We start from the raw sequence: 144179 nt of genomic DNA, 5'->3' as shown, positions 1-144179 counted from the left end.
AATTCCAGATTGCAAATGATTGCAACAATTTGCGCAACAGGGGAAAAGGGTGCTGATTGGTTGGCAAGTTGACTCTGATTGGCCGAGATGTTCCCCGATAATAGCCAGACGAACACCCATTTTAAGATAAAAGCAAAACACTGTGGATGCTGGAAATCTGAAATAAAAATAGAAAATGCTGGAAAAGGTCAGCAGGTCTGATTGCATCTGTGGAGAGAGAAACAGATTTAATGTTTCAAGTCCATATGACTCTTCTTCAGAGCTAAAGAGAAGTAGAAGTGCGATGGATTTTATACTGTTTAAGCAGGGAAGTCCGGGTTCTTGGGGCCGGGAGGGTTTGGTGAGGTTAGGGTGAGGGGCGCAGGGGGTGGGGGGATGGGTTTAAGGGAGGAAGCAGGTAGGAAGGAAACGGGGATTCAATCTTAGGTGGGGGCCACTCCATGATCGGCTATGGGCAACCCCCTTCCTTCCCACCCTTTAAACAGCTAAGTGAAAAAAAATCGGGCTGTCCGCTACCATCCAGCTGCCCATGCCAAATGTTTTATGGCGTGGGCAGCGTATTATCTGGATCAATTGGCTTGATAACAAGCCGAATTGACCCTTGGTTATTTATTTCAATATGGTGGGAGAGTTGCCTATTTTGGCACCTGCCCATCCCCTCCATCCCCCCTCCACCCGCACCCCCCCCACTTCGGGAGTGGGCGGGAAGGTGGGCACCCACCCTATCTTACATGCACCCCCCCCCCAACCCCCAAACCACCCGCCGGAAACACGCCTGATGGGGGCATGTAAAATTCAGTCCTCTTTGTTTTACATGTGAAAGTTCAGACAGAGGAGATTTCCATTAACTTTGTCCAACAGTCTTGAGTGTTTTTTTTTGGAAATACGGATGAGAAAGAAATGGAACAGCACAAGTTTAATTTCTCACTTACTGACTGACGACTAGTAATGCAGCGGTAAAATATCTGTAGAATTGTCACAAAAACATGTAAAAATAAATATTGAAGTCAACAGCAATATCCACAATCATCTTTCCATCCCAGGAGTGTAGTACATACCAGGGAACAGCAGGCAGAATCCAGCACAAGTGTACACTGCAAAAAGAACTTGCATTTACATGGCGCCTTTCACTACATCAGGTTGCTCCAATGCGCTTCACACCAAACTAAGTACTTTTTGAAGTGTAGTCAAGATGTATTGCATCAAAACATATTAAAAAAAAACAAGAGTCAACTTTATCAGAAGTTCGGAATGGCAGAATCGTATGGACACACCGTTTAAACTCCCCTCGATCATCCATTTTCTCTCTCCTTTTCGATCACACATCAGCCTTGGCGCTGAAGCAACTACTACACTGTTCTGTAATAGACAAACAAGTTCAGCAGTAACCCAAGTTAACTCTATGGGGAGTACACAAGAGCTGATATTAATAATTCATCTGCACCCTTGCCTCATGCTTCTCAGAAACATCTCAGGATCCTTCACAGTTAGTTTGAAGCAGTGAGTATTATCTGGGCAAACGCAGCTGATATTTTTCACACAACAAGATGAACAACCAGTTAATTATTTACACGGTAGTGGCCAAGGGAGGATTGCTGACCAGGACAGAAGGGGACCACGAATGACTTGACTAGTGCCACGGGATCATTAATGTCCGCCACAACAATATGTCGCCATCCAATGCCTCATCTAAAAGACAGCATCCTTGTAAATCTAGTGGTGAGGGATGTGCTGCAATGACACAGTTCGACGCTAATTCACATGCTAAAAATCAGGCAGTGACTATTGTACCCGCAACTTTCAATCTATGTCGTCTGGACCAATTTTCTAACCTTGAATCGCATTGAATTGTTGCAGAGGTATGGTTCCAAAGGCAGTGGATATCCTCCTCTATCTAAGCAAGATGGGCAGTATTCACTGTGAACCTCAACAGTGAGTGTCATCAGGAGGCTACTAAACAGATGTGGTCGGCATGACTTAGTTTTATCCTAACCCTATCACCAATGACCATGTAACCTCTAAGCAGGGGTTACTGGAGAGTCCGCAGCAATTTAGAGCCTGGCCAGCTTTGTCCTGTAAGATCAATGATAGTGACCCTATCACCGCCCCCCCGCTGAGATCAGCTAACCCGATGCTGGCCTGCTGTCCAAGGCTTATTTCATCTAAAAACTACTGAGAGTGTGTTATTTCTGATGAGGTTAATGGGTAAAGCTGTCGGCCACTGCTCCCCCTCACCCACCTGTCCCCTGTACCAACCTGACCATCTCAACATAAGAGGGGAAGACACGTGGGTGCCAGAGTGTACTCAGCTGCCAGAAATTCAACTTAACCTCATCAGCCTGCTGCCACCCTGTGGAGGAAAGACAAGCAAAGCCTGGAAGTAGGTGACTCCCCTCAGCATCGCTCGTGTTCTGGGCACTTATGCAGCATTCAGATGGGAACCAAAATCAGTGCAGTTGTGAAACTGCAATGACACCATATTGAATTCACTCACATCAACCAGTCTAGGCTTCACTGTTAGAAACCGGGGCGAAAAGAGAAGGCTGAGGGGACAGAGTTCGAAGATAAATGAATGAGTTTCGTAAGGTGAATATCGAGAAAATGTTTCTACTTGTGAAGAAGAACAAAACCAGAACCAAAACAGAAACAGAAGAGGCGCTGATGAATCCAAAAAGGAATTCAGGAGAAACTTCTTTAACAAAAGAGTGGTGAGAATGTGAAACTTACTACCACATGGAGTATTGAGGAAAATAGCAGAGATGCATTTAAGAAGCTAGATAAACTCTAGACAGAAGGAAGCAGAGGGTTAAGCTGTGAGGGTGAGATGAAGAGGGATGGGAGGAGGCTCATGTGAAGGGGAAACAGGCCAGTTAAATGAACCACATGGCCCATTTCTGTGCTTTATATGTTGGGAAGCAACATTCAAGAAGCTTGACACCATCCAGGGCAAAGCAACCTGCTTGATTGGCACCACATCCACAAATATTCACTCCACCACCGACACACAATAGCAGCAGTGTGTACCATCTACAAGATGCACTTCAGGAATTCACCAAGGCTCCTTCGACAGCACCTTACAAACCCACGATCACTGCCATCTAGAAGGACAAGTGCAGCAGATACATGGGGACACCAACACCTGGAAGTTCCCCTCCAAGTCACTCACCGTCCTGACTTGGAAATACATCGCCGTTCCTTCACTGTCATTGGGTCAAAACCTTGGAACTCCCTCCCTAACAGCAGCTGATTGCTGCCATGTTGTTGGTCACTTTGAACCCTCCCCTCCCCCCAAATTTGTCACAAAACTCCAGGGAGTGCTCATCGACTTCTTCTGGGACAAAAGGCTGCACTGGGTCGCTGCTGAGGTTTTGAGCCTCCCGCTTAGGGAGGGCGTTCAGGTGCTGGTGTCCCTTCGCACCCAGGTGGCAACTTTCCATTTTCAGACCCTGCAGCGATATCTTTACGTTGAGCCCCCTTCGAGATGGTGTGCCCTGGTGACGTATTTTTTCCACCAGGTGCATACCCTGAATTATAACGTGCAGCTCCTGGTTTGTGGACCTGAGGGGCCTTCGTGGCTCCTTGCAGGTGTTGTCCGTCTTTTACCAGGACCTGATCAAAGTCTGGAACGTGGTCACCTCGCGATGCAGCTCTCCCCCGTCAGTAGCTGCTATCGCCAGAGAGCCGCTGCTCAGGAATCCGCACCTCTACCACTTTTGGTGGCTGGCGGAAAGGAGGGCTCTGGCTGCTGGGGTGACCAGGATCGGGGATGTGCTGGGTGGCGGAGGAGTGGGCTGGATGCTTCCACAGGAGTTGGCGTGTCTGTGGATGCCCGGTTCGCGGCCAATGCCATTCAAGACCTTAGGACAGTCGTGCTCAGCCCCGCATCATACTGGGACTCGGGGTGTCGCAGGTGTGTGGTGGTCTTCCGTCCGAGCGTACCCCCGTTCGGACAGATTTTCACATTGGCCCCAAGCCCCGAACCCTCCCTCTGGGAGCCAGAGACCTGCAACCTGAGTCGCTTCGCAGAAATGCCCTCTGTGCCCTTTTCCTGTATGGGCTGCTGCTGCACACCTTTCACTTCCTTGCCCTCGCCTGCCGCCCGGGCACGCCTTGTTGTCGTCCGGTGGCAGAGGTCCCCGCTGGGGGGGGGTCTCTATGGGAGTCCTCCCCCTTTCCATTTGGGACCTGAGGTGGAGGATGTTGCACCCAGCAGTCCAATACAACCGTAGGATGTGTCGGTTCACAGGCTCCCAAGATGCCTGCATCTTTTGCAGCCTTGTGGAGTCCGTGGACCATGCTTATATAGGTTGTCATAGGCTGCACCCCTTTTTTTATTGTAGTTTTGATTGCACTTCAGTCCCACACTCCTGATCTACAGGCACCCGGTACGGAGAGGGGAGGGGAGGGAGGAGGACCTCCTTGTGAATCTGCTCCTGGGCCTGGCCAAGTTGGCCATCAACAGGCCCAGGCAGCGGGTGACTGAGGGGGTCTTCCGGCCCTACTGTCTGCCCCTCTTCTGTGGCTATGTTCGCGGCCAGGTGCCCCTGGGGAGGGAGCACCAGGTATCCATTGGCATCGTCGCGGCCTTCCTTGCTCGGTGGGCACCTCGGGGTGCTTTATCAACCCCTTTGATCGCATTTTGGTTTGAATGTTTGTAAGTTTCCTTTAAAGTTTGTCTTTTGTTTTTGCAGTTTCCCTTTAAGGGGCTGCTTTTAATTTGTCTCTGATTTGTTGATTTAGTTTATTTGGTTGGACTCAAAAGAATTGCACCACATGGACTGCAATGGTTTAAGAAGGCAGCTCACCACCGCTGTCTCAAGGGCAACCAGGGATCGGCAATAAATGCTGGCCCAGCCAGTGACACCCACACCCTGTGAATGAATAAAAAGAAATTTTAAAAAATACTTTGGTCTATAATAGTGAATCCAGGAAAGGAGACCGCAGCTCATGAAGAGTTTAAATCATTTATGACCCACGCACTTATGATAAAATTCCTCCTCTAAACATGTGTGAATACACTTAAAGAAATAAACCAGGTTTGCTTCATAGCTCAGTCAGTAAAGCTAGTGCATGCGTAACTGAGTGATGCAAACAAGGTCACCAGTTTAGCAGCTGCTGTGCGCTAGATTAGCTAATGCCGTCTCAACTAGAATAGGGGAGCAACAACTGATCTTTATCACAGAGAGATTGAAAAATAATTACATCCAGAGTTTCTACTCAAACGACCTCTGCTCGACAGTGTATGAATATGCTGTGAGAGATTAGGCTTAGTTCTGATGCAATCTCCTATATGGTGCAATAGGCTGGCCACTAGAGTTGAGTAAATTAATAGAGGGTTACTGGTGCCCTTAGAACCAAAACTGAAGCCTGCCAATGACTTCACAAGAAGAGACAATTGTATTAAAATTTCTTTCCATAAACAATTTAAAAGGATGCAGGTACAGAGAGACTTGGGGGTTTAACATACAAATGTTTGAAGGTGGCAGGACAAGCTGAGCAGGTTGTTTAAGGAAGGATGTCAAGGCCTTGGAGAGGATGCAGCGGAGATTCATTAGAATGGTCTCAGAAATGAGGGGCTTCAGTTTTGTGGAGAGACTAGAGAAGCTGCAAATGTTTTCCTTAGAACAGAGTAGGATAAGGGAAGATTTAATGGAGGTACCCAGAATTACGAGGGGTTGAGAGAGGGTAAATAAGGAGAAACTCTTTCCACTGCTGGGGGGGTGGGGGTGGGGTCAGTAACCAGCGGAGACAGAATTGAAGTAATTGACAAAGAACCAGAAGAGAGATGAGGAGAGTGAGCTGGTGTGATCTGGAATGCACTGACTGGAAAGGTGGTGGAAGTAGATTCAATAGTAAGTTTCAAAAGGGAACTGGATAAATATTTGATAGATACAATGGGCTGAATGGGTTCCTTCTACATGAGAAACAGGAGCATGAATAGGTTGTTTGACCCCTTGAGCTTGCTCTATGATGCTTGATGATGCTATGAATTGGCTATACTGAAAATATTTAATTTTCAGCCAAGATTAATTTTAAGAATGCATGGTTATAATTTATCGCTACTTTTGATTTGCAGTCTGAGTTTTGATGATGATGATGAACAGGAATCTAGAGGTGAGAAGAGCAGTCAGCAGTATATTTGCATATAAACAACTGAAGCTGACCACCTCTCCAGCCAATTATGGGGTATCTAAGTAATTACTACATCTTTATAAAATTAGATAACAGGCTGGCGCTCAAAACATGAAGTGAGAGAAACAAAACAGACTTGTATTATGTGACAACCGGAAGTCGTATTAGCTAGACTTCACTTTTTGTTTCATCTGGAAATTACTGACTTGCTTCTTTTCGCTGCTCTGGTTCCTCCCCTTACCATCAGCATTTTCAAGCCTTTATGTATCATCCATAGGGGGTGCAAATAATAGACTTCAGCTTCACACAGCTGACCAGACCACAGGAGACTGGTACATCTTTGCCTAGGGCCAGGATTTTACAGCCCCGCGTCTCTCCCCCCGGTGGATGCAGCGAGCCGTTTAAATCTCCATTTAGTTCGGCGGGACCATTATATCCCACCGGACGAGAGAGGTCACAAAATCCTGGCTTAGATGCACAATTTCCAAACTGTTTCAACATAAAATACCAAATTTTAAAAAATCTACCCTTAATTTAAACACTTTGCTTAAATAAGTCACTTAATTTAAATTATTGGCTAATTTAAAATGTTTGAGTATAAAAAAAACCGACTTTGAATGATCGGTTTCAGACTGAATTATCCAGGCTGTATAAGTGATGAGCAAAAAGCATTAGGGATTTACTGACAAATAAATGAGTCTGCTGGTAAGTCGCATAATAGAGGCAGAACTGTGTCAGCCGGGCTTAGCTGTGTACCAATGTTTCTACCAGTCGCATGATAGAATCTTCTCTAGTGAGCAGCCACCAGTAGATTCAACGTAACAGGTGAAATGTCTGAGATCAAGTCAAACATAGGCTGGAGGACAGAGCATTGGAACACCATCAGCCTATTTCTCGTGGGGGGTCGGTGGTTGGGGAAGCAGGCAAGGGGTGGGGACGAGGAGATGTACTTCTGAGTTGTTAACACTCTACCCCAATAATTATTTTAATCTATACTGACACCCAGTAAACAACTGCAGATACTTCATTCTGCAGCTTTGGACTGTCTTGATTCTCTTGGTCCTTTTTGTCCAAAACTGGAAGGTGATGAACCCTTGACTGAATCTTCGGGCATGAATTCCCTACCCCCTGCACCCTGCCCCACCTCACCTAGCTCAAGTGAGGGAATGTGTGGAAAGAAAAGCATCTCTTTTGAACACCTGCAATTTTAATGCTGCACACTGTACACACGCTGGGGCATATACTTCAGGGGATCTTTAGTTTAGGTAAGATAGGGTGTATCCAGAACTGCCACACCAGCAGTCACTCCTCCGTCTGCAAACTCTGTGCTCTTTGTACGAAGCAGATGGCCAGGGCTTTCATTCATGATCATCTTCCGACACTTACTACAAGATAGAAGCACAAAGAGGGAGTTAACAAAGAAAAACGAACACAAATCACACACAAGCTGTCACATAAGTATGATAATTCTCATAATATTATTATGATTTATTATAAAAGTTGGTTAATAGTGGGGTTTGGATTGTGTGTGTGTGTGTGTGTGTGTGATTTAATTGAATTGGAGACTGCTGGCTTGGGGGCCTTGACTTATCAAGAGAAGCTAGGTTTGAAATGCTAAATATGTAAACATGGCTGAAATCTTAGAACGTGAGGTGAGGAGAATTTGCATTTTTAGATAAATCAGGGCAGTTTGAATTTCAAAGAGATGGTAGGATGGGGTCGGGGGAGGGGGGTGGGCGGAGGGAGGGGAAGGTGTAATTAAAAATAAATCAAATAAAAGTCTGAACAGAATTAAAAAACACTTACCAAAGTTCTGCAGATGGGTCATTAATTCAGAGACTATCACTGAGCTGAAGACAGACCCAAGGGCGTGACTTCAACTTGTGGTGTCAGAAGAGGTGCAGCTTTACACTGCACCATTAGGCCTCTGCAGTTACCTCACTATTGGGCCCAGCCTGCAGCCAGGACAGCAAGTTCCTGCTGAAGCCTAGGGACAAGGTAGGGGGTCATAGCTTTTCATGCAGCGATCACCTACGCTTCGTCACTGACCACAAGATCTGGAAGAATAACACCGTGCTCCACAATGTAGCATTGTCAAGTACTGGTACATCACATTCCACAATTCAACATGTGTACAACATACAGTGACTCACTCATAACTTATTACTAATTCTACCTTTGACCTCTTTGTAACACCAATGAGTCACAGCACAAAGGTGCATGAGTTACATCAGAATAACGTGGAGATAGCAAGATGCAAGTAGCTCTACTGAATCTCTTCTAATTATTTTGTTGGCATGGTTTTGAGGCCCACCTCATCTCATTAATATGAACACCAATGACCAGACCAACATCTGCCCAAATTAAGACATGGATGAGTGCATTTTACACTTTCATTATCTTCTTATTATTGCCTTAGATTTATTTTGAATTTTTTCACAGAACTTGGGCATTACTGGTTGGCCAGCATTTATTGATTATCCCCATTGCCCTTGAGAAGGTGGTGGTGAACTCCTTCTTGAATCACTGCAGTCCATGTGGTGTAGGTACACCTACAGTGCTGTTAGGGAGGGAGCTCCAGGATTTTGACCCAGCAACAGTAAAGGAATGACAACTTGGTTCCAAGGAAGGCGTGTGATTTGGAGCGGAACTTGGTTGTATTCCAAGCGCTGCTGCCCTTGTCCTTCCAGGTGGTAGAGGTCACGGGTTTTGAAGGTGCTGTGTTGAAGGAGGCTTGGCGAGTTGCTGCAGTGCATCTTCTAGATGGTACACACAGCTGCCACTGTACACTTATGGCAGAGGGAGAAAACGTAACCGCCTTACACAATGCATCCCATGCTCAGCTGAAAGTGGTTTTAACTTGTTGTGTGCTAACCCCACAAACATTTCAGGATGTCAAGGTATACAGATAGTATGAACCCTCATTCCCACCCCATCCTTTGTGTATAACAGGCAAATCATGTTCACATGAACCTGCCTGCTACAATCAGTGAGGAATGCATGTGTTTTCCCCATTCTGGAGATTGGGGTCCCTGAATGAACTCAGCAAATTTCCAGCCTCTGGAGAAGTGATCAGTTTCCACTATTACATGAGCCCATTCCATCATATCACTGAGCCATCCTCTTTGTTTGGCTGCCATTTTTAAAGACATTAAAAAAGAACATGAGAACATAAGAAATAGGAGCAGGAGTAGGCCATATGGTGCCCCCCAGCCTGCTCTGCCTTCAATAAGATCATGTCTGACTTGATTTTTGCCTTAACTTTCCTGTCTGCTCCCCATAACCCTTGACTTCCCCATTGATGAAAAATCTAACTCAGCCTTGAAGATATTCAATGACCCAGCCTCCACTGCTCTTTGTGGAATAGAATTCCAAAGACTAACAACACTTTGAGAGAAAAATTTCTCCTCATCTCCGTCTTAAATGGGTGACTCCTTATTTTTAAACTGTGCCCACTCTTAGTTCTAGATGCCCCTTGGAGGGGGATCATCTTCTCAGCATCTAACCTGTCAATTGCCCTCAGGATTAAAAGAAAAAATTATTTCACAAGATGTGGGTGTCACTGGCTAGGCCAGCATTTTTATTGCCCATCCCAAATTGCCCTTGAGAAGGTGGTGATGAGCTGTCTTCTTGAACCGCTGCAGTGCTTGTGGTGTGGGTACCCCCACAGTGCTGTTAGGAAGGGAGTTCCGGGATTTTTACCCAGTGACAATGAAGGAACAGTGATATTTTTCCAAGTCAGGATGGTGTGTGACTTGGAGGGGAACTTCCAGGTGGTGGTGTTCCCATGTGTCTGCTGCCCTTGTCCTTCTAGGTGGTAGAGGTCGTGTGTTTGGAAGGTGCTGTTAAAGGAGCCTTAGTGAGTTGCTGCAGTGCATCTTACAGATGTTACGCACTGCTGCCCCTGTGCTTTGGTGGTGGAGGGAGTGGATGTTGAAGGTGGTAGATGGAATGCCAATCAAGTGGGCTGCTTTGTCCTGGATGATGTCAAACTTCCTGAATGTTGTTGGAGCTACACCTATCCAGGCAAGTGGGGAATATTCCATCACACTCCTGACTTGTGCCTTGTAGATGGTGAACAGGCTTTGGGGAGTCAGGAGGTGAGTTACTTGCTGCAGGATTCCTAGCCTCTGACCTGCTCTTGTAGCCACAGTGTTTATATGTCTAGTCCAGTTCAGTTTCTCGTCAATGGTAACCCCCAGGAAGTTGATAGTGGGGGATTCAGCAATGGTAATGCCACTGAATGTCATGGGGAGATGGTTGGATTCTCTCTTGTTGGAAATGGTCATTGTATGCCACTTGTGTGGCGTGTTACTTGCCCCTTATCAGAATTTTATGTTTCAACAAGATCACCTCTCGTTCTCCTCAACTCCAATGTGCATGGGCCTGATCTGCTCAACATTTCTTCAAAACACAACCCCTTCTCCTTTGTTTGTGGCTTCTGAACAATATGCCCAGAGTCTGCCATCTTTCTCATCAGGATCAGCCTCATCAGATCTCCTCCTTGTGTTAGTTCAGGGGCCCTCTTTTAAGTCACTATTAATGACGGGATGATGATGGGATAGCGGTAATGTTGTGTCACTAGTATACCAGAGGCCCAGGCTAATGCTCTGGAGATATGTGTTCAAATTTCACCATGGCAACTGGTACAATTTAAACTAAATTAAAAGTAAAGCGAGTCTCAGTAAAGGTCGCCATAAAACAGTCATTAATTGTTGTAAAACCTCATCAGATTCACTAATTCTCCCTTATGGAAGGAAGTCTGTCAGTTAGCTTAACATCTGTCACAGGAAAAATGTTAGAAGATATTATAACAGGGCACTTAGATAAATTCAAGGTTATCAGGCAGAGTCAATATGCTTTTGTGAAGGGGGAATCATGTTTAACCAATTTATTGGAGTTCTTTGAAGAAGTAACAGGTGCTGTGGATAAAGGGGAACTGTACTTAGATTTTCAAAAGGCATTCGATAAGGTGCTTCATCATAGGTTATTGTGGGAAATAAAAGCATATGGTATAGGGGGTAACATATTTGCATGGATAAAAGATTGGCTAGCTAACAGGAAACGGACAGTTGGCATAAATGGCTCATTTCCTGGTTAGCAGGATGTGATGAGTGGTGTGCCACCAGGATCAATGCTAGGGCCGCAACTTTTTACAATTCATATAAGTGATTTGGACGAAGGGGCTGAAGGTATGGTTGCTAAATATGCTGATGACACAAAGATAAGTAGGAAAGTAAGTTGTGAAGAGGGCATAACGAGGCTACAAAAGGACAGAGAAATGTTAGGTGAGTGGGCAAAGATCTGACAAATGGAGTACAATGTAAGAAAATGTGAGGCTGTCCATTTTGGCAGATTGAATAAAAAAGAGGCATATTATCTAAACAGTGAGAGATTGCAGAGCTCTGAGATGCAGAAGGATCTGTATGTCCTAGTGCATGAATTGCATAAGGTTAATATGCAGGTACAGCAAAGCTAATAGAACGTTATCATTTATTGCAAGGGGAATTGAATACAAGAGAAATGAGGTTATGTTTCAGTTATACAGGGCATTGGTGAGACCCTATCTGCAGTACTGTGTCCAGTATTAGTCTCCTTATTTAGGGAAAGATGTAAATACATTAGAAGCAGTTCAGAGAAGTTTTACTAGATTAACACCTGGAATGGGCAGGTTGTCTTATGAGGAAAGGCTGGACAGGCTAGGCTTGTATCTGCTGGAGTTTAGAAGAATAAGAGGTGACTTGATTGAAACATAAAATCCTGAGGAGTCTCGGCAGGGTGGACGTGGAAAGGATGTTTCCTCTTGTGGAAGAATCTAGAACTCGGGGTCACTGTTTCAAAATAAGGGGTCGCCCATTTAGGACAGAGATGATGAAAAATGTTTTCTCTCAGAGGGTCGTGAGGCTTTGGAATTCTCTTCCTCAAAATGTGGTTCGGGCAGAATCCTTGAATACCTTTAATGCAGAGGTACACAGATTCTTGATAAACAAGGGGGTAAAAGGTTATCTGGGGTAGGCAGGAATATGAGGTTAAAATCAAATCAGCCATGATTTTATTGAATGGCAGAGCAGGCCCGACGGGCCGAATGGCCTACTCCTACACCTAATTCGTGTGGTCATATGTATCCTTACCTAGTCTGGACTACACGTAACTCCAGATCCACAGCAACTGCCCTCTGAAATGGCCTAGCAAGTCATTCAGTTCAAGGGCAATTAGACATAGCCTACAAAATGCCCACATTCCATGAAAGAATAAAAAAACCATTAAATCCATTATGAACATACACAAGGAAATGACATGCTCGCAATAGAGCCTCCTAAAATGGAGTGATCCAGTTCCTGTTATTATGTTAATATAACACACACCAGGTTTCATAAAAATCCCACTTGGAGCACTAGAATTGTTGCCAACACTCCAGGGGTTAAAGTAAGAGTCAAAGCTTCCACTGCTGCTGCAGTATCCACATTTGTAGATGTTGGTGGAGAACAAGGAATGGCACCAAGATAAAAGCAAAAAACTGCGGATACTGGAAATCCAAAACAAAAACAAAAACAAAAATACCTGGAAAAACTCAGCATGTCTGACAGCATCTGTGGAGAGGAACACAGTTAACGTTTCGAGTCTGTATGACTCTTCAACAGAACTAAGGAAAAATAGATGAGAGGTGAAATATAAGCTGGTTTAAGCGGGGGGGTGGTGGGACAGTTAGAGCTGGATGGAGGGCCAGATAGAGGGTGGAGATAGCCAAAAGATGTCATAGACAAAAGGACAAAGAGGTGTTGACGGTGGTGATATTAGCTAAGCAATGTGCTAATAGGTGACATTAAGGGTAGAAAGCAGGACAAGCAAGGTACAGGTAGCCCTCGTGGGGGTGGGGTGGGGGGAAGGGATCAAAATAGGCTAAAATGTAGAGATAAAACAATGGATGGAAATAAATTTAAAAATAATGGAAATAGGTGGGAAAAGAAAAATATATATAAATTATTGGAAAAAAAGGGGCATCGGAAAGGGGGTGGGGATGGAGGAGAGAGTTCATGATCTAAAGTTGTTGAACTCAATATTCAGTCCGGAGGGCTGTAAAGTGCCTAGTCGGAAGATGAGGTGCTGTTCCTCCAGTTTGCGTTGAGCTTCACTGGAACAATGCAGCAGGCCAAGGACGGACATGTGGGCATGAGAGCAGGGTGGAGTGTTGAAATGGCAAGCGACAGGGAGGTCTGGGTCATGCTTGTGGACAGACCGAAGGTGTTCCACCAAGGAATGACACCAACTCCTTCATTTCATAGAAAAATATTGCCTATTCGAAACACAGCAGTGTGGACATTTTGGGGGAAGAGGCAATTCCTCTGGACGTTGTGCCTTTTAGAAACTCTCATCACGAACGTGCTGAAATACGCGAGTCGAGAACCCATTTTTTTATGATGTCACCAACGTATAATGACAGGAGAATTCTTTATCCTGAGCGAGACAGGATCCAGCTTGGCTAAATGTGGTTGAAAAGCCTGGTGTCCACCCACACAAGACTGCCACTTGGCAAGGCTCTAGATGTCTGCTCATCCCTGTGAAACCATGTCATCATCCAGTAAAAGACAGAGACTTTCTCATCGCTCAAGCACTTAATGAACAGATAATTATTCTGAAAAGCAGTGAGTATGGTTATGTAGATAAAATGACCATATTTCGCAAAGCAAGGTCCCACAACAGCAGTGCGGCGAATGACACTGGGAGACCTCCCTGCTTGTCTTCAAATACCTGACCCACTGGAACATACCTATCTGATGGCTGTCTTCAGCAATACAGCCCTCAATGCTCTAATGCAGAGCAGACCTGGGGCTCCCGCCTTGGGAAAAGAGCGGGGACCCAGAGTGGCTGTGCAACCAACTGAGTCAGCACCTTCAGCAGAAAATGGCAGTGGGGGTGATGAACGGGGGAAACATGATAAAGGTGGACAGAGTAAGAAAGAGATTAAGACCTTTTCTTACCTGATGTAGACTCCAAACACTCCCAACTCAACCACACACTCTGACAGCTTCAAAGCCGATCCTGGGTGCAGTAAGTAATTCTTCACTGTCTGTGGTTTGATCCTGTCCATCAGGATATAGGCTGATCTCTTTCGTCCATCCTTAATGTTTCCAAGAAGCTGCTTGAACTCTTTTCTAAAGAACTTGTTTCCTGACAGAAACATAAACAACAAGAATTAACACACTATTTTTGGCAGGAAAACGACAGGCAACATCCGTCAACTAATGCTTTCATTGTTGGAAAGTGACAACATGCAAATGGCATTTTGTCATTTAATAAAACCCCAGGAAGTTTCACAGGTTTAGGTGAGAAATGAATGCAGATGAATTCAGGGTAGAAGCATGGATGAAGAGTTAGATTGAGTGCAGTCTGACTCTGATCATATTCTAACTTGCTGACACTTTTACCTGTCCTATTGCAGCCAGCATATCTCCTGTATTTGCATCTGGATCCATATGATATCAGGTCTAGTCCAAAATTCATTCTCGAGTTCCCTCCCACCCCTCATTTCCATGCTGCCAGAACACAATTTAACTTTTCACTATGGATAACTCTTTGATCACCACCAGGAATCCACCAAGGCTTCTTACGCAGCACCTTCCAAACCCCCCTCCACTACCATCTAGAAGGACAAGGGCAGCAGATAGATGGGAACTTCCACCACCTGGAAGTTCCCCTCCAAGTCACTCACCATCCTGACTTGGAAATACATCGCCATTCCTTCACTGTCGGTGGGTCAAAATCCTTGAATTCCCTTCCTAACAGCACTGTGGGTGTACCTACACCACATGGACTGCAGCGGTTCAAGAAGGCAGCTCACCACCACCTTCTCAAGGGCAATTAGGCATGGGCAATAAATGCTGGCCCAGCCAGCGACGCCCACATCCCGTGAATGAATAAAAAAATGTTTAACTTACTGCTAAGCCAATAGCAAGTCCTGGTGACCAAAAATTTCCAATCAACACAACATCAACATCAACTAAAATAAAACCACCTTTGTTCACCTTTTGGCCAAAGGCTCTTCAATTAACATCCAACTTTCAGACAACTTCCCCAGACCAATAATCTGCAACCTCAACGTGAGTCCCGAGCCAAGCTTCAAATCTCACATCCCAGCATTGGATCCCTTTCCTTCAGTATTCACCAACCTTCAAGGACTTCCTAACCCCTATGTATCAATTTGTAAGTTCCTTGTCCTTATCTTTCTGTGGCGCCAACCCTCTTGGCTCCGTAGCCTCAGCCAGTCCTGTACTTCTGGACACGTCCTTTGCTCTACAAGTCCTGATACCACTTGCATCCTCTGTTCTCTCCATTAAAACCAGTGACAGAGTCTTGAGCTCGCACTCCCCAACTTTTCCAAAGACCTCATTATCATTCTGCTTTACTTCAGAAGGCTTTCGCCACCATACCATTGCCGCAGTTTTCACATCCAACGCTTCCACTACCACTCGCTATCTATTATTTTCATTTCTGCAAAGCAACTTGGGATGCCCAGGACTTTGGTGCCCATATCATAACTCGCACCAGGTCCATCGACCCCTGTACTCGGTGACCTACACATGGCTCCCTATCTGGCAATGCCTCCACTTCAAAATTCTCATCCTGGTTTTCAATTTCATCCATGGTCTCGTCCCTCCCTACCTCTTGTCATGACCAGTGAGTCATAACCCCAAATCGCTTATGTACCTATTGAACTTTTAAGCAAAACATGTGTTTTCTAAAAAAAAGAAAGGACATACAAGCAAAGGCTGAGACTGTGAGGTAATCACATGCTGGAAAATTCCTCTGTGGATTACCTGACTCACTAGTTCAGAAAGAACGGAATGTTGCACCTAAGGGGTGTGACACGGCCTACTTCAGTCAGAGGCAAAACAGACAATGCAAACTGAACTGTAATCTCCTGCGCTTGCAGAGACAATGGAAAAATGATTACCACCTCCTGTGGGTTATATCCTAGATGGTGGGCAGGAGGTGAGTTGAAAGGAAAGCAGTTCCTGGGTGAAAGACATGTTTTTTCTCTCCAGCAGTACTCAAGAAAAGGGGTTAAAAGCCAACTGCAACCCTAGTTCTGGGTACTAGCCTGGTGTTCGTTCTGGTGTGTGTGCGCTGTGAATCATCCCATCGTAACGGCTGCAACATCACCACTTACTCCTCATGTACAAGCCAAAGGACTGATTTCTTTTATTTTTGGACTCAATTTTTCGTTTCTAACCCGTGTGATGTGTGTTGCATTTTTATTATATTTTCTCAGGTTTACTAACTAATAAGTTCACTCTTTGACTCAAGACAGCCTGGTTAAATTGGCTCCTTTTAAAGCATAAACACATTTGGACTGGGACAAGGTATCCACAAGGGAAGGGATCCTTTTTAAATTAACCTTGTTGCGGCCAAACCGAGGGGCCGAATAAAGAAAGGGAACCAAGTTCACCCCTCCTCACCCGGGAGCATAACAATTTCAGGTACCTTGTCTGGGAATTTGACAAATTGAGGATCTTGACCAGGTTTTAACAAACTTGGGGGACCACGCCTGGGGACCGGTTGTAACACTAATCTCCTCTAGCCCCACAACCTTCCAAGATCTCTGCAGGTCTTCCAATTCTGGCCTCACTGATTTTCATATCTCTACAATTGGCGGCTGTGCTTTCAGCTGCCGAGGTCCAAAGCTCTGGAATTACCTCCCTAAATCTCTTCTTAACAGGCAATCCTTCCAATTTACCTGTTGGGCCAGTCCTAGTGTGCTTCACTTTCAAATCATGTTTGATAATCGCTTCTGAGAAGTGTCTTGTGGTGTTTTGAAGTCAAAGCTGTGCACAAGTGCAAGTTATTTTATTACTTTAATGGTGCAAAGTAATGTTGAGAGCGCTTTTGGAGGGAGGGGCAGAGAGACAGGGTAGAAAGGTACAGAGGTTTAGGGAGATGGTTTGAGGCTTTAAGGCGTAATGGGTGAAGGTCCTTGGATGACAAGTGAAGAGGCCGCGGGACCTATTAGGTCCACCCCAGAGGGTAGACTGGCTTTAGTTGAATGTCTCAACTGAAAGACGGCATCTCCAACAGTGTGCACTATCATCTTACCTCCTCCCTCCCTTTGTGGTTTCAGCACAAAGCCTTCAGGATCTTCCATTGCTTTCGTTATTATTTCATCGCCCTCAGGACCCTGTCACCAGAGAGAAAGACCAAGTTAAACTATTAATCATTTGAGGTGCAGGGTCATTTGGTTTCTTGTGGGTTAATTTTCTTCAATCTGCCATTGTGAGAAAATCCCAGATTGATCTTCACACTCAGTGTATTGATCAGTGGATATAACAACTTGCTTCTCAAAAGCTTCCCCCCTCCCTTATCCTCTAATTTTCTCCTCCATTCCTTCCACTCCTGAAGCACTCGCTCATGATGAAGTTGGGTTTTATGTGCAGGAACTGATTTCCAGTAGCTGCACTTGTGAATGTTAACTGCTCGTTCTTTTCCTCCAACCAATTCTACCGTTAGTGTCAATTCCTTTTTTGAAGGTCCATCAATGTCCTTGGGTTCTCTTAACCATGTCCCATTTATACAATGAGCCCAGACTGTGTTAGAAAGCTTTATGGCCCTCAAGGGACATCACTATCGAGTGTTCCTGTATTCACTAGAAGAGCACACGGGTGATTAGGGCAAAAGGCCAATAGGAACATGCTTATTGTTACTCAACTGGTGGTACAACACTGACTGTGGGCAATGATTTGATGCTAGGCCTTTCTTGATCTGCACAGACCAAGTTTGTATTCCCTTGAGTGTAGAAGATTAAAGAGTGATGTAATTGAGGTGTTTATCCTGTCAGATTCTTTAAGTATCTTAGAGAGAGGGAGAGAAAGAGAGGCTATTTTCTCTGGTTGGGGTGGGGGTAAAAGGACAAGGGGGCATGACCTCAAAATTACAACTAGACCAGTCAGGAATGATGTCAAGAAGCGTTTCTTCACAGAAAGGAGAGTGAAGATCTGGAACACACTCCCCGTCCAAAATGCCATTGAGGCTGAGGGTCAAACGAAAAAAGTTTTTGTTTAGGGAGGATACTCAGGGATATAAAAACAATGCAAGTAAATGGAGTTGAGCTACTGGTCATTCATAATCTAATTAAGATCAGACAAAGAACAGGCTTGAGGGGCTGAAAGGACTGCTCCTGTTCTAGTGCATGGGTCAGCTAGTCAATGCCTTAACCAGCACTGTTTAAAAAACCTCATGCACCAATTCTTACTCTAGAACAAAGAACAAAGAACAAAGAAAAGTACAGCACAGGAACAGGCCCTTCGGCCCTCCAAGCCTGCGCCGATCATATTGCCCGTCAACTAAAACATTTTGCACTTACGGGGTCCGTATCCCTCTATTCCCATACTATTCATGTATTTGTCAAGCTGCCTCTTAAACACCACTATCGTACCTGCTTCCACCACCTCCTCTGGCAGCGAATTCCAGACACTCACTACCCTCTGCGTAAAAAACTTGCCCCGCACATCTTCTCTATAGTTTTCTCCTCTCACCTTAAATCTATGTTCCCTAGTAATTGATTCTTCCACCCTGGGAAAAAGCTTCTGACTATCTACTCTGTCCATGCCACTCATAATTTTGTAAACTTCTATCATGTTGCCCCTCAATCTCCGTCGCTCTAGTGAGAACAATCCGAGTTTCTCCAACCTCTCCTCATAGCTAATAACATCCAGACCAGGCAGTATCCTGGTAAACCTCCTCTGCACCCTCCCCAACACTTCTATATCCTTCTGGTAATGTGGCGACCAGAATTGCACGCAATTTTCCAAGTGTGGCCTAACCAAGGTTCTATACAACTGCAGCATGACTTCCCAGCTTTTATATTCAATACCCCTGCTGATGAAGGCAAGCATGCCATATGCCTTCCTGACTACCTTATCCACCTCCGTTGTCACTTTCAGTGACCTGTGGACCTGTACACCCAGATCCCTCTGCCCGTCAATGCACTTAAGGGTTCTGCCATTTACTGTATAATTCCCGCCTGTATTAGACCTTCCAAAATGCATTACCTCGCATTTGTCCGAATTAAACTCCATCTGCCATTTCTCCGCCGAAGTCTCCAACCGATCTATATCCCGTTGTATCCTTTGACAATCCTCTTCACTATCTGCAACACCTCCAGCCTTAGTGTGGTCTGCAAACTTACTAATTAGCCCAGTTACATTTTCCTCCAAATCATTTATGTGTACTACAAACAGCAAAAGCCCCAGCACTGATCCCTGCAGAACTCCACTAGTCACAGCTCTATTTTAATATAACCTCCCTTAATGCACTCAAGATACCATTTACATTTTCACATGAGATTGACGGGAATATTTCAGTGTCACAGTTCGAAGTAAACTATTGATGGATAGCTCTGGTCAATACACAGTGAAAGCTGCTGCAGTAAATGCAAAACGTGAAGTCAGTGGTCCTGATTTCACTTTACGTGGCTACGTTTTGTATAGCAAATCTCATAAGACAAAATGATCTTTCTTTAAACAGATACCAAACCCCAATGGGTGACAGCATTTACTATCCGTGTATCCAGCCATAAGTAATTTCCTTCCCACTCGCCAGGGGAGCAATCATTCGGAGAGTTTTGCAGCTGTAAAGTGCAACTATCTTTACCTCATCGATGCTGTACAGGCCGACAAAAGTAGCGCAGATTCGTTCAGTGGATTTCGGGCACTCGGAGAAGTACTTCTCTACCACTCCGCTGCGTGCAATCTCCTGCTGTACCTTCTTGGTTCCCACAAGTTGAGTGGCAATATCCGGACATTTAATTGCTTTGGAACACTCAATCAACAATCGTGCGTCCCAGCACTGAAGCAAAGAAGGAACAAAAAGTTAAATGGGGCACAGTGACTGTTTTGCCAACATAGCACAATATTACCACTAATCCTGTGTAAGACCCACATTAACCGCTTCACAAGCATTACTTCCACTTCTCGTAATTTAGAACCATTGTTACGACCGGTCCCTGGGCAAGATCCCCCAAATTCATTAACTTCCCAAACGGGACCCCAATGTTGTTACGCTACCGGAAGAGGAGGAATGATCCGGCTCCCCTTCTTTATTCAACCCCCTCGTTTGGTCACAAGAAAGTTAATTTAAAAGTGATCCCTTCCACCCCCCCCCCAACTCCGTGGATGCCTTTTCCCAGTCCAACTGTATTTATGTTTCAGAAGGAGCCAATTGAACCAGGCTTCCTCGAGTCAAAGAGAGAGTGAGTTTATTAGTTACTAAACACCAGAGAAAAAAATAATAAAAATGCAACACACAGACACATGGATCAGAAATGAGAAGTTGAGTCCAAATAAAAGCTAAAAAAGATATGTGAATCAGTGTTTGGCTTGTCCGTGAGGCGTAGATGGTGAAAGGTTGTGGCCGTTAAGTTGGGTGATTCCGGTACAGCTGACTTTGGCAGTTGAGCAGTTGGTTTGGAGACATTTGGTTCTACAGGTTGGCTGAAGAAGCTGTCCTATTTCCTTTTTGATTGTGGCTTTGCTGACTTGCCTCCAGCATCAGAGAGAGAGAGAAAGAGGGAGCCTTTTGCCTGTAATCTGCAGGGGTGCCTAGCTAACGATCTTCTGCTGTGACTCTCACAGCACACTAAAACACTAGTTCTTGTTCTCTAGTTCTCGATCCCATTCTCTCAGTTCCTTCACCTCCGTTGCATCTGTTCTGATGATGCTACCTTCAAAAACAGTTCCTCTGACATGTCCTCCTTCTTCCTTAACCGAGGTTTTCCACCCACGGTCGTTGACAGGGCCCTCAACCATGTCCGGCCCATCTCCCGCGCATCCGCCCTCACACCTTCCTCTCCCTCCCAGAACCATGATAGGGTCCCCCTTGTCCTCACTTATCACCCCACCAGCCTCCGCATTCAAAGGATCATCCTCTGCCATTTCCGCCAACTCCAGCATGATGCCACCACCAAACACATCTTCCCTTCACCCCTCCCCGGTGGCTTTCCGCAGGGATCGTTCCCTCCGGGACACCCTGGTCCACTCCTCCATCACCCCCTACTCCTCAACCTCCACCTACGGCACCTCCCCATGTATACGCAAAAGATGCAACACCTGCCCCTTCACTTCCTCTCTCCTCACCGTCCAAGGGCCCAAACACTCCTTTCAAGTGAAGCAGCATTTCGCTTGCATTTCCCCCAACTTAGTCTACTGCATTCGTTGCTCCCAATGCAGTCTTCTCTACATTGGAGAGACCAAACGCAAACTGGGCGACCGCTTTACAGAACACCTGCGGTCTGTCCGCAAGAATGACCCAAACCTCCCTGTCATTTGCCATTTCAACACTCCACCCTGCTCTCTTGCCCACATGTCTGTCCTTGGCTTGCTGCATTGTTCCAGTGAAGCTCAACACAAACTGGAGGAACACCACCTCATCTTCCGACTAGGTACTTTACAGCCTTCCGGACTGAATATTGAATTCAACAACTTTAAATCTTGAACTCCCTCCTCCATCCCCACCCCCTTTCTGTTTCTTCCCCCTCCCTTTTGTTTTTTCCAATAATTTATATAGATTTTTCTTTTCCCACCTATTTCCATTATTTTTAAATTTATACCTTTTATGCCCTGTTAGTCTTATTTCACCCCACCCCTACTAGAGCTGTACCTTGTGTGTCCTGCCATCCATTCTTAATTAGCACATACTCTTAGATAATATCACCACCTTCAACACCCCTTTGTTTTTTTGTCTGTGACATCTTTTGATTATCTGTTCCTATCACTGCTTGCTTGTCCCTACAACCACCCCCCCCAACTTCTCTCCCCCCACCCCCCCACCTTAAACCAGCTTATATTTCACCCCTCTCCTAATTTTACTCAGTTCTGTTTAAGGGTCGTGAGGACTTGAAACGTCAACTTTATTCTTCTCCGCCGATGCTGCCAGACCTGCTGAGTTTTTCCAGGTAATTCTGTTTTTGTTTTGGATTTCTAGTATCTGCAGTTTTTTGTTTTTAACACTAGAACACTTGCCCACCCAGGTCAGGCCTGCAGCTAGCTTTTAACCCGTTTCCTTGCATATTCCTAGAAGGAAAAACACAAACACGACTTTTGCCCAGAGTCCGCTTTCTTGCAACTCAGACCATTTCCACATTGAGTGGAAATTTCAACAGATGGGTTTGGATGCCTGCTGAGATGTGGCAATTAGTCTCCACTGTCTCCACAGCCACAAGAGATTAAAGTTCAGTCATTTGTCTTTCATCTGTTCTTTTCAAGTGTCTCCATCTGAAGTAGGCCTCGGCATTGTTTTAGGTGCGACATTCCATGGTCTCTCTGGACTAGTCGGTCAAGCAAAATCCACAAAGGAATTTTCCAGAAAGTGGTTACTTTACATTCTCAGCCATCATTTGCCCAGTGTATTTGCTTGCATACCTTTTAAAAAAAATACAAGTCTTTTTTTCAATATGCCCGTAAGTAATTCAGGGCCGTAATCCACTGGTGTGACACCAGAGAAAAGTTATGGTGCAGAAAGAGGCCATTCAGCCCATCTTGTCTGCACCAGCCAGAAAAAGAGAAAAAAAACTAGCTGCTTGTTTTTAACCTCACTTTCCAAGTGCCTGCTCTGCAACCTTGCAGGGTACAGCATTTCAGGTGCAGATCCAGGTACCTTTAAAATGGGTTCAGTGTTTCAGCCTCAACCACCAACTTAGGCAGTGAATTCCAGATGCCCACCACCCTCTGGTTGAAAAGGTTTTTCTTCATCTTCCATCATTACATCCCAGCTTTTGTGTTCAATAACTCGTCCAATAAAGAAAAGCATTCCATATACCTTAACACCTGATCCAGCTGTCCTGCCACCTTCATGGACCTGTGGATATGCACTTCAAGGTCCCTTACTTCCTCAACCCCTCTCATTAACCTCCCATTTTTTGTGTATTCCCATGCTTTGTTTGCCCTCTCCAAATGCATTACCTCACACTTTTCTGTGTTGAATTCCATTTGTCACTTTTCTGCCCACTCAACCAAACCATTAATATCATTCTGGAGACAACAGCTATCCTCCTCCCCATCAACTACATGGCCAATTTTTGTGTCATCTGCAAATTTCCCAATCATGCCTTCCATGTTTAAGTCTAGTCAGCATTTCCACTCCGCCTCAACTGAAAGGCAGCAAGATCTGGCCGCAAGTAGGTTCAGTTGACTAATTTTTCACAAGATCACAGCATATTCAAGGATGGGGTAGCCCATTTGGTCCATCTTACTTATACATGCAAAACAACTCTACACTCCTCTCATAGTTGCTTTTTTAAATGATCCAAGAGTTTTCCTTCCACCATTCTGTGCAGAAGCTTCCTTTGAGCTTTGATTACTCTCTTCAGCAAGTAGAACTTAATCATGTCTGACCTAATCTAAACCTGTGACCCATTGCCCAATGCCCTCTTGTTTCATTTGGGTCATATTCCAGATGAACTAGCTTCAAACCATCTTCTAAACTTTTCCAGCTTTTCTTTCAGCTTCTTTCTGAAGGTCTAATACACGCAGGAATTATACAGTAAATGGCAGAACCCTTAAGTGCATCGACGGGCAGAGGGATCTGGGTTTACAGGTCCACAGGTCACTGAAAGTGGCAACGCAGGTGGATAAGGTAGTCAGGAAGGCATATGGCATGCTTGCCTTCATTGGCAGGGGTATTGAGTATAAAAGCTGGGAAGTCATGCTGCAGTTGTATAGAACCTTGGTTAGGCCACACTTGGAATATTGCGTGCAATTCTGGTCACCACATTACCAGAAGGATATGGAGGCGTTGGAGAGGGTGCAGAGGAGGTTTACCAGGATTCTGCCTGGTCTGGAGGTTATTAGCTATGAGGAGAGGTTGGAGAAACTCAGAGTGTTCTCACTAGAGCGACGGAGTTTGAGGGGCGACTTGATAGAAGTTTACAAAATTATGAGGGACATGGACAGAGCAGATAGTCAGAAGCTTTTTCCCAGGGTGGAAGAGACAATTACTAGGGGACATAGATTTAAGGAGAGAGAAGAAAACAATAGAGGAGATGTGCGGGGCAAGTTTTTTACGCAGAGGGTAGTGGGTGTCTGGAATCAAGTATCATCCACGATATGAATCGGCCACATGGAGTGGGGCGGAGGTGGGTGGGGTTTCAGACAGCCAATCAGCTCACTGCACACTGGCCATCCAAGTGGTGGCCAGCACTCTCTGGCATGTGTGAAGGGGCCTTGAGACTGAAGCAAGAGAGGTTCTTAGGAAACGTATGCTAACACATGTGCCTCTGTCTTTGATCCTGCAGGAGGAGAACATGAGGATCATGGAGCCTGGTGAACTTGCGGTATGCCTCATGCCTTACAGGGAGCAGAGGAAAAGAAGAGCCTGACAGAGGCACCTAGCTCGCCAATGGGAGGAGCAGATGAAGGTGTGGCAGGGCCTCCTACGCAGGCAGCTGAAGATCCACAGCGAGCTGTCACTGGCAGGCACCTCGCTAGACCCAAGGTCTATAGATGGCGATTGGTATTCCTGCAGATGACTGAGAATCAGTGTCGCCAAAGATTGCGCATGTCCAGGGAACTGGTCAGTCACATATGCCACCTGCTGCAGGATTTGGCACCATGGGGACATGGGGGGCATCCACTGCCGTGGCTTTGAAAGCAACTGCTGCACTCAATTTTTAAGCTAGTGGTTCCTTCCGAGGCTCCACAGGTGACCTGTACGGGATCTCGCAAGCTTCCAGGAGGATGATGACCACATGCAGTGAGGACACTCCATTGATCTTCACATTGCCTCTGAGAATGTCTGACTCCTGTCTGGCTGAGGGCAGCTCGCTCTGTGATCAAGGTCACATCATGGAGATGCAGCCATGAAACATTAAAAGCACCTGATCCTTTGTCCGCCTTCAGCACCTGACCCATTCAGGAGCACAGTGTCACTGGTCACAGATACTGAAGAGATGGGGGTCAGCCCCACCTCAAAGGCGCTGAGAGCACACAGAGAGAATGACGGAACTCTGTGACACCTGCCCACGACATTCTGGCAGCAATGACAACACCATCGAGGTGCAGGCATCACTAATGTGTCCAGGGAGTGTGAGGCTGGACCATCACATTGGTCTGAAAGTTACACACTGCACAGGGAAGAGGCCCTGGACTGAGAAAGCTGCCTTTATCTTGTGCAGGAACCAAGGTTTCACATCTGAGTGGCACGAACACTGTTCATCATAGGCAGGGAGACATAGGCAAGGAGACATTCCTGGGAGTTTATTTACAATAGTGAGCATTATGTACAAATGATTAACAACTCGTGCCCAGGCTGTGCAACTACACCTTCTTAACCTTCATAATCCTGCCGCTACGTCTTGATGCTCCCCGGATATCCACAGTGGAGGTGGAGACAGCCTGCTGACTGCTACGCCCTGTCTGTGAGGACTATGGTGGGCGACCTCTAGATGGCAGAGACCTGGAGGGCCCCAGCCTGCTTTGGGTGTCCTGCTCTGGACCAGGTGCACCCTCCTTGGCCTGTGGAGCTGGAGAGGCTGGGGGTGAGAGGAAGAGGAGGTTTGGATTGGCTGGACATTCCCAGCGTCACCTGGGTGGATGGCCCTGGGGTGTTGAGCAGCTGGATCTCCTCCCTATGGGTGCCCGACAGCCCCTGGCTGACTCCTCGGAGTGAGACCGAGCTGACCCACAACCCTCTCACGTAGACACTGTTGCAGGCCAACTATGGCATCCGCGATGGAGCCCACGTAACAGTGCAGGACCGATGTCCTGGGCCACTGTCTCCATGGCACAGTGGAGGTGGAGGCAGCCTGCTGACTGCTACGCCCTGTCTGTGATGACTATGGTGGGCGACCTCTAGATTGTATCCGGTGAGAAAGTAAACAACTGCGACTTCATACCCATCTCTGAACATTAACACAATATGGACGCCATTATTGTCACAAATCTATTCACATCTTTCAATTTAACGTAAGGCACCAGCACCTTTTGGAAATCGAATCAAGTCCCGTAAATTATGACAAACCAAATCCAACCAAGGGGCCCATGTTTTACGCAGAGAGAAAACTAAAACCCTTCAAAAGTGCTTCATGCGGAAATCCAGCTATAATGCACGAGATAAAAGCAAAATACTGCGGATGCTGGAAATCTGAAATAAAAACAGAAAGTGCCCGAAAAACTCAGCAGGTCTGACAGCATCTGTCGAGAGAGGAACAGAGTTAATGTGTCGAGTCCTTTCGAGAGAGATCTGAAGAAGAGTCATATGGATTCGAAATGTTAGCTCTGTTTCTCTCTCCACCGATGCTGTCAGACCTACAGAGTTTTCCCAGCAGTTTCTGTTTCCAATTATTATAATGCATTAGATATAGTTTAACAGTAAAGCAATTATTTTGGTAAGATATTCCTGTCAGACCTATAAAACAGTTGACTTGAGTCCACTGGGCTAAATCCTTTACATCACAGACAAGAAATGCCAAAAAATAAGCTCACACAAAAAGTCTATTCTGATCATCCAAGGCCCCTCTCTCGTGTATGTCCAGAATCTGTCTTCTTATTACACAAATATTTCTGTACCGATAAAGCAAAATGAAAAAAAAGCAATCATGTCGTTGAAGCCTTTTGTCTTGCACTTTAATTTCAAGTCAAAATTCAGATTAACTTGGGATGGCAAAGCATCTCGAAAATTTGAGCAACAGGTTAAGCAAGCTGCTTCATGTTGCTACTATGCAGTGGCTACATAAGTGGTATTTCCCACTAACAGGATGCTGCTGTCGGTCCAGGAAGTTTCTACTGCACAGTTGACCAACTTTGTGTTTGAATTTCAATGCTTGTGCAATGACAGGTACTTGGGATGTCCGCCCCAGCGATTGGCTAATCGAGTCAAATTGCATGTCCCTTTGGTTGCTTGTCTCAGGCAGAGTACAGGCTGTATTCAACCAGCCCGCGCTTGCAAAACCCAAAACAAAACATCTGCTGTTGGATGGGATTCCGCGATTGGGAAACACTTGCTGCACAATCTTGAGTGTGCTAATCGCGACACTAATAGCTAATTTAAGGTAATCAGTCAAGTTCGTAGCATGGCTCATTTATGCTCGCAACATACATTCATACACAGGGACCCATTTTCTGCAAATGAAAGGAATGTCTTCAAGCCTCGCAGATTTTTTGAATTACTCAGGAGCTACAGGTGCCTATAGTTCACTGCTGCTTTCTCCATGGCAATGCCTTGGCCAATCAGAGTTGACCAGCCAACCAATCAGCATCCTTTTCTCCTGTAGCCTTCCTTTGTTCTAGGTGTGAATCCAACCAGTGGAGAGTTTCCCCCCTGATTCTAATTGATGCCAGTTTTGCTAGGGCTCCTTGATGCCACACACGGTCAAATGCTGCCTTGATGTCAAGGGGTGTCAATCTCACCTACCTTGGGAGTTCAGCTCTTTGGTCCATGTTTGAACCAAGGCTATAATGAGGTTGGAAGCTGAGTGACCCTGGTAGAACCGAACAGAGCGTTAGTGAGTAGGTTATTGCTAAGCATGTGCCACTTACTGTTGATGACCACTTCCACCACTTTACTGATAATCGAAAGTAGACTGATGGGGTGGCAATTGGCTGGGTTGGACTTATCCTGCTTTTTGTGTACAGGGACATAACTGGGCAATTTTCCACATTGCTGGGTAGATGTCAGTGTTGTAGCTTTACTGGAACAACTTAGCTAGGGGCACAGCAAGTTCTGGAGCACAAGTCTTTAGGACTATTTCCAGAATATTGTCAGGGCCCATAGCCTTTTCAGTGTCCAGGGCCTTCAGCCATTTCTTGATATCACGTGGAGTGAATCGAATTGGCTGAAGACTGGCATCTGTGATGCTGGGGACCTCTGGAGGAGGCCAAGATGGATCATCCACTCGGCACTTCTGGCTGAAGATTGTTGCAAATGCTTCAGCCTTATCTTTTGCGAATGCTTCAGCCTTAAGCTTTTGCACTGATGTGCTGGGCTCCTTCATCATTGAGGACGGAGATATTTGTGGAGCCTCTTCCTCCAGTGAGCTGCTTAATTGCCCTCCACCATTCATGAATGGATGTGGCAGGACTGCAGAGCTTAGATCTGATCTGTTGGTTGTGGAATCACTTAGCTCTGTCTATCACTTGCTACTTACACTGCTTGGCAAGCAAGTAGTCCTGTGTTGTAGCTTCACCAGATTGACACCTCAGTTTTAGGTATGCCTGGTGCTGCTCCTGGCATGCCTTCCTGCACTCTTCATTGAACCAGGGTTGATCCTATGGCTTGATGGTAATGGTAGAGTGGGGGATATGCCGGGCCATGAGGTTACAGATTGTGTTAAAGTACAATTCTGCTGCTGCTGATGGCCCACAGTACCTCAAAGTTGCCCAGTCTTGAGTTTCTAGATCTGTTCGAAATCTATCCCATTTAGCACGGTGGTAGTGCCATACAACACGATGGAGGGTATCCTCAATGTGAAGACTGGACTTTGTCTCCACAAGGACTGTGTGGTATTCACTCCTAACGATACTGTCACGGACAGATGCATCTGCGGCAGGCAGGTTGGTTTGGATGAGGTCAAGTATGTTTTTCCCTCTTGTTCGTTCCCTCACCACCTGTTGCAGACCCAGTCTAGCAGCTATGTTCTTTAGCACTCGGCCAGCTCGGTCAGTGGTGGTGCTACTAGGCCACTTTTGGTGATGGGCATTGAAGTCCCCCACCCAGAGTACATTCTGCACCCTTGCCACCCTCAGTGCTTCCTCCAAGTCGTGTTCAACATGGAGGAGCACTGATTCATCAGCTGAGGGAGAGTGGTATGTGGTAATCAGCAGGAGGTTTCCTTGTCCATGTTTCACCTGATGCCATGAGACTTCATGGGGCCTAGAGTCAATGTTGAGGACTCCCAAGGCAACTCCCTCCCGACTGTATACCACTGTGCTGCCACCTCTGCTGGGCCTGTCCTGCCAGTGGGACAGGACTTACCCAGGGATTGTGATGGTGATGTCTGGGACATTATCTATAAGGTATGATTCTGTGAGGATGACTATGTCAGGCTGTTGCTTGACTAGTCTGTGAGACAACTCTCCCAATTTTGGCATTAGCCCCCAGATGTTTGTAAGGAGGCCTTTACAGAGTCCACAGGACTGAGTTTGCCGTTATCGTTTCCGGTTCCTAGGTTGATGCCAGGTGGTCTGTCAGTTTCATTCCTTTTTATTAACTTTGTAGCGGTTTGATACAATGAAGTGGTTTCCTAGGCCATTTCAGAGGGCATTTAAGAGTCAACCACATTACTGCCGATCTGGAGTCACATGTAGGCCAGACCAGGTGATGACACCAGATTTCCTTCCCTAAAGGACATTAGTGAACCAGATGGATTTTTCAACAATCGACAATGGCTTCATGGTCATAATTAGATTTTTTATTCTAGATTTTTATCCATCTGTTGTGGTGGGATTCAAACCTGGGTCCCCAGAGCATTATCCTGGCTCTCTGGATTACCAGTCCAGTGATAAGACCACCACGCCACCGCCTCCCCCATTTTAGACCTGGACAATATCCAGGCTTGGGCTGACAAGTGGCAAGTAACATTCATGCCACACAAGTGTCAGACAATGACCATCTCCAACAAGAGAGAATCTAATCATCACCCCTTGACATTCAATGACATTACCATCACTGAATCCCCCACCATCAACATCCTGGGGGTTACCATTGACCAGAAAATTAACTGGACTTGCCATATAAATACTGTGGCTACAAGAGCAGGTCAGAGACTAGGAATCCTGCAACGAGTAACTCACCTCCTGACTCCGCAAAGCCTGTCCACCATCCACAAGGCATAAGTCAGGAGTGTGATGGAATATTCCCCACTTGCCTGGATGAGTCTAGCTCTAACAACACTCAAGAAGCTTGACACCGTCCAGGACAAAGCAGTTTGCTTGATTGGCACCGCATCCACAAACATTCACTCCCTCCACCACTGATGCACAGTAGCAGCAGTGTGTACCATCTACAAGATGCACTGCAGGAACTCTCCAAGACTTCTTAGACAGCACCTTCCAAACCCATGACTGCTATCATCTAGAAGGACAAGGGCAGCAGATACATGGGATCACCGCCACCTGCAAGTTGCCCTCCAAGTCACTCACCATCCTGACTTGGAACTATATTGCTGTTCCTTCACTGTTGCTGGGTCAAAATCCTGGAACTCCCTCCCTAACAGCACTGTGGGTGTACCTACACCTCATGGACTGTAGCAGTTCAAGAAGGCAGCTCACCACCACCTTTGCAAAGGCTATTAGGGATGGGCAATAAACACTGGACTAGCCTGCAATGCCCGCATCACGTGAATTAATAAAAAAGTGCTTTAGTTCACCTTGGGCTTGTGAAAGGTGCTGTAGAAAGACAAGTTATTTTCTGAGCACAAATAGGGATTTCAAAAACAGTAAACGGACAGATAAGCTAATGAGACAAATAAAAATTGAAAGTATGAGGCTCACAGTCTTGTGTCTGGCTATGAATGGACAGTGTAAGGTTAGAGGAAAGATGTGCATTGAAAAAAGATGCTCAGATGAACTAACCTCAGTGCTGAACGGATCCTCTTTTGTCCTCATGAGGACTCCACGAAGAAGAGCTGTATCTTTCGCAGCCACCGTCAGCTGCTGGATAAGGCTACTGTTGTGAAGTACATCATCTGCAGCAACCGGGGGCAAAAGAACCTGCCAGAAAACAGTGGAACAATAACACAGCAATATTACAATCACATCATGTTGGGGCAAAGTGTTCTATCTTCTAAATATTCTTGTCCCATCCCTTCTCCAAAATCTTGCAATTTGTACTCCTGAATATTGCTGAAAAGACAGATGCGTTGCTGAAGCCTTAAGTCTCGCACTCGTCAGGACACACACAGGAATGCCAAATTTCAAAGGATCACAAATATTCATACTAAAGGGGGGAAGGGTGCTGATGTTTTATTTATTCATTCATGGGATGCGGGCATCACTGGCTACACCATTATTTGTTGCGCATGAGATGGTGATTTCAGAGGGCATTTCAGAGTCAACCACGTTGCTGTGGGTCTGGCTTCACATGTAGGTCAGCCAAGGTAAGGATGGCAGATTTCCTTCCCTAAAGGACTTTCATGAACTGGATGGGTTTTCACAATAATCAACAATGGTTTCATGGTCATCATAAGACTTTTAATTGCAGAATTTCATTGGATTTAACTTCCACCATCTGCCGCGGTGGAATTCGATCACAGCTCACCCAGAGCATTACCCTGGGTCTCTGGATTACAGGTCCAGTGACAATACCACTATATCACCACCTCCTTGCCTCTTGAGTGTTGTTGGAGCTGCACTCATCCAGGCAAGTGGGGAGTATTCCATCATACTCCTGACTTGTGCCTTGCCGATGGTGGAGAGGATTTGGGGAGTCAGGAGATGAGTTACTCGCCACAGGATTCCAAGCCTCTGACCTGATCTTGTAGCCACAGTATTTATGTGGCTCGTCGATTGGTTCACAAGTTGACTCTTGTTTGAAATTTGGCATTCTTGCGTTTGTCCTGATGAGTGCAAGATTGAAAGCTTTGACAATAAATAGCTGAGAGCAGTGGAGGCAAGATCATTGAATATTTTTAAGGCTGAGTTAGATGTATTCATGATTGACAAGGGTATAGCGGGTAGACAGGAAAGTGGAGTTGAGGCCACAATCAGATCAACCATGATCTTGGCAAATGGCAAAGCAGGCTTGAGGGGTCGAATGGCCTAATTCTGTTCCTAATTCATATGTTCATATGTACATTTTCTTACACTACACTCCATTTGCCAATGTTTTGCTAACTCACTTAACTGACCTAAACCCCTTTATAGACTCTTATGTCCGCTTCATAATTTACTTTCCTAACTACCTTTGTGTCATCAGAAAATTTAGCAACCATACATTCAATCCCATGGCCCAAGTCATTTATATAGATTGTAAATAGTTGAGGCCCAAGCACTGATCCTAGTGGCACTCCGCTGGTTACACCTTGCCAACCCAGAAATGACTCATTTATCCTTATTCATTGCTTCCTGTTAGCTAATGAATCCTCTATCCATGATAATATTTTCCCCCTATATCATGAGCTCTTATTTTGCATAGTAACCATTGATTAACATTATCAAACACCTTTTGGAAATCCAAGTACATCACATCTACAGGTTCACCTTTATCCATGTTACTTGTTACATCCTCAAAGAAATCTAATAAATTAGTCAAACACCATTTCCCTTTCACAAAACCATGTTGACTCTGCCTGATTGCATTAAGATTTAAGTGCCCTGCTATAACATCCTTATCAATAGATTCTAGCATTTTCCCTAAGACAAATGTTGGGCTAAATAGTGACTTGTCAGCTTTTAGCTCTAATAGCTTTCTCATTACTTTTTCTCAGGTGATTGTAATTGTTTTAAGATCCCCCCCTGCCTTTCACCTCTTGATTCACAAGTATTTCTGGGATGTTGTTTGTGTTTTCTATGTGAAGACAGAAGCAAAATGTCTGCCTATAAACTATTCCCATAAATGACTTCTTCCCTTTGCTAACCAAACATCTTAATCTTTTGAACTAAGGTCATCTCTCTCTATTGTGCTAGTGTCATCCTTAATTAACAGAACTATTCTTTCACCTTTCCCTAGCTTCCTGTCCTTCCAAAATGTCAAATACCCTTGAATATTCAGGTCCCAACATTGGTCAGCTTGGAGCCACGTCTCTGTAATGGCTATCGAGTCATACATATTTATTTATATTTGAGCTGACAATTCATCTGTTTGTTATGAATATTATAAGCATTCAGATACAGAGCCTTTAGTTCTGTCTTTTTATTATTTTTGCAAATTCTGGCCTTATCTGCTGTCACGCCCAAGTTTGTACACTCTAATTATTATTACCCTTATTGCTACCTTGTTCTCTTGCATTGTCATTTCCCTTTAATTCATCACTTCTTTCTTCACATGATTTCTCACCCATACTATTTAGTTTAAAGCCCTCTCTACCGCCCTAGTTATACGACTCACCAAAACCAAAACTCTCCCAACATGGGTTCAGATGAAGACCATCCCAAAGGTACAGGTCTCATTTCCGCAGTACTGGGACCAGTGCCCCATGAATTGAAACTCATTTCTCCCACACCAATCTTTGAGGCACGCATTCAACTCCCTAATCTTCTTTACCCTATCCAATTTGCTTGTGGCTCAGGTAATAATCCAGAGATTATTACCTCTGAGGTTCTGCTTTTTAATTTAGCCTCTAGGTGTTCATACTTCATATGCAGAGCCTGTTTCCTAATCCTATTCATGTCATTAGTACCTATGTGGACCATGACAACTGGATCCTCCCCCTCCCACTTCAGGCTCCTCTCCAACGCAGAGCAGATGTCCTGAACCCTGGCACCGGGCAGGCAACACAGTCTTCTGGACTCTCGCTCTCAGCTACAGAGAGCTGTGTCTATTCCCCCTGACTATACTGTGTTATGGCCAATGCAGTTATACAGCTGAGTTATTTAAAAATCCCAGGGGGAACTTAAAACAACTGTCATAACCTACAATTTTAAGTGTTATGTTTGAGATGCGACTCTAAATTCAGGAAACAGACAACCAGTTCTCAAAGTTTTACATTAAATGAAATGAAACATTTTATTAAGATACACAGGTTAAAATATATATACACATGGCTACAAAGTGCTACTATCATATCTTTTAACAAATTCCCAAACTAACCTCCATTAAGGCAACAGCAACCAGACACCAGGCAAAGCATTTTCACCTTACGAATTCAAGATGAGGTTCTTTTCACTTTGGTTCCTGTGGAGACAGTGGTAGGCTCACAGCTGCTTTGATGTTACATTGCCTCTGCTCTACACACACCACACTGCTGAAATTATATTTAGCAAAGCCCATTGAATGTAAATTCTCATTGTATCACCAACCTCTCTACTAAAGAGACTAAACCTCTCTAACAATAAAACCCCTTTCATAGTAATATAAACATATGGCTTGGTAGCTGCTAGATAGGTGTCAATCTTCACCCCACTTCTTGAAAGCTCTATTCAAAAAAATGCAAATACACGCCATCTCTCTTACATATCAAAACTAGTACACATCGAAGCACCCTGGCTAGCTGGCTTTAATCCACTTAAGACACACCCACAGACTAAACCTCTATTTTAAAATAAAACTACTTTCCAAAATATTATATAGATTAATAGCTTCATCACAACTGTCCCCACTACAACCACAATCCTATTAACTCCCCCCACTTAAATGACTTCCTGTACCATGGTATGTTCACTCATCCCCCCTGCAACCCCCACCCTACTCTTGTCTATACAAGCTCCAAGAACCTTGAACCTGTTGGACAACTGCAAAGGCTGAGGCTCCTTCGCTTCTACCTTCTTCAACCCCATACCCCCCTCACTCGCAGTCACACCCTCCTGTCCCTGACCATGGACCAAATCAGACAACCTTATCCTAAGGTGTGTGACTGCCTTCTGTAACAAAGTGCCCAGGTAACTTTCCCCTTCCCGGATGCCTTGCAGTGTCTGTAGCTCGGCCTCCACCTCAACGACTCTGAGCTGAAACTCCTCGAGCCGCAGCATTACTGCGGGTGTCTTTCCCGTGGATCACGCTGGTGCCCACCTTCTCCCACATGCTGCAGCATCAACACATTATCTGCCCAGCCATCTCGATTATGTTTTAATTAACTAATTTGTTTATTTTTAAATTAAATTTGAATTAATGCATCTAGTCTTGTTTGTACTTATATTATTCTTTCAATTGATGTTCTACCTACCCTGATTGAAATTCCCTAGTTTCCTAGATGAATAGGAAATAGTCACCAGCCAATCACCTACCTCTTTCCTGTGATGTCACGCCTCCATTTCTGATTCCGAACACGGGCTCTGACTGGCTCCTGTATGCCCCCCACTGTCACTCCAAATTCCTGCTCGGTCCCTCCAAATTCCCGCTTTCTCTCCCTGATTTATGGCCCCGCCCTACCCCTCCAAATTCTCTCTTCAAGCATGTCTCTCTTTTCAGCGTCCTTCAAGTTTTGTACTGTTACGTCCCACTCCCAGGTGAGGTTCCCCAAAGATCTTGGCCCAGGTGAGGCCCCTCAATTTGTCACCATCTGGCTGTGACACCCCCAAAATTGTTATGTCCCGGGTGAGGAGGGATGAACTGGCTGTCTTTATTCGCCGCCGACCTCCTCACCATCACCGCAAGCAAGATCCACATCCTTCCGATGGCACGCTTCCCAAAGTGAATGAGGGCCTAATGTGGGCCACTCCACCCCTGGTCTAGGACCTCTTCCTGCTGTTATTAGCCAACTTCTCCTGCACGAAAACAAACGGAGAGAGTGTGAGCAGGACACAGGGCACTGCGTGGAATGTTTGCATGGTGAGCGGAGCCATGGACGGGATGAGGACGTGAGATCCAGAGGATGTGAGTCTGGTGGAGATGTGAAGATGCTTGTGAGAGTTAGTCCCTTGAGGTGTGAGATCCCTGTGGATGTGTGATGGGTTTGTGAGTGTGTGAGTTAAGAGTGATGAGGTGGTTGACTTACCCCGGTGGAACGGATGAGAGCGTTCATCCTCTTCCTGCACTGAATGGCTGACCTCCTCTGTTCTCTGATGGCACTGACTGCTGCTGCCACCGCCTCCCAGGCTGGATTGGTGACTCTGGTGGACCTCTTGGAGCCAGAGTAGAGGTAGAGGACATTGCGGCGACCATCTACTGTGTCTAGCAGGTTCCCCAAAGAGGCATCACTAAATTTGGGGGCTGCCATCTCCTTTGCTTTCGGGGCCACCTGTCCTCTGGAGCAGTCCTGGTCTGATGACACGGAGTAGGCATGCGTTCTGGTGCGCTTTAGGTATGGCGCCCGGAGAGAGGAAGCGCTGAGGTCAGGGTGTGGTGGGCAAATCCAAGCCTGCCCGCCAGCGATCCAGCGTGCTTCCTGTGAAAAACATTATTAATGAGGCGGGACCCATTAGGAATGGGAAGATATGGTGCAAAAACCCGCCATTGATGCCAGCGGGTAAGATGTTCTTTTTCCTGCCTGCTACTGCACTTTGTGCAAATCTGGGATGATTCCGTCCTTAGGAAATGGAGCAGGGCATGTGGATGATGTAGCAGTGGGCGACCATTTTGGAGACACTGGCCATAATACAGTTAGATTTCACTTCACTTTGGAAAAGGACAAAGATAGAACAGGAGTAAAAGTTCTAAATTGGGGGAAGACAAATTTGACAAAGCTGAAAAGTGATCTGGTGAAAGCGGACTGGATACAGCCGCTTGAAGGAAAATCAGTGACAAATCAGTGGGAGGCATTCAAAAGCGCAATTGTATAGGAACAGCGTAGACATGTCCCCACAAAGATAAAGGGTGGTACTGCCAAAACTAGAGCCCCCTGGTTATCCAGAGGCATACAAGGTATGATAAAGCAGAAAAAGAGAGCTTATGACAGTCACTACAGACTTAATACTGTAGAAAGCCTAGAAGAGTATAGAAGGTACAGGGGTGAAGTCAAAAAGGAAATTAGAGAAGCAGAGAGGATGTGAAAAAATATTGGCAGGTAAAATCAAGAAAAACCCAAAAATGTTTTATCAGTACGTTTAAGAGAACCAGAATTGCTAAGGAAAGGGTTGGGCCTATCAGAGATGTACAAGGTGCCTTACGCTTGGATGCAGAAGATGTGGGCGGGGTTCTTAATGAATACTTCATCTCTGTCTTCATGAAGGAGAGGGATGGTGCAGACATTCTAGTGAAAGAGGAGGAGTGTGAAATATTAGATACAATAAGCTTAGTGAGAGAGGGAGTACTGGAGGGACTGGCATCCTTAGAGATAGATAAATCACCAGGGACAGATGGATTGTATCCCAGCCTGTTGAAGGAAGCCAGGGAAGAAATAACGGATGCTCTGAGGATCATTTTCCAATCCTCACTTGATAAAGCGAGGTATCAGAGGATTGGAGGTCTGTGAATGTTGTACCATTATTTAAAAAGGGTACGAGGTGTAGGCCAAATAATTATACACCGGGCAGTCTAGCTTCAGTGGTGGGCAAATTATTACAATCAATTCTGAGAGACAGGATTAAGTGTCACTTAGAAGGACGTGGATCATGGATAGTTAGCATGATTTTAGGGGAAGGTCATGTCTTCCTAATTTAATCATTTTTTTTGAGGAAGTCACAAGGAAGATTGATGAGGGTAGTGTAGTAGATGTTGTCTACATGGATTTTAGTCAAGCATTTGACAAGGTTCCACACGGCAGATTGGTCATAAAAGCAAAAGACCATAGGATGCAGGGGAATGTGGTGAGTTGGATCCAAAATTGGCTCAGCAACAGGAAACAAAGGGTCATGATCAATGGATGTTTTTGTGAATGGAAAACGGTTTCCAGTAGCATTCCACAGGGGGTGTTGGATCCCTTGCTGTTTGTTGTATATATTAATGATTGCGACTTAAATGTGGGAGATATGATTGGGAAATTTGCAGATGACACAAAAATTGGCTATGTACAGTAGTTGATTGTGAAGAGGATAGCTGTCATCTGCAGAATGATATCAATGGTCTGGTTGAGTGGGTGGAAATTGGTAAATGGAATTCAATTTATAGAAGTGTGAGATAATGCACTTGGGGAGGGCAAACAAAACTATGGAATACACAATACACGGAAGGATATTGAGAGGGGTAGCGGAAGTGAGAGACCTTGGAGTGCATGTCCATGGGTCCCTGAAGGTGGCAGGACAGGTGGATAAGATGGTAAAGCAAGTGCATGGAATGCCTTCCTCTATTGGACGAGGTATTGAATACAAGAGCAGGAATATAATGCTGGAGCTGTATAAAACGCTGATTAGGCCACAGCTGGAATTTCATGTACAATTCTGGTCACCACATTACAGGAAGGGCATAATTGCTCTGGAGAGAGTGCAGAGGAGATTTGCAAGAATGTTGCCAGGCCTTGAAAATTGCAGCTATGAGGAGAGATTGGATAGGCTGGGGTTGTTTTCCTCAGAACAGAGGAGGGTGAGAGGTGACTTCATTGAGGTGTACAAAATTATGAGGGGCCTAGAAAGGGCACTCAGGAAAGACGTGTTTCCTCTAGCTGAGGGGTAAATTACCAGGGGGCACAGACTTAAGGTGATTGGTAGAAGGATTAGAGGAGACATGAGGAAAAACTTCTTCACCCAGAGGGTAGTGAGCATCTGGAATCCACTGCCTGGTTTGGTGGTGGAGGCAGAAACACTTAACTCATTTAAAAGGCACCTGGATCTGCACTCGAAGTGTTGTAACCTGCAAGGCTACGGACTGGGTGCTGGAAGGTGGGATTAAAATGGGCGGCGAGTTTTTTTCTTTTTTCTTTTTGGCCGGCACAGACACAATGGGCTGAATGGCCTCTTTGTGTGCCATAACTTTTCTGTGGCTCCATGGTTCAATTGAAGAAAAACTCTACTCCTGATATCTTAGATAATGGTGCAACAGTCAAAACAAAACTCTTACTTCAGGCTGCAATGCACATGTCAGCTAAACAACATCTGGAATTTTATTCTCTCTCCGTCCCCAGTTGTTATTGCGTCAAAATTTATTTTTGTTTCTTTGTCTACATATTAAAAATCTTACTTTGCAAACATATTTGAACTCAACTTCTACCATTCAAGGTTATTTTTTCTGTATCTACAATGAAAGCTACATCTGGAAATGAGACACATCTTCAATGATTGCGCCAAGAGGTGACATTTATTGGGCGGAGTTTTGTCAGAATTGCACTAACTGTGGTAGCGGGTGGGTAAAATGGTGTCCCACCCGCCAACGAAAATGATGGGTTTTCACGCCATATCGTCCCGAGCCCGCCTCATTATTTATTCACCCTCACGAAACACACCGTTTCCATGGCGGGTGGGCTCTCATTCGCCCGCCCGCCATCACCCCGCTGTTGCATCGTGCCGGGCGCCATCTTTAAAAGGCAGCCGCCAGCAAAACGCTCATCGCCACCAGCTCACCACCGCTGCCTGGGGAGACATGGCCAGCAAAGGCAAAAAGACTGCAGCCCCCCGCTTCAACGACAGGTCCCTCGAGCGACAGCTGGATGCTGTGGAGGCTGCTGGGATGTGCTCTACCCCTGCCTTGGCCGCAGGGTGGGCAGCAATGTCACCAACCCGGCTTGGGAGGTGGTGGCAGCGGTGGTCAGCGCCAACGCCCTGCAGAGGAGGACAGCCACCCAGTGTCGCAAAAGGATGAATGATCTCCTCCGTTCCATCAGGTTAAGTCACTCTTTTCATCAGTCGCTCTCTCCTCCATCTTCTATGGTCTCTGTGGGCCATCAGGCAGGTCACCAGGATCCATGATCCTGACGTGGTCCTCCTGCAGCATGAAAGATATAGAGAGAGATGTGGTTGTCATGGTTACACTTAGCACCTTCCTGGCCCTGTGTGACCTCCCCTTAACGTTTACCGGAGAGTGCTGGTCACCCCTTGGATGGTCAGAGATGAGTGCGCTGCATGGCTGCCCTGTCAACCTGTGTCATGGGGGACACTGGTTCAAACTGGGATGCTGAGATTGCAAGGGGCTGTGACTGCCTCCAGCAGTGACTGCTACATGGCCAGTGTTGGCGAGGAGATTGTACAACGTGTGCAGTTCAACTGCTCCGTGGTCCAACAAAATGGTGGTAGACTAGAAGTCTGTGCTGGAGGGATGGTGGGTGGGGGGGGCAGGGGTGTAAGGTATGGAGCGCTTCGTGGCCCTTTGGTGCCTCCATGTTGCTTGCATGGGTGGGCAGGCTAGGAGCGCGACCCCAACCATATCACTGTGGCTGCACCTGATCTGCCTCAGTTGCAGAGGCACGGTCAGTTTAGACAGGCGTCCCTAATGCGTGGCTATTTCCCTCGCTTACCCTGACCCCCTCCTCAATTGCCTCCCCCCCGCCCCCACCGTCAGCAGTCGCCTCCAAGTCTGGCTGGCACTTGTCCCCAGAACAACCCTCCCACTTCCACCACCCCATCCCTACCCACCACAGCAGCCGCCTCTGGGGCCAGGCATCAGTCGCCCCCATCCCCCCGCACCCCTGAGGCCTGTAAACAATGGGTGAGCTGTGGAGAACGCTGCTCACTCACCTCAGTTCCCCCAAAGTGAAGGCCGCCAAGTGCACGTTGCCTGTGCGCTGTTGTGAAACATGTCGGCGTGCTTTCCCGCCGAGGTGGGCGGATATTACAATGGGATTCCAAGAGCCTGGCGGGATGACCTTTTAATTACATGCTGATGTATTACAATTGGCTCCCCGCCTACCGACAGCGGGAAACGCGGCCCACCTTTGGCGGGGTGAGTGGACGATCGTGACCTGCCTTCACGCCGTCGTGAAGCGGGTCTCGCCATATTTTCCGTGCGCGCCAACGATCACACCCATTGCCAGCGGGCTCAGAAAATTCCGCCCAATTTGTCAGACGTTATTGGAGCAGAGAAAATGCAAAGGTTTTGGTCTGAGTCAAGGGCCAATGTTCCAAAATTATTCAAATGACCCGGATTCAAAGCATTGAGAAATTTGCAGGTAACACCAAACTTAGGAGGGGCGGTGGGATTGGAAACGTTAGCTCAGGAGTTACATAGAAACACACACACAAGTTACAGCAACAACTTGGATTTATATAGCCACCTTAACACAGTAAAAATATCCCCCAAGGTGTTTCACAAAAACCTTATCAAACTAAATTTGACATGCAAGGAGATATTGGGGCAGGTGAAAGAAAGCTTGGTCAAAGAGGCAGATTTTAGGGAGTGTCTGTCCGGAAGAGAGGGATAGAGAGATGGAGAGGTTTGGAGGCGGGGGGGTGGGGGGCGGAATTCCAGAGTTTAGGGCCAAGGCAGCTTGAAAGCATGACAGCCAAAGGCGGAGAAAATGAAAATCGTGGATAGGCGAGAGGCCAAAATGAGAAAAGCAAAGATCTGAGGATTTGGAGGAGGTTCCAGAGATAGGGAGCTGGGAAGCCACAGAGGGATCTGAACACAAGGATGAGTATTAAAATTGCATTCCCAACATTTTTTATAACAAAGGTGTTCAAAGGCAATGAGAAATACATTTTATAATTTCTCAATGCTTTGTCGGCTGGGTTTCTCACAGCCATGTCCAGGAGATTGAAGTTCCAGGTCGACTTCAGAGGGCCGTCAACCATATCTTGACTGCTGCAGCCATTTAAAGATTCATAGGCCAGGATTTTATATTCGCCGTGTGAGGGGGCGGGTCCTGCACACCAGAATGTAAAATGACGTGTGATATTTTGTTTGGCGGGTGTGTGCCGGAGTGGGCTGCGTGCTTGCCGATAACCGAAAGGCCTATTAAGGCCATTAACGAAGTAATTAATTTCAAGTTTACGCTGCCCGTCCAACCTTATGGTCGGCGGGCAGGCGAAAAGGCCAAGCGGCCTTTACGTATTTTGGGAAACCTCGTCCACGAGCGGAACGAGGTTACCTAAAGCGTTTACGAGTTAAATAAAAACTTTTTTTCTGAAAAATAAAAACATGTCCCATCTCATGTGACACAGTCACATGAGGGACCTGTTTGACTAAATTTTTATTGCATTTATTTATTTTTTAAAAAAGCGCTTCAATCTCCCTGAGGCAGCTCCGTGCCTCAAGGTGATTGAAACGCTCTTTCACGCGCGCATGCACGAAAGAGCGCTGGACCCAACTTTCCTTCCTCCCCCCCCCCACCGCCCACACACGTAACGCTCAGTGCTACTGCTCGCATATTGCACTGGCTTAATTGGCCTGCCCGTGTAAAATGGCGGTGCGAAGCCGCCCGGTCGCGCGGAGCCTGCCCAATGTGAGAAAAATTCAGGCCATATAGTACAGAAAGCGACCATTCTATCAAAGCCATGCTGGCTCTTTAGAAAGAGTTGTCCAATTAATCCAGCTCCCTACATTTTTTCCCATTGCCCTGAAAACATTTCCTTTTCAAATCTATATCCAATTCCTTTTCATAACGTACTATTGAATCTACTTCCACCACCTTTTCAGGCGGTGCATTCCAGATCACAACTTGCTGTATAAAAAGTAGTCTCATCTCTCCCTTGATTTTTTTTTTGAAAAATATACTTTATTCATAAAGTATCTGGAAGACCATTACAAAACATTTCAAAATCACCATCACAAAAGTGCAATCAGATTCAACTTTTACACTTGGATCACGAGGTGCATCAATACAATCAAAGAATATTACAGTCGTTTCAATATGGTCAATGCAGACAATCAGACAATGGTATTGGAGTTATCAACAGACATCATGTTGCACTCTGAGGTGCTTCAATACAGTTATAATACAACTATTATTCAATGCATACATTCATTTTGAGCTGTACATCCCGAGGGGCTCTCAACAATTCCCAGCCCCTCTCCCTTGTTTTTCCCTTAAACCTGTCTCCTCGGGTTACTGACCCACCTTCCAGTAGAACCAGTTGCTCACTATCTATTCTATCAAAACCCCTTGTAATTTTGAATACTTCAACACAGTGCATCTCAGTGGATCATGCTCTTGCCTGAGTCAGAAGAAATGAGAGTATGAATCGTGCTCTAGAGACTTGAGCACACAATCGAGGCTGACACTGCAGTGCAGGACTGAGGGAGTGTCAAGCAGCAAAAGAAATAAGGGAGCCAATCAAGTGGTGGAGGTGGTGCAGTGAAGGACTCTGATAGTCAAATTATAAGGAAAAACTTTTGATCTTGAGTAGAAGGTACTTGAAAGCTGATCCTCAAGAGGCAAAGTGAGGCCACTGATGAAGTTAACCCAACATATAACTGCATTAGCTTTAAACTAAAGAAAGAAACTTAGGACTAAAATGAGCAAGTTCTTTTTCAACTTAAAATTCCATTTGGAGAAGGGGAGGCATTGGAATCCTCTAAGAATTAGAGGATGCAATATGGAAGGAGGGATGGGGGAACATTATCACAATCTCTCCGGATAGATTAATTAAAATGAGCTTTCTCCCTTTCCTCAACTATACGAGCAGTCCCCGATGCTCATTAACAGGAAAAGATTCCACTCCATAAATGTTCAACTGGTGTATGATCATCAGAAGCACATCATGCATGTCTGTGCCAAATGCACCGGGTTCCCATGACTCCTACATCCTGAGTCACTCCCAGGTGCCCCTCAGGGCTGCAGCGCTTACAGGGCTGACTGCTGGGTGATAAGGGGCACCCACTGAAACGATGGCTCCTGATCCCTGTGCGTTGTCCTCAAAGGGCATCGGAGGAGAGATACAACGCGGTGCATAGCCCGACAAAATCCAACGTAGAGCAGACCATTGGGCTCCTAAAGATATGCTTCTGATGCTTGGACCACTCAGGTGAGGCTCTGCAGTACTCTGCACAGAGGCTATCCCGCATCATTGTGGCCTGTTGCATTCTGCACAACCTGGCACTTCAAAAGGGACCATTGTGGCTGCACTTGCTGGAGGAAGGCATGGAGGAGGCTGAGAACTCTTCAGACTATGAAGGCTTGGAAGGGCATGAAGCTGAGGAGAAAGATGGTGCTGAGCTTCCACGAGAGGATGCCATCGAAACGGCTCGACGCAGAAAACATGCCCGTGAGACTCTGATTGCCACACGGTTCCAGGAGGAGTAAGGTGCAGGCAAGCGGGTCCAAGTGCATTTCTCCTGTCCCTTAGGGGCATGTCAGTGATCTGAAAGGCCTTCACAAACACTCACATCGAGAGTAAGGTCAGCATTCGGCCTTGGAGCTCCAACCCTCAGGCCAGGTCCTAATCTTTGAGAAGGTCAGCAGCCAAATCTGCAGTTAGCTGCTCTGGGATGGGAAAGGCAGCACAGCAGCACAAACCATGCATCTACTGAACTTGATGCAGTCGTAGCCTCCTGAAGGACACACTTCTTCCAGCCACAGAGATGTGCACATGGCTGGAGAGACCATTATGGCTGCAGGTCTTGTGCATTGGCACTAACAATGAAGACAGGGATTTGAAGATGAGTCAACATCACTGGTGACCTTTCAAGGCAACTGAGCACACATCACTCCATGGTGTCTTGTAAGGAATAAAAGTTTACAATGCAATTTGCAGTCACCTTCAATAAAGAGCTTGACACATCTGCCTCACTTTCCACATCGGGCAAGTAATTTAAATGAATCAGCTGGACATCACATGAATGTGAGGCTCACAAAAGGAGGCAATCAAGTAGTGGGAGCTTAGGCCAGTCTCGCAATAAGAGGGCACATAGATACATATGCAACACGCATTCAAATAATGAAAACATTTTCAGGAACAACAAGTGTATTTACAAAGGTGCAGTTCCATTTACAATGGAAACAGTGAGTGAACACCCGTGAGACAGAAGTGATATCAAAGTTCCTTAATCTTTCTAACCCTACTGCTATCTCTTGGTGTATTCCTGACATCTGCTGCAGAGGTAGGGGCAGCTTGCTGACTGGTACACCCTGTTGTCTTTGATGACTTTGGCGGGCATCCTCTCGAGGAACAAGACCTGGAGGGGCCCTGCCCTGCTTTGGGTCTCCTGCTGTGGGCCAGGTGCACCCTCCTCGGCCTGTACAGCTGGAGGTGAGGGGGTCACAGGCAGAGGGGATTGGGATCGGCTGGACACTCTTGGAGTCACCTGAGTGGATGGCCCCGGGGTATCCAGCTGCTAGTCCTCCTCCCTTTGGGTGCCGAGGGCACCTGCCTGACTCCTTGAGGAGAAGGGCCACCTGGAGTAAGGCTGAGGTGCCCTGCCCCCCATCTTGCACAGCCACTGATGGATCCCACCAATGCCTATAGCGATGGAGTACAGGTTAAAGTGCAAATCCGGCAGGATCTGCTGGACCGAGGCCTCCAAGGCGGCTGCCACCTTTCCCATGGAGACCGTGAGGAGCTCACATGTCAGAGCCACGACATCAGACAGAACACAGACGGACTCCTCCATCCTTCGTTCTAGTCTGTTGACTGTCTCTCACAGCTCTGTCTGATGATCCCCCGCCTGTCTTTGCATCTCCAGCATGTTTGCAATGGGCGTTTCCACAGGTTCATCATCTGACTCAGACCTAGTGGGTGCCTGATCTCCAGCAATTCTCTGTGTGCCAGAGGCCTGGTCCGTCAATGCCTCCAACTGCTGCGGAGAGGTGTCAGTGAGGTGTTCCCCAGAATGTGACCCCGAGCCTAATCTAGGTCTGTGACTCACCGGGGTGTGTGTCTCTGCACTGGTCGGGGGTGCAGGTGAACGCAGTGACAGGGCTTCATTGAATGGATCTTCAGCGTCCTCCTCTGAGGTGGCCTGAGGGCTGGGGCTTATGTTAGCTCTGGTGGTCTGTCTGGGCCGCTGGTGATGCTAAGAGAGAGGATAGATTTAGTTCATGAGCAGGCTGAATACAACATTGTATGTCACTCACTGTGAATGTCAGGATGTGATCAACTCATGGAGGGATCATCTGCACTGGGTTACTGGGAGAGGCCGATCTCACCTTCACCACAAGAGCTATCTCTGTCCTCCCCTGCCAACTCAGCGGGATCCTCCTCGAATTTGGTCAGCTCGAGTATGTTGGCCGTTCCTCCTGTGGTCTGGGATCTCTCCCTCTTGTTGTGGGCAAGCTTGGCCTGCGTGAAGACAAATGGATGTAATGTGATGAGAAGAGGTTGGGAAGCATGCGTGCCTACTGTGTGAGCTGAGCACCCCCTGACCCCCCACCCCCCCAAGTAAAGGCTGAAGATGCTGTTTGTGCTGGACAATAGATGAGATGCTAGTGAATAGGCTCTTAATGCTGATACCTCCCCTGCTAATATGTGTGAGATCCCTGAGCTATGTAATGCTTTGAGCGTATAATGCCATTATGAGAGTGTGAGTTTGGAGGGAGCGGAAGGTTAACTTACCCTGACGGGTGAGATCATTCGTCCTCATCCTGCGCTGAACGACATTTCTCTGGTGGAGTTGCCTGCGGAACTGAACTCCTTCGCTACTGCCTCTCAGGCAGGTGAGGTGAGGTTGCTGGACCTCCAGAACCCATCCCTGGGAAAAAGAACTGCCTGGTGCGGGCGGACACCTTTAATTAAAGTCTCCAGGGGGCCGTGACTAAACCTTGGCGCTCTCGTTTCGTTCTTTCCGCCCACCTCCGGAAATTCCGACCACACAGCTGAGCTGCAGAGAGGAATGAGTGTGTTTGGGTGGTGTTTGAATATGGCGCCAGGAACTTTGACCCCATGAGCGGACAGTGGGCGGGTGTGTCACTGCCCGCCCCGCCACGTGAATCACCGAGCAGCTCGTCTGTGCATAATTAGTGAGGTTTCAAGTGGAAGGTCGGGCGTGAAAACACAACCCACGATCAATGGGAAACTCACCGCCAATCCCGCACTTAGTCTCCGGAATGGAAAATTCCACCCAAAGTTTCAGGTTAATGACCCTATTAGAGATTTCCAGCATCTGCAGTATCTTTTTTTGTGAATACCTGTCCTTAAAATTATAAATAAAAGCAAAATACTGGAGAAATGGACACAGAAAATGCAAGAATGCACATCAACAGCTCGGGCAAGAAACTGAGTTAACGTATCACGTCAATGGCCTTTTGTTTTCTTCATGGGATGTGGGCATCACTGGCTGGGCCAGCATTTATTGCCCATCCCTAATTGCCCTTGAGAAGGTGGTGGTGAGCTGTCTTCTTGAACCGCTGCAGTCCGTGTGGTGTAGATACACCCACAGTGTTGTTAGGGAGGGAGTTCCAGGATTTTGACCCAGGACAGTGAAGGAACGACGATATATTTCCAAGTCAGAGTTGATAGGGAGAAACTGTTCCTGCTTGTAAACGGATCGAGAACCAGAGGGCAAAAAGTGTTTTGCAAAAGAAGCAAATGTGAGGTGAGAAGAAACTTTTTCACACGGCGAGTAGTTAGGGTTTGGAATGCACTGCCTGGAAGTGTGGTGGAGGCAGGTTTGATTGAGGCATTCAAGAAGAAATTGGATGATTATGTAAATAGAAACAATGTGCAGGGGTACGGAGAAAAGGCAGGAGATTGGCACTAAGTTAAGATGCTCAGACAGGCAGTGCAGACACGATGGGCCAAATGGCCTCCTTCTGCACCATAACAATTCTGTGATTCTGTGAAGTCAGGATGGTGAGTGGCTTCGAGGGGAGTAGGTGGTGGTGTTCCCATGCATTTGCTATCCTTGTCCTTCTTGGTGGTAAGTTTGGAAGGTGCTGTTGAAGGAGCCTTGGTGAGTTTCTGTAGTGCATCTTGTAGATGGTACACACTGTGTCGTTGGTGGAGGGAGTGAATTTTTGTGGATGTGATTCCAATCAAGCAGGCTGCTTTGTCCTGGATGGTGTCAAGCTTCTTGAATGTTGTGGGAGCTGCACTCATCCAGGCAAGTGGGGAGTATTCCATCACATTCCTGACTTGTGCCTTTAAGATAGTGGACAGGCTTTGGGGAGTCAGCAAGTGAGTTACTCTTCCTAGAATTCCCAGCCTCTGATCGGCTCTTATAACCCAGTATTTACATGGCATGTCCAGTTTAGTGCCTCGTCAATGGTAACCCCTCCGGGATGTTGATAGTGGGGGATTCAACGATGTTAATGCCATTGAATGTCAAGGGGAGACGGCTAGATTCTCTCTGGCTGGAGATGGTCATTGCCTAGCACTTGTGTGGCATGAATGTTACTTGCCACTTATCGACTCAAGCCTGAATATTGTCCAGGTCTTCCTGCATATGAACACAGACTGCTTTAGTATCCGAGGAATCTGAATGCTGCTGAACATTGTGCAATCATCTGCGAATGTCCCGACTTCTAACCTTATGATGGAGGGAAGATCATTCATGAAACAGGTGAAGATGGTTGGGCCTAGGACACTATCCTGAGGAACTCCTGCAGCGATGTCCTAGAGCCGAGATGATTGACCTCGAACAACTGCAACCATCTTCCTTTGTGTTAGATATGACTCCAACCAGTGGAGAGTTTCTCCCTGATTCCAATTGGCTCCAGTTTTACTTGGGCCCCCTGACACTCAGTCAAATTCTGCCTTGTTGTCAAGGGCAGTCACTCTTACCTCACCTCGGGAGTTCAGCGCTTCTGACTGAAGATGGCTACAAATGCTTCAGCCCTGTCTTTTGCACTGATGTGCTGGGCACCCCCATCATTGAGGATGGGGGTCATTTGTGGAGCCTCCTCCTCCTGTTAATTGTTGAATTATGCACTACCATGCATGACTGTATGTGGCAGGGCTGAAGAGCTTAGATCTGATCCATAGGTTGTGTGATCCATCACATGCTGCTTCCTCTGTTTGGCAATCAGGTAGTCCTGTGTTGTAGCTTCACCAGGTTGACACTTCATTTTTAGATATGCCTGATGCTGCTCCTGTCATGCCCTCCTGCACTCTTCATTGAACCAGGGTTGATCCTCCAGCTTGATTGTAATAGTAGAGTGGAAGATATGCCGGACCATGAGGTTACAGATTGTAGTTGAGTACAATTACGCTGCTGCTGATGGCCCACAGCGCTCTAGGCAACACTTGCCATTATCCGACGATGTGACCTAGGTAAGTTATCCTTGCTTTTGCAAATTCACTTTTGACCAGATTTTTGACTAAGCCAGCCAACTGATATTGCTTAAACAGGTCCTCTAATTGCTTTACATGTTCTACCCATGTGTTACTATATATTACTACATCATCTAAACAAACCACACAGTTAGGTACTTCAGCTCCTACTTGATTCATAAACCTCTGAAATGTAGCTGGGGTGTTTTTAAACCCAAACAGCATGACTAGACATTGATATAACCCACTTGGTGGGTTATATTTCTTTCACCCTTGATGTTAATGGCACTTGCCAGTGCCCCTTCAATAGATCAATTTTAGAAAGAAATGAGGCACCACCAACCCTATCGATCCAATCTTCTAACCGAGGAATTGGGTACGAGTCTGTCCTCGTTACTACATTCACTTTCCGGTAGTCTATACAAAATCTAGTGGATCCATCCAGCTTAGGAACCAATACAACCGGTGAACTCCACGCACTTTGGCAAGGCTCAATCAATTGATTGTCCAGCATATATTGGATCTCTGTTTCTAACTGAGCTTGTTTATCTGGGCTCAACCGATAATGATGTTGTTTTATCAGCACCAAGTCTCCTATGTCCACATCATGTTTAGCTAACGTAATACATCCAGGTGTATCCCTACAAATTCCCTTATACTTCCTAAGTAACCTTATTAGATCTTCCCTTGATCCTTCTTCTAAATATGAGAACACAGTATCTAACCGTCCCAGTGTTATCGTATTGGCTAGTCGAATTGTAGGAGGTTCACTTTGGAAATGTCTACTTCTCCTTCTACCTTGCCCTTATTGTCTCTGTCATCCTCCACTACTCCTACCACCTGGCACACTTGCTCTGTCTTATCATCTTCTCGGCGATGACATTGCTTCAACATGTTTACGTTACATAACTGTTTCTTCTTCCTACGCTCAGGAGTATCTATCAGATAAGTCATTTTACTAACTCCCCTAACTATCTTATAGGGGCCATTGAATTTTGCTTTCAGGGGTTCACCCTGCACAGGTAATAATGCCAATACTTCATCTCCTGCTTGGAACATTCTAGTTGTAGCATTTTTGTCTGCCCATTCTTTCATTTTGGCTTGGGAGATTTTTAAGTGCTCTCGTGCTACTTTACACGCTCCTGTGAGTCTTTCTAGAAACATGGTCATGTAATCCAACATGGAGGATTCATCTTTCTGCTTTAGGAACCTTTCCTTAATCACTTTTAATGGACCTCTTATTCCATGACCATAGAACAATTCGAATGGACTAAATCTAATACATTCATTCAGAGAATCTGTGGTAGAAAATAGTAAGAAATCTAATCCTTGTCCCAATCCTTCGGGTATTCGTGGCAATAGGTCTTAATCATGGTTTTGAGAGTCCGATGATATCTCACTAAAGCTCCCTGTGTCTGTGGGTGATGGGTGGTAGACTTTATTTGTTTGATACCCAAATTGCTGATTATGGCCTGGAAAATTTTAGACATGACGCTAGAACCTTGGTCAGATTGTATTTCAATTGGTAGGCCATAATGAATGAAAAACTGAGTTAACTTTTCCATGACCACCTTAGCTCTAATCGTCCTTCAAGGAATATCTTCTGGAAATTAGGTTGTTGTATCCATGATTGTAAGGATATACTGATGTCCTGCTTTCATTTGGGTAATGGTCTTACACAATCTACTAACACCCGACTGAATGGTTTTTTAAAAACTGGTATGGGTATTAAAGGCGCTGGTTTGATTACATGTTGAGGTTTACCTACTACCTGGCATGTATGACATGTTTTACAAAATTGCACTACGTCCTTATGAAGTCTTGGCCAGGTAAAATGCCTGTTTATTGATGCTTGGGTTTTCTGTATTCCTACATGACCTGCCATAAGGATTTCATGTGCTACTTGCAATATCCCTTTGTGATATTTGGGTGGTACCACTATCCGATGAACAACAGTCCATCCCTCATCCGCAGGCCTGTGAGGGTGTCTTCACTTCCTCACCAGAACTCCGTTTTTAAGGTAATAGCACTCCGGGACTCCTTCAGCCTCAACTTCGGAATGAGCTGACTGTGCTAACTTGTTTAACTCTGGATCTGCTTTCTGAACCTCAATTAGTGAAGACATGCCAAACGCTTCCTTTGAATTATCCTCATCCTTAAAGAAAGTTTTGGCTACTCTAACATCTGCTCATGGTATTATTTTGACCTCTGGTGATGTACTTTGTTTAGCCATCGCTCTGGTCACCACACACGATGGAAAAATACCAGGAACTTGTTCTTGTAACTGCTCTGTCTCTTTAGCCTCTCTCGGACTTTCTGTAATTATTGGTGAAGCTATAACCTTCACTCCTGCCAAATCATTCCCCAAGAGTAAATCAACTCCATCCACGGGTAATTTCTTAACCACTCCTACAACCACCGATCCAGACAACAAATCACACTCCAATTGCACTTTGTACAATGGAACCGGGATATAATCTCCACTTATTCCGTTTACCAATACTTTAGCTTTCATTGAGCTCTCTGGAGGGAAAACTTGGTCCTTCTCCGGCAAAAGAGTTTGAGTTGCTCCTGTGTCCCTTAATATAGTTATGGGTTTCACTGCATCAATTGATGAAAACACGGTTATCTTTCCTTTAGATAAAAACCCTTTATATCTCTCATCTACCTTATTTACTTCACCTGCATTCACAGCAGTGCTTACCTCCAGACCCTTATTTGTTGTTAAAGCTACAATTTGATCCGTGGCATTTTCTTCTTGAGTTCCCTTTTCGGACTCACTCTTTCAAACTCCAATAAATCCCATGGGCTTCCCTCGCAACTTCCAGCATTCTGACCGAATGTGTCCCACTTTATTACAGTGGAAACACTCAGGCCTTTGAGTTTCACCTCCACCCTCAGTACCTTCCTTCCTGATCTGTGGAGGAGATCTCAAGGTATTCCCAGCTATTCATTCTTTACCCTGGCTACTTGCCTTCCTTTCACTCTCCCACTTTCTATCCTTTTCAAATTTATGGGGGTGATGGAAAAAAGGTTTAGTTTTATGGATCAGCTCATAATTGTCAGCCATTATTGCCGCCTGTCCAGCAGTTGCAACCCTTTGGTCTTCAACATGGGTTCTTATTACAGAAGGTAGGGAGTTTTTTTAATTCTTCCAAGAGAATGGTCTCTCTGAAGGGAGTTTTATAGTTTCAACTTCCAATGCTCATATCCATCTGTCAAAACTACTTTGCTTAATCCTTTCAAATTCAATGTAAATTTGCCCAGGCCGTTTCCTTAAATTTCAAAACTTTTGTCTCTATGTTTCAGGGACCGACTCAAATGCACTCAAAATGGCCTTTTTCACCACCTCATAATCCCTAAAAACCCCCTCTGACAGTGAAGCATAAATTTCCTGTGCTCTACCTGTCAATTTTCTCTGCATGGGCAATGTCCAGTTTTCCTTTGGCCGGGTAATCTGTTTAGCTATCTTCTCAAATGAATTAAAGAATGCTTCAACACCCCTTTCCTTAAACTTCGGAAGAGCCTGCACAAATTTAAACATCTCCCCACTGGGTTCTGATCTGCCTCACCCACTGGTGCCTCTATTTTAACTGCCAGCCTTCTAAGCTGGAATTCCCTGTCTCTCTCTTTTTTTCTCTTTCCTCCTTTTCTAACTTCACCATTTCTAATTCCCTTTCTTGTTTTCTTTCTCTCTCCTGCCTTTTTTGCCTGTTCACTTTGAAACACTCTTCCTTTTTCTGCTGCCTCTAGTTCCATTTGTTTCATTTGCAACTGGATTTGAGCCCATTCCAATGAACCACCCCTTGGAGAACTCAGTCTCTCGGGCATTCCTCCCAATTTCAAATGCTGTGCCATCTCTTCGATTATCTCTGCCTTCCTGGCTTTAGCAGGCAATCCTACTCTTAACTTACTTGCCAATTCAATTAACCTGGCTTTTGGGGTCCCTTGTAAAATCGTAAGGGACATCTCTTCCACTTGCAAGAAAGCTTTAGCAGTTTCCAGTGCCATCTTATTTTTGACAGTACAAACCTGGAGTTTCCTTTCAGCTTTTATTACTTACTAAATCTATGCCCAGATCGTCACTGTCTTTTGTTCAAAATATCCCGGACCCAAGCCCCCAAACTCCATCATGACTGATTGGGGATAGCGCGCTGTAATATCAAACCCCACTGTTCCCCGAGCCATGACAAATGTGAAAAGTTTGACCAAACCACCAGATTGCCCCAATTCTACCTAACTGTTTAATTTAGGTTCACAGGATACGAGCACCAGGTTTGCAAACTTAATAAGTAAATGATTGTTTATTGAAAAAATTGTCTTTAACGAGTGGCAAAAGAAAGAAATATGAATTGCTAACTCCTAACACTATAACTTAAACTCTACTCGCTTCTTAAATCACACACACACACAAGACACATAAGACACACAAAACATGGATTTTAAGAGTGGGATAAAACAGTTCAATAGCACCAATTCCGGAGTACAGGGTTCGATGGGTTGATTTTGATCGATGGCTTCCAAATTCCTTTCGGTTCTTGTTGATGACACAAGCTGGTCTTCCAGCACTTTCAGCATTTAGTTCACTGGTTGAGAACTTGCTTTTCAATGTCACTAACAGTGGTTTTCCCCTTTTCCTTTTTACAGGGATTTCCTCGGAGAGAGAGCAGGTTAGAGAGATATGAGGAAAGGAGATTTTAGATGTTTTCTCTTTGCAGGCCAGGAGCTTTCTGCTGCTTTGCTATGACATAAAACCCTGGTCACGTGGTCAGGAGCCAATTAAAATGCTATTGTCAGGCAGCTCCCTTTGTCCAGGACTCCTTTCTGGTACCATCCTGTCTTTCATGGCACACTCTGTTCCAGTGGACATGTCCTTTAAACTGCAGCCATTGTAATTCTAATCCACAGTCTAACAGAAATGAAAAGATATGTTCCTTACAAAAGAGTTAGGTTTTAAGGAGTGTCTTAAATGAGGAAAGTGAGGTAGAGAGGTGGAGAATTGAGGGATATAGAATCATAGAACAGTTACAGTGCAGAAAGAGACCATTTGGCCCATTGTGTCCATGCTGGCTCTCTGCAAGATCAACTACCCTGCCTTCTCCCTATGGTCCTGCAAATTTTTCTCTTCCGATAATTGTTAAATTCTCTTTTGAAAGCCATGATTGAATCTGCCTCCACCACTTGCTCAGGCAGTTTATTCTAATCATTCCAGATAGCCATTCCTAACCACTTGCTGCATAAAAAAAGCTTTTCTTCATTGCTTCTTTTGGCAATCCCCTTAAATCGATGTCCTCTGGTTCTTGAACCTTCAGCCAATGGGAACAATTTCTCCCGATCCACTCTGTCCGACTCCTCATTATTTTGAACCCCTCCATCAAATCTTCTCTTCTCCAAGGAGAACATCCCCCGCTTCTCCGGTCTATCCACACAACCGAAGATCCTCAGCCCTGGAACCATTCTCGTGAATCTTCCTGCGCCCTGTCTAATTCCTAGACATCCTTCATAAAGGGTGGTGAGGGTCTGGAATGCGCTGCCTGGGAGGGTGATGATGGTGGGTTGCCTCACATCCTTTAAAAAGTACCTGGATGAGCACTTGGCACATCATAACTTTCAAGGCTATGGGCCAAGTGCTGGTAAATGGGATTAGGTAGGTAGGTCAGGTGTTTCTCACGTGTCGGTGCAGACTCGATGGGCCGAAGGGCCTCTCCAGCACTCTGTGATTCTGTGATGGAACTGGCTGCAATACTCCAGTTGAGGTCAAATCAGTCTTTTCCCTTTGTTTCCAGTTCCACTTAGCCAGCACTTCTTTGGAACTGAGCCAATGAAGATTCAAATCTGGACATCTCCTGAAATACAAATCCATTGTTGAAATGAACCCACTCGAATTGAAATTACATTGTGCAACACTACTGAAAGAATTAGCAGTTCATGAATTTCCTCAGCCATTTTAACAATGATATTAATTCATTGAGAAGGTCGGACAGAGGGATTTCATACTAATGCTTTAAACATACTTGTCACTCATGTTGCACAGTGCAGTGTTAACCCCTTTGACTTTGAGCTCACTGTACAGCAACTTGTCTCCCCTGATAATTTTACTGCAGAGCAAACTGTGAGGAATAAAAACAGAAAGTGCTGGAAAAACTCAGCAGGTCAAGCAGCATCTGAGGAGTGAGAAACAGAGCTTTTGAGCTCAGAACTGAAGGGAAGTAGAAATATGATAAGTTTTATGCTATTGAAGATTGGGGGGGGAGGGTCAGATGGAACAAAGGGAAAGGTCAGGGATAGGTTAGATGGTGGGGGAAGAATAAAGGACAAAGATATGGAACAAAGGGCAAAGGTCATGGCAATGGTCATAGTAAAGAAACAAATTATTGGTGCAGGGTAGGTGTTAGCAGCAGATTAAAGGTCAGCTCTGTCTCAAAGCAAAAAACTGAGAAAAGATACATGCTGGCGCTTGGAGAAAACAAAATCAAAACGGAGGGCAGAGTTCATGGTCTGAATTTGTTGAACTCAATGTTGAGTCCAGAAGGCTTTAAAACGCCTTGCCATTCCTCCAGCTGGTGTATAAAGAGAGATTTTGATTAATCGTACATGTTCATCACAGCTTCCTTGTTTTTGCAGTCAATTGATACAATCCAGGTCCCAAATGCTCCATTAGCCAATTTCTCAACCTGCCCTGCCACATTTAATGTTCTGTGTACATATCCCCTCAAAAGTGAGGCTGGAAGCTTCATGCCCTTCAGATGATGAAACTGGTCCTGCCCTTCTGCTGCTAATGGAAAGTACTTCCAATGATTTCAGTATAGGGCGGCTAATTGTGATTGAAAATGTTCCTGAAGATTTCATCACATCACTTGCCCCCACGCTCCAGTCATTAGTCAGCCAACATATCCATCTTTGTCATAGAGTCATAGAGTTATACAGCACAGAAACAGGCCCTTCGGCCCATTGTGCCTGTGCCGGCCATCAAGCGCCTATCTATTCTAATCCCATTTTCCAGCGCTTGGCCCGTAGCCCTGTATGTTATGGTGTTTCAAGTGCTCATCCAAATACTTTTTAAATGCTGTGATGGTTCCTGCCTCTGCCACCCCCTCAGGCAGTGAGCTCCAGATTCCAACCACCCTCTGGGTGAAAAAGTTTTTCCTCAAATCCCCTTTAAACCTCCTGCCCCTCACCTTAAATCTATGCCCCCTGGTTATTGATACCTCTGCTAAAGGGAAAAGATTCTTCCTATCTACCCTATCTATGCACCTCATAATTTTGTATCCCTTCTATCAGGCCCCCCCTCAGCCTTATCTGCTCTAAGGAAAACAACCCTAGCCTATCTAGTCTCTCTTCATAGCTGAAACGCTCCAGCCCAGGCAACAACCTGGTGAATTTCCTCTGCACCCTCTCCAGTGCAATCACATCCTTCCTATAGTGTGGCGACCAAACCTGCACACAGTACTCCAGCTGTGGCCTAACTAACATTTTACACAGCTTAAACATAACCTCCCTGCTCTTATATTCTATGCCTCGCTAATAAAGGTAAGTATCCATATACCTTCTTAACCACCTTGTTTACCTGCACTGTTGCCTTCAGGGATCTATGGAGATGTACGCTAAGGTCCCTCTGATCCTCTGTGCCCCCTGGGGTCCTACCATTCATTGTGTATTCCCTTGCCCCGTTAGTCCTCTCAAAATGCACCACCTCACACTCTGTGGTGGACTGCCTTCCAACATCAACTGGAAAGCAAAAGGACTCATTATCCAATTGGGTGATAATTGATTGTCAGCCTAACAGCCCTTTTTAAATCCTATTTTCAATATTTTTATTTCTGGCATAGAGGAATGTTCAAAGAAAATGTTTAAAAACTGTATGTCCCTATAATTTTACTCCAGGGTTGCGCACAGCAGTGACTTGGAGATTGATCTTCAATTCCTGGAGACTCCAGGCCAATCCTGGAGGGTTGGCAACCCATATGGGTAGCTCTGCCCTCTCTCGGCCGCCCCATTCTTGGTTCCCTCCCAGCTTCCAGCCTCGCAGATCTCAGCTTGACCTGAGGCGGCGCTGTCGCTCTGCAGCTGGAGGAAGGGGAGTCACGTGCCGGGTCCTTTTATAGGCAACACCGTCTCCATGGCAGCTGCTGCGCTCAACACCCACCCCCTCCACCCCTAGCTGAACAGAGGGCGATGCGCGCGCAGTCTGGTGGTGGGACCAAGCCTCCCCCCCTCCCCCAAGGTGCGGCTGAGCAGAGGGCGATGCGTGCGCAGTCTGGTGGAGCGCTCAGGCCCCGCCCCCCCTCCCACCTGGTGCGGCTGAGCAGAGGGCGATGCGCGCGCAGTCTGGTGGAGCCATCAGGCCCCGCCCTCCACCCCTGCCGCGGCTGAGCAGAGGGCGAAGCTGGTGGAGTCATCAGGCCCCGCCCCCCTGGTGCGGCTGAGCAGAGGGCGAAGCTGGTGGAGCGATCAGGCCCCGCCCCCCCGCCCCCCCATTGGCGGGCGGGCCGACAGGCGGGCTGTGAGTGGCTGGAGGGAGCTGTCAATCATTGCCGGAGTAGGGGAAGTATCTATCGCAGGTGTAGCGATATGTAGCGAGTGGATTGAGCCGCTGGCGGGACAAAGATGTATGGGAAGCTGCCCAGTCTGATTGTGCCTAGAGTGGCGGACAGCGAGGTAACACTTGGACAAGTTCGGTCCCGGAAAGAAGTGACAGTGTGCGCCATGCGGAATTAAAATTTTGAACGGTGTAATTAGTGGGTAAAAAAAAAAAAATCCGTTATCCAAATTGGAGAGCGAGAAGCGGCCGGAAACGCTGCCTCCAGATGTTGCCACAAGGCTCTGGGGGGTTGTGTGGAGAGGCTGTCAATCGCGGGTTATCCCCCCCTGCCGCCGCCGTCACCCACTCGAAGATTTTAATTACTTCCGTCGAGGTTGTGAGGAAAATTCGTCGCAGGGAGGGCGGGAAATGGGTTTTGCGTGACCTTTGCCCTGTCTCCAGCCCCAGAGTCTTGCCCAGGCCAGCATCGCCCTGGCTTCCTGGAGTGTAAAACTGCCCTGCGTGTATCTCACCGGGGGAGGGGGAGAACCCCTGACTTTTGCTGCAATCGCTTCAGCTGCTTTTCATTCGGTTTCCTTAGCCTTTTCGACTCCTTACAATCTATTGCCAGCGACTTGGATGAAGGGACTTTAGTGGATCGCGGCTAAAAATTTGCCCACACAAAGATAGGGACGGTAGCAAGTTGAGAGGAGGACACAGGGAGCCTGGGAAAGGGCTTGAGATAAGTTGAGTCGGCAAAAATGGGGGTGGGTGGGGGGGACAATCAGGTCGGCCGTGGTCTTCTTGAATGGTGGGACAGGCTTGAGGGGCTGAATGGCCTACTCCTAATTCTTATGATCCTACAATGTAACTTGCAGCCCTTGGAGTCTCCTGGTTCAATAAATTAAGAGTGAAAGAGAGAGAGATGATCATATCAAAAACAGAATTACCTGGAAAAACTCAGCAGGTCTGGCAGCATCGGTGGAGAAGAAAAGAGTTGACCTTTCGGGTCCACATGACCCTTCAACAGAACTGAAGTATAGTTAGGAGGGAGGTGAAATATCAGCTGGTTTAAGGTGGGGGGGTGGGGGGAGAGAGAAGTTGAGGGCGGGGTGGTTGTGGGGACAAGCAAGCAGTGATAGGAGCAGGTAATCAAAAGACATCACAGACAAAATTTTGTTTTGGATTTCCAGCATCCGCAGTAGCTTTTTGTTTTTATCTATAGAGATGATCATATGATAGTTGAGGAAAGGGAGCTCATTTTAATGGCGAGATCTTGACAGCTTTCCCTGCCTCTCATTCCATATGCATCCTCTAATTCTTCAAGGATTCCAAGGTTTCTGCCTCCCCTTCTCCATTCTGGAATTTTAAGTTGAAAAAGAATTCATTCATATCAGCCCTAAGCTTTTTTTTTTAGTTTGAATATGTATGCTCCAGATTTTACTGATTGAGCTTAACTGCAAGTAATCTGGTGGGATAACTTCATCTGTATCCTTACTTGGCCCCTCAAATCAGCTCTTAAGTGCCTTCTCGAGATCAAAAGTCTAAGACTGGAGTCCCTCCTGGCATGGTGGGTCCCGTCATGGTGGATGTGGCGGGCCAGCCAAAAGCCCATTGGCTTCCCCAGGACTGGAAGATCCTGCTGGCAGGCAGGCAGGCCGGAAAATTCCGCCCTAAGTCTTTCCTTATAATTCAATCTTCTGACACTGATCATCAGTATTGGAGTTCTTCACTGCACTCCCTCCATTGTTTGTTAGGCTCCCTTATTTTGTTTTCCCCTTGGAGAAGGTAAAGTGGAGATTTGATTCAATGAAGAATTGCATTTTGTATACTGCCTTTTGTGGCTTTTTAAATTCATTCATGGGATGTGGGCTTCGCTGGCTAAGCCAGCATTTATTGCCCATCCCTAGTTGCCCTTGAGAAGGCGGTGGTGAGCTGCCTTCTCGAACAGCTGTAGTCCATGTGGTGTCGGTACACCCACAGTGCTGTTAGGGAGGGAGTTCCAGGATTTTGACCCAGCGACAGTGAAGGAACGGCGATATATTTCCAAGTCAGGATGGTGAGTGACTTGGAAGGGAATTTCCAGGTGGTGGTGTTCCCATCTATCTGCTGCCCTTCCCAGGACTTCCCAAGTTCTTTACAGCCAATCAAATATTTTCAGTGTTCAATATGGCAGGCTATTTATATACAGCAAAAGCTCCCTCAAACACCAATTTGACAATGACCAGATAATCTGTTTTACTGATGTTGACTGAGAAATAAATATTGGCTAGGAGGCTGGGGATAACTCCCCTGGTGCTTTTTAAAATTGTGCTGTATCTTTTCCCGCCAGAGAGGGGTAGACTAGGCCCTCACTTTCATGTCTCACCTGAAAAATGACACCCCAATAGTGCAGCACGTGCTCAGTTCTCAAGCCTGAAATGTAGATTGAAGAGCTTTAATATTGTTTGAAGATTAATTTTGTTCTGGTCTCAGCCAGAGCAGCAAGCAAGGGAGTTACAGAAAGTGCTGGAAATATTGAGCAAACCCCAATTGAAGCAGAAATGGAACGGGTTGTAGTAAACTCAAAACCTGGCTGAAGCCTTGGGGCAGAGTCATTCAGAAGAATGAGGGGGGGATCTCATAGAAACCTATAAAATTCTAATACGACTAGACAGGGTAGATGCAGGAAGGGTGTTCCCAATAGCCGGGGAGTCCAGAACCAGGGGGTCACAGTCTGAGGATACGGGGTGGACCATTTAGGACTGATGAGAGAAATTTCTTCACCCAGAGAGTGGTGAGCCTGTGGAATTCGCTGCCACAAAGTAGTTGAGGCCAAAACATTTTTTTTTTAAGAAGGAATTAGATATAGCTCTTGGGGCGAAAGGGATCAAAGTGGGAGCAGGCTATTGAGTTGGATGATCAGCCATGATCATAATGAATGGTGGAGCAGGCTCGAAGGGCCAAATGGCCTACTCCTGCTCCTAGTTTCTATTCCTCGGATTGAGAATGGGAGCAACAGTATTCCTGGAACTGAGGGAGGAAGCTGAACACTCTCTGCTGGCGCCAGAATTAGAGACAGTTTGGTATCATCTGATAGGAGGAGGGAGAGGTTTAGGGAGAGAATTCCAGAGTTTAGGGCCTAGCTGCCAGTGGTGGGCTGATGATAATCAGAGACGTGCAAGATGCCAGGTGGAGATCTTGGGTGATTGTGGAGCTGGAGGTATTTGTGGACCTGTAGACCAAAGAGGAGGCTTTCTGGCAGACCAGGCCAGGACCAAAGGAGCCCTTGGCTCGGAGGCTGAGACACAGGCATTCGATAGCAACAGGATTGATTTTGGCACAATATAGAGCTTTGTTAAACAATTATGAAATATTGTGAGCTCTTAATTTTACAAGTTATTTTTCCTGTCAAAAGCTGTCCATCTGGGGGAAAAAACGTAATGCTTTATTCTGTCTAAAATCACCGCGCTCACCACACAAGCAGCTGTACAAAGCAAAAAAAAATGTGGAAATCTGAAACAAAAAAGATGCAGGAACCACTCAGAAGGTCAGACAGCATTTTGTGGAGAGCCAAGACAAGCTCAGCCTTTTGTCAGAACGTATCTATTTATAAATCGTGAAAAATATTGCCCTACTCCCCTCCAAAGCATGATTTTCTCCGTCAGATGTAGAAAGATGACAACTTTAGTCTGTTCATGGGACTTATAGCCATAGTGCTTGCGTCACATGGCCCTGATTCGATACTTTAAGAATCTTAAAGTCTCGAAAGTGGCCATTTGGCCCATCACCTCTGGCCAGGCTGTCCAATTTACTCCCTCAGCCCACAGAATCCTCTTTTGCATGAGTACATGTTCAATTGCCTTTTGAAATTTCGCGTGGAACCTGGTTTGACCACCCTGAAAGCTAGTGAATTCCAGGTATTAAGAAGCCGATGTGTGGGAGGGACAAAAAAAACCTCATTCCTCTAGTTCTTTTGCTGATTATTTTAATTCTATGACCTCGAGTTACTGGTCCGCTTTTTAAAAATCCTTTCATGTGATGTGGGTGTCACTAGCAAGGCCAGCGTTTGTTGCCCATTCCTAATTGCCCCGGAAATGAGTGGCTAGCTTGGCCATTTCGGAGGGCAGGGATCTGGAATCACATGTGTGCCAGACCAGGTAAGGAAGGCAGATTTCCTTCCCTAAAGGGCATTAGTGAACCGGATGGGTTTGAAATGACAATTAATAGTTTCATGGTCACCATTACTGAGACTAGCTTTCAATTCCAGATTTGTTATCGACTGAATTTAAATTCCACCAGCTGCCAAGTTGGGATTTGAGCCCATGTCACCAGAGCATTAGCCAGAGGGAACAGCTTCTCCCTACTTGCTCTATCAAAAGCCCTCATCATTTTGAATGCCTCCGGTAAATCTCCCTATAACCTTCTCTGCTCTCTGGTCACGTTACTAAAGGAGGGATATACTTTGCCTTGGAAATGGTTCAGAGGTTTCCCAGGCGGATTCCTGGGGTGAAGGGGTTTGCCTTAAGATAGGTTGGGCCTATACTCACTGGAGTTTAGAAGAATGAGAGCTGATCTTATTGAAACATAAGATTCTGATGGGACTTGAAGGGTCGATGCTGAAAGAATGTTTCCGCTTGTGGGGGAATCTGGAACTAGTGGGCGTAGTTTAAAGATCCCATTTAAGACACACATAAGGAGGAATTACTTCTCTGAGAGTTATTAGTGTTTGGAATTCTCTTCCCCAAAGGAAAATGGGGACTGGGTCATTGAATATATTCAAGGTTGATTTAGATTGGCAAGGGAGTCCAGGGTTATTTGGGGGTGGGGGGAGGGGGGGGGGGGTGGTAGGGGAGGTGGGCAGGCAGGAATGTAGAGTTAAGACCACAATCAGATCAGCCATGACCTTATTGACTGGCAGAGCAGGCTCGAGAGGCTGAATGTTCCACTCCTGCCCCTGTTACGATTTTATAACATCACATGCAGTCTTTTGTGTTGAGGAAAGGGAGTGAGGCTCATTTTAATGCATCTATCTGGAGAGATCTTGACAAATTTCTCCCACCTCTCCTTCCATGTTGCACCTTCTAATTCTTAAAGGATTCCAATGCCTCCCCTTCTCTATCTGGGATTTTAAGTTGAAAAAGAACTTCCTCATATCAGACCTAAACTTACCCTGTTGGTTTAAACCTAATGCAATTTAATTTCAAATTCAATGTTGGGTTAACTTCTTCTGTAGCTTTGCTTTGCTTCTCGAAGGTCAGCTCTCTTCACAAGGCCATTCTTCTAAATTTTTCCTTATAATTTGGTCTTCTGACTATCAGAGTCCTTCACTGCACCACCTCCATCACCTGATTGGCTGCCTTATTTTTTTTCCTGCTTGGCACTCCCTCAGTCCTGCACTGCAGTGTCAGCCTCGATTGTGTGCTCAAGTCTCTGGAGCACGATTCATACTCTCATTTCTTCTGATTCAGGCAAGAGCACGATCCACTGAGATGCACCATTTTGAGGTATTCAAAATTGTAATGGGTTTTGATTGTATACTCCTCTAGGTATTTATTCTATGTGTAGGGGGGGAACTTAAAAAGGAAATTAGGGAAGCAAAAAGAGGGTATGAAAAATCACTGGCAGGTAAAATGAAGGAAAATCTAAAGTTATTTTACAAGTACATTAAGAGTAAGAGGATAACTAGGGAAAGAGTAGGGCCCATTAAGGACCATAGTGGTAATTTGTGTGTGGAGCAGGAAGACATAGGTAGGGTTCTAAATGAGTACTTTTTGTGTCGGTGTTCACAAGTGAGAAGGACGATGTGGGCATGGAAATCAGGCAGAGGGACTGTGATATAATTAAAGAAATTAGCATAAAAAGGGAAGAGGTTCTAAGTGGTTTGGCAGGTTTAAAAGTAGATAAATCTCCAGGCCTGGGTGAAATGTATCCCAGGCTTTTGAGTGAGGCAAGGGGGGAGATAGTAGGGGCGCTGGCAATAATTTTCAATACCTCTCTGGCCACAGGAGAGGTGCCAGAGGACTGAAGGACAGCCACTGTGGTACCGTTATTTAAGAAGGGATGAAGGGATAAACCAGGGAACTACAGGCTACTCAGTCTAACCTCAGTGGTGGGGAAACTATTGGAAGCAATTCTGAGCGACAGAATTAATGTACACTTGGAGAGGCAGGGATTAATCAAGGACAGTCAGCATTGTTTTGTTGAGGGGAGGTCATGTCTGGCCAATTTGATTGAGTTTTTCGAAGAAGTGATCAGGTGTGTAGATGAGGGCAATGCATTTGAAATAGTCTACTTGGACTTCAGCAAGGCTTTTGATAAGGTCCCGCATGGGAGACTGATAACGAAGGTAAGAGCCCATGGGATCCAAGGCAATTTAGCAAATTGGACCCAGAATTGGCTGAGTGGCAGGAAGCAGAGGGTGATGGTCGAGGGGTATTTTTGTGACTGGATGCCTGTGTCCAGTAGGGTTCCACAGGAATCGGTGTTGGGTCCCTTGCTGTTTGTGGTATATATAAACGATTTAGACTTGAATGTAGGAGGGTTGACCAGTAAGTTCGCGGATGACACGAAAATTGGTGGGGTGATAAACAGTGAGGAGGATAGCCTTAGATTACTAGGAGGATATAGACGGGCTGGACAGATGGGCTGATCAGTGGCAAATGGAATTTAATCAGGATAAGTGTGAGGTGATGCACTTGGGCAGGACAAACAAGGCACGGGAATACACGATGAATGGTGGGACCCTGGGAAGTACCAAGGATCAGAGGGACCTTGGTGTACACGTCCACCGGTCCCTTAAGGTAGCGGGACGGGTAGATAAGGTGGTTAAGAAGGCACATTGGGAATGCAATTTTAATACTCATCCTTGTGTTCACATCCCTCTGTGGCTTCCCAGCTCCCTATCTCTGGAACCTTATCCAATCCTCAAATCTTTGCTTTTCTCATTTCGGCCTCTTGCCTATCCACGATTTTCATTTTCTCCGCCTTTGGCTGTCATGCTTTCAAGCTGCCTTGGCCCTAAACTCTGTATTTTCCCCCCTCCCCCTCAAACCTCTCCATCTCTCTATCCCTCTCTTCCGGTCAGACACTCCCTAAAATCTACCTCTTTGACCAAGCTTTATTTCACCTGCCCCAATGTCTCCTTGCATGTCAAATTTAGTTTGATAAGGTTTTTGTGAAACACCTTGGGGGATATTTTTACTGTGTTAAGGTGGCTATATAAATCCAAGTTGTTGCTGTAACTTGTATGTGTGTGTTTCTATGTAACTCCTGAGCTAACATTTCCAATCCCACTGCCCCTCTTAAGTTTGGTGTTCCCTGCAAATTTCTCAATGCTTAGAATCCGGGTCATTTGAATAATTTTGGAACACTGGCCCCTGAGGTCTTGCCTCCGAGCAAAACCTTTGCATTTTCTCTGCTCCTATAACGTCTGAAAATTGTAAATGTAACCTCTTGACACAGTTACTAAAGACGTGTCTCATTTTCAGATGTGGCTTTCGTTGTAGATACAGAAAAAAAATGACCTTTTTTAACGGTAAAAATTGAGAGTGAACGTGTTTGCAAGTAAGATGTTTAATATGTAAGACGAAGAAAAGCCATTTGATGCAGCAACAACTGGAGACAGGGAGAGAATAAAATTCCAGATGTTGTTTAGCTGGCGTGCGCATAGCAGCCTGAAGTAAGAGTCATGCCCTGACTGTCGTACCATTATCTAAGATATCGAGAACAGAGTCTTTCTTCAACTGAACCAGGAATCACAGAAAAGTGGCAGCGCAGAAAGAGGCCATTCAGCCCATTGTGCCTTGTGCTGGCCGAAAAGAAAAAATAAACTTGCCGCCCGTTCTAATCCCACCTTCCAGCACCCAGTCCTTAGCCTTGCAGGTTACAACACTTCAGGTGCAGATCCAGGCACCTTTTCAATGAGTTTCTGCCTCCAGCACCAAACCAGGCAGCAAATTCCAAAGACCCACCACTCTCTGGGTAAAGGAGTTTTTCCTCATGTCTCCTCTAATCCTCCTACCAATCACCTTAAATCTTTGCCCCCTTGGTAATTGCCCTCTCTGCTAGGGGGAAATGGGTCTTTCCTGTCTACCCATTCTAGGCCCTTCATAATTTTGTACACCTCGATGAAGTCACCCCTCAGCCGACTCTGATCTGAGGAAAACAACACCAGCCTATCCAATCTTTCCTCATAGCTGCAATTTTCAAGGCCTGGCAACATTCTTGTCAATCTCTTCTGCACTCCCTCCAGAGCAATCATGTCCTTCCTGTAACATGGTGACCAGAATTGTACATGAAATTCCAGCTGTGGCCGAACGGTTCCATCATTACATTCTTGCTCTTGTATCGAATACCTCGTCCAATAAAGGAAAGCATTCCATACGCTTTGTTTACCACCTTATCCACCTGTCCTGCCACCTTCAGGGACCTGTGGACACGCACGCCAAGGTGTCTCATTTCCTCTACCCCTCTCAGTATCCTCCCCTTTATTGTGTATCCCCTAGTTTTGTTTGCCCTCCCCAAGCGCATTATCTCACACTGATGTAAATTGAATTCCATATTCCAATTTTCCACCCACTCAACCAAACCATTGATATAATTCTGGAGGCGACAGCTATCCTTTTCACAATCAGCTACTGTACACGGCCAATTTCTGCATCATCTGCAAATTTCCCAATCATGTCCCTCACATTTAAGTCCAAATCATTAATATATACAACAAACAGCAAGGGACCCAACACCCCCTGTGGAACGCCACTGGAAACTGCTTGCCATTCGCAAAAACAATTATCGACCGTGACCTTTTGTTTCCTGTTGCTGAGCCAATTTTGAATCCAACTCGCCACATTCCCCTGTATCCCAGTGGCTTTTACGTTTCTGACCAGCCTGCCATGTGGGACCTTGTCAAATGTTTGACTAAAACCCATGTAAACATCATCCATAGCACTGCCCTCATCAATCCTCCTTGTTACTTTCTCAAAAAATTCGATTAACTTATTGAGACGTGACCTTCCCCTAACAAAATCATGCTGACTTTCCCTGATTAATCTGTTCCTTTCTAAGTGACGGTTTATCCTGTGTCTCAGAATTAATTCTAATAATTTGCCCACCACCAAATTCAGACTGACGGACCTATAATTTTCTAGCCTATCCCTTGCATCCGTTTTAAATGATGGTGCAACATTTGCAGACATCCAATCCTCTGGTACCTCATTTTTTATCAAGTGAGGATTGGAAAATGATCCTCAGAGCCTCCACTATTTCCTCCCCTGGCTTCTTTAACAGCCTGGGATACAATCCATCCGGCTCTGGTGATTTATCCACTTTCAAGGATGACAGTCCCTGCAGTACTACTACTCTCAGTATGTTTATTGTATCTAATATTTCACATTACTCCTCTTTAACTTGAATGTCTGCATCATCTCTCTCCTTTGTGAAGACAGAGACAAAGTACTCATTAAGAACCCTGCCCACATCTTCTGCATCCACGCATAATTTACCTTGTACATCTCTAATAGGACTGACTGACCCTTTCCTTAGTTATCCTGTTGCTCTTAATGTACTGATAAGACATCTTTGGGTTTTCCTTGATTTTTACCTGCCAATATTTTTTCACATCCTCTCTCCTAATTTCCTATTTTTACTTTCTATACTCTGCTAGGCTTTCTACAATGTTAAGTTTTTTTTGTCACTTTTTTTATTCATTCATGGGATGTGGGCATCACTGGCTAGGCCAGCATTTATTTCCTATCCCTTATTGCCCTTGTTTAGAGGGCATCTAAGAGTCAATCACATTGCTGTGGGTCTGGAGTCACATGTAGGCCAGACCAGGTAAGGACAGCAGATTTCCTTCCCTAAAGGACATGAATGAACCAGATGGGTTTTTACCAACAATCGACAATGGTTCCATGGTCATCATTCGACTTTTAATTCCAGATTTTTATTGAATTCAAATTCCATCCTCTGCCATGGTGGGATTCAAACCCGGGTCCCCAGAGCATTACCCTGGGCCTTTGGATTACCAGCCCAGTGACAATAATACTATGCCACCACCTCCCCTGCCATAAGCTTTCTTCTGCTTTATCCTGTATGCTTCTGGATAACTAGGGGGCTTTAGATTTGGTATTACCACTCTTTTTCTTTGTGGGTATATCTCTACATTGTGCAAATAGAATCTAGCTTTTTGAATGCTCCTGCAGATTTGTCACTGATTTCCCTTCTATTAGCTGCATCCAGTCCACTTTCGTCAGATCACTTCTCAGCTTCATAAGATTTGTCTCTCCCCCACCCCCTGCCCACAACTTAGAACTTTTACCCCTGTGCTATCTTTGTCCTTTTCCATAATGACGTTAAATCTAACTGTATTATGGTCACCATCTCCAAAATGGTCCCCCACTGCTACATCATCCACTTGCCCAGCTTCATTTCCCAAGACTAAATCTAGAATTGCGCCCCCTCTCATTGGGCTTGTTAACATGCTGGCTTTTTTAAAAAAAAATTCTCTTGAACTGCTGGTAAACTAATCAGAAGGATTTTTTTTTCACTGGGAGTTGACAGGATTTCCAATGCTCCACCTGAAAAGATGGTGGAAGCTGATTCCTTCAATAATTTGAAAAGAGAGCTGGGCAGAAGGTTGAGCATGAGGAAGTTGCAGGGTTACGGACAAAGAGCAGGTGTGTGGTAGAATGCACGACTGCTTATTCAAAGAGCCAGTGCACGCCCAAAAGGGCTGGATAGCTGCCTGTGTTGTAAGTTCCTGTAGTACAGGACAGTTTCCCCATCAAGAGGGAGAAAGTGGACAAACAAAATGACTGCATCGACCTCAGACCTCCAGAATGCTGTTGATATCGGAAGCAAAATAGTTTAACAAATGCTTTTTGTTGCGGGAAAATCCCTGTGATAACTCTTGTGGGTGAGGCTGTGTGTCCCTTTTTTATGTTTAGTTGCTATGTTGGGACAAGTGACATACTGGTGGCCTTGTGGTTTGTAGGAATTCTTTAGCCCCTCTTTCCTCTTGCCCTGTTACCTATGGATTTGCAACTTCAGGCGTGTTTGGGGCCCTGTTTACTCCACAGAGTTGCCTTTTTAGAACAGATATTGGTTGGGTCCTGTGCATGGTCCTTGCAGATTGACAGATACAGAGTATTAGATACCTCTCGCCGTCAGTATACTCATAGAGGCTCTCCTGTGACATTACTTGTAAGAAGTCAGAGGGCACAAGTGGTCACTTGCTAGTACAGAACTTGAATAATGCTGAAAAGGGAGGCGTGCTTGGAGAGAGAATTTTGAGGGGCCATAAACCAGTGAGAGAAAGCGGGAATTTGGAGGGACCGAGCAGGAATTTGGAGTGACAGTGGGGGGCATACAGGAGCCAGTCGGAGCCCGTGTTTGGAATCAAAAATCAAGGTGCGACATCACAGGAAAGCAGGTAGGTGATTGGCTGGTGACTATTTCCTATTCATCTTATCTGAACTAGGGAATTTCAATCGGGATAGGTAGAACATCAGTTGAAATAATATAAGCACAAGCAAGACTAGATGCATTAATTCAAATTTAATTTAAAAATAAACAAATTAGTTAAGCCACAATAAAGATGGCTGGGCAGATAATGTGTTGATGCTGCAGCATGTGGGAGAAGGTGGGCACCAGCGTGATCCACGGGAAAGACACCCGCAGTAATGCTGCGGCTCGAGGAGCTTCAGCTCAGAGTTGTTGAGGTGGAGGCCGAGCTGCAGACACAGAAATTTACCTGGGCACTTTGTTACAGAAGGCAGTCACACACCTTAGGATAAGGTTGCCTGATTTGGCCCATGGCCAGGGACAGGAGGGTGTGACTGCGAATAAGGGGGATATGGGGTTGAAGAAGGTAGAAGCGAAGGAGTTGCAGCCTTTGCAGTTGTCCAACAGGCTCAGGGTTCTTGGAGCTTGTATAAATGAGAGCGGGGGGGTGGTTGCAGGGTGGATGAGTGAACATACCATGGTACAGGAAGCCATTTAAGCGTGGGGAGTTAATAGGATTGTAGTTGTAGTGGGGACAGTATAGTCGGGGGGAAATAGACACAGCTCTCTGCAGCTGAGACTGAGTGCCCACAGACTGCGTACCTTGCTCGGTGCCAGGGTTTGGGGCATCTGCACTGCGCCAGAGAGGAGCTTGCAGTGGAAGGGGGAGAACCCGGTGGTCGTGGTCCACATAGGCACTAATGACACAGATAGGACTAGGAAAGAGGTTCTGTGCAGGGAGCATGAGCACCTAGAGACTAAATTTAAAAAGTGAAACTCAAAGTTAATAATCTCTGGATTATTAACTGAGCCACAAGCAAATTGGCAAAAATAAGATTAGGGAGTTGAGCATGGCTCAAAGGTTGGTGTGGTAGAAATGAGTTTCGATTCATGGGGCACTGGCACCAGTACTGGGGAAATGAGTGCTGTACCTTTTGGGAAGGTATTTACCTGAGCCCATTGTTAGGAACTAGAGATAGTTTAAGTATTTGTGGGTGTTTGGAATCAGCTATAGCTTTGAGTTTAAGTTTTAGCTTTAATTTTAAATTTAATTTGTATTTCTGTATTTGTTTTAAGAAAATGGGGAACTTGAGTTTTGGTTTCACTTTAAAATATGCCTGCATTCTAATGAGGTCTTATGACTCTTGGAGGGAAGTTAAAATAAACACAAGATAGAAAAAAAATCTGTGCTGTTGCCTAGCAACAGGGGCCCAGAGAGACGGGCCCACAGAGATGGAGAAAAACAGAAAAAGTAGGTTCGGCTAATTTGAAAGGAGTTGCCAGGAGGAGAGGGACAGACAGCAAGTCCCAAACTAAAGAAGCCAAAACCAGGGATTGGTACAGGAGGGGTCCCAAGAAGACCTTCTAGTCAAAGGAAAAGAACAGAAATCTAGAAAGGGTCCTGTTAAGAGTGAGGAGCAGAGGAAGGCTTCAAGCTTAAAGGGTGAAAGCGGCAGGACGCAGACTTAAAGCAAAACGGGCTTGCAAGAAGCCGGAAGATTTGAGGAGACAGCCAAAGGTTGCTTATTCCTTATTATGAGCATGTGAAGCATTGGTGTCCTGTTGGCATGCTGAGTATCTGAGAGAGTGTGTGTGGAAGGCAAAGCTTGAATGCACGTGGCGATCCAGGGGAGGGGAGCATGGCGGGGAGAATTCAAAACCCTGGAGGTGGACCCTTGTGGAAGGCGTCCGGGAGAAGATTCCAAAGTGGGTTCTTCGAGAGTGGGATTGGAAATCCTCGTGTGAAAGACGGAATTCAGTGAGACTGGTTGGTTCACGGGTATAACAAGTGCCTGGGGGGAGTTAATGAGGAATCTATAGCATCTGTTTGGGGTGGCATCTGTCACTCTGTTTCAGAGTGTGGTGTGTCTAACCACAGGTCACCTATTGATTTACACGGACTGTGTACTTACTGTGAACATGAGAGAAGATAGCTTTTGTAACTTGTGTTATCCTTACGAATCTGTGTATATCTGCAAAGGTATAGTTGTGGGTGAAGGGGCATTGTAATACAGTTCATCTTTTGTTTAATAAATGTTTCATTCTTTTGTTAAAAGTTCATCAGCTAACTCCTGTGACTCTGTTCAGTAGCCACCCTCCACATTTCTAAACAAAAAATAAAAGTTTGGATCTATCAAGCCGGGTTCCATCCTGGGATCTGGCTTGTCCGGTAGTAATGTCAACTCGGATCATAACACCAAACTGGGACCAGTGTTTCGGTGAGTCATATAACTAGGTTGGTAGAGAGGGCTTTAAACTAAATAGTATGGGTGAGAGATCATTTGAAGGAAGATGTGATGAATTAAATGGAAATGACAAAGCAAATGAACAAAGGGAGCAATAAGGGTAATAATAATTAGTGTGTACAAACTTGAGAGTGACAGCAGATAAGGCCAGAATTTTCAAAAATAATAAGCCAAAACTAAAGGCTCTGTATCTGAATGCTTATAATATTCGTAACAAACAGATGAATTGTCAGCTCAAATATAAATAAATATGAATGACCTGATAGCCATTACAGAGACATGGCTCCAAGCTGACCAATATTGGGACCTGAATATTCAAGGGTACTTGACACTGGAAGGATAGGAAGCTAGGAAAAGGTGGAAGGATAGCTCTATTAATTAAGGATGACACTAGCACAATAGAGAGAGATGACCTTGGTTCTAAGATGAAGATGCAGAATTGGTTTGGGTAGCAAAGGGAAGAAGTCATTTATGAGAATAGTTTATAGGCCTCCTAACAGTAACCATGCTGTAGGCTGGCTACACAGGAAGAAATAATGGGGACTTGTAAGAAAGGCACTGCAATAATCATGGATGATAATCTCCAGATAGATTGGAGGAATCAGATTGGCACAGGTAGCTTGGAAGAGGACCTCAAAGATTGTTTTCAGGACAGTTCCTTAGAGCAGCATGCTCTGGAACCAACCAGAGAGCAGGCTATTCTAGACCTGCTAGTCTGCAAAGATGCAGGATTAATTAATGACCTCGCAGCAAAGGAGCCTCTGAGTAGCAGTGGTCATAACATGATTGAATTTTGCATTCAGTTTGAGGGAGAGAAGAAGTGGTCTAAGACTAGTGTTTTAAATGTAAAGGCAGTTACAAGGGCATGAAGATGGAGCTGGTTAAAGTGAACTGGGAAATAAGGTTAAGGGATAAGTCAGTAGAGACGCAGTGGAGGACCTTTATGGAGATAGTTCAGAATACTCAGCAAAGATACATTCCAGTGAGAAAGGAAGACTTAATCTGTGGCTAACTAAGGAAGTTAAAGATGGCTTCACATTGAAAGAAAAAACATACAATTCCGCAAAGGTTAGTGGCAGGTAAGAAGATTGGACAGAATTTAAAAATCCACAAAGAATGATTTAAAGAATGAGGGAGAAATAATGAGAAAGCTAGCTAGAAATATAAAAAAAACAGTAAGAGTTTCTGCACGTATTTGAAAAGGAAAAGAATAACTGAAGTCAGTGTGGGTCCTCTGGAGAGTGAACCTGGAGAATTAATAATGGAAAATAAGGAAATGGCAGAAGTGCTGAGCAGATATTTTGCATGTCTTCACATGGAAAACACAAAACAACATCCCAGAAATACTTGTAAATCGAGGTGAAGGGGAGGGATGAACTTAAAACAATTTCAATCACCAGAGAAATGGTACTTAGAAAGCTTTTAGAACTAAAGGCTGACAGGTCACCAGGACCTGATGAGTTTCATCCCAGAGTCTTAAAAGAAGTGGCTGCTGAGATAGTAGAAGCATTGGTCGTTATTTTCCAAAACTCCCTAGATCTTGGAATCCCATCAGATTGGAATTCTCTATTCAAGAAAGGAGGGACACGGAAAGCAGGAAACTACAAGCCAGTTAGCCCAACACCTGTCTTAGGGAAAATGCTGGAATCTACTTGTTAAGGAGGTTATAGCAGGGCACTTAAATCTTAATGCAATCAGGCAGAGTCAGCATGGTTTTGTGAAAGGGAAAATTGGTGTTTGACTAACTTATTAGATTTCTTCGAGGATGGAATGACTAATATGCATAAAGGCGAACTTGTAGATGTGCTGTACTTGGATTTCCTAAAGGTGTTTGATAACGTGCCACATCAATGGTTACCGTGCAGAATAAGAGCTCAGTGTGTAGGGGGCATAATATCATGAATGGTGGACCTGTTAGCTAACAGGAAGCAGAGAATAGGAATAAATGAGTCATTTCTGGGTTGGCAAGTGGAGCACCACCGAGATCAGTGCTTGGGCCTCAACTCTTTACAATCTATATAAATGACTTGGATGAAGGCACCGAATGTATGGTTGCTAAATTTGCTGATGACACAAAGATAGTTAGGTAAGTAAATTATGAAGCGGACATTAGAGTCTACAAAGGGGTTTAGGCCAGTTAAGTGAGTTGGCAAAAAATTGCCAGATGGAGTGTAATGTAAGAAAACGTACATATAAACATATGAATTAGAAGCAGAATTGGCCATTCGGCCCCTCGAGCTTGCTCTGCCATTTGACAAGATCTGACTGTGGCCTCAACTCCACTTTCCTGTCTACCCCCACCACCATACCCTTTGATTCCCTTATCAGTCAAGAGCATATCTATCTCAGCCTTAAAAATATTCAATGATCCTGCCTCCACTGCTCTCAGATATTTATTGTCAAAACTTTCAATCTTGCACTCATTAGGACAAATGCAAGAATGCCAAACTTCAAACGAGAGTCGACTTGTGAACCAGTCGACGAGCCGTATAAATACCTACAAGAGCAGGTCAGAGGTTCGGAATCCTGTGGCGAGTAACTCCTCCTGACTCTCCAAAGCCTCTCCTCCATCGGCAAGGCACAAGGCAAGAGTGTGATGGAAGACTCTCCACTTGCCTGGATGAGTAGAGCTCCAACAAGACTCAAGAAGATCAACACTATCGAGGGCAAAGCAGCCAGCTTGATTGGCACCCCATTCACAAACATTCAGTCCCTCCGCCACCAACGCACAGTAGCAGCAGTGTGTACCATCTACAAGATGCACTGCAGAAACCCATCAAGGCTCCTTTAGAGAATGCCTTCCAAACCCACAACCACTACCATCTAGAAAGGCAAGGGCAGCAGACACATGGGAACACCACCACGTGGATATTCCCCTGCGAGCCACTCATCATCCTGACTTGGAACTATATCGCCGTACCTTCACATGTCGCTGGGTCAAAATCCTGAAACTCCCTCCCTAATATCACTATGGATTACCTACACCACATGGACTGTAGCAGTTCAAGAAGTCAGCTCACCACGACCACCTCAAGGGCAATTAGTAATGGGCAATAAATGCTGGCCACATCCCATGAATGAATAAATAAAACATCACCCGTCCCTCCTTTAGTATGAATATTTGTGACCCTTTGAAATTTGGCATTCCTGTGTTTGTCCTGACGAGTGCGAGACTTAAGGCTTCAGCAATGCATCTGTCTTTTCAGCAATATTCAGGAGTACAAATTGCAAGATTTTGGAGAAGGAATGGGACAAGAATATTTAGAAGATAGAACACTTTGCCCCAACATGATGTGATTGTAATATTGCTGTGTTATTGTTCCACTGTTTTCTGGCAGGTTCTTTTGCCCCCGGTTGCTGCAGATGATGTACTTCACAACAGTAGCCTTATCCAGCAGCTGACGGTGGCTGCGAAAGATGCGGCTCTTCTTCGTGGAGTCCTCATGAGGACAAAAGAGGATCCGTCCAGCACTGAGGTTAGTTCATCTGAGCATCTTTTTTTGAGTGCCCATCTTTCCTCTAACCTTACATTGTCCATTCATAGCCAGACACAAGACTGTGAGCCTCATACTTTCAATTTTTATTTACCTCATTAGCCTGTCTGTCCTGTTACTGTCCCTGAACTCCCAATTTGTGTTCAAGAAAGAACTTGCATTTATATAGCGTCTTTCACACGCCCAAGGTTTTGCAGCCAATGATGGTTTTTTTTTTGAAGTAGTAACATTGTAATGGAAGAGGTGTGGCAGCCAGTTTGTGCACAGCGATGTGACGATGATCAGATTTTGTTTTGGTGATGTTGGTTGATGGATTGCCCTGGATGCTTAGATATTTAGAGTTAAAGAATATATGAAGCTGGATAAAGATTAGCTCCATTTCTACCCTTCATCAACTGACTTTCTGGATTAGAACAAGGTAGCAGAGAATGGTTGCCTAAAGGTGAAAGACTGTCCTGGAGCCCATCTTTTTTCAGCTTTACATTTATTTACAAGAGTTTACCATTACAAGCACACTCCACCTAACTTATCCGCACCACAGTTTGAATAAGTATCCCTTTATATGTGCTCAAATGAAACCCCAGTTATTGTCTGCCATCTGCAGACAATTAAACACAATTAACGGAGGTCACTGAGGAGAACTTCCGCACTCTCCTGTCAATTAGAGCATTGGCCATCCGACAGGGCTCAATATCGCACCTGACAGACGGCACCTCAAAGTGTAGCACCCCCACAATACTGCTGCGGAAGTGTCTTGGATTTTGTGCTAAAGCCTCTGAAGTAGGGAATTGAACCCACGGCTAATTGTCTTCACATTGATCATTTTGATTCTCTTTTAGCATCTTTTGTGACACGTATATCTGTAGATGGTTCTCTGAGACTCGTATCAAACTAACAGAGCGGGAGAAGCGATGCAGTTTCACTGTGAATGGAAGTCCAACCACTCACCAGTTCATGGGCCTGGTAGTCTGTGTGCCCTTCTCTGCTCCAATGCAGCTCCCCTGCTTTATTTGTAATACTCATGCCCACTGCTAGCAATAAAAGCAGGGCCAAACCATTAACAAAAACATGTGCAGGCATTCGCCACAAAGCTTCTGTATAAAATCTGAAGTCCCAAGCCATGTTTGAGAAGCTGCCTGACTCAAATACAAATTCCATTTACTGCTTATCTAAATCTGCTTTGACCATACATTGAAACAAGAAAAAATACTGCAACGTTCCACACTTCTGCCCTCTGAAATATTTCCCTTCAGTTTTAACTGCTCGCACTGTACTATGGGCACCACCTTGCTATGTTCTTCCATCATTTCTTCACCCTTACACTGTTACTACCTCCATCTTGTGAATTTTGTTTATATTCATGGGATGTGGGCATCTCTGGCAAGGCCAGCATTTATTGCCCTTGAGGAGTTGGTGGTGAGCTGCCACCTTGAACCGCTGTAATCCATATGGTGTAGGCACACACACAGTCAGGGAGGGAGTTGCAGGAATTTGACCCAGCGACAGTGAGGAAACAGCGATATAGTCAGGATGGTGTGTGACTTGGAGGGGAACTTGCAGGCGATGGTGTTCCCATGCATCTGCTGCCTCTGTCCTTCTAGGTGGTAGAGGTTGCGGGTTTAGAAGGTGCTGTTGAAGAGCCTTGGTGAGTTCCTGCAGTGCATCTTGTACCTGGTCACCGTCAGCTGTCCCTTGATTCGAAAAAACTCGTGTTGTGAGTTTTTGCCTTGGATCTTCATGTGACCGAGCAGGCCAATTCTCAACCGGCTGCATTAGAGCACATGGGGCAAGACGTCCCGTGTGATAATGGGATCTGAAGTGTAGGATTTGTTTCCTCTTTTTTCCTTCTCTGTGTCAGCATGAAGACGTTGAGGCTTGAAACGTGATGCAGCTTGATGGACAAGCTATTGCTTTTCTGAGCTGTTGGAAGCAAGCTCTCTCCACCCCCCTCTCCCCCCCCCCCCCCCCCCCCCCCCCCCCCAGTCATTGTCAATTCAAGGAGGGCTTCAGTGTGTTTTCTTGAAGCTTTTTCTTTGTCTTCTATTTGAGAGAACAGGACCTGGTGAGGTGGACAGTTTTTGGCCATTTGGACACAGCATCGAGCCGAAGTTGATTGTGCAGGAGTTTTGTCCGGATGATTGTGGAACTGGCTTCAAGAAGGGCACTGGCGTTTGTTCAATCGCACTCTCATTGAATTCGGTGGTTGCATTGGGGGTATTGTTGATGGAATTTCTTTAGCACTCTTATGTGTCACTAATACACAGTCCAAGTCTCAGTGCAGTGCAGGAGTGTGGCGGCAACCGCTCCTCTGTACACGAGATTTTTGTTGACTTGCAGAGGTTTTTGTTGTCAAACACTTGTTCCCGTAGTTCCTTGTGCCACATCCTTAATTGCCCTTTTTCAGAGGGCATTTAAGAGTCAACCACATTGCAGTGGGTCTGGAGTCACATGTAGGCCACACCAGTTAAGGACAGCAAATTTCCTTCCCTAAAGGACATTAGTGAACCAGAAGGGTTTTTACGACAATCGACAATGGCTTCATGGTCCTCATTAGATTTTTAATTCCAGGTTTTTATTGGATTCAAATTTGGATTTCAATTGGATAATGAACCCGGGTCCTCAGAGCATTACCCTGGGTCTCTGGAATACTAGTCCAGTGACAATACCACTATGTCACCGCCTCAGCATATTCCAGAGCGTCTCCTTCAGCATAACTGGGAAGTGGACTATTTGGCTGACCAGTTGTTGTTTGATATGAGCTTTGTTTTGGCACCATTTAAGGACAGGCTAAGTTTCTTGTATGCAGAATTGAAGGAATCGAATGGTTTGCAAATCTGGTGGCGAGTAGGCAACGACACCGCATTCACCCGCAGACTGTAGATCACCAGTATCTGTGGTGATTGGTTTAGCTTTGGCACAGAGGGGATTGATCCTTGAGGTGATTACCACTGTCAGGTAGATTGTAAATAGCACGGGGTCTATCACACACCCTTGCTTGACAGTGGTCCAAACTTTGAAGGCGTCTGTTTCAGATCTTCCACTTAAGGCAATTGGAGTCATATCATCAGTTGCAGGATTGTGATGATGAAGTTTCTTGGACATCCAAATCTTTCGCGCACAATCCACAGAGCCTCGTGATTTACTGAGTCAAATGCTTTGACCAGGTGAATGAATGCAATGAAGAAGTTCCCGAGTATTGCTGTCAGCACTTTTCTTGGTCTGTTACCGCCAGACAAATCCAAGTTGGAAGTTCCTCTGGGAGGTCTAAAGCCACAGTCTGTCTCTGGGAGGATTTCCTCAACCTCAGGAGTAGGTGATTCAGGGTGCAGATGTGATTTTTTTTTTTGTTTTTCCCCCTGCTATGGACAAGAAGGAAATACCTCGATAATTTCCACTATATGATTTAGCTCCCTTCTTGAAGATAGTTCCAATGCCTCTTGAATTGACTTCCTGAAGTCAGCTGTGGGAGGTGGGAGTCCTTTTTCCTCCTTAAAACCATAGGATGAGTGTATGGAGTCTTGATATGAGCTAAAGCCCACCAATTTTGAAGACCTCAGCTGGAATACCATCGGGGTGGCGACTTTGTTGTTTTTCGTCTGTTTGATTGCTTGTTGCAGCTCTCCCATCGATGTTGGGTCACCCAAGGGATTCTACCAGAGGGTATAGGGGGTTAGCCTAGAGAGCATCAGCTGCCACTGTGGATTCACGGTTGAGGAGTTGTTGGAAATGTTCTTTCCAGTGTTCAAAGGTGGCCTTGACATCTCTGAGAAGAGAAACACCAACCTGTGAGCAAAGGAGATTTTGTCCATTTGACCTTGGTCTATATATGGCCCTGGTGAGATCAAAAAAGCTTCGTCTGTCATGATAAGCAGCATGTCTCGGGATCTCTCTGGTTTTCTCTTCCCACCACATGTCCCTTATCTTCCTGATTTGTCTTTGGGCGTCAGCTTTGAGCTGTTGGAATGCTGCCTTCTGGACTTGCAACCTTGGCTGGCTCTGCCAGGCAATGAAGGCTGCTTGTTTTTCTTCCAGGAGGTTACATGTTTTGAGCATCGTTTTTGTTGAACCAGCCCTGGTGACAACCATACTTGAGCCAAATGGTCCAGACGCAGGAGTCTACTATGGCTGGCTGCATTTGATCCCACTCTTCTAGAATTGCGTTCGATGTGTGAAGGTTATCCAGATTGGATGTGAGCTGCACTTGGATTCTGGGGCTGCTTTAGGGCTGAGGCATTATCTTTTTCCTTTTACTCACTGCTGAATTCCAGCTTCCTGACCTGCACTTGTATTTATATGGCTAATCTAGTTCAGTTTCTAGACAATGGTAACCCCCCCAGGATGTTGATAGTGGGGGATTCGGCAATGGTAATGCCATCGAATATCAAGGGGAGATGGTTAGATTCTCTCTTGTTGGAGGCGGTCATTGTCTGGCAGTTGTGTGTTGCAAATATTACTTGCCAACTATCAGCCCAAGCCTGAATATTGTCTGGGTCTTGCTGCATATGGGCACTGACTGCTTCAGTACCTGAGCAGTTGTGAATGGAATTGAACAATGTACAACATGAGCGAACATCTTCACTTTTAAACTTATATTTGAGGGAGGTTCATTGATGAAGCAGCTGTAGGTGGTTGGACCTGGGTGGGGTGCGTGGGGAGGTGGGGTGGTAGTTAAACCTGTTATATTTTACCCTAGTCCCTCGTCCATCAATCGGCACTAACTCCTTGCCAGAGTACAGCTCTTGGATTTTTATTGAAAGTGACCGTTTTTTTGTGTAACACTTTGACAAAGGTGGTCAGAGCCACACCTCGTTGTTTTTATGCCTGATGTTCACACGTGGACTTCCATCAGCGTGTGCAGTATAAAAATCAGTGGTGGTAACCTAAATGCCTTCCTATTTGAGACCAGCCAAATTGTACTCGTCTGTTCAACTGAACTACTTACTTTGAGCTGTCAAGAGAACCACGGTCCCTCTTTCCAGTAGTCCGCTTAATGAATGCACGAACATATCCATTATTGTTTGCCTCTCCCCAGCCATATACACTAATGTAATTTTCCCATGGTAGAGACTCCTTGATCAGAATGCCAGCCTTGGTTGACTGGTAGCACTCTCAACTCGGTCCAAAGTTCATCCAAGTCGTGAGTATACCCCTGGTCGCCAGATTGTGTAAAAGGCGCTTGGAGAGGAGATAAAGATTTAAAAGCATCAGACCAGATCTGCAAGATTATATTTGATAAAAGAAGAACAATCTGTCTTTTTTTCCCCTTTTTTTTATAAAGAGAAGGCTGAGCGGTGACCTAATAGAGGTCTTTAAAGTTATGAAAGGTTTTGATAGGGTAGACAGAGCGAGTGTTCCCACTTAAAAAAACCCAACTCATTCACAATGATCCTTCAGGGAAGGAAACTTGCTACCCTTACCCAGCCTGGCCTAGGTTTGACTCCAAACCTGCTCCAATGCGATTGGCTCTTAAGTGCTCTTTGAAATGGCCTAGCAATCTACTCAGTTGTATCAAAACTGCTTTGAGCCACAGGCTGCCCTGGTTGGCCCACCACCACATCTGGGATGGGCAATAAAAGCTGGCATTGTCAGTGATGCCCATATCAAAAGAACAAATTAAAAAGAATCTCTTGCGTTAACAGTGAGCTTGTTCATTTCTTTTCATTTTAGTAGAATGTAATGAGGCGGTTAATGTTTACCCTTAGAAGTGAGTGCAGTCTTTTAAGGAGCAAGTGCCTTAGAGAGAGAGAGAGGGATGGAACAGCGGAGAGAGTTAGGGAGGGAATTCCAGAGCTAGCCAGCCAAAGACACAGCCGCCAATGGTGAGACAAAGGAAAGGGGGGATGCGCAAAAGGGCAGAATGGAGGGATTGCAGATCAGTTCTTGGAGTTGAAGGAGGAGGAGAAAAATAAGAAGACACAAGGATCTGAACGCTAGGATGAGAATTTTAGAATCAAAGTGTCTGGGATGGGAGTCTGTATGGGTCAGTGAGCACTGGGTGAAGGGTAGGAGCAGGGCTTCCCAAACGGTGGGTCACCAGCCCCAGTGGGGTCATGTGACAAAATTTTGGGGTGGCGAGCTCTGAGGCAGCAATGTTGCTGTGGAGCTTGGACTGAGTATTAATAGCTGCGCGGCCCCATTTTAAACCCTCGTGGTTTCTTTAATGGTGGGCATGGCCTAACTGACTGATTATATATAGAGACCGGATTCCTGGTCCAAAAAGCCAGTTAAAAGGTAGGTGCTTTTTATTTAAGAACCCTGCAGCTTAAACAGGCCCCCCGCTCTCACAGCTCTGAACTCCACTCATTTCCCACATTTTCTCTCCCCCCCCGCCAACCCCCACACCACCCCACTGCCCACCCTCCACATGCACAGCTCCCCATCACTCTCTGCCCCCCTCAATTGCTCTCCCAGCAACCCCCGGCCCCATTCAACTCACCCACACTCTAGGGGTCACAGCAATTTTCAAACCTCAAAATGTGGTCACAATGGGAAGAAGTTTGGGACGCACTGAGTTAGAGGGTCTGGCTGTGTTTGTTGCTGTTGGCTTGGGTTGTAAATTCAGCCCATTACAGGCAGTGAGAATAGCATGCTGCACTGGGGTTAAAACATATTGTGTTACGTGCAATGCTGACAATTACGCAGCGGTCTAAATATCGTCATGAGGTCAGTGACAGCTGTTTCCTGAGTATTTGTAAGAGAACCTTCTTTCACATTATTGTCCTTTTGTGGGGAGCTACTTGACTCTTGCCCACCAATTCTTGGATCATGAGATCTAAAAGCAGAGATTGACTATAACATGCAGGTCTGTAAAGAGAAAGGGCAGATTAACATATTGACACTGGATGTAGTTTTAACAGGTTGGGTTCTTTACCCATGAGACACACACAAGGCTGTTCACACATAAGGCTGTTTCACCCATCACCCTGTGCTCATTGACCCATACAGATTCCCATCCCCAAACACTTTGTTTCTAACATTCTCATCCTAGTGTTCAGACCTCGTGGGGCCTTGCGTCTTCCTATTTTTCCCCTCCTTCAGCTCCAAGAACTGATCTGCAATCCCCCAATTCTGGATTTTTGCACATCCCCAATTTCCTTTGCCTCATCGTGAGCAGCCGTGCCTTCAGCTGGCTAGCTCTGGAATTCCCTCCGTAAATCTCTCCGCCAGTCTGTTCCACTCCCTTTAAGACACTTGCTCCTGAAAACCTATCACTGTTTAACAAGTATTTGATCACCTGTCCAAATATCTCCTCCTCTGGCTTGGTGCTGTTTTCTTTGTTTTATTATTATACACCTGTGAAGCACCCTGGGATCTTTTGGGACATTTAAGGGGCTATATAAATGCAAGTTGTTGATATTTAGGCACAGACCCTCAATCAGAACTGGGTCTACATATCTTAGCCTCTCTTTTCCTATGACACGCATCAATGGAACAGACTATTGGTCCTAGCATTTTTGATTTTTTTCCCCCCCCCCACCCCCATTAATCCAATTCAGTGTGCTCTACTTATTGATTTCTACTTAATTCTGATAATTTTGGTGTCTCAAACAGTGAGCGTAATTGATCTTTTACATTTTTTTTTGCTTCTTTTAAAAAAACGAAGTCAACCAGCTATGCACCGTTCAGTCTGTTCCCATCACCAGTACCGAAGAAACTGTTTGCACAGGCGCATGAGGTCCAGCAAGACTTTAACATGCTGGTTGATAGAATAAGCCAAGACTCTAAATTTTTAACCAAAGCACTAGCAAGGTAAGGTAATTGTACAAAGAACAGGGTTGTTCTAATTAACTTGTATTAGCCTGCTCTTCTTGGATCAAAGCTTATTATTGTACAATGCGTCAGTGTTTTAAGTTGCCCTGCTTTTTAAGTCGTTCTGCTTTAATGTCGCGGATATAATGGGGCCAGTATGCACGCTTGGCGCCAGGATTTCTGTAGTGCCACGGGGCTCACATGACATTGCGTGACCTGACGGGTGTCGTTTTGGGGTGGCCCCTCTTGCTCCTTGCCTCTCTCCCTCTGCCTCTCTCCCTTCTCTTCTCTCGCTGCTTCCCTCCCCAACCTTGCCCCACACACACACACCTCCCCGTCTCTCTCTCTCTCCCCCCCCCCCCCCCCAACCCACCCACCGCCACCCCCCCAGCCTCTTCCTTTGCTGCGATGTTCCGGGAGAAGGCAGTGGTTAACAGCAGGTACGTAGAAAGAGCCGGCATATTTTATATTAATATATTTTAAGTTTAAAAAAAAAGGATTTTATGTTGAATTTTTTCACCTTGCACTCATCAGGGCCATTTGCAGGAAAAGGGAAACAGCATATTTATACTGCATGAGGAAAGAGTGCCGATTGGTTAGCAGGTGGACTCTGGCGGAGGCGTTGCCATGGGGAATGCGCCAGTGGATGGTGACTGCTTAGCACATACCAAGCAGGCTGAATTTACAACCCAAGCCAACACCAGTTGCCCAGCAGTCACCACCCACTGGTGCATTCCCCATGGCAATGCCTCTGCCAATCAAGAGTCCACTTGCTAACCAATCAGCACTCTCTTCTCATGCAGTATAAATATGCTGTTTCCCCTGACATTGGTATTTCCTTGCGAATTGTCCTGATGAGTGCAAGATGAAAAGCTTTGGCAAAAATGCATTTTTTTCAGCAATTCTCGTTCTGTACAATCAAACGACTATCCATTTTAAGTTATTTCATTTACGGATTTAGGAATGTCCAGTATTTCAACTTGGAGTATAATGTTTTAATGTTTTTTTTTTCTGACAAGGCAGGCCGTACAGGAACTAACCGCAGCTTTTACATTGGTTGTCATGGGAGAATCTGATTCGCTTAACACTGTTTCGTTTAAAGTTGCAATTTTCGGAAACGCAACTGCAATGTTAAGTGAGGAGTTGTTGTACTGGGATGTGTAAATTAGTTCTGTATGCCCCATTTTTGCTTCTCTTCTGTATCACCTTCCCCCACCCCTTTTCTCCTCAAGAACCTTTGGGTATCATTTTTTTTTTTTGCAGAGACAAAATGATCTTGTAAATGATGGGTGAATCTGAGCCGCCAGCTGAAAATGCCAAGCATGTTACAAACTAAAACACTTTCTGACCACTGCAATGTAGCAAGGATAGATTACCCTTGGTTGACGTGCATCTTTAATAGTTTGCTTACCAACCATTGTTACTGCTTTATTTTCCAAGTGGTTCTGTCACTGGACTGGTAATACAGAGCTCTGCGACTAACTAATTGATTGTGAATTATGGAGAAAGGTTACTTAAATTAATCCTGTATTCCCACGGAACGTAGAAAGTTGAGGAGTGATTTTAACTGGGGATTTTAGAATTTTGAATGGAATCGGTAGGGTAGATGGAAACTTTTCCCATTGGTGGGAGAGTCTACAACAACCTTAAATCAAGGCCATTTGTGCAAGAAGTTAGGAAATACCACTTCACACGAAGGATAGTAGAAGTATGACACACTCTTCCACAAAAAGCAGTAGATGCTAACTCATTAATAATTTTACATCAGTGATCAACAGATTTTTGCTAGCCAAGGGATAAAGGAATATGAAGCTAAGGCAGGGATTTGGCAATGGAATATAGGGCAGCCATGATTTCACCAAATGGCAGACCAGGCTCGAGGGGCTGAATGGTCAACTCCCGTTCCTAATTAAACTCTGACTAACCCCAGGCTGATTTGCTTAGCACCTTAAAAGGGACAGGCCAGCTTATGCAACACTCCATCTGAGCAGTAGAATAGTATGCTTAAATAGATGGTATGTTTATATCACTCTAAAGATAAGTGAGTAACACTATAAGAAATCTGTTATTCTTGTTAGAAATGTACATGTTAAAACTACATTTAAAAATCTGTAAATTCCTTCAATGCTTTAATATAAGGGTAATAAATTATGTCACTATGACTCTAAATTAGCCAACTGTGGGTATTGCAGCAAGCTACAGTCTTGAAACCATGGTAACGCATCTTCAAATCATATATTGTGGCTTGAGCTATCCTAATGATTGAGTTGCTGAAGTCAAGTGTTTAATTTAAGTCTTCCTCTTTGAGACTGTTAATTCTTCGCTTCTGTAGCAGTTGAGGTGCGATGGCACAGTGGTAATGTCACTGGACTAGTAATCCAGAGACCCAGGGTAATGCTCTGGGGTTCGAATCCCACCACGACAAATGGTGGAATTTGAATTGAATAAAAGTCTGGAATTAGAAACCCAGTACTGATGATGTAAAAATCCAGCCAGTTCACTAATATCCTTTAGGGAAGGAAATCTGTCGTCCTTACCTGATCTGGCCTACATGTGACTCCAGACCCACAGCAATGTGGTTGACTCTTAAATGCCCTCTGAAATGGCCTATCCAACTGCTACAAAGTGCATAAGGAATGGAACCAGACTTGGGACCAGAAACGACAATGACACATTCAGCTCTGTCGACCCTGCAAAGTCCCCTTCATTAACATCTGGGGACTTAGGCGAAAATTTGGAGCGCCATCTCTCAGACGAGTCAAGCTCACGGACTCGTACCTTACGGTTAATGTCCAGGATGCCACCACCACCAGGACAGACCCAGCAGAGGCGGCGACCCAGTGGTATACAGTCAGGAGGGAGTTGCCCTGGGAGTCACCAAAATTGACACCATGAAGTCTCATGGCATTAAGTCAAACAGAATTACCACCTGCCCCCTCAGCTGATGAATCAGTGCTCCTCCATGTTGAACACCACTTGGAGAAAGCGTTGAGGGTGGCAAGGGCGCAGAATGTACTCTGGGTGGGGGACTTCAATGTCCATCATCAAGAGTGGCTTGGTAGCACCACTACTGACCGAGCTGGCTGAGCCCTAAAGGACGTAACTGCTGTATTGGGTGGTGAGGGAACCAACGAGAGAGAAACATACTTGATCTCATCCTCACCAATCTGCCTGCCACAAATGCATCGGTCCATGACAGCATCGGTCGGAGTGACCACCGCACAGTTCTTGTGGAGCTGAAGACCCGTCTTCACATTAAGGATACCCTCCATTGTGTTGCATGGCACTACCACCGTGCTAAATGGGATAGATTTCAGACAGATTGAGCAATTGAAGACTGGGCATCCATGAGGGGCTGTGAGCCATCAGCAGCAGCAGAATTGTACTCAACCATAATCTATAACCTCATAGTCCTACATATCCCCAACTCTACCATTGCCACCAAGCCAGGGGATCAACCCTTGTTCAATGAAGAGTACAGGAGGGCATGCCAAGAGCAGCACCAGGCATACCTAAAAATGAGGTGTCAACCCGGTGAAGCTACAACACACGCCGTTTGGCACGCAAGTGGTCCTAAGTATTATGCGACAGAGCTAAGAGATCCCACAATGGATCAGATCTAAGCTCTGCAGTCCTGCCCCATCTAGTCGTGAATGGTGGTGGACAATGAAACAACTCACTGGGGGAGGAGGCTGCACAAATGTCTCCATCCTCAATGATGGAGGAGCCGAGCACGTCACTGCAAAAGATAAGGCTGAAGCATTTGCAACAATCTTCAGCCAGAAGTGCCGAGTGGATGATCCATCTCGGCCTCCTCCGTAGATCCCCAACATCACAGATTCCAGTCTTCAGCCAATTTGATTCACTCCTCGTGATATCAAGAAACAGCTGAAGGCACTGGATACTGCAAAGGCGGTGGGCCCTGTCAAGATTCTGGCAATAGTACTGAAGGTTTGTGCTCCAGAACTTGCCGCACCCCAAGCCAAGGTACAACACTGGCATCTACCCAGCAATGTGGGAAATTGCCCAGGTATGTCCTGCGCAAAAAGCAGGACAAATTCAACTCAAATTACCACCCCATCAGTCTACTCTCAATCATCAGCACTATCAAGCGGCAATTGCTTAGCAATGACCTGCTCACTGATGTCGATTTGGATTATGCCAATTAAGCTCCTGACCTCATTACAGCCTTAGTCCAAGCATGGGCAAAAGAGCTGAACTCCAGAGGTGAGGTGAGGTGAGAGCGAATGCCCTTGACATCAAGGCAGCATTTGACCATGTGTGGCATCAAGGAGCCTTAACAAAACTAGAGTCAATGGGATCATGGGGAAAATTCTCTGCTGGTTGCAGTCGTACCTAGCACAAAGGAAGATGTTTGTGGCTGTTGGAGGTCAATCATTGCAGTCCCAGAACATCACTACAGGAGTTCCTCAGAGTACTGTCCTCGGCCCAACCATCTTCAGCTGCTTCATCAACGACCTTCCTTCCATCATAAGGTGAGAAGTGGAGATGTTCGCTGATGATTGCATGATGTTTCCCATTCGCGACGACTCAGATACTGAAGCAGTCCATGTCCAAATGCAGCGAGACCTGGATAATACCCAGCCTTGGACTGAGAAGTTCGAAATAACATTCACATCATACAAGTGTCAGGCAATGACTATCCCCAACAAGAGAGAATCTAACCTTCACCCTTTGACATTCAATGGCATTACCATCGCTGATTCCTCCACTATCAACATCCTGGGAGTCACCATTGACCAGAAACTTGATTGGACCAATTACATAAATACTGTGGCTACAAGCGCAGGTCAGAGGCTGGGAATTCTGTAGTGAGTAACTCACCTCCTGACTCTCCAAACCCTGTCCACAAGTCAAGAGTGCGATGGAATACTCTCCTCTTGTCTGAGTGCAGCTCCAACAACACTCAAGAAGCTGGACACCATCCAGGACAAAGCAGCCCGTTTGATTGGCGCCCCAACCACAAACATCCACTTCCTCTGCCACCGACGCACAGTGGCAGCAGTGTGTACTATCTACAAGATGCGCTGCAGGAACTCAACAAGGCTCCTTAGACAGCACCTTCCATAGTCACGACCACTATCATCTAGAAGGACAAGAGTAGCAGATACATGGGAACACCACCACCTGGAAGTTCCCCTCCAAGTCATATACCATCCAGACTTGGAAATATATTGCCATTCCTTCACTGTCATTGGGTCAAAATCCTGGAACTCCCTCCCTAACAGTGCTGTGCGTGTACCTGCACTACATGGGCTGCAGAGGTTCAAGAAGGCAGCTCACCACTACCTTCTCAAGGGCAACTAAGGATGGGCAATAAATGCCCAGACAGCGACTTCTAGATCCCATGAATAAATAAAGAAAAAGTTTGGCCTCAACATCAATTATGGAGGGAGGGGTGGAGAAATTGTCTATTCTTAATTGTTATCCAGTGACCTGTGCTAAGATGTTTGTTTGCTTTTGTGCACCTCTCTTCAGGAACAGCCAGGGCCGTTTAGCTCAGGTGGTTCGAGCGTGGTGCTTATAAAGCCAAGGTCGCGGTTTCGATCCCCGTACTGGCCACGGCGATTACATGGAGCAAAGTGCTCATTCCCGTCCCCGAAGGCCTCCATGTCCCTCTCTTCAGGAACACTGTCCTCTTATGCATGATATAACGTGCTTTTATAAAACTGCATCCTCTAGCTTGCTGTGAACACCATCTTGGGAGGCTCTGTAGAACGTGAAGAGAGACTTGTGTTTATTTCAGTGCCTCTCGTGACCTCTGCACATCCAAGTGCTTTACAGCCAATTAAGCACTTTTGAAGTGTAGTCACTGCTGTAATATGGGAAACACAGCAACCAATTTGTACGCATCAACAGCAATGGGATAATGGTGACAATGACCAGATAATCTATTTCCATGTGATGTTGATTGAGGGATAAATATTGGTCAGGAAGCCAGGGATAATTCCTCTGCTCTTCTACAATATGCCATGGTATCTTTTCATTCACCTGAGAGGGCGGATGGGGCTTTGCTTTTGCCGCATCTCCAACAATGCAGCACTCACTCAGTAATTCCATTGGAGTGTCTACCTTGATTTCTGTGCTCAAGTCCTGGAAATGGGACAGCCTCCTAAGTCAGAGACGTCAGTGCTACCAACTGATCTGCAGCTGAAACCTGTATGGATTTATGATCAGTTAATGTATGGAGATATATCTGAAAGATTTGTGTTGGTGCAGCCTCACTTTTAGCAGAATATGAATGTTCTGATTGTGTAGTGAGGACCCTTAAGGCTTTGCTGCAATCTTGTTAAATAACTCTTTCCTGCTCTCTCACTTTCAGCACTATAGAAGTGGATGAATTTACTGCTGGCCTCTTCCGCATCTACAAGCAGGTGCTCGAAGAAGGTATTACCCAGGTAGTAATCTTGTTTTATCCTAGTAGGGGCAGACAGGCAAAACTGTACCTTTTTGAAAAGTAAGTGATCTATTTTCATCAGGATTTTTGAGTTTAAACAGCAGTGTGTCAACAGTTGTGTGAATGCTAAGGTCCTCTTGAACTGTGGGGAAACTTTCAGCAAAACAGTTTATAGGATCTGACCTTTTACACTTGGGTCATGTGTGGAGAGGGTTGTGAGCTGTGTCATCCCACTATCACCAGCAGCTTTGGAAACAATTCAAGTGAAGTGAGGAATTAAAAGTTATCGAGCAAAATGTGTACTGCTGCAACATGAAAGCCTGTTGGCTCTAAAGGTGAAGTTTTGGGACTGTGTTAAACATAACTTGAAGCTGTTGTGTACTCTTATTGATGGAATGTCTATTTTCTCCCTTTCCCTGCCACCTTCCCATTTATCGTCCTCTGCTGGACATATGGAACATTCCAACCCTTAATTGCAATATCCTGTGATACTCCTAGTTGGTCACTCTTGACCTGGTCGGTTAACTTGAGCAGTGTGTGACAGGATCAGTGACGTAGTCTATTCTGCAATACTGCTTGACACACTGACATAGGAAGTGACAGGCAGAGGCCATTCAGCCCTTCGAGCCTATTCTGTTGCCATTCAATGGCATTAGGGCTGATCTTTGTTAACTCCATCTGCTTGCTGTGGTCCTGTAGCCCTCATCTGACAATTTCAAATCTGTTAACGATTTGTTTCAGTTATACCCCACATGCCCCCTCCTAGCTCCAACCCCGACCTTAACAGATTTTGTTTGTAGTGGTGGGGAGTAAGTTCCATAGCCAGTTTGAGTGACCTCTGTGGAAAGGGAGCGGGTAAGATTGGTGGGGTCATGTGGGACAAAAATATTGATCTCCAAATTCTTAAAGGATCGGACACTACTTAAAATCTATGCATGCGTAAATTGAAGAAGGAAGCATTTTGTGCTACATGTGCCTCACCTCTTGCTTTTGTTCTTTAAATCAACTAAGATATATTTTTTTCCCTTCCCTTTCCTCGTTCAGCCTATTAATTTAGGTATAAACAGATCTGACTACATGTTTGACAGAGGAACTGATCACAGCCCTTCCTTGAAACAAATCGAAATTAATACCATTGCTGCTAGTTACGCAGGGCTGGCTGAGCGGGTCCCAGATGTACATCGGTAAGAGCTGAACTAGTGATTTTTACAGCTTAATTGAAATTGATCTTTTCTTTGGTAGACAAACAATTGTCTGTCTTCTGCAAGAGGCTTGTGGAGTGCGTGTACCAGCAGGAACCAGTGGGGCTGAATGGACTGGTTCAGTGCTGCTAAAATTCTGTGTTCTCATCCATTGCTTTTTATTCTTTCGTGGGATGTGGGTGTCACTGGCAAGGCCAGCACTTGTTGCCCATCTCTAGTTGCCCTTCAAATGGGTGGCTTGCTAGGCCATTTCAGAAGGGAGTTAAGAGTCAACCACATTGCTGTGGGTCTGGAGTCACATGTCAGCCAGACCAGTTAAGGATGGCAAATTTCCTTCCCTAAAGGACTTTAGTGAACCAGATGTGTTTTTAAGATAATGGTTTGACAACGGTCTCATGGTCACCATTCCTGAGACTAGCTTTTAACCCCAGATTTTATTAATTGTATTTAAATTCCACCAGCTGCTATATTGTGATTTAAACCCATGTTCCCAGACTATTAGTCTGTTTCTGGATTACTGGTCCAGTGTCATTAGTACTACGCCGCCATCTCCCCCTGTAGATGTAGGTATCATGTATAGTGCTGTAGGTGGCTCTCCGCTGGCTCCAATGTAACATCTCTGGGCTAGAGCTATGCAGACTGGAATTACACTGGGATCGATTCCCAGTCTATCCTGTGTTCACTTCAGTTCCCTTGGATTTCAGAAAATAAACTTGGCTCGGGCTCCTGCAGCTAAACAAATGAGCCAAGAGATCAGCGTTCCTATTACATTTATAAACGTTGCTAGAACTCTTTTAGAATCATAAAGCACAGAAGGAGACCATTCAGCCCATTGTGCCTCTGCTGGCTCTTTGAAAGAGCTACCCAATTAGTTCCACTTCCGAGCCCTTTCCCCATCGCTTTGAAAATGATTCCCTTTCAGATATTCATCCAATGCTGTTTTTGAAGTTATTGAATCAGCTCCCACTACCCTTTCAGGTAGTGCATTCCAGATCATCACAACACCTGCTTGCGTAAAAAAAAAAACTTCTCGTCTCTCTCCTGGGTCTTTTGCCAGTTATCTTAAATCTGTTGTCTCCTGCCAGTGGAAACAGTTTCTCCCAATCTATTCTTATTAAAGCCCCTCATTTTTGAAGACCTCTTCGTAACCTTCTCTGCTTTTGAGAGCAATCTGAAATTCTCCAGTTTCTCCGCATAACTGAAGCCAGTCATCCCTGGCACCATTCTGGTAACCCTCTTCTACGCTCTCTTCAAGACCTTGACATCCTTAAGTATGGTTTGAGTTGGCCACAGTGCCCTAGCTAAGGGCTAACCAGTGATAAGTTTATTGTAACCTCCTTGCTTTTGTATTCCAACCATTATTTATAAAGTTTGTCCGCTTGTCTTGACAATCACATTAACTTGCCCTTTAAAGATTTGTGTACCTGAGCCAGTAGGTCTTGCACATGCTTCAAAATTATACCATGGAACCATAGAAAAGTTACAGCACAGAAGGAGGCCATTCGGCCCATCTTGTCCATGCCAGCCCGAGGACACCCAGGTGCCCTTTCTAATCCCACCTTCCTGCACCCGGCCCATAGCCCTGCAGCTTACAGCACTTAAGGTGCAGATCCAGGAACTTTTTAAAAGAGTTTAGAGTTTCTGCCTCTACCACCAACTTGGGCAGCGAATTCCAAATACCCACTACCCTCTGCATAAAAAAAAGTGCTTCCTCATGTTCCCCCTACACCTTCTGCCACTTATCTTGAATCTATGTCCCCTGGTTCTAGAATTCTCCACCAAGGGAAACAATTTTATCCTGCCCACTCTATCTATTCCCCTCATAATTTTGTACACCTCAATCAAGTCACCTCTGAGCCTTCTTTGTTCTAAGGAAAATAACCCCAACCTATCCAATCTCTCCTCGTAGCTACACTTTTCTAACCCTGGCAACATTCTTGTAAACCTCCTCTGCACTCTCTCCAGAGCTATTACGTCTTTCCTGTAATGTAGTGACCAGAACTTCACATAACACTCCAGTTGTGGCCTCACCAGTGTTTTATACAATTCCAACATTATATCCTTACTTTTCCCATTTATTGTGTACCATTTAAGTGTTACCTAGTTTTTAAATAACTCAATGAGGCAGTGGACCTTTTATGATGTCTTTTTGTTTCCTTATTTCATGCAGGCATGTCCTGAACTTCTGGGGAAAATCTGATGAAGCAGCTAAGATCTTATCTAACAATGCATTAAAAGGCATTGCTGAAGGAATTGCAAAAGCCTGTCAAATGTATGGGTCATCAGAGTAAGTAACTTTCGAACTCGAGGCCAGACTGGTAACTGGTATTTGGGATGGACAGAGGAGAAAGAATCTCATTTAGTGTTAAGACGCCTCCCCAAAGTGGCCGATCCAGACAAGACCCCTTAATCTGTCACCATCTGGCTGGGACACCCCCATATTTTGATGCCCCAGATGAGGAGGGATGGACTGACTCCCTGCTCCCTGTCTTTATTCAGCAAACACCCCCCCCCGCACCCCTTGTTGGTCACAATGAGATTTAATCTAAAAAAAGATCCCTTTCACGATACCTTTTTCCCAGGCCCAACTGTTCTGGTTTTGAAGGAGCCAATTTGATCAGACTTTCATGAGTTAAACTACTAAAAGTGAAAAAGGATAAAATGCATGCATATACGGTCATACAGATTAAGAGTAAGAATGCAGCTTGAAGTAAGTGATGAATATATATGTATATTTTTAAAAAAGGTATATGGAGTGGTCCTTGGCTCATGGGGAGTAGATGATTGAACATTGCGGCTGTTGCGATTTGAGGCTCCAGTGGAGTTGACTCCGGTTGCGAATAGTCAGTTTCGAGGTTCCATTAGTGTTGAATTCGGTAGAGAAAGAGAGAGATTAGGAAACCTGTAAAATGGACATTTGCAGAGGCACTGTGTGTGGCTGTTACTTCTGAGTCAAACTTCCAACACTTTTTTTTTTTGAAAAATATACTTCATTCATAAAATATCTGGAAGAACATTACAAAACATTTCAAAATCGCCATCACAAAGAGTACAGGCAGTTTCAACTTTTACACATGGATCATGAGGTGCGTCAATGCAATCAATGAATATTACAATCATTTCAATATGGTCATTACAGACATTCAGACAATGGTATTGGAGTTATCAACATACATCATGTTGCGCTCTTGAGGTGCTTCAATACAATTATAATACAATTAGTACTCAATGCATACATTCATTGTGAGCTGTACAGCACCGAGGGGCTCTCAACAGTTCCCAGCCCCTCGGTGCACTATGGCAGAAAGGTCTTAGACAGCGACCTTTCCCTATTGCTCTTTTGCGGCAGCTGCCCCAAGCTTTAGTGCGTCCCTCAGCACGCAGTCCTGGACTTTGGAATGTGCCAGTCTGCAACACTCGGTCTAAGACAACTCTCTGCGCTGGAAGACCAACAAGTTTCGGGCAGACCAAAGAGCATCTTTCACCAAGTTGATGATCCTCCAGCTGCAGTTGATGTTTGTTTCGGTGTGTGTCCCTGGGAACAGTCCGTAGAGCAGAGTCCTGTGTCACAGAACTGCTCGGGATGAACCTCGACAGAAACCACTGCATCTCTCCAGACCTTCTTTGCAAAGGAGGTGAACAACGGTCTTGTCCCCACCACAGCCACCTCGAGGGCAACGTGCAGAGGGGTTGAGACTCCTGGCGTGTTGGAAGGATCTGACAGGGAGGGCCTTTCTCACCACCAGCTAAGCTACGTCTTGGTGCTTGTTGGAAAGTTCTGGCGATGAGGCATTCTACCAAATGACTTTGACAGTCTGCTCGGGGAACCATCCCACAGGATCCACCCTCTCCTGTTCCCGCAGGGCCTCTAAGACGTTACCTGCCGACCACTGCCTAATGAACTTGTGATCAAAGGTGTTTCTCTGCATAAATTTTTCCACGAGGGACAGGTGGTCCAACTACTTGGAGCGTTCCACGGCAACGTGGCCAGACCCATCCTTCGCGACACCGGGGACAGGTAGAACCTCAGCACGTAGTGACACTTGGTGTTTGCGTACCGAGGGTCTATGCACAGCTTGATGCAGCCGCACACAAAGGTGGCCATCAGTATGAGGGTGATGTTGGGCACGTTTTTTTCCCCCTTATCTAGAGGCTTGTACATCGCGTCCCTGCGGACACGATCCATTTTCGACCTCCAGATAAAGCGAAAGATGGCTCGGGTGATCGCCATCGCGCAGGAGTCTGGAATGGGCCAGACCTGCACCACGTACAGAAACAGCGAGAGTGCCTCACACCTGACGATCAGGTTCTTACCTGCAATGGAGAGGGAGCGTCGCTCCCACATGCCCAGTTTTCTCTGCACCGTAGACAGTCGCTCCTTCCCGTTTCTTGCGCATGCCCCGGTCCCTCCGAACCATATCCCCAACACCTTTAGGCCGTCAGGCCTGACGGTGAAGGGGACAAAGGATCAGTCAGCCCAGTTCCCAAAGAACATGGCCTTGCTCTTCCCACGATTTACCTTGGCCCCCGAGGCTAGTTTGAACTGGTCACAGATGTGGATCAGACTGCGCACCGACAGCGGATCAGAGCAGAAGACGGCGACATTGTCCGTGTACAGGGAGGCTTTTACCTGAGCGCCTCCGCTGCCTGGGATCGTCACTCCTCTCATGCCCGGATTCTTCCTGATGGACTCAGCAAAGGGTTCTATGCAACACACAAACAGGACAGGGGAGAGAGAGCAGCCCTACCTGACTCCAGATTTAATAGGAAAGCTATCTGATTCCCACCCATTGATTGAGACTGCGCTACTGATAGTGTAGAGCAGTTGGATCCAATTGTGAATTCCTTCCCCAAACCCCATTTTGGAGAGCACATCCACCATGTAGGTGTGCGATATTCTGTCAAAGGCCTTCTACTGATCCAGGCTGAAGAGGCAGGTGTCCACACCCCTGTCCTGCACATAGGCAATCGTGTCCCTGAGCAGCGTGAGGCTGTCAGAGATCTTCCTGCCCAGCACAGTACAGATCTGGTCAGGGTGGATCAGCAATTCCAGAGCGGACTTGACCCGATTGGCAATGACCTTGGACGGAACCTTATAGTCCACATTCAACAGTGAAATGGGTCACCAATTTCTAATTTCCTCCCTTTCCCTCTTGTGCTTGTAGATGATGGTGATGATGCCTTTCCTCATGGATTCTGACATGCTGCCGGCCAGAAGCATACTCTCGTACACTTCTAGCAGGTTAGGGCCGATCCAGTTGGAACAGAGCCAAATACAACTCAGCCGGCAAGCCGTCGCTTCCGGGAGTTTTACTCTTCTCGAAGGACTCAAGGGCCTTAGTCAGTTTGTCAGGAGTTAGTGGTTTGTCCAGACTCTCCCGTGTACTGTCGTCTAAGACTTCCATGATAGAGGACAGGACAGACTGGGAGATCGTGCTGTCTGTGGGCTTCACGTCATACAATCCGGCATAAAAGGATTTGCTGATCCCCAAAATGTCAGACTGCGATGACTTTACTGAGCCGTCTTCTTCCTTCAGGCTGCTGATCACAGAGCTCTCTCTGTGTACCTTTTGGAAGAAGAAACGTGAGCATTTCCAGGCGTATTTACACTGCGCTCCGTCTGCAGGGATGCTGAAGACGTCGCGCAGCTTGGCATCCTTTACTGTTTCCATCAGGGATCTGGACGTAGCGTCCAATCTGCTGTCGGCCCTGCCGGATCGTCCAGCCGCATCGATGATGCAGTTGAAGTCACTGCCCAGAATGACCGGCCTGGAGGTCGCCAGCAGCAGTGGGAGCTGCTGAAAGACCACCAGCCGCTCGCCCTTTTGTGCCGGGGCGTAGACGTTAATTAACCGGAGTGGAGCATTCTTGTACATTACGTCTGCTGCGAGGAGGCGCCCGCCCACCACCTCCTTAACCTCGGAGACGGTGAAGTTGCCTCCCCGCAGCAGAATACCCAGGCCGGAGGCCAGCACTTGCTCTCCTCTCAGAACAGCCACCAGCAGACAGACATCAGGGCAGCCTTTCAGATCGCTTTTAACCTCTTCTTTGTATATTCCAAGTGGGAAGTGAATTCACTAATCTGTCTGGGCGTTGCTCATAGGATTTCTTGATGAGCTGACACTTATCTCCCATTGTGTCCCATTGTCTTGATCGGAGGGAGGAATTCGTTTCTGCAAGTCTCTACAAGTACCTTAAAAACAGAATTACCTGGAAAAACTCAGCAAGTCTGGCAGCATCGGCGGAGAAGAAATCAGTCAACGTTTCGAGCCCTCATGGCCCTTCAGCAGAACTGAAGCATAGTTTCAACAAGGGAGAAATATAAATTGGTTTAAGGTGGGTGGGGGGGAAGAGACACATTGAGGGTGTGGTGTGAGCAGATAATCAAAAGATGTCAGAGACAAAAGGGTCAAAGAGGTGTTGAAGGTGGTGGTCTTTGTCTGAGAAAAGTGCTAATTAAGAATGCAAGACAGGATATTCAAAGTACAGCTCTAGTGGGGGTGGGGTGGAAAGACTTTCACCCCACCCCCACTAGAGCTGTACTTTGAATATCCTGTCTTGCATTCTTAATTAGCACTTTTCTCAGACAAAGACCACCACCTTCAACACCTCTTTGACCCTTTTGTCTCTGACATCTTTTGATTATCTGCTCACACCACACCCTCAATGTGTCTCTTCCCCCCCACCCACCTTAAACCAATTTATATTTCTCCCTTGTTGAAACTATGCTTCAGTTCTGCTGAAGGGCCATGAGGGCTCGAAACGTTGACTGATTTCTTCTCCGCCGATGCTGCCAGACTTGCTGAGTTTTTCCAGGTAATTCTGTTTTTATTTTGTTTTGGATTTCCAGCATCCGCAGTAGCTTTTAGCTTTTTGTTTTTATCTACAAGTACCTTGTCTGGCTCCATTACCTCTGAGGGAGTCACCCAGCAGCATTCCAGCCAGTGGCTTGTGTGCAATTTTAAAAATACCTCAGGCCTTATTTTTAAAGTTCAGTATTTCCGGATGCATTTCGGTGTTTTCCCTTCATTGCCATGACGCTAGAAGCAGTCCATTCGGTCAACTGTTATCTGGCAAATTTTGTATTGGGCACCTGTGTCTTTCAAATGCATGTTAGCTCTAAGTTTCTCCTCAAAGCTTTGCCTGTTGCTTGAGTTTAGTTGCGTGTGTATTGCTGGCCTTTGGTGCCTTGGCCAGTATCCATTATCTGGTATCAACCCAGGTAACAGGTTGGGAGGATATTTGGTCATGTAAGCCATAAGATGGAGCAGAAGTAGGTCATTCGGCCCATCGAGTCTACTCCGCCATTCAATGAGATCATGGCTGACCTGATAACCCTCAACTCCACTTTCCTGCCTTTTCCCCATAACCCTCGATTCCCTGACTGATTAAAAATCTGTCTATCCCTGCCTTGAATATACTTAATGACCCAGCCTCTACAGCCCTCTGCAGTAAAGAGTGCCATAGATTAACTACCCTCTGAAAGAAGAAATTCCTCTTCATGTCTGTTTTAAATGGGCGACCCCTTACTCTGAGATTATGCCCTCTGGTCCTAGACTCTCCCACAATGGGAAACAACCTCTCAGCATCTACCCTGTCAAGCCCCCTAAGAATCTTATATGTTCATATGTAAGGTCACCTCCAATTCTTCTAACTTCCAGTGAGTACAGGCTCAACCTACTCAACCTCTCCTCGTAAGAAAATCCCTCCATATGTGGAATCAGCCTAGTGAACCTTTGGACTGCCTCCAATGCCAGTATATTTTTCCTTAGATAAGGGGACCAAAACTGTTCACAGTATTCTAGGTGTGGTCTAACCAGTGTCTTGTATTGTTTTAGCAAGACTTCCCTGTTTTTATACTCCGTTCCCTTTGAAATAAAGGCCAACATTCCATTTGCCTTCCCTATTACCTGCTGAACTTGTATGTTAGCTTTTTGGGATTCATGCACAAGGACTCCCAAATCCCTCTGTGCTGCAGCCTCCTGAAATCTTTCTCTATTCTTCCTGCCAAAGTGCATAACCTCACATTTTCCCACATTATTTTCCATCTGCCACTTTTTTACCCACTCACTTAACCCGTCTATATCCCTCTGTGGACTTTGTGTCATCCTCACCACTTGCCTTCCCACCTATTTTTGTATCATCTGCACATTTAAGTGGAGCCTAATTTTAGGATTACCCAATCTCTGGTATTTCCTGTTGATAGTGTTGTCAGTCACGGCTGAGTCAGTAGACTCGCCTCTGAGTCAACAGGTAGTGGGTTCAGGTCCCATTCCAGAGACTTGAGCAGAAAGCTTAAAGTGCACCACTCCCTCGGTACTGCATTTCAGTGTTCGAGGTGTCATCTTTCAGCTGAGACGTTAAACCGAGACCACTTATACATCCTCAGGCAAATTTAAAAGCGCTATTCCAAAGTGGTTCAGGGAAGTCCAGATCAATGTTAATCCTTCAAACAACATTCTGAAACAGATTAGCGGGCCATTATCATATTGTTGTTTGTGGGAGCTCACTGCACCACCTGGCTGCTGTCTCCTACATTACAACAGTAGCTGTCTATCAAGCGTTTTGTTAAAGCACCCAAGACACCTTACAAGCATTATGTTCAAGGTGCTGTGTAAATGCAAGTTGATGTGACCACATTTCACTGGCAGTGAAGCTCTTTGGGACATAATGGGAGGTGTTATATAAATACAGTCATTACAGCACAGAAGACCATAAGACATAGGAGCAGAAATTAGGCCAATTGGCCCCATCGAGTCTGCTCCGCCATTCAATCATGGCTGATAAGTTTCTCAACCCCATTCTCCCGCCTTCTCCCGTAACCTTTGATCCCCTTACCAATCAAGAGCCTATCTACCTCCGGTCTTAAATGCACTCAATGACCTGGCCTCCACAGCCTTCTGTGGCAATGAATTCCATAGATTCACCACTCTCTGGCTAAAGAAGTTTCTCCTCATCTCTGTTCTAAAAGGTCTTCCCTTTACTCTGAGGCTGTGCCCTCGGGTCCTAGTCTCTCCTGCTAATGGAAACATCTTCCCCACGTCCACTCTATCCAGGCCTTTCAGTATTCTGTAAGTTTCAATCAGATCCCCCCTCATCCTTCTAAACTCCATCGAGTATAGACCCAGAGTCCTCAAACGTTCCTCATATATTAAGCCTTTCATTCCTGGGATCATTCTCGTGAACCTCCTCTGGACCCTCTCCAGGGCCATTCAGCCCATCAAGTCCATATATGCAAGCTTTTTTTCTTTGCACGTCCAACAATAACAATAGTTCGCAATCTGGAGTGGAAACCCTGGATGAATTTCTTTTTCTTCTGCACGGGAGGCTGAGGTCCAACTTAACATTCTAAACTCAACTCTGGCCGACATCAGCAAACTCGCAGTGAATGGAACCTGGAGCTTGCTGCTGAACAAGCTCAGATGGGTGCTCACAATGGTCAATTGAGCAATTTGGAGAACAAAAACCACCTAAAGTTTATTTTTGGCATTTTATACACTTCCCCAATTTCAGCAGGACCGCAACGTTAGTTGACCCACCAACTGCTATTCTTGAATATTTAAACCTTTTCCCCTTTGTTTTGAATTAACTTTATTTGAGAGTGGATGGTATATTTACTAAACTACCACCATTTGGAATGTGAATCTCTCAATGTGGTTTAAATCAAGCATAATAAAAATGGAATTCATTTCCATGATCCAGTGGTACTTTGCAGCAGCTGCCCTATATGCTGTAGATACAACCGCTGGTTTTCCATTTAATAAAACACAGTCAGACAAAATTCTAGAAAAAGAACCCAGCAAAGGACTGCTACAAGCCTTGGCATCCCGCGTAGTAGTAAATGAGGGACCCAGTCAGTATATTTGGTTTGGTTTTTTTTGTCCACAATTTCGGACCAAGGACATTGTGTTCGTTAAGAATTTGAAGTGAATTGATGCACGTAGTTTGATACTAAGCTAATTGTACTTTTCCGTGTTTTTACCTAGGGCGGTGGTTCTTTTCCTGGTTGAAAAAGTCACAAGGAATATCTTTGACCAACGCTGCTTGGAAATGGAGCTGTGGAATAAGTATGTGTCAACTGGGGTAGGTTAGCGAGGTTTGGGTTCAGTTTCAAAGAATATCTGACCACGTTTTCATTGTGATAGCTGCAGAGAAATGCATAGGGGCAGATTTACTGCAATCACTCCATTTCAGTAGTTGCTGAATATGTCTCTCTTTATTTATCATTTCTATTAAAGTCTCGAACTATTTAAAATGCTTTTACGATTTCTATAGAAATATTGAGCAGGGGAACCTGTTGTGGAAATGTCTCCCCTCTTAAGGAGACCTAGACTGTGCAAAGTACTCCAGATGTGGCCTCACCAATGCCCTGTTTAATTGTCATAAGACTCCTTTACCCTTTTACTCCAATCACTTTGTAACAAGTGCTAACATATCGTTTGCCGCCTTAATTTTTTTTCTGTACCGCAGATTAACTTTGTGATTCATGTACAAGGAATCTCAAGACCTTTTGACTGAAAACATATTCCAATCTCTCTCAATTAAAAAAAAATTGCTTTTTATTTTTCCTATGAAAGTGGATACTTCGCAATTTACAACATTGCATTCCATCTACCATTTTCTTTTTTTTTTTTTGCTCACTTAAGGGAACAGCAGGTAGCATAGTGGTATTGTTACTGGACTAGTAATCCAGAGGCCTGGACTAATGCTCCAAAGACATGAGTTCCAATCCCACCATGGGAAACGGGGGAATTTAAATTCAATTAGTTAAGAAAAAATGTGGAATAAAATGCTAGTCTCGAAAAAACCCATCCAATTCACTGATGTCCTTACCAAATCTCGTCTACATGTGACTCCAGACCCACAGCATTATGGTTGACCCTTTTCTGCCCTTTGAAATGTCACAGCAAACAACTCAGATGTATTAAGACGCCTGCCCAAAAGTCAAATAATAATAAAACAGGTCAAACCACCTATGCACTGGCAATGACAATGGCACACCCTTTGTTTTAAAAAAAGATTTTACTCATGTCTTTGTTTCTTTTACTAGTCACCTTAAATCTGTGCCCTCTGGTTCTCGATCCTTCCACTAATGGGAACAGTTTCTCTCTGTCCGCTCTGTCCAGACCCCTCATGATTTTGAGCACCTCTCTCAAATACCCTCTCAGCCTTCTCTTTTCTAAGGAGAAATCTGCTGGTAATATAGACAGGGCTGTTTCTCCAACTCTAGGTGTGGCCAAGCCGGTCCCTGCAGTATTTATGCAAAATTAAAACACCAGTAGTTTATTCTAAATTTGAGTGGCTGAATGCTTTTTCAGTTTCCGCTGCAGGATTATTCATAAACTTGCCCTTTTAAACCTTTTCAGTTTGTTGCATGCCCTGTGTTTCCTAGGTCTATCCTGTTTTATCCAGTGCATTACACATTTCCTTACACAAGCCTGAACGTGCACTGAGTCATGAGGGCACACCATTAGCCCATTCTGCATACTAAGGGATAATAAAGGCAGAGGAACTGAAATGCATGGAAAATAATGTGGAGGGTGGAAGAGAATGGAAAGTTAGCCATTTACTGGTACATTGAGCTTTTCTTTCTTCATTTCCCCCAATACTGCTGAAAAGAGACCTGCTGAAGCTTTTTGTCTTGCCCTCGTCAGGGCAAAGGGTAGGGTGCCAAATTTTTAAACGATCACAACAATTTACACTACAGGTGAAAAGGGTGCTGATTATTCGGCAAGTTGACTCTTGATTGGCTGAGGTGTTGCCATGGAGAAAGCAACAAGGAGCTATAGACTCAGAGCCCCGTGTACTTCAATAAAGGCACAAGGCTTGAACGTATTCCTTTTGTTTGCAGAGAACAGGTCCCTGTGTATGTATGTATTTCGCTTCTAGCAAGCGTAAATGAGCCACATTATGAACTCAACTGATTATCTTAAATTGGTTGTTAGTGTAGCTGTTAACGCACTGAGGATTGTTCAGCAAGTGCTGCCCAATCTTAGAATCACATTGAACTGTAGCCATTTTGTTTTACAAGCGCGGGCTGATTGAGCACAGTCTGTACTCTGCCTGTTATGAACAACCGAAGGAAAACGCTATTTGATTTGATCAGCCAACCGCTGGGGCGTACAACCTATGTACCCGGCAATCACAACGGCACTGAAATTCATTCACAACGTTGCTCAATTGTGTGGCAGGCAGAACATCTTTTTGGACTTATGGCAGCATCCTGTTAGTGAAAATACTATTTGCATATCTCTTTCCAGCAATGTCCCCTGATCTTTTTAAAATGTGCGTGTGTCTGTTTTTCTCCTCCAGTTTCAGCTGCAGGACAATCGATTAATTGTTTTTTTTTCATTTCGCTTTATCTGTACAGAAATATTCGTGTAATAAGGAGACAGACCCTGGACATTTACGAGAGAGGGGCTTTGGATGATGAGAAAAGACTTTTCGTGTGAGTTGCTTTTGGCATTTCCTGACTGTGACATAAAGGATTTAGTTTAGTTGATTCGAGTCAACTGTTCTGCAGGTCTGACTTAAATATCTTGCCAAAATAATTGGCTTTACCCTTGATCCATATCCTAATGCCTTATAGTTGGATTTCTATATGGAGCAAATACTCAACTTTTTAAGAGTTTTGATTTTCTCGCTGCATAAAACGTGGGCCCCATGACTGGATTTGGCTCGTCACAATTTACGGGATTAGATTCAGTTTCAAGAAGGTGTTGGTGTTTCACCTGAAAATTAAAGATGCGAATAGTTCTGTAATAATGTCCATATTGTGTTAATGTTCAGAGATGGGTATGAAGTCGCAGTTGTTTACTTTCGCACCGGATACAACCCAGAGGATTACCACGATGAAGTGGTGAGTATGCGATTCCTTTGTGCTTCCTGTTGACTCTTGGCGCGAAATTTTGCCCTTGGTGTGCGGGCTCGGCTGGAGCGGTCGGTAACCCGAGCGACGCCCGCTACCGGGCCCGGAAGGCAATTTCACGCTGGCTGGCCAATTAAGGCCCGCCCGGCGTGAAACGCGAGCGGCTTGTATGGGCGGGGGAGGAGTGTGAGCGGGGCAAATGCAACCTTCACACACGAGTGCATGCTACATAACCTCCCTGAGGCTGAGAGCTGCCTCGGAGATGAAGATATGTGAAAAAATATAATTAATTTAAAAAATAAAAATGAATGAAACGTTCCCCTTGTGACTCTGTCGCATGAGCAGGGACACGTTATTAAAGAAAAAATGTGGTTTCCAAAAAAAGTGCAATGGCCACTTGGCCTTTTACTCCTGTCCGCCAACGGTAAGATTGGACGGGCAGCGAAAAGTTTCTTTTAATTAACTTTTTTTAAAGGCATTAAAAGGCCTTTTAATTGTCGGCGGGCACGCGCCAAGGTTGGCAACACGCCCGCCGAGCAAAACATCGCACCAGCGCGCGATGACGTCGGGATGCACGCGCAACGTCGTTTTGCTCTCGGTCGGGTCGCTGAACTGTGGGGGGTTGGGGGGGGGCGGTGTGGGGGTGATGGAGGGGCAGCCTTTTTAGACATCAGTCAAATGTCACATTCATCAGGAAGCATTGCTGATTTTTTTTTTAACACAAGTGCAAAAAACTGGCCATTTTGCGAATGCTGCTGTTGGTGACTTTCCTTTCTTGTCTGCCCTTCTAACTGGGAAAGGATGTCAGATAATAAGAGCACAGGAGGAGACCATTTATCCCACCATGCCTGTGCCAGTCCTTTGAAGGAGCTATCCAATTTGTCCCACTGCCTTGCTTTTCCCCTGATCCCTTCTCCCCGCTTAGATATTCATCTATTCTTTCGCAAGTTACTATTGAATCATCTTCCAGCCATCTTCAGTTAGTGCTTTCCTGATCATAAGTGTAAGAATTTCTTGTTCCTGGTTCTTTTGCTGAATATGGAGTGCAATACAGGCCCCTAAGGGCAAAGTTGTACTTTAAAATAACTTCAGAAATTATCCTGGGCTCAACCTTGTCAGACATACTCTTGTGCATTCCATATAATTGGCTGGTAAAGCAGTAAGACACCTGTTTAAACTCACGGACTGAAAGCATGTTGTCAGACAGGTGTTAGTCCTGGCTCAGTTGGCAGGACCCTCTGAGTCAGAAAACTGTGGGTTCAAAATCCAACCCGGAGATTTGAGGACAGAATCTAGACTGACACACTGACCAAGTGCTGCACTGCCAGAGGTGCTGTCCTTAGGATGAGATGTTAAACCGAGGCCTGGTCAGGCCTCGCTTGTGGACGTAAAAGATCCCGTGATACTATTTCAAAGAAGAGCGAGGGAGTTCTGCCCTGTGTACAGGCCAATATTTATTCCTCAACTAAACACCAAAAACAGATTATCCGGTCCTTATCACATTGTCGTTTGTGCATCTTTGTAATGTTGGAAATGCAGCAGCCAATACTCAATGTCAGAAATAGTTCATTGACTGTAAAGAGATGGGTTATGAAAGGCGCTGTGTAAATAAAAGCCTTTCTTTGATGGTCAGTATTTCTTCATTTTCCTTACCCTTCCAGCATGGTTACCAGGTCAGTTACTCCTTCACTGGGCTACTCTTCTTCAATATTCCCCTTCCCCAGTGCTTTCATGCAATTTCTTTGCTCAAAAGTAATTCTCAAACTCCCTCTCTAACATCCTCCACATCAGATTTATCCTGCATTTATTGTTTTCAAGTTGCTACGGTCAACTACAGACAAGGTAGTGACAGAGGTGGGCACATAGATACTGCTATCAGCAGACACATTAGCCTTGCTTTAGTTTCATTCAAATAATGGACTAAACAATCTGGAATAAACTATGGCCAGGATTTTCCCCTCGGCGATTTGGGGGCGGGGCCCGCTCGCCGTGGGGAAAATGACGCGGGATGACGTTGGGAGGAACCCCCGACGTCATCCCGGTCCATGTAAATTTTTAGGAAGGCGGGCGGACAGCGAAATCAGCTGTCCACCCACCGACCCGTCAATGGCCAATTGAGGCCATTGACAGGATAACTAAGATCATTAAAGACCCTGCCCGCCAGCGGACTTCTGATAAAACATGAAACCTCATCCACTGGCAGGATGAGGTTTCATGTTCGTGTTTAAGAACTTTAATAAAAGTTTCAGTGTTTCTTATTGACATGTCCCATCTCGTGTGACATTGTCACATGTGGGGGACATGTTAATAATGTTTTTATTTTTCTAATTTTTAGAGTTTTTTCTAACCTGTCACTAATCTCCCTGAGACAGCACGTAGTCTCAGGGAGCAGTGCGCTCTTTCACGCACATGCACGAAAGAGCGCACTTTGACAGTTGGGGATTCTCTCCCCCCGCATAGCGCTTCCCGTTGGGCAGGCCGCTGGGTGGGCCACTCAAAATGGCGGCGGGTCCCGTTTTGGCGGCGGGAGTCGACTGCCTGCCCGCCCACCCATCAAGGGCAAAATTCTGCCCTTGAGGTTTATCTGTACAGCAACAATCTAATTAACAACAACTTAGCTGAGAAGGATGCTATCTGACCAAACCCTTGATTCCTTTCAAAAGTGGCAACCCAAGTTGTCTGTGGTAAGTCGTACAGTGTGGACTTATCATTTTGAAAGACATTTGATCAGATTCTAGAGGGCAAGTTAGTAGCGATACTCAAAAGCCATGGGGTCTCACACCAAAATTTTGGCATGGATAAGAAATTGGATGAAAGGTAGAACACTGGCTAGCAGGTTAAAGTTGGCCTTTTGGTTCTAGAGGGGACCAGTTTACAGTCTTCCTGATGAACGTACCCATTGAAGTAAAACAGGCTTTCCAATTAGTTTTCACTTGTTTACACTCTAAGGGCTTCCTGCACCCAGCAATGAGGGTGGCGGGTAGGGGGGTTGGGGGAAGCACTGTTCTGACCAATCAAAGTCGACTTGCCAACCAATCAGCACCCTTTTCTCATACAGTAAAAATTGTTTTGCTTTGAAATTTGGTATTCTTGCATTTGTCCTAATGAGTGCAAGATGAAAAGGTTCGACAGCATTTCTTTCTTTACAGCAATAACATCGATGACTTCAATTCTGAAAGTCAATGCAAACTTATGTTTGCAGCTGCCGATAAACTCGAACAAGGCAGTGTAGAAATTACTGAATGTGCTAAATACAGTATGATAGGGCTGACGTATAAAATTCAGTTTAGAGATGTTCACTGCTCGCGTCTATCACGGACGATGTTGAAGTCGCTTTAGATGAAGTTGAGAGGGACCTGGTAGTCTTGGTCGGCTCCGTCATCAGCATCAAACCAAAGCAAACAGTAGCTTGTAAGTCATCAACAACAGTTTGGGTTTATATAGCACCTTTAGCATAATAAAACATCCCAAGGTGCTTTGTAGGAACAATTATCAAACAAATTTTGGCATCGAGCCCATGGGGAGATATTAGGACGGGTGACCAAAAGCTTGGTTAAAGATGTCGGTTTTAAGGAGCGTCTTAAAGTCGGTGGGGAAAAGAGAGGAAGAGAGATTTGGGGAGGGAATTGCAGAGCTTAAGGCCCAGGCAACTGAAGGCATGACCACCAAGTGGTAGAGCAATTAAAATCAGAAGTGCGAGAGTGCAGAACTGGGGAAATGCAGAGATCTCAAAAGATTGTAGGGCTGGAGGAGATTAATAAATAGGGAGGGGCAAGGAGCTGGAGTAATTTGGAAACAAGTTAGAGGAAATGGTAATCAAATGATGTTACCTCATTCTTGTATATTGTGGAAAACCTGGTCAATGGGACCATCTAGTGATCAGAGCCTGCATCTGCATCATTTCACTTGGTAACAGAATTGAAATGGAAATGTTGACCCAACCATTTACAAAAGGTAAGTTCTCTTGTACAACCCAAGTACAGGGTCCAATTTGGAGCTCGGCTATTGAGGAGAAAAATCTGGAAAGTTGATGGTTGAGGCTGAAAAACAACCCATTTTAAAGGTACCTGTTTCTGCACCTGAAATGCTGTACCCTGCAAGGCTACAGACCAGGCGCTTGGGAGGTGGGATTAAAAATGAGCGGCTAGTTTTTTTTCTCTTTGGCTGGTGCAGACAAGATGGGCTGAATGGCCTCGATCTGCACTGTGGCTTTTCTCTGGTGTCACGCCAGTGGATTACAGCCCTGAATTGTTTACAGGCATATTGAAAAAGACTTGTATTTTTTTAAAAAGACATGCAAGCAAAGACACTGGGAAAATGATGGCTGAGAATGTAAAGTAACCACTTTCTGGAAAATTCCTTTGTGGATTATGCTTGACCGACTAGTCCAGAGAGAAAATGGAATGTCGCACCTAATACAATGCCGAGGACTACTTCAGACGGAGACACTTGAAAAGAAGAGATGAAAGACAAAAGACTGAACTTTAATCTCTTGTGGCTGCGGAGACAGTGGAGACTAATTGCCACATCTCAGCAGGCATCCAAACCCATCTGTTGAAATTTTCACTCAATGTGGAAATGGTCTGAGTTGCAAGAAAGCGGACTCTGGGCAAAAGTCATGTTTGTTTTTTTCCTTCTAGGAATACGCAAGGAAACGGGTTAAAAAGCTAGCTGCAGGCCTGACCTGGGTGCGCAAGTGTTCTAGTGTGCTGTGAGAGTCACAGCAGAAGATCGTCAGCTAGGCACCCCTGCAGATTACAGGCAAAAGACTTCCTCTTTCTCTCTCTCTCTCTCTGATGCTGGAGGCAAATCAGCAAAGCCACAATCAAAAAGGAAATAGGACAGCTTCTTCAGCCAACCTGTAGAACCAAATGTCTCCAAACCAACTGCTCAACTACCAAAGTCAGCTGTACCAGAATCACCCAACTTAACGGCCACAATCTTTCACCATCTACGCCTCATGGACAAGCCAAATACTGATTCACATATCTTTTTTAGCTTTTATTTGGACTCAACTTCTCATTTCTGACCCGTGTGTCTGTGTGTTGCATTTTTATTATTTTTTTTCTCTGGTGTTTAGTAACTAATAAACTCGCTCTCTCTTTGACTCGAGGAAGCCTGGTTCAATTGGCTCCTTCTGAAACATAAATACAGTTGGACTGGGAAAAGGCATCCACGGAGTGGGGGTGGGGGGGAAGGGATCACTTTTAAATTAACTTTCTTGTGACCAAACGAGGGGGTTGAATAAAGAAGGGGAGCCGGATCATTCCTCCTCTTCCGGTAGCGTAACAACATTGGGGTCCCGTTTGGGAAGTTAACGAATTTGGGGGATCTTGCCCAGGGACCGGTCGTAACAATGGTTCTAAATTACGAGAAGTGGAAGTAATGCTTGTGAAGCGGTTAATGTGGGTCTTACACAGGATTAATGGTAATATTGTGCTATGTTGGCAAAACAGTCACTGTGCCCCATTTAACTTTTTGTTCCTTCTTTGCTTCAGTGCTGGGACGCACGATTGTTGATTGAGCGTTCCAAAGCAATTAAATGTCCGGATATTGCCACTCAACTTGTGGGAACCAAGAAGGTACAGCAGGAGATTGCACGCAGCGGAGTGGTAGAGAAGTACTTCTCCGAGTGCCCGAAATCCGCTGAACGAATCCGCGCTACTTTTGTCGGCCTGTACAGCATCGATGAGGTAAAGATAGTTGCACTTTACAGCTGCAAAACTCTCCGAATGATTGCTCCCCTGGCGAGTGGGAAGGAAGTTACTTATGGCTGGATACACGGATAGTAAATGCTGTCACCCATTGGGTTTGGTATATGTTTAAAGAAAGATCATTTTGTCTTATGAGATTTGCTATACAAAATGTAGCCATGTAAAGTGAAATCAGGACCACTGACTTCACGTTTTGCATTTACTGCAGCAGCTTTCACTGTGTATTGATCAGTAGTCTATCCATCAATAGTTCAATACTTCAAACTGTGACACTGAAATATTCCCGTCAATCTCATGTGAAAATGTAAATGTTATCTTGAGTGCATTAAGGGAGGTTATATTAAGAGTAAGAATTGGTGCATGAGTTTTTTTTAAACAGTACTGGTTAAGGCATTGACTAGCTGACCCAGGCACTAGAACAGGAGCAGTCCTTTCAGCCCCTCAAGCCTGTTCTTTGTCTGATCTTAATTAGATTATGAATGACCAGTAGCTCAACTCCATTTACTTGCATTGTTTTTATATCCCTGAGTATCCTCCCTAAACAAAAACTTTTTTCGTTTGACCCTCAGCCTCAATGGCATTTTGGACGGGGAGTGTGTTCCAGATCTTCACTCCCCTTTCTGTGAAGAAACGCTTCTTGACATCATTCCTGACTGGTCTAGTTGTAATTTTGAGGTCATGCCCCCTTGTCCTTTTACCCCCACCCCAACCAGAGAAAATAGCCTCTCTTTCTCTCCCTCTCTCTAAGATACTTAAAGAATCTGACAGGATAAACACCTCAATTACATCACTCTTTAATCTTCTATACTCAAGGGAATACAAACTTGGTCTGTGCAGATCAAGAAAGACCTAGCATCAAAATCATCGCCCACAGTCAGTGTTGTACCACCAGTTGAGTAACAATAAGCATGTTCCTATTGGCCTTTTGCCCTAATCACCCGTGTGCTCTTCTAGTGAATACAGGAACACTCGATAGTGATGTCCCTTGAGGGCCATAAAGCTTTCTAACACAGTCTGGGCTCATTGTATAAATGGGACATGGTTAAGGGGACCCAAGGACATTGATGGACCTTCAAAAAAGGAATTGACACTAACGGTAGAATTGGTTGGAGGAAAAGAACGAGCAGTTAACATTCACAAGTGCAGCTACTGGAAATCAGTTCCTGCACATAAAACCCAACTTCATCATGAGCGAGTGCTTCAGGAGTGGAAGGAATGGAGGAGAAAATTAGAGGATAAGGGAGGGGGAAGCTTTGAGAAGCAAGTTGTTATATTCACTGATCAATACACTAAGTGTGAAGATCAATCTGGGATTTTCTCTCAATGGCAGATTGTAGAAAATTAACCCACAAGAAACCAAATGACCCTGCACCTCAAATGATTAATAGTTTAACTCGGTCTTTCTCTTTGGTGACAGGGTCCTGAGGGCGATGAAATAATAACGAAAGCAATTGAAGATCCCGAAGGCTTTGTGCTGAAACCACAAAGGGAGGGAGGAGGTAAGATGATAGTTCACACTGTTGGAGATGCCGTCTTTCAGTTGAGACATTCAACTAAAGCCAGTCTACCCTCTGAGGTGGACCTAATAGGTCCCGCGGCCTCTTCACTTGTCATCCAAGGACCTTCACCCATTACGCCTTTAAGCCTCAAACCATCTCCCTAAACCTCTGCACCTTTCTACCCTGTCTCTCTGCCCCTCCCTCCAAAAGCGCTCTCAACATTACTTTGCACCATTAAAGTAATAAAATAACTTGCACTCGTGCACATCTTTGACTTCAAAACACCACAAGACACTTCTCAGAAGCGATTATCAAACATGATTTGAAAGTGAAGCACACTAGGACTGGCCTAACAGGTAAATTGGAAGGATTGCCTGTTAAGAAGAGATTTAGGGAGGTAATTCCAGAGCTTTGGACCTCGGCAGCTGAAAGCACAGCCGCCAATTGTAGAGATATGAAAATCAGTGAGGCCAGAATTGGAAGACCTGCAGAGATCTTGGAAGGTTGTGGGGCTAGAGGAGATTAGTGTTACAACCGGTCCCCAGGTGTGGTCCCCCAAGTTTGTTAAAACCTGGTCAAGATCCTCAATTTGTCAAATTCCCAGACAAGGTACCTGAAATTGTTATGCTCCCGGGTGAGGAGGGGTGAACTTGGTTCCCTTTCTTTATTCGGCCCCTCGGTTTGGCCGCAACAAGGTTAATTTAAAAAGGATCCCTTCCCTTGTGGATACCTTGTCCCAGTCCAAATGTGCTTATACTTTAAAAGGAACCAATTTAACCAGGCCGCTTTGAGTCAAAGAGTGAGCTTATTAGGTAGTAAACCTGAGAAAATATAATAAAAATGCAACACACATCACACGGGTTAGAAACGAAAAATTGAGTCCAAAAATAAAAGCTGGAAAGATATACGAATCAGCCCTTTGGCTTGTCCATGAGGAGTAAGTGGTGAAACGTTGGGGCTGTTAAGTTGGGTGATTCTGGTAGCGCTGACTTTGGGCAGTTGAGCAGTTGGGTTGGAGATTCTTGGTTCTGCAGGTTAGCTGAAAGGAGTTGTCCTGTTTCCTTTGTCTTTGCTGACTTGTGACTTGCTTCCAGCAATCAGAGAGAGGACTTGACCTGCAAGCTGGAGGGATGCCCAGTTGGTGTTCTTCAGCTGTGACCTTCACACACACACACCAGAACAGAACACCAGGCCAGCACCCTCAAATAGTGTTGCAGTTGGCTTTTAACCCCTTTTCTTGTGTACTCCTGGGAGGGAACAAAACAAAACAAGTCTTTCACCCAGAAACAGCTTTTCCTTTCAACCCACATCCTGCCCACCGTCTGGGATATAACTCACAGGAGGTGGTAATCATTTTTCCATTGTCTCTGCAAGCGCTGGAGATTACAGTTCAGTTTACATTGTCTCTTTTCCTTTTGAAGTGCCTCTGTCTGAAGTAGGCTGTGTCACACCCTTTAGGTGCAACATTCCGTTCTTTCTGAACTAGTGGGTCAGGTAATTTTGGACTAGACCTGATAGCATATGGATCCAGATGCAAATACGGGAGATATGCTGGCTGCATTAGGACAGGTATAAGTGTCAGCAAGTTTAGAACACAATCAGAGTTAGACTGCACTCAATCCACCTCTTCATCCATGCTTCTACCTTGAATTCATCCGCGTTCATTTCTCACCTAAATCCGTGAAACTTCCTGGGGTTTTACTAAATGGCAAAAGGCAGCTGCTACGTAAAATAAAAGCAAAATACTGCGGAAACAAAAACAAAAATTGCTGGAAAAACTCAGCAAGTCTGACAGCATCTGTGGAGAGAAAGACAGAGTTAATGTTTCAAGTCTGTGTGACTCTTCATCAGAACTAAAGAGAAGTAGAAATGTGGCGAAATATATACTGTTTAAGGAGGGGTGGGACAGGTGAAGCATGATCGAAGGGGTGTTGATGGTGGTGATACTGACTAAAGGAGGTGCTAATGGTGACATTAAGGGTAGAAAGCAGGATGAGCAAGTGACAGATGGCCCTAGTGGGGGGTGGGGTGGTGGTGGGGGGGGGGAACAGTATAGGGATGGTAGAAAAATCAAAATAGGCTATAAGGTGGGGATAAAACAATGAATGGAAATGAATTTTAAAAATAATACCATTAGTTGACGGATGTTGTCTGATTTTTTTTTTCCTGTCAAAAGTAGCGTGTTAATTCTTGTTGTTTGCGTTTCTGTCAGGAAACAACATTTTTGGAGAAGAGCTCAAGCAGCTTCTTGGAAACATTAAGGATGGACCAAAGAGATCAGCCTATATCCTGATGGAGAGGATCAAACCACAGACAGTGAAGAATTACTTACTGCACCCAGGATCGGCTCTGAAGCTGTCAGAGTGTGTGGTCGAGTTGGGAGTGTTTGGAGTCTACATCAGGTAAGAAAAGGTCTTAATCTCTTACTTACTCTGTCCACCTTTATCATGTTTCCCCCACTCATCACCCCCACTGCCATTTTCTGCTGAAGATGCTGACTCAGTTGGTTGCACAGCCACTCTGGGTCCCAGCTCTTTTCCCAAGACGGGAGCCCCAGGTCTGCTCTGCATTGGAGCATTGAGGGCTGTATTGCTGAAGGCAGCCATCAGATAGGTATGTTCCAGTGGGTCAGGTATTTGAAGACAAGCAGGGAGGTCTCCCAGTGTCATTCGTCGCACTGCTGTTGTGGGATCTTGCTGTGCGAAATATGGTCATTTTATCTCTGTCTTTTACAGGATGGTGGCATGGTTTCACAGGGATGAGCAGACATCTAGAGCCTTGCCAAGTGGCAGTCTTGTGTGGGTGGACACCAGACTTTTCACCCACATTTAGCCAAGCTGGACCCTGTCTCGCTCAAGATAAAGAACTCACCTGTCATATGTTGGTGACATCATAAAAACGCGGGTTCTCGACTCGCGTATTTCAGCACGTTCGTGATGAAAGAGTTTCTAAAATACACAACATCCGGAGGAATTGCCTCTTTCCCCCAAAATGTCCACACTGCTGCGTTTCAAATAGGCAACATTTTTCTATAAAATGAAGGAGTCGGTGTCATTCCCTGTTCTCCACCAACATCTACAAATGTGGATGTTGCAGCAACAGTGGAAGCTTTAACTGTTACTTTAACCCCTGGAGTGTTGGCATCGATTCTAGTGCCCCAAGTGGGATTTTTATGAAACCCGGTGTGTGTTATATTAACACAATAACAGGAACTGGATCACTCCATTTTAGTAGGCTCTAAGTGAGCATGTCATCATGTGGTTGTATTGTGTGTTTGTAATCGATGGACATCAAGTCTGACTTGGGAGAGAATCCATGAACTAGCACAAGAGGGAGAAATGATGAGGCTGATTCTGATGAGAATGATGGTAGACTCTGGGCGTATTGTTCAGGAGCCACAAAGAAAGGAGTTGGTTCTTCACTGTGTTTAATAACGATAACCAAACAAAGAGCATGGCTCAGTGATATGTTGGAGTGGGCTCGTGCAGTAGTCGAAACTGAACAGTTGTGCAGAGACTGGAAAGTGATGAGTTCTATTAGGGACCTCAGCCTCCAGAATGGGGAAAGCATACACCCAGTTCTCACCAATTGTGGGAGGCAGGTTAATGTGATTTGCCTGTTATACCCAATGGCTGGTTTGGGAAAGAGGGTTCACACTACCTGCATACCTTGATGTTTTTGGCATTAACACACAGTTGCGAAGCTGCACCTCTTCCGACATCACATACTAAACTCACACACTTGGGTTTGTCTTCAGCTCAATGACAGTCTCTGAATTAATGACCCTTCAGCAGAACTTTGCTAAGTGTCTTGATCCTTTTCAAACACTTCAGTTTTTACAGGTCACCCTCTCTCTGACGCCACTCCCACCTTCTCTCCCGCACCCGCTCCCTGCAACTCCCCTGGGCTCTTCTCTAACATCGGGGCGATTGAGCTGTGGGGGGGTGGTGGGGGTGTTGGGGGGAAGGGATGGAGGCCCGGGATGCCAGAGGAGCAGGTGCGTTCAGATTCCCGTTGGTTCGAAGGGCTGTGCTCCTGAGCAGGCTCAACACCTAGGAACAACCCTAAATAAATCAGTGTCCAGGACGTACCCCAGTATTTGGAATCAGCCCAAGTTTATGCGCTCACAATTTAATGAGAACTTAATCAATACCCATGCACCCATACTTGGAATTGTGAAATGTCATTTCTAAAAAGACGACCCAATTCTGTATTATTACAGCTGATGCATCAGCTCTCTGGTGGCAGGGTAGCACTATAACACTATTCTGCTCTGTACACAACTATAGAGGTTGTGTTTGCTACCTCAGTCTGAATTTAGCATTAACTGTAACTCCACACACTTACAGGAATTAGAAAGATTCAAGTACTGTCAAATTACTTAAGATTTTTATGCTTCAGTGTCCCTTAACGAGGTGTGAATTAGTAAGTAAACACCATTATTTCAGCACAAATAAAGGGAGCACATAGATGCCAAGACAGTCACTTTGAGATTGACATTAGTGACAGTGGTTAATTAATGGTCTTTGCTTTTTGGCTAATAGAAGTGCCTGTCCATTTTAGATGTTAAAGTGTAGATGTTACGGTCGGTATATGAAAAGAGATTTTCAAAGGGCTGTTGCTACCTCTTTTGGTGATTTCTTGTGACAAGTGTCAGGGTGAGGAACCACAGCAATAACATGTGCTTTCTTTAAATCAAAACTTATTTCTGCCAGTCTGGGGTGCAAGTGAAAAGAGATGGAATCAATAACAGTCCTTTTTAAACATTCCGCAAACCCCTTAACATTAAACTCCTAATCGGTAAGAGGAACAGAAATGCTACACTGCTTTGTTGAGGATTATACAAAAAGCACTGCGTGGTGAGAGTGGTTTATTGGGTTGCAGCGTGGTACTTGTGTTAGGAACTAGAGTTAGTTTTAAGTAAGTTATATTTGTATTGGTGGGTAGTGGGAATAAGCTGTAGCTTTAAGTTTAATTTATATTTTTTGTGTGTTAGAAAGGTGAAGCCTGGATTTTTGGTTTCATTCGAGGGTGGAGTCGGCAAGTCTGTGGGCTTACTTGTATACCTGCATTTCAGTGAGGTTTTACGACTCTTGAAGTGGTTCAGGGAAGTTGAAACAATAAGTAGAAAACGACTTTGCTGTTGCCTAGCAACAGGACATCCACAGAGAGACAGAAACAGAAAAGCAGTTTGAGTTCAGTTGGTCTGTGGCTACCACAGGGTGAGTGAGGATGCTGGGCTGGAGAGGGAATTGCAGGGAACGATTTCCCAAAAGAGAGTCCCAGGCAGACAGTTAAGTCAAGGAACAAGAACAGGAATCGGCAACAGGTCCTGTTCAGTGGAAGTGAAAGCGAGGAGCAGTGGAAAAGGCTCTAAATTAAAGAGAGAAAGCTGCACGAAGCAGACTCGAGGCAAAGCAGGCTTGCAAGATGCCAGAAGATCCAAGGAGACAGCCAAAGGTTGGCGACTCTTAACAATAGGTCGGTGAAGCAGTGGCGGTACTGTTGGCATGGCTGAGTATCTGAGAAGAGTGTGTGGAAGATGAAGCTTGAATGCCCGTGGCGATCCAGGGAACAGGAACATCAGAAGGAGAGGTTGAAGCCCTGGAGGTAGATCCTTGTGGAAGATGACCAAGTGAAAGAGTAGTTTGGGAGAAGATTCTAATGCAAGTTCTTCGAGTGTTGAGATTGGAAACCCGTGGGAGAAAGATGGACTTCCGTGAGACCGGTTGGCTCATTGTGTGCCAAGCGCCTGGGGGGTAGTTGATGAGAGATCCATAGCATCTGCTTTGGGTAGCATCTGTCACTTGATCTTGGAGTGTGGTGTGTCTGACCACAGGTTGCCTATTGGTTTACATGGACTATATACTTACTGTGAACATTAGAGTATAAGGTAGATTTTTTGAACCTTGTGTTATTCTTCCGAATCTGTAAAGGCATGATTGTGGGTGAAGGTGTAGTGTAATATAGTTCGTCTTTTGTTTAATAAATGTTTTTTTCTTTTGTTAAAAGTACATCAGACTCTGTTCAGTAGTTGCCCTCCACATTTCTAAACAAAAAATAAAAGTTAGTATCTGCCAGGTTCTACCCTGGGACCTGACTTGTTCAATGGCAACGTCAGCTGGGATCATAACACTCGTTCGCATCCTGGGGGCCAGACATAGTCCCATCTCTCCTCCGCCAATCAGCTTGGCAGATCAACGTGCGCACCTGAAACTGCAGAGACTGTTTTGGGAAGTGGCGAGTCAAACAAAGTTACTGCTCTGACACTTTCTACATGTGCAGGTGTGTGCACTTCAGCTAAATACAAGACTGGCTGCATAACTGATTACTCTGGTAATGTTATGTCAAGGTTCTCAAGTGAAGAGTTGCCAATTAGGGCAAAGTTTTGGGATGGTGTGGGGAGAGGGATAAACCTGGGACTCTCCCACAAAGGAGTCAACATCTTCAGCAGAAGAAAGGATATTGGTGGTGATGAGATGAAATATAGAATTTGTGATCGTGAGACTCAATTTAGTGTGCTATGTAAGCTTGTGTGTGATTTGTGTTTGTTTTTTCTTTGTTAACTCCCTCTTTGTGCTTCTATCTTGTAGTAAGTGTCGGAAGATGATCATGAATGAAAGCCCTGGCCATCTGCTTCGTACAAAGAGCAGGGAGTTTGCAGACGGAGGAGTGTCTGCTGGTGTGGCGGTTCTGGATACACCCTATCTTACCTAAACTAAAGATCCCCTGAAGTGTATACCACAGCGTGTGTACAGTGTGCAGCATTAAAATTGCAAGCGTTCAACAGAACTTTTCTTTCCCCACATTTCCTTGCTTGAGCTAGGTGAAGTTTGGGGGTGGGGTGGGGGAGCCTTTGGCAGTGTGGGCAGTAGATAGGATATTCAACACCGAAACACCAAAGATATAATGAAGGGTTCATCATCATCCAGTTTTGGACAAAAAAGACCAAGAGAATCAAAGACAGTCCAAGCTGGAGGATGAAGTATCTATCTTTGTCTACGGAGTTTTTTGGTGTCAGGATAGAGTAAAATAATTATTGGGATAGAGCATTGACAATTGAAAAGTACATCTCTTCCCCCACATGTGTCATTGCGCTTTCCACAGTCCACTGAGGATGTCTTTTCCTCAGAGGGGAGTGGGGCTGGTGTAAAAGTTGAATGCAAATTGTGAGTGAGTGATTCATAAATCTCTCTTCCTTCTGATGTCTCTTGCCTAATTTCTGTGGGAGAAATAGACTGATGGAGTCCCAGTGCCCTGTCTCCCAGCCTATGTTTGACTTGATCTTAAACTTTTCTCCTGTTACATCGAATCTACTGGTGGCTGTTCACCAGAGAAGATCCTATCATGTAACTAGTTGATATATTGGGTACACAGCTAAGTCCGGCTGACACAGTTCTGCCTCTATTATGTAACTCACCAGCAGTCTAATTTATTTTTCGGTAAATCCCTAATCCTTGTGGCTCATCAGTTCTACAGCCTGGATAGCTTGGTCTAAAACCAATCATTCAAAGTCGGCTTTTTATACTCAAACAATTGAAATTAGTCAATTTAATTAAGTGACTGAAGTTGCACCGTGAAGTGTTTAAAGTAAAGGTAGACTTTCAAAAAAATATGTTGTTTCTAAGTTGAAACAGATTGGAAATTGTACATCTAGCCAAATATGTGCCAGTCTGCTCTGGTCTGGTCAGCTGTGGAAGTTATGCACCCCCTATGGGTGATACATAAAAGCTTGAAAATGCCCAAGGTGAAGGGAGGAACCAGAGCAGTGAAAAGAAGCAAGTCAGTAATTTCCAGCTGAGACAGAGTGAAGTCTAGCTAATACGATTTCTGGTTGTCACATAATACAAGTCTGTTTTGTTTCTCTCACTTAATGTTTTGAGCGCCAGCCTGTTATCTAATTTTATAAAGATGTAGTAATTACTTAGATACCCCATAATTGGCTGGAGAGGTGGTCAGCTTCAGTTGTTTATATGCAAATATACTGCTGACTGCTCTTCTCACCTCTAGATTCCTGTTCATCATCATCAAAACTCAGACTGCAAATCAAAAGTAGCGATAAATTATAACCATGCATTCTTAAAATTAATCTTGACTGAAAATTAAATATTTATATAAATATTTATATATATAAATGTTAAATATTTTCAGTATTGCCAATTAATAGCATCATCAAGCATAGATGCAGAGCAAGCTCAAGGGGCCAAACAACCTACTCATGCTCCTATTTCTCATGTAGAAGAAACCCATTGTATCTATCAAGTAATTATCCAGTTCCCTTTTGAAACTTACTAATGAATCTACTTCCACCACCTTTCCAGGCAGTGCATTCCAGATCACAGCAGCTCACTCTCCTCATCTCTCTCCTGGTTTGTTGCCAATTACTTCAATTCTGTCTCCTCTGGTTACTGACCCTCCCCCCCAGCAGTGGAAAGAGTTTCTCCTTATTTACCTTCTCTCAACCCCTTGTAATTCTGGGTACCTCCATTAAATCTTCCCTTATCCTACTCTGTTCTAAGGAAAACATTTGCAGCTTCTCTAGTCTCTCCACAAAACTGAAGCCCCTCGTTTCTGAGACCATTCTAATGAATCTCCGCTGCATCTTCTCCAAGGCCTTGACATCCTTCCTTAAACAGCCTGCTCAACTTGTCCTGCCACCTTCAAATAGTTGTATGTTAAACCCCCAAGCCTCTCTGTACCTGCATCCTTTTAAATTGTTTATGGAAAGAAATTTTAGTACAATTGTCCCTTCTCGTGAAGTCAGTGACAGGCTTCAGTTTTGGTTCTACGGGCACCAATAACCCTCTATTAATTTACTCAACTCTAGTGGCCAGCCTATTGCACCATATAGGAGATTGCATCAAAACTAAACCTAATCTCTCGCAGCATATTCATACACTGTCGAGCAGAGGTCGTTTGAGTAGAAACCCTGGATGTAATTTTTTTTTTCAATCTCTGTGATACAGATCAGTTGTTGCTCCCCTATGCCCGTTGAGGTGGGGTTAGCTAATCTAGCACACAGCAGCTGCTAAACTGGTGACCTTGTTTGCATCAAGATAAAAGCAAAATTCTGCAGATGCAGGAAATCTGAAATAAAAAACGAAATTCTGGACAAACTCAAGTCTGGCAGCACCTGTGGAGAGAGAAACAGAGTTAATGAAACGTTAACTCTGTTTCTCTCTCCACAGATGCTGCCCGAACTGCTGTGTTTTTCCAGCATTTTCTGTTTTATCATGTTTGCATCACTCAGTTATGCATTACCTTTAGTGACTGAGTTATTAAGCATCCTGGTTGATTCCTTCCATGTATTCACACATGTTTAGAGGAGGAATTTTCTCATGGGTGGGGGGGGGCCATAAATGATTTAAACCTTTCTTGAGGTGTGGTCTGCTTACCTGGATTCACTATTATAGCCCAAAGTCCTGTGTAAATTCAACTTTCCTAAGACCATAAGACATAGGAGCAGAAATTAGGCCATTCGGCCCATCGAGTCTGCTCCGCCATTCAATCATGGCTGATAAGTTTCTCAATCCCATTCTCCCGCCTTCTCCCCGTAACCTTTGATCCCCTTACCAATCAAGAACTTATCTATCTCGGTCTTAAATACACTCAATGACCTGGCCTCCACAGCCTTCTGTGGCAATGAATTCCATAGATTCACCACTATCTGGCTAAAGAAGTTTCTCCTCATCTCTGTTCTAAAAGGTCTTCCCTTTACTCTGAGGCTGTGCCCTCGGGTCCTAGTCTCTCCTACTAATGGAAACATCTTCCCCACGTTCACCCTATCCAGGCCTTTCAATATTCTGTAAGTTTCAATCAGATCCCCCCTCATCCTTCTAAACTCCATCGAGTATAGACCCAGAGTCCTCAACATTCCTCATATATTAAGCCTTTCATTCCTGGGATCATTCTCGTGAACCTCCTCTGGACCCTCTCCAGGGCCAGCACATCCTTTCTGAGATACGGGGCCCAAAATTGCTCACAATATTCTAGATGTGGTCTGACCAGAGCCTTATAAAGCCTCAGCAGCACATCCCTGCTTTTATATTCTAGTCCTTTCGAAATAAATGCCAACATTGCATTTGCCTTCCTAACTACCGACTCAACCTGCAAGTTAACCTTAAGAGAATCCTGGACTAGGACTCCCAAGTCCCTTTGCACTCCAGATTTCTGAATTCTCTCCCCATTTAGAAAATAGTCTATGCCTCTATTCTTCTTACCAAAGTGCATGACTTTACACTTCCCCATGTTGTATTCCGTCTGCCACTTCTTTGCCCATTCTCCTAACCTGTCCAAATCCTTCTGCAGCCTCCCCGCCTCCTCAGTAACACCTATCTTTGTATCATCTGCAAACTTAGCCAGGATGCCCTCAGTTCCTTTATCTAGATCATTAATGTATAAAGTGAAAAGTTGTCCCAACACTGACCCCTGCGGAACTCCACTAGTCACCGGCCGCCATCCTGAGAAGGACCCCCTTATCCCCACTCTCTGCCTCCTGCCAGACAACCAATCTTCTATCCATGCTTGTACCTTGCCTGTAACACCATGGGCTCTTATCTTACTGAGCAGCCTCCTGTGCGGCACCTTGTCAAAGGCCTTCTGGAAGTCCAAGTAGATAACATCCATTGGCTCTCCTTTGTCTAACCTACTCGTTACCTCCTCAAAGAATTCTAACAGATTTGTCAGGCATGACCTCCCCTTGATGAAACCATGCTGACTTTCCCTACATATGAAGCACAGAAATGGGCCATGTTCATTTAACTGGCCTGTTTACCCTTCACATGAGCCTCTTCCCATCCCTCTTCATCTCACCTTCACAGCTTAACCCTCTGCTTCCTTCTGTCTAGTGTTTATCTAGCTTCTTAAATGCATCTCTGCTATTTTCCTCAATACTCAATGTGGTAGTGAGTTTCACATTCTCACCACTCTTTTGTTAAAGAAGTTTCTCCTGAATTCCTTTTTGGATTCATTAGCGACTCTTTTGTTTCTGACTTCCAGTTTTGTTCTACTTCACAAGCAGAAACATTTTCTCGATATCCACCTTACGAAACTCGTTCATTTATCTTCGAACTCTGTCAGGTCACCCCTCAGCCTTCTCTTTTCTCCCCGGTTTCTAACAGTGAAGCCTAGACTGGTTGATGTGAGTGAAGTCAATATGGTGTCATTGCAGTTTTTGCACTGATTTTGGTTCCCATCTGAATGCTGCATAAGTACCCAGAACTCGAGCGATGCTGAGGGGAGTCATCTACTTCCAGGCTTCGCTTGTCTTTCCTCCACAGGGTGGCAGCAGGCTGATGAGGTTAAGTTGAATTTCTGGCAGCTGAGTACACTCTGGCACCCACGTGTCTTCCCCTCTTACGTTGAGATAGAGGTTGTGGTGGAGAGGAGTGCCTGACAACTTTACATATTAACCTCATCAAAAATAACACACACTCTCAGTAGTTTTTAGATGAAATGAACCTTGGACAGCAGGCCAGCGTCGGGTTAGCTGATCTCAGCGGGGGGGCGGTGATAGGGTCACTATCATTGATCTTACAGGACAAAGCTGGCCAGGCTCTAAATTGCTGCGGACTCTCCAATAACCCCTGCTTAGAGGTACATGGTCATTGGTGATAGGGTTAGGATAAAACTAAGTCATGCCGACCACATCTGTTTAGTAGCCTCCTGATGACACTCACTGTTGAGGTTCACAGTGAATACTGCCCATCTTGCTTAGATAGAGGAGGATATCCACTGCCTTTGGAACCATACCTCTGCAACAATTCAATGCGATTCAAGGTTAGAAAATTGGTCCAGGCAATATAGATTGAAAGTTGCGGGTACAATAGTCACTGCTTGATTTTTAGCATGTGAAGTAGCATCGAACTGTGTCATTGCAGCACATCCCTCACCACTAGATTTACAAGGATGCTATCTTTTAGATGAGGCATTGGATGGCGACATATTGTTGTGGCGGACATTAATGATCCCGTGGCACTAGTCAAGTCATTAGAGGTCCCCTTCTGTCCTGGTCAGCAATCCTCCCTTGGCCACTACCGTGTAAATAATTAACTGGTTGTTCATCTTGTGTGAAAAATATCAGCTGCGTTTGCCCAGATAATACTCACTGCTTCAAACTAATTGTGAAGGATCCTGAGATGTTTCTGAGAAGCATGAGGCAAGGGTGCAGATGAATTGTTAATATCAGCTCTTGTGGACTCCCCATAGAGTTAACTTGGGTTACTGCTGAACTTGTTTGTCTATTACAGAACAGTGTAGTAGTTGCTTCAGCGCCAAGGTTGATGTGTGATCAAAAAGGAGAGAGAAAATGGATGATCGAGGGGAGTTTAAAATGTGTGTCCATACAATTCAGCCATTCCAAACTTCTGATAAAGTTGACATTTTTTTTTAATATGTTTTGATGCAATGTATCTTGACTGGACTTCAAGAAATACTTAATTTGGTGTAAAGCGCATTGGAACGACCTGATATAGTGAAAGGCGCCATGTAAATGCAAGTTCTTTTTGCACTGTACACTTGTGGTGGATTCTGCCTGCCGTTCTCTGTCTTGCACTACACTTCTGGGATGGAAAGATGATTGCTATTGCCTTCAGTATTTATCTTTACATGTTTCTGTGACAATGCTACAGATATTTTAATGCTGCATTACTGATCACTTGTGAGTAAGTGAGAAATTCAAGAAGTGCTGCTCCATTTCTTATCCATATTCCTGTCAAGCACCACCCCCAGCACCCACCCACCCACCATAAAACTCAAGAATGTGGGATAGAATCAATGGAAATTTCAAATAAGAAAACAAATAGCAATTTTGATCAAGCTTGCTCTCTGCCATATAAAGTAGGTATAACTAGATGCTGGCCTCTGAGCATCCCATTGGAGGTCAAACTGAAAATGTGTATGGATGGGGGCAGAGTAGATGGCTGCATTGTTTCAGATTCTCCTTGAAAAATGTTGGATATTTTATATATGAAAAATTGTTCTAGACCTATTAATAAATACACAATTGATTTACGATCTTGGCAGTCGGTTTTGGTGAGTGCTGAGAAACAGACTTGTATTTAGTTCTCTTTCTAATTCCAGATCAAGCACACTGGGTCACAAAGTTACGGGAAAGCCTAGCACACTGGACCTCAAGACTAAAGTATTTTCTGAGCTTTCCATCTGGGTAAAGCGTTTGACCAATTCTGTTTATCTGAATGAGTGGAGGCTGCCTAATTTCAGATTTTATATGAAGGATAAACAAAACAGGTGGTACACGACACTTTGAGATGTAACATTCAGTAGGAGCTCTATGTCACATCTTTGTATTGTATTGTAGAACACTGATCATTGTTCAAAGCACATTCGGGTTAATTCCAACATTTCAGGTTAGGCAGCGATTTGATTTTGAGGTTTTTAGGATTTTCAAAGGAATTGATAGGGTGGGTAGAGAGAACTGTCTTTCATCGGTTGGAGAGTCCAGGAAAAGGGGCCATAATCATCAAATCAACTGGGCTATTCAGGAAGGACCTTAGGAAACACTTCACACAAGGAGTGGTTGGAGTCTGGAACATTAGCACACGAAGCATTTGATGCCAGCTCAATGAATAATTTTAAATTTAAGGTTGAAAGAAGGGCACCAGAGGATACAGAGCCAAGGTGGGTGAGATACAGTTTGGCCATAATCTCTGAGTGGCAGATCAGAATTGGGGCTAAATGACCGATTGCGATTTGATCCACGAACCTAACTTTCCAACCCTACCAGCACCTGAAGTCTACTATCTACAGGAAATACTACAGCAAGTTGCCAAAGCTTCTTCAGCAGCACCCTCTCAAACTCTGACCTCTACCAACAAGGACATAGAGAACCAATTCATTGGAACACCATCCTGAATTGGGCATCAGATCCTGGAACCCTCTACCTTACGGCACTGTAGGACAGCAGCAGTTCAAGAAGAGCTTGCCACGGCTGCGAGGATAGTTCTGGATTGACGATAAAAGCCTGCCTTGACAGTGGCACACACTGAAAATGAAAGAAATAACAAACTTTCAATGTGTTCTTCAGGGCCATTTATTTCCATTTAACTGTCAACCCACACTAAAGAGGAAAATATTGAAAAACCTCCCAACACCCCTTTGAACAGGGGTGATGCTACATCCTGATGCTACAGACATAGAACAAGAATATCTCAAGTTCAATACCTGGCCTGTACTGAGTTAGTTAATCTTGACTGAGGTGTTAGTTATTGACTCCCAATAGGGATCCGGTTTCAGGTACTATCCATTTAAGTAACCTTTGCAAGAAAATGTGGCAACAATTGGTGAGGAAGGGATCGATCTTGGTTGTAATGATCCTTGAAACTGAACAGCCAGTTGCTTCTGTTCCATTCATACCTGAAGGAGGAACATTTAAGGCAATGTTCTGGCAACTACGGAATTGTACCTCAGCCAGAGTTGATGAGCTAAGGAGAGGAGAGGGAAACAAATGGCCATTACCAATATGACCCCTTCACACTCTAGAATTTGATTTCCAAGTAGATCTCCAAGCATTGATTGGTCCTTTGAAGCAGTGTGATTATCAGTTGAAGGCATATGCCCACTTTCAGTGGAAGCATTATAATGGGGCAAACAGTAAAATGAGTACTAATATTTCCTGATCTTTCTTGAAAGTAAAAGGTCTCTTTGAGTTGGCTCTAAGATAACATGTTTGATTGATGGCAGATTGGAACAGAGTCAACTCTGGTAAACTTGATGGTCCAATGACGGAATGTGTTCACAGTACTTGACATCATGACTGTTCAGCCATTCTTTTCATCGAAACTCTTCCATAGATTTGTTACTTGGCTCTGGGTAACCACACAAGTCAATGCTTCATTCAATAGCGTAGTCTTAGCTGAATAAGCAATGGATGGTTTACCTGCACTGTATGCTGGTAAATTACATAATTTGAACCAGTGACCTTATTGACACTTTGGGGCCCCAAGCTGTGACTGATGTCACCTAGCATCTAAGCACCCTAGACCTAACCAGGTGTACTCCGAGGGTGGGGCAGGGTAATGGAATGTTCTTCATTTCAAATAAATGGAATTGCTTTGTGAATTTCTCAGGGTTTTCTGATATGTGACACTCAGCTTAACCCTAAGCAGTAATAGCTGTGAAGAAACACTTTGCAGCGTTCAGCCTCCTGCCATCTTCCAATGAAACTCGAGGAGCAGCACCTTTTGATTCGGCACTTTGCAATCTTCCAGCCTCCACATCGAGTTCAACAACTTCACATCACAACCACTGCTTGCACTTTCTCAGAGCAGGTGATTGTGCTGCTGTAATCGTTTACATAACCCAATTTGTCTCTTTATTTGTCCCATTGTCACCCACTTTACCTTGTATCACCGTCATCATCCTTTGTATCATATCAATACTGCCCTCCACCAATCGCAGTCCTTCCCCGTTATTCTATCCTTCCTTCCCCTCCCACCCCATTTTTCACTGCCTCTGTACTTGTGATTGCTGAAAGGAGAGCCTTGTTGAAATTTTTCATCTTGCACTCATCAGGACAAATGCAAGAATGCCAAATTTCAAATGATCACAATTACTACAGGAGAAAAAGATGTTTATTGGTTGGCAAGTGGATTCTGATTAGCCAAGGCATTGCCATGGAGAAAGCAAGGGAGAAACTTTAGGCTCCCAAAGCTCCCAGGTAATTCAAAAATTTGCAATATTTGAACGTATCCTTATATATGCAAACAAAAGGAATGAATGTAGCTCAATGACCAAGCTTTTGGTCATCTGACATATTATTTCCTTGTGTCTTGGTGTCGTATCACGTAGTGTCCTGTGAACTGTCTTTGGGATGTTTTATTGCATTAAAGGCACAGTATAAATTACAAGTTGTTGCTGTTGTTGATGGCATACACCAGAGTCACTGGGAGAAGAGGTGTGGGCTGATGCTTGGGTGGGGATTCCCCTTCATGTTGCACAGCAGGCTGGGTGGTCTGCATCCTTGTGCCTCTCTACCCTTCTCCACCTCGCCCATGGACCAGGGCAAAGCTCTCCCCTTTGCCAGATTTTCAATGCTTCCTTCGCTGCCACTGTTATTCTGTTGCACAATTTACACCTCCTTCAGACTGATGTTTCTTTACTTGCCCCTTTCTGCCTCCTTTGGCCTTGTACGATCATTCTTCTGTCAGTTAATCGCTCCTGCCCTCCGCCCTATCATTGACCTTCCCCCATATGCTGTTCAGTCCCCCTCCCCATTTACTTCCTGGTTCTATACTTGCTCAAAAACTTTTAATCTGATAAAAGGCCAACAACCTGGGATGTTAAGTTTCATTCCACAGCTGCTCCCTGAGCTGCAGATGTACATTCTTGCATTTTCTGTGTCCATTTCTGCAGAATTGTGCTTTTATTTATAGACAGATGCACACGAGAAAAGGAAATAGAGAAGCAAAATACTGCAGATGCTGATCTGAAAAAGGATCATCAACCTGAAACTTTAACTCTGTTTCTCTCCACAGAGGCTGCCTGACCTGCTGGGTGTTTCCAGAATTTTCTGTTCTTATTTTTTTTAAAAAAGAAATAGACTTTTCTCCAAAAATAAATTTGAATTTGCTGTGTTTTACCTCACCCACTATGGATTGCGAAAAAGAAGAGAGCCAGATTTTTTCTTCTAATCTGCTTAGTGATTCTGTATGCCACTGCACCCACCATCTCCCCCAAGCCCCGCTGCTGGAAAGTACATGCATAGATAACGCTGAGCAATAACTGGATCAGACTGATTCCTTTCTTGGTCAAATAGTCCATTAACACTGGCTGTCTGGGAAAGTATGGCCACCGACCTGGGCAATACGCCGGCAGTTTGCTAATACCATTGGGACCATACCCAACCAGTAATCAGATAAAAAGGGACTAAAAGAGTAGCATATCAAAAAATAGATAGGTTGCTGCTGGATGGGCTGAATGGCCTCCTCCTGTGCCACAATGGCTTCACAGGCTGGATTTTCAGGGTCATGAATGGGTGCGGACGTGATTTAAAGATTGCGTTCATTTGGAGGATGTCTTTGTGTTTCTGAGAATCACGCTGATTTCCAAAGCGGGGGCGTGGGTGCAGGAGCGGCTGGGGAACCTTCTTGCATCTAATTAATGGTCCATTGAGCTCCTGGAGGAGGGTGTGAATACAACTTTCGATGGTGAATTTGGTGAACCCGAATCTTCTGGTGCAAATTAGTGCACAGATGTTGGTTTCAATGCAGGGAGAATTGAAAGATTTTTTTTTATATATACAGTGAAAGGTCTCAATACCTGGGTTTTTAAAAATATATTCTTTCACAGGATGTGAGCATCCCTGCAAGGCCAGCATTTATTGCCCATCTCAAATTGCCCTTGAGAAGGTGGTGGTGAGCTGTCTTCTTGAACCGTTGCAGTCCATGTGCTGCAGGTGCACCCACAGTGCTCTTAGGAAGAGAGTTCCTGGGTTTTGATCCAGCGAATGTGAAGGAACAGTGATGTATTTCCAAGAGAGGATGGTGTGTGATTTGGAGGAGAACTCACAGGTGGTGGTGTTCCCATGCAGCTACTACTCTTGTCCTTACCCCTAGGTGGTAGAGGAATGGGGTTTGGAAGGTGTAATCAAAGGAGGTTTAGCGAGTTGCTTAACCCATTGGTTGCAAAGTGCTTTGGGATGTCTTGATTCATGAAAGGCACTATGTAAATGCAAGACTTTTTGATCAATTCTAATGTTAAGCTTTCCCACCCTGTTTCCTTTCATTGATTGCATTAAGCATAAGTTTGAACCTAACACTTAAGCCTGTCTGGGCAGATCGTTTCTTGTGCGAGTTTGGTCCTGCAGCTGTCTTTTCTGCCTTCCTCACTGAGTTTCATATCCTCATTGATAGTGATTAGCACCTACATTCTGGGGCACTATCCTATGACCCCTGAACCCTAGATCCCCTGCACACCACCCCTGCTAACCCACCTCCATTCTTCTCAATTGCAACTTTCCTCTGCCCATCTGACTTTCAGGCTGGCTAAACCAATACAAGCTCTTTACAAACACTCAAAAGTTATTATGCTGTATAGCATTAACTTTTTCATTACCTTAGGGAAATAAAGATTTTGCTTTCACATGATTAAAATAACAGCTTGCCTTCATATTCTCACCCTTGTTTTCAAATCCTTCCATGGCCTCTTGCTCCTCCCTATCTCTAAATCTCTTTTGGGTCTAAAACACTCCAAAATATCTATACTGTTATATAGTTGATCTTCCAGGCAACTTTTCTTAATGAAAACAACATTATTTACAAGACAAGTAGCAGCAACTACACGTGTGCATCAAACTCCATAATTAAAGAAGAATTCCCTCCTAGAGATTCCCCATGCTGCTAACACATTGGTTTACACATCATGTGATCTTATAGCTCAGGATTACTCTTAAAGCTACAGTCCTACATTTAACAAAACTATAATTACTGCATTCCTCCCCCTTTAACTTTTCTGTACATTTTGTATTTGCAAGGATATTTATCTCATGACATTACAATATTTACACAGGTCATGAAATTACAAGTTCAGTCTTTCAAGTAGTTTCCTGGTCCATGTGGAACGTTGCAGCTCCACAACTTCAAATTCTTTTGTAGGAAACACATTCTCTGGAACCACATTAAAATCAGGTACCTCATTAGGCACAAGGCAGCTCAGTGTCTTCCACTCCAACTGAGATATCGGGCATGTCTGTACTTGGAACCACAGGTTTAGCAATGGTTACAGGTGGAGCATCATTTTGTTGGGATATCTCCCTTCTTCTTAAATGATTCACATGCTTATGGGTGATCTGTCCCTCCACTTCCACGTGGTACGACAATGGTCCAGTCACAGAAGTTACTTTACCAGGTAACCACTTCGGTTACTCTACTGAAATTCATTACATATGCAGCTGCTCCAACAGTAAATTGCCACTCATGACTATGCAAACCATAAGTCGCTTTTTGGTTCCTTTGGCTTTCTCCACCTTCCCCTCCAAACTGGGAAGTATTGGGCTTAGTCTTGTCCGAAGACAGCGCCTCATCAGTAATTCTGCATCCCCTTCCTACATGTCGTCTTCTTTCTACCACAGAATTTAGTCTCGGCCATCTTTTTGACTTCACTGTTGGCCAGACTTCTCTCAGATGCAATCTGAACTTGTCTGAGATCAGTAATTGAGCTACCCATGATTTCGTTATCTGCCCACATCTTGGAAAGTTCTACGACTTTTGCTTTTAAAACCTCTTTGGCTTCATGCAGCTGATTCTTCAGCTCTTCTGTCTTCTTGTATCTGTTGGCTTCCTCCTGGAAACTTAAACGTTGCTGCGTCTTCTCTGCCAACTGTTTCTTCAGTTTGTTTAGAGTGACGTTAAATTCTTCCTGTTTCTCTTCGTTAATTTTCAGAGGCACAAACTTTGACCTGCTGGATCCTTGTAGTGTGTGAAAGTCTTTCAACAGGCTTTCTCTTCTTTGTGAAATTCACTCGCTTCAACTTGAACTCTGTCATTCAGCAGAGTCTCCTTGAGTTTCTTCTGCTGTTCTTCCATGTCCTTGTTTAAGACAGTCTTCGTTTCTTCAGGTTGCTGAGTGGTCACACACTCCTTTTTTATCCTATTGCGGTCCTTGGGCTCTCCAGGCTCTTTCTGAAGTACCTTGCCTTGTTCCTTTTCCAACTCAGGAATTCTTCCTGCTTCCTTTTGAAAGCTCACTGGCCAATCAAGGTTAATTTCCCTCAACCAATTTCGACCTAGAGGTCTTGGTCCTCTACCTTCTAACACCATCACGGGTAGTGGTATTTATAATGAACTGTTACTCTGGTGACACTTTTTACCTGGATGTCTTTGCCTGTGTACGTTTTCAACTTGCCAGATGTTTGTTCCAAATTTAATTTTTGATCACCTTTATTTAAATATCTGAAAGTGTGCTCTGCTATTATAGTGGTAGAAACACCTGTATTTTTAAGGGTTTACCATTCACTTGCACCATGACAATAATTGGCTCTGTCTTCCCAACATTCATGTTGAATAATGAATAAATGTCAGAATTGGTTGTTTCTGGCTCTTCCGCACCATAGACTTCATTAAACTTCGATTGTTGTCTGGAAGCCCGTTTAAATCTCGCTTTGCACTGTCTCATTATGTGTCCACTTCTGTGACAAAAATAACAGCCTACTTTTTAAAATTGCCAATTGTTAGAAGAATGATTGTTTCCACGTTGATAAAAAAAATTAGTTTTTGACTTTACTGCTAAGCTGTTTCCTCTCATTTTTCGTTTAGCGGGGGCTGTTTTCCACATAGTGGCAGAGTCCCGGCTTTTCACACCACTTTCGGCTGACTTTTCACACCACTTTCGGCTGGGTTTGACGCCCAGTTAGGAAAACTGCACCATTTTGCAGCCCTTGAATTGCTTGTGAATCCCTTACAGCGCTTTCCATCGCCAACGCTATTTCTAATGCTTTCTTAAAATCAAGATTCACTTCAGCCAGCAATCTTCGCTGAATAGCATCTTCCTACACGCCACATCCAGACGATCCCTGAGCATGTCATTCAGCATTTCATCGAAATCTCAATATTCCGTTAGTTGTTTTAATTTTGCCACATAAGCAGCAAAGGTCTCCCTCGAGGCTCTATTCCATGAATTGAACCTGAACCTCTGCATTGTGACTGAGGGCTTGGGTTGAAAATGTCCCTTAACGAGGTCTCCTAATTCACTGAAAGTCTTTGAGTCTGGGGCACTGGAGCCATCAAGCTTTGAATTAAACTGTAGGTCTTGCTCCCAAAAACACTCAGGAGAATTGCTGTCCTCTTTTCCTCCCCTGTGATTTTGTTGGCTTGAAAGTAGAATGCGAGATGTTCTATAGATTGAGACCAATTGTTTTGAATGCCTCATCAGTCGCTGATGATACCAAACTAGGTAGAAAGGTAAGCTGTGGGGAGGACACAGAGAGGCTGCAAGGAAATGTGGACAGGTTAAGCGAGTGGGCGACAAGATGGCAAATGGAGTATAATGTAGGGTAGTGTGAAGTTATTCACTTTGATTGTAAGAATAGAAAAGCAGAATATCTTTTAAAAGGTGTGAAACTTTTAAGTGTTGAAGCTCAAAGAAACTTAGGTGTGCTCGTACAAGGTAGGCAGAAAGTTAGCATGCAGGTAAGCAAGCAATTAGGAAGGCAAATGGCATATTGGCCTTTAATGCAAGGGGATTGGAGTACAGGGATAAAGAAGTCTTGCTACAATTGTACAGGGTTTTGGTGAGACTACACCTGGAAAACTGTGTGCAGTTTTGGTCTCCAAATTTAAGAAACGATATAATTGCATTGGAGGCAGCACAGCGAAGGTTCACTAAATTAGTCCCTGGGATGAGGCTGTTGTCCTGTGATAAGAGGCTGAGGAAATTGGGTTTATATTCTCCTGGAGTTTAGAAGAATGAGAGGTGATCTCATTGAAAACTACGAAATTCTGAAGGGGCTTGACAGGGTAGACATTGAAAGATTGTTACTGCTGGTCGGGGAATCTAAAACACGGGGGCACAGTCTCAGGATAAGAGGCTGATCATTTAGAACTGAGATGAGGAGAAATTATTTCATTCAAAGGGTTGCGAATTCTTGGACAGTGCAGCACTCCCTCACCACTGCACTGAAGCATCAGCCTAGGTTGTGGTGCATAAGTCTCTGGAGAGGGACCTGAACTCACAACCTTTTGACTCAGAGTGTAAGAGTGTTAGCCCCCCTGAGCCACAGCTGATAGATTTGCAAACACAAAATACTGCAGGTGCTGGAAATCTGAAATAAAAACAAAAAATGTTGGAAATATTCATCAGGTCTGGCGGCATCTGTGGAGCGAGAAACAGAGTTAGAGGGTGGGATTTTCCCAGCCCTGCCTACCGCCAGCCCCGCCTACCGCCAGGATCATCTGGTTCCACTGAAAGTCAATGGACCTTTGGCTGAACTGCTGCATCCGCTGCATCAGGTCCCACCATGGTGGGGCTGGAAAATCCTGGCCAACGTTTCAGGTCTGTGACCGTTCATCAGAACGTCTAAGCAGGTCAACAGTGGGAAGGCAGTGGTATCAGAGGGGTAAGTTGTTCCCCTGATTTTAAGTGCCCCTCACTCTGCTATACCTTACCAGTTTTCACCAGACAGGGAATGAATGCCTGGGTCATAGATCCAGTTCATCCAGGGTTTATGCTTTTTCTGGGTGATATGGATTTTGGTTGTGTAAACAAATCTCTCTCCTCTTAGTCTGTCCCTTGGAATCAAGAATGACCTAAATCCACTCTGATTGGATGGGTTCTGAGATGGCTGATAAGTCCAACGTGCGACCTTCAGGCTCTGCCACATGTGGGGTGCTGGTGCTGGAAGGTTTGAGTCGATGGGTTGTTTGGAGGTTTGCTCGCTCCCTCTGACTCCTCACCTTCTCCTCTGTACGTTCCCGACAAAGTCTCGCGATGTGTTCGGTGCCTTCCCGATTGAGCCTTCTCCACTTTGGTCAGTGGCGAGCCAGGGTCTCCCGTGAATCGGTGGGGATGTTTGATCTCTTCAGGGTTGCTTTGAGGGCATCCCTAAGCATTCCCACTGTCCCCATGGGAGCCTCCTGCCATGACCGAGTTCTGAGTCGAGCAGTTGCTTTGGGAGGCTGGTGTCAGGCATACGAACGACATGTACTGCCCAGCGGAGCTGGTTTTGAGTGATTAGCGCCTCGATGCTGGGCAGGTTGGCCTGGGAGAGCACTCTGCTGTTGGACCACCTTCCTTGCCACCAGATTTGGAGGATCTTGCGAAGGCACCGCTGGTGGTGCTTCTCCAGTGCTTTGAGGTGCCTCTTGTAGGTTGTCCAGATCTCTGAAACATACAGGAGTGCGGGGATCTCTGCTGCCCAGTAAACCATGACATCGTGATTTTAATCGTGTAAACAAATGGTGGCGGGGCAGAAACTCTTGCATTTTGAGCGCAAGTGCCTTTGATTTCTCACCAGGCGTGATTCAATTGCACTTTAAGAACAGCCAATATAAGTGTGGCAAGATCTACCGCTCACCCCTTCCCCTCAGCTCTCTGCATAAGCAGCTGAGGTTGCAGCACAAGCAAAGGGTGCACCTCAAACCCTTTGTGTTTACAAATACAATAATCTGTTCTTATATTGACACTGTCTCAGTTTGCATTCCAGGATCCTTGAGTTGATTGCTGGTGATTATGCTGCTAAAGCTGGCAACTGTGTGCTGGATTCCCACTTCTCCACACTCGTAACTCTGCTCACTTATCTTGGCAACAGACTCGCAGACACAACTTCTCACAGGTTTTTGAATCTGTTGCCATGACAAAGAGCTGGATTTAACAGCGTCAACAACTTGGGGGCTGTCCCACAGACACTGGACTCCCAGAATCCAAACTGTAACAGTTTCAGAGTGATTTTGGTAATAGTGTGTAGGACTTTGCCTCAGTGACATAGTTAAAAGAGTAAACATCAGCAAATGCTCAGCAGGTCAGTCATCACCTTCAAAATTAGGAACGGGTAACAATGATATTGTCGCGGAAATCGGAGTGAACACTCAGACCCAGGAGGTTTGTCTCGGAAGCCTTTATTAATCGTGATATCACGGAGAGCCCAGTAGCATACAAGGTAGCTAGCTGACACTCTGAGGAAGCATCAGAGCACACACGTATTTATAGTAGAAGTTGTACATATCAAAGAGCTTGAAGGTGATAAGGCTGTCTAACTTTCAATGATCAATTACATTGAGAATCATTGTCACACAATTAGACTATTCTAAGTTTATGACTATACAGGATATTGGGGGAAGCTCACGTAGTAATAAATGTGAGACAGAGAATAGATGACCATTGCTTGATCCTGGGGGCAGACATCCCGTCTCAAGGACTCCAGGAAGCCTGCCCATGACACTCCCCTTTCTCCCCTCCTGCTCAATTAGCTGGCAGCTGCAGGTGTGCCTGCTAGAACAAAAGAGGGAATTGTGCTGTAGTATTCCACCATTGTGCTAACGAGAGAGGGAACTAGTATTCCACCATGGTGCTAACTGTTTAACCCTTAGTTGACCTGTAGATGTATTTTATTCTTCCACAATCCCTCTTTATTAATCTTTCAGATTAATACCAATGAGGAATAGTATCTTCATCATCATAAGGGGGCTCATAACCATAAGGGAAAGGCCGATCCCTGGCAGGGTAAACCTTTTCTCTCCACCAGTGGGTTTCACTGGGGCCAGTGCGCATCAATTGAGGGACAACTGGAGCTCCTCCTAATCCAGTAGAGTCACTGTTAATAACCTGGGAACAGCAAATCCGCAAAGCAATACATGCACAACACCCTATAACACATGCTACGACCAACCCAATTAAAACGTATAGCAACCAACTTCCCCAACCGGAGAACCAACCTAGTATTACAGACCACCAAGAATCTTTTTTATAAAAATTACTCAAAACTTCCGTTTCAATACATAATACAAGTTAGATCACTTGGTAACAGCTGCTATATTGTTGCCGGACAATGTCTTTTACAGTGAGTGGCGTGGACCCAGTCTTCCTTCTCTTTAATCTTCAGGGCCGTTCGAGTTGTTAGCAGCAAAAGGTAGGGTCCTTTCCACCCTCTCATGCAATTCAGCTGCTGTTTTGCATAGAGGAAAATGAGTACAAATCCAACATTTAGTCTGATTAACTTGCGAGGCTATGGCCTGCATTTGTTGAACTGCAGAATTGGTATTCCATAATACCATAATAAGCAAGGACCACGCAGGACAGGATCCAAATCAGAGTCAGCATTCCGACGGCTCAGTTAATGTTCTTGCACAAGCACTTCCGTCCGAAGTCAGCGTCCGCTTGACGTGCGATGTGTGGATCCACAAGGGCGTCCTTCAACCTTTACGGCCATATGGGTGGTGAGCAGGACTTGGAAAGGCCCTTCCCATCGAGGTTCCAAACAGTTCTTTCTCCTGAAGGTCTTTACTAGCATTAGGTCCCCGGGCTGGTATTGATGGCAGTCTTCAATGGTGGGCTTTTTCTGAGCTTCTACTACCTGTATATGCAAGATTTTGAGACAGTTAGGATGAGAGCGCATAGTCATGAGTACCAAGGGTAGAGCTTCAGGCCCTTTCAAACTGGTTTCTTCACATAATTTAGCTAGTTTGTTTTTCAGAATACCATTTTGTCTTTCCATCGCTCCAGTAGACTGGGGGTGGTATGGGCAGGAAGGGTGATGGTTGGATTGTAAGGCCTTCAACAGTTCCTTTATCACTTTAGCAGTAAAATGAATAACAATTTTACAACAACAACAGCATCATTTCGTCGGGTGGTATACGCCTCCATCCATCGCGAGACCTAACATACTAGAACTAAAACATAATTATATTCCATACATTTAGGCATTTGTATAAAGTCCATTTGTAGGTGTACAAATGGGCCCCATGGCTGGGGTCCCATACCAGCAGTCACTGTGGGTGTCTTGCCTGGGTTATGTCATTGATATATGTATGACAGGTATTACTAATACAATGCGTATTAGCATATTACTATTCACTATACATTCAACATTCATTCTACATACACGTGTTAAACCCCTGAGCTGGCAACCGGTCAAGTCATGATTCCTGTGTCGTGAGAGATTCAATAAATGCTCATTAGTTACCCATAAAGGGACTACCCCTTCTTTAGTCTGTCTTAAATTTTCTCGGGCTTGTTCCAGTGCCCAAGATCCATAGGTGTTGCATACATCATTTCTGCTCGCTTCGTCTGAAATATTTTTCCTTATTTCAATTAATTTATTGATAGTCCCCGCATGACTTCCGAGCACGATAGCCAGACTTTGGATTAACCAATGATGTCCCTAATTTGAATATCATAGTGGCATCATTTATCAGGCGCGCTTAACACGGTTCCCTCCCAAGCCTGATCGCACCTCACCATTGAACTGAACTGCTTCAGTCATCAACTGGCGCGTCAGAGCCGTGTAGAGTGCTTGGGTATGGGTTGAGCACCATTGGGGCAGGACGACACCGGATACATTCAAGATTACGGGTACCAGCTCACGGTGTACATTATCGTACAAAAACTTCTGATTAACCAGTGCCAAACCATTCGTCGGTCCTGGCTGCATAGTCGGACAAGATGGATCAGTCGGTGTGGTTTGAGGGGCTTCAATTATCTCTACTCAGACTGTGAAAGTAGAGGTGGGAGGTGGCTGGGTAGAGGCGGACCTCCCATGCTCGATCTGAAGCAAACCCTTACTACAATTTGAAAGCACTTGTTCTCCTACTGTTACATTTATCATTCCCCGTTGCGTGTCGCATTTGGCACTGTCCATGCTGTACCAAAGTTCCTCCTGCGGTGCGGGATGAGCAGTGATGATCCCCGACCTTGTTGCCAGTACTGATAGGCCCACGACCAGGATCGTAGATCTGTGGAGAAATTAACATCGGCTCCCGTTCTCTGGGTTACCGCTTGGTCAATTGTCATGTATCTTTAACTGTGTGTAATGCCTCCGTTTACTTCCCGTTCTCATATCTACAAGTGCGCATGTATCACCTGTCATAATTACCTCGTATGGTCCATTGTTGCTCTTTGGATTTGCCTGTTTCCATATCCTTAATCATCTGTCAGTCTCTAACTTCCTCACTCAACTCATGTAATTGCCTACTTAATTCCCTTTCATTGTCCTGTATTTTTCCTTTCTGTGGCCCTACACCTCCTACTATAATACCTTCAGGTAATTGCATGGCCCTTACCTGTTATCATTTCAAATGGGGTGAACCTGTCGGTCCTGCTTGGGGTAGCCCACGGCGCATTAGAATATTGGGCTGTTCCCTGTCTCTTGATTGATTTTTTTTTTAAAGTTCAGTTCATCCTTTCCACCATCCCTGGACTCTGGGGGTGGTAAGGAAAATGGAATTTCTGTTTAATCTCCATAAGATTACACACTTCTTTAATGACTCTTCCTGTGAAATTAGTTCCCTGATCTGAATCGATCTGGGTAGGCACCCCCACTCCTTCCAGTTTACTCTTTCCTGCTGCTGTCTCATGTCAGGCCTCAATTCCTTAAACAACTCTACAGTGCACCTTCCTATCCTATCTTTCAATGACTCGGTATCTTCACTTCCAGTGATGATTCTCTCTGGGAACCGCTTAACTCTGCCTGTCCTCAAGGTGTTAATCCTATGGTTTTACTTTTTGTAGCTCACAAGCACATTAATATAATCAGTAATACATCTATTTAGCCTTTTTCCAGCTTTCCCTTTACCTGTATCCATCTTGTGGTAAATTGTTGTTAAGTATTATTTCTCCTTACATTTCAATTCCTGAACTACAGATTCCTCGTAGTTTTACCTCTAAGTTTTCTTTCCTGACCATGGTCATCCTAAAGTTCTCTATTCAGTTTCTCTATTGTCTTGGATTGTTTAAAATGTTTGAATACTCTTTAGGCCATATTAACTATTCCATTTCAATGGGGATCTCTGTCTCGAGATCTTTGCTTATCTCCTCCTGTGCAGTTCCAATGCCTCAGTTGATGGCCAGATTATCAAATTCATTTCCCTTAAAACAGTTTGTACATTATGTCCTCTTTCCCTGATTCATTCTCCCACTTTCCTCATACCAGTTTACACTTGCAACAGTTACCATCTTATCTTGTTCAGGTTGTCTGGAGAGACTTTACAATCCAATCAAGTATTTTCATAACAGTTTTAAAACAGAAATCAGGTATTGACATGTTTTGCTTCCTTTTCTTCTTCTCAAAGATTTTATTGTCTTAAAAGTAACCCAATAAATTGTGTCTGACCCTTTTCTTTAGAATTATCCCAGATTCATTAACTCGGCCAAAAATTGGATTTCTGCCAAACTTTGCCAAGGTCTTGAGCTTAACTTCATATTTTGGGAACAGACTTATAAACACAAAAGCTTGCAGCATTTGAATTAGTGCCAATTGTTGTCAGACCTTTTAAAATGAAAATTCCCTTTTGAGAACTTTATCAAGAACCAAACCTCGAATTTTTAAACTTTGAAAAAACTGTAATTTACACTATCAAAATTAAAACAACCTCTTGTTTATGTGTAATGATTTGTATCCAAGTTATAATTTCCGTATGTTTATTGACACGTTATTTATCTTAAATAGCATCCTAGTGATTCAAAAGTAACCTGTTAAATTACACTGTACTTTACATCTCAAGATTGTCCCCAATTCAAATTTCAGTGCTTTTGGGAAGCAGATTTCCTTAAATATTTAATTCATCTCTTCATAAGAAACCCCTTTTTATCCAATGGAACCACCTAGACCTTGTGTTTGTGTCTTTTCGTTTTCCTAGAATCTTTCTGAATTTCAAGTAATTTCTTTTTCTCAGAATTTTAGAATACTAACTCGTATGTATTAATCCCAATCAGCTTGGAAGCTGATGATAAGGGTTATTCCCTACTAGTCTGCAAGGGGGGGTGGTACAAAGGTTGGTTCATCTCAAACAAAGGCAAGCCCTGTTTTATCTTTACACTACCTTCAAATTACGATTTTTGCCAGAAATCTCAACTCAAACCTTATACTCAAAACTTTGTGGAGTATTTGAATAAACTTTTCCTTTAATCTAATATGGGGCTTTCGACTCAAGTGCTCATCTACACACACAAAAGACAATTCAGGGAAGAAAACACATTAAAGCTCACATACAAATGCTTCATTGCACACAAACAAACACATAGATAAAGGTATGTATCGATACGCCTATAATATTGAACTTAACTCTAAACGAAGCTTCGAGTAGCAGTGGGGGGAATAAAGGGATCTTTAAGGCTCCACCTATAGGGACCTTCAAACTGACGAAAGCTCACATTTTCTCTGCTGCTGCTTGCAAATTGCTCATTAACCCCCTAGGGGTACCCTCTCTCTCTCTCTTCAGCACAAACAGCCCTTGTAACTTAGGTCAATTCATTCTTTTTTTTTTAAGTTACAGAAAATTCAGTAGTGGACTATCTACCTCCCTTAAAACATATTATAAGCGCTCAAATCTGTCCCGATTAAAAGTTCCAGTTGGTGGGAAGCTCTCTCCTTTACTTTGAGTCCATTTAACCCAATCAGAAACATATTGGACATTTTCAGGACCGTAATGGACACAAAAGAAAAACACAGAAATTACTTACTTTTCACCTCCAGGGGACTCGAACCCTTGGGTATACTACTACTACTTTTTTTTTTTCGTTTTCTTACCCATCTTCAAAGTTCCTGATTTAAGCTCCGGTTTCGCCGGTTTCGGTTTGTTCTTAGTACTTTGTGAAGCGGGCGGAGTGGCAGAGCCCGCTCTGCTGTTGCGATCTCCCATTTTTCTGAAAAGAAAACACAATTAACAGCGCGGCGCATTTCCTACCCTATGCGCTCACTGGTGTTTAAGAATTCCTCAACAATTCCTCCAAATCCTTGGGTCTTTCAAATCTTTTCGGTCGGTAGCTACCCTTTTTGCAAGCAATCCCCCTTTCAGCTAGGATGCTTGTTCGTCCCCCTTTCACCTCTCCAACTTAAGAGGTAGCTGGGACGCTATTTAACTGCACTCCCCCTTTTCAGCTAGGATGCAGTTCGCAGTCTCCCTAACTTGGGAGAGGTATTCCTCCCTTTTTTCCGCGAGGGTTCTTTTTTAGAGATCCGATGGCCCAGGATTTCAATCACCTCTCTAACTTAAGAGGTTACTGGACTTCAGTTGGATCCCACCCTCGTCGCCAATTTGTCGCAGAAATCGGAGTGAACACTCAGACCCAGGAGGTTTGTCTCGGAAGCCTTTATTAATCGTGATATCACGGAGAGCCCAGTAGCATACAAGGTAGCTAGCTGACACTCTGAGGAAGCATCAGAGCACACACGTATTTATAGTAGAAGTTGTACATATCAAAGAGCTTGAAGGTGATAAGGCTGTCTAACTTTCAATGATCAATTACATTGAGAATCATTGTCACACAATTAGACTATTCTAAGTTTATGACTATACATGATATTGGGGGAAGCTCACGTAGTAATAAATGTGAGACAGAGAACAGATGACCATTGCTTGATCCTGGGGGCAGACATCCCGTCTCAAGGACTCCAGGAAGCCTGCCCATGACACTCCCCTTTCTCCCCTCCTGCTCAATTAGCTGGCAGCTGCAGGTGTGCCTGCTAGAACAAAAGAGGGAATTGTGCTGTAGTATTCCACCATTGTGTTAACGAGAGAGGGAACTAGTATTCCACCATGGTACTAACTGTTTAACCCTTAGTTGACCTGTAGATGTATTTTATTCTTCCACAGATATATATACAATTTTTCTTCTTGTGGGATATCAAGACAATAAGTGGAATAGTCATTAATAAATCTGATAGGGAATTCAGGAGAAAATCTTTTACCCAGAGAGTGGTTAGAATGTGGAACTCTCTGCCTCAATAAAAACTTTTATTTATATTATGCCTTCGTCGTAATAAAGCTCCCTAGCCACTTCATAGGAGCGTTACAGCATTACAAGAGCTATTGAGGTGAATTATATTGATGCGTTCAAGGGGAATATAGATAATCGTACGCTGAAGAGAGGATTTGAAGGATGTGCTGATAGGATTAGAATGAAGACAGTTGGGAGGAGTCTTGTGTGGAGTATAAACGCTGACATAGAGCAGATGGGCCGAGTGACTTTACAGCCAGTTGAGTGCTTTTGAAGTAGAGCCACTGCCCACACACACTTTGGTTAACTGCTTGAATCTGATTTGCAAGGGAAGCATCTTTTTTAATTTCAAAATATATACTTTTGTTCATAAAATTTGTAAAAGTACATGACATACAGCAGTTAGGAGATAGCTGGGGAGTGGGATGTAAATATGCCTGGCCTTATCTAGACCCTTTGTGAGAGAGGAGCTTGGGAGTAAAAGTGTGACCTTGATGTGTCTGGGAGCTGATGCTTCACTAACTTGGAGGTATTTAGGGGCAGCAGTCTGGCTGTAAGAAGAGAACTCTCCCGAAAGATGTCATTCAGGTTTATTAATTGAACAGAAAGGCCTACTCTTTTATTTTGAAAATCTAACTATATGCACAAGACCATTCAGCACAACTCTCTGTGCTGCTCTCTTTTCCAGTTCTTCTTCTTCTTCCACTTCCTTCTTTTCCTGCGGTTTTCTTTACCAAACATTCGTGAAAACTTGGGTTGCCAACTCTGGCTGGACATATTCCTGGGGATTTTTTTCACACAGTCGCCCTCCTTTAAATGGCATGCCGACCCCGCTCCCTCCTGCCCCCAATCCCTGCTGCTGCCTCACTCCCGCCATAGATTGCCTGACGCGTCCATCCTCACAACGAGCTGTCTTCCCATGGCCAATCAGAACACGAGCTAACCCTTCAATATCTGATTGGATGGTTCTGCCCTTCCACCCCCTCCCCCCCACCCACTCTATCTCCAATAAATAATAAATAAGTGTTTATCGAGATGAAAATGTTTTTGAATGAAAGAAAGGACTTGCATTTATATAGCACCACTCACAATCTCAGGACATCCCAAAGTACCGTTGGCTTTCCGATATTACAACAGCGATAATATAACAAAAATGCAACTTACATTTAGCACCTTTAAGATAATAAAACACCCAAGGCACTTCACAGGAGTGTTATAAAGCAAAAGTAGACTTCAAAAATAGCTTTTATTATTCATTCTAGGGACGTCAGTACAGCAGAGCATTTATTCCCCATCCCTAATTTCCCTTAAGAAGGGGGTACACCCTCAATGCTTTGATATAACTGAGTGGTTTGCTGGGCTATCTCAGAGGGCAGTTAAGAGTCAAACGCAATGTTGGGGGTATGAAGTCACATGTAGGCCAGATCTGGTAAGGATGACAGGTTTCCTTCCCTAAAGGACATTAGTGAACCAGAGGGGTTTTTTTTTACAACAATCTGGTAGTTTCAGGATTGTTAATAAGATCAGTGTTTTGTTTCGGGTTTACTAATTAGTTGAATTCAGATTCTCCCAGTTCCTGTGGTGGGATTTGAACTCATGTCTGCAGAGCATTAGTCTAGGTCTCTGAATAACCAGCCAAGTTACATCATCATTATGTTACTGTCCTCATCCTTTAGTGGCTGTAAAATGCTTTGGGCCATCTGGAGGTCTGTCTTACCTGTTCCTTTATCTACCATTACCCTCACATGCTTACCTTTTGCCTGTTCTGAGGTCAGGTTGCAGCACAAACTGGCACTTGCTTATTATCATTTCTGAGCACAAGAACCAGGGCTGTCGTTTGATGCTTCGGGGGAGGGGCCAGTCCTGCTCACTGGGAAGATTTAGAGTGTGTGTCTAGAATGACACGCGGAGAAGGAGTCAACAGCACTGCGAGGAGAGACAGCTGTGGCACCCAACATGAGGTTGCACTGCCTGTACCTGGAGCCGTGTATTTAGAAAAAAAACGCTGGTCAAATAAATGCTGGGCTGGCTTGGCATTGGTGAAGAGGTCAGCGGTGGACAAGTGTCGCTTGATGGCAGTACTGCTAATTCCTACCATCGTCTGACTGGTGAGAGGACGCTGACAGGACACCCTAAATGTGCCAGGGTCAGGGTTCTCCTTTTCCTTCCATGTTAGCAGGTAGATATTATCATAACAGCACGTGAAGGAGCTTGATTTCGATGTGGCTAACTCTGATATATGAGTCTTTGACACCTCCTACAGTGTAGAGTCATCGTTATGTTACTGGATAGTCATCTAGAGTCTTGGATTAATAATCTGGAGAATGTGAGTTCATGTTTCATCTGGGCAGTTTACAAAAATATCTGCACATCAAAAGCTCGTATCAGCTGTTGAGTTGCCATAGAAACCAGTTCATTAAAAACCAAAGTTTGAAATTGGCCATTTTAGTGCTATCTGTTATCTGATCTCGGGAGAGTGAATGCTGTGTATTTGTTTGCAGGGCTCAGTGTGTAGCCCTCTCACCTCTTGAGTCAGAAGGTCATGGTTCAAGTGATACTGCAGAGACCCGAGCACAAAAATCGAGGCTGACACTCCAGTGCAGCACTGAGGGAGCGTCGGAGGTGCCATTGTTTGAATGAGGCATTCAACTGAGGCCCCATTTGCTCTTTCAAGTAGACGTAAAAGATTCCGTGGTACTATTTTGAAGAAGAGTAGGGGAGCTCTCCTGGTGCCTTGGTAAATGTGTATCACTGAACCAACATCACTAAAACAGTTATTATCACGCTGCTGTGTGTGGGAGCTTGCTGTCTGTAAATTAGCTGCTTTGTTTCCTACATTACAACAAGGACTGCACTTCAAGAGTACCTCATTGGCTGTGAAGTGTTTTGGATGCCCTGAGATTGTCAAAGGTGCTATATAAATGCAATTTGTTTTCCTCTTTCACTGGGCCTCTCCCTATCTCTAAGTCCTCCAACCCTACAGTGTAACCGAGATTGCTGCACTCCTCCAATTCTGGCCTTTTGTGGAGCTCCAATTTTTATCCCTCCACCATTGGTGGCCTGGCTTTCGACTAGCCTGGGCCCTAAGCTCTGGAATTCCTTCCCTAAACATTGCAGGCCCCTCTACTTCCCTCTCCTCCTTTTAAGACACTCGTCAAGACCTACCCTTTTGACCAAGAGTTTGGTCACCTGTCCTAATGTCTCTTTATCTGGCTTGGTGTCAAATGTTCAATTGTTCTCTTGCAAAGCCCCTTAAGGCATTTGTTGTTTTCATACAGTGTTTCAATACACCATTGCACACCTCCAGTCTGAATACACTGACTGAATCAAGTTACCCATTCCATTAGAACCAACTCTGGGTTGTGATGTGGTATATTTATTTGTTTGTACTGTTACTGCGGCAACATGGGTTATTTTAGGAAAGTCTATTGTCATTCGTCGTTTGGCCGTACAGAACTTGGACAAAATTAAAAATAAAAATACCTGGAAAAACTCAGCAGGTCTGACAGCATCTGCAGAGAGGAACACAGTTAATGTTTCGAGTCCGTATGACTCTTCAACAGAACTAAGTAAAAATAGAAGAGAGCTGAAATATAAGCTGGTTTGGGGGGGTGATGGGACAGGTAGAGCTGGATTGAGGGCCAGTGATACACCAGGAGAGAAATGGAAAGCAATGAAGGTGAACAAGGCAAAAGAGAGAGGCAGAAATCCTGTCGGAGAGAAGAGCAATACTTCTTCAAGGTAGGCATTCCTTGAAGAGAAGTGGCAGTCAATTAAACACTAAGATCAAAGCAAAAAACTGCGGGTGCTGGAAATCCAAAACAAAAATAAAAATACCTGGAAAAACTCAGCAGGTCTGACAGCATCTGCGGAGAGGAGCACAGTTAACGTTTCGAGTCCGTATGACTCTTCAACAGAACTAAAGAAAAATAGAAAAGAGGTGAAATATA

The 144179-nt window shown here is 44.9% G+C and overlaps 2 protein-coding genes across 3 annotated transcripts; one reads left to right on the top strand and one right to left on the bottom strand.

The window, feature by feature from the left end:
* Window positions 1–7251: 7251 nt before the first annotated feature.
* LOC144689121 (glutathione synthetase-like) lies at window positions 7252–22513 on the bottom strand. Its single transcript, XM_078556261.1, has 5 exons — window positions 22502–22513; window positions 19777–19971; window positions 17224–17305; window positions 14112–14301; window positions 7252–7517 (listed from the first exon to the last, which is right to left on the bottom strand). Exons 1-5 carry the CDS (start codon window positions 22511–22513, stop codon window positions 7394–7396), a joined length of 603 nt encoding a protein of 200 aa, XP_078412387.1. The 3' UTR covers window positions 7252–7393.
* Window positions 22514–57186: 34673 nt separating this feature from the next.
* gss (glutathione synthetase) lies at window positions 57187–117937 on the top strand. 2 transcript variants are annotated; one of them, XM_078554877.1, is made up of 13 exons: window positions 57187–57314; window positions 74243–74380; window positions 82002–82147; window positions 88491–88566; window positions 89610–89749; window positions 91938–92054; window positions 99754–99834; window positions 102138–102215; window positions 102557–102626; window positions 108134–108328; window positions 109767–109848; window positions 112061–112250; window positions 116442–117937. In XM_078554877.1, the coding sequence occupies exons 1-13, from the start codon at window positions 57264–57266 to the stop codon at window positions 116563–116565; spliced, it is 1488 nt and encodes a 495-aa protein (XP_078411003.1). In that variant the 5' UTR covers window positions 57187–57263; the 3' UTR covers window positions 116566–117937. The 2 variants fall into 2 exon arrangements, with proteins under 2 accessions (XP_078411003.1, XP_078411004.1); XM_078554878.1 differs by lacking the exon at window positions 57187–57314 and adding an exon at window positions 62574–62663.
* Window positions 117938–144179: the final 26242 nt, after the last annotated feature.

Source organism: Cetorhinus maximus, chromosome 13 (assembly GCF_964194155.1).
Source record: "Cetorhinus maximus chromosome 13, sCetMax3.hap1.1, whole genome shotgun sequence".
Classification (NCBI taxonomy): domain Eukaryota; kingdom Metazoa; phylum Chordata; class Chondrichthyes; order Lamniformes; family Cetorhinidae; genus Cetorhinus; species Cetorhinus maximus.
This window is presented reverse-complemented; position numbering and strand designations above follow the sequence as displayed.

What these genes read in the sequence shown, in the direction of transcription:
- gss (XM_078554877.1), top strand. Translation starts at nt 57,264, where the DNA reads ATGTATGGGAAGCTGCCCAGTCTGATTGTGCCTAGAGTGGCGGACAGC. An exon ending in CAAATGTATGGGTCATCAGA is followed by an intron (nt 92,055 to 99,753) that starts GTAAGTAACTTT and finishes GTTTTTACCTAG; the next exon opens with GGCGGTGGTTCTTTTCCTGG. An exon ending in GCCTGTACAGCATCGATGAG is followed by an intron (nt 108,329 to 109,766) that starts GTAAAGATAGTT and finishes CTTTGGTGACAG; the next exon opens with GGTCCTGAGGGCGATGAAAT.
- LOC144689121 (XM_078556261.1), bottom strand. An exon ending in ACCACAAAGGGAGGGAGGAG is followed by an intron (nt 14,302 to 17,223) that starts GTAAGATGATAG and finishes TGTTTCTGTCAG; the next exon opens with GAAACAAGTTCTTTAGAAAA. An exon ending in GTGTTTGGAGTCTACATCAG is followed by an intron (nt 7,518 to 14,111) that starts GTAAGAAAAGGT and finishes TCTATCTTGTAG; the next exon opens with TAAGTGTCGGAAGATGATCA.